General features: G+C 41.6%; 1 protein-coding gene across 1 annotated transcript; it reads left to right on the top strand.

Annotated features, from left to right (window-relative positions):
• Positions 1-20,202: 20,202 nt before the first annotated feature.
• Positions 20,203-83,052, top strand: timp2a (TIMP metallopeptidase inhibitor 2a). The gene is made up of 5 exons (XM_041216783.1): positions 20,203-20,535; positions 64,310-64,410; positions 71,571-71,679; positions 75,329-75,453; positions 80,437-83,052. Exons 1-5 carry the CDS (start codon positions 20,406-20,408, stop codon positions 80,632-80,634), a joined length of 663 nt encoding a protein of 220 aa, XP_041072717.1. The 5' UTR covers positions 20,203-20,405; the 3' UTR covers positions 80,635-83,052.
• The last annotated feature ends 28,543 nt before the right edge of the window (positions 83,053-111,595 follow it).

Raw genomic sequence — 111,595 nt, forward strand, 5'->3', positions numbered from 1 at the left:
TGCTCGAGGGATCTCCCCGCAAAGGTGACAAGCAGCCTACACAGGTTCACCTGTTGTGCACGCCACACGGTGACAGACCCGCTTACAGCTGGGTTAATCTCAGCAGCAGTGGGGGTGAGGCCCTTAAGTAGTCATTAAGTGGCCACTTAAGGGCTTCAATTGGCAGTAGGGCAGGTAGGTCAACGCTGGGCCTTCCTACCCAGAACTTAATGCTGACCGTAGGGAAAAGGTGGAGGGTTCAGGTATGCCAAATCCCCACCTCGGTAAATGCCCTTCGCACCTCCAAGCTCACTGCTAGCGAAGAGGTAGGAAGACCACAGTTGAATACTGTGTGCAGTTTTGAGTTTCACATGATAGGATGACATTGAGGCAATAGAGAGGGAGAGTGAAGATTCATGAGGATGATGTCTGGTATAATGAAATACAAATAAGGAGAAAGAGTCAAAAAAAACTTAGACCGGGATTTTCCGGTCCCATTGTGGTGGGACATGCCGCAGAAGATTCAGCGGCCCAGCCAAAAGCCCAGCCACTGAGTTTTGGCAGGACCGTATGATCCCAGCGTGGGCAGAGCTGGAAAATCCCACCCTTAGGCTGTTTTCATTAAGACCAAGAAGATTACAGAGTGATTTATTAGAACTGTTTAAAGTTATGAAGGGATGGAAAATGTAGGTGGACAGTTTCTGATGTCCAAGAGGGTGAGAATGTAGATATAAGATTAAATATGAGAGATTTATCACAGAGAGCAGGTGAAACTGTTTCACATGCAGAGTTGTGAGGTTGTACAATTTACTACTGGAGTTACTGATTAAACAGAGACTATCCTAGCATTTATGATCAGGTTACAAACACACGAACTTATGAAATATGAGTAGAAGTAGGCTATTCGGTCCCTCAAGCCTGATTTGCCCACCATTCAATAAGAATATAGCTGATCTGTTTGTGTTTCAAATTCCATATTCCCATCTACCCCTGATAACCTTTGATTCCTTTGCCTAGCAAGAATCTATCTACCTCATCTTTCAATCTATTTATATCCATCTGCAACCTCCTCATGTCCTCTTCACAACCTACTTTCCTATCTATCTTTGTGCCATCTGCAAACTTAACTACCATACCTTCACTCACCTCAGCTCAGTCGTTCTTATAAATTGTAAAAAACTGACACCCCAGTACAGCCTCCTGCAGGACTTCCCTCGTCACATTCTGCCAATCAGAAAAAGATCCATTTATACATACTCTGTGTTTTCTGCCAGCTAGCCAATCTTCTGCCCATGCTCATATGTTACCCCCTACATCATGATCTTTTATTTTCTAAAATAATCTTTGACGTGGTAACTTATCAAATGCCTTCTGGAAATCCAAGTATAGTTCATCTACCGGCTCCCCTTTATCCACAGCGCATGTTAGGTGGTTAAAGAAAAGGGCAAATAACAGGACATGAGAAGTGATTGGATATGTGGGATTAGGTTTTTAGTTTGTGTGGATGATAAAAAATCAATGTGGATTGGACAGGCTGAATAGCCTACTTCTGTTAACCATTCTATGTAACGTTAGTGAATAGGCTGCCATGTTCACTCAAAACAGATGTTATGTTGCATACCATAGGCCATAAAGTTTCAAACTAGGGGAGGCCGTAAATTTTCAGACTGTTGTTTGGGGACGCTCATTTGTTCATGAGGGTATCTTGGGGGCTTTGCAAAGTTATCAGGTTTAAAAACCAATTTGGAAGGCTGAGTTGGCATAGTGACTTGAGAATTCTGTGCTCTATAGTCTTCTGTACTTGTTGAGTTATTGTTCCGTTAGTCTCAATTTAACTGTCTCTCCACCACCCCATCCCCACCCCCCCCACCCCGCCATCCAACCTCGGCCAACACCCCACATACCTGGCATAAACCAATTCATTAAAATGTGACGATAGATTTACCCGCACCTCTCCTGCCCCAATTTGGCCAACTGCAATTATAAATTTCAGGCAGCAAAGGTACCCGGCCTCCCCACTGAATGCCAATGATCAAGGGACCCCCATCTCCCCATCTCCAAGCTCACCACCATTGAGAGCACAAGATTCCAACCAGGGAGCAGGGCTTGAACCCACAACCTCCTGAGGGCAGCTGACAGAATGTTAGGACAGGAAGTCCCAGGGAATGTGTGCCGGCGATCGCTAGAGATCTGTCAATATTTCCACATGGAAAAGATTGAAAAGTTGCAGCCTCTTCAGATCAGCTAGAAGAACACAATGTTCACAATTAGCCCATGCCATTATATGTTCTGAATGTCTTTGTTCTCCATTGACCATTGGCCTGTATCTCACTTGCTGCCTCATTCTCCATCTTTCTAGCTCTTGACATATATTAAGGTAAACTTTTGTAGCTATTCCTCTGGGCACATTTCCACTGACATTTTGCATAAAGACACAATGAGCCTAGACAACATCTGTATGCATCTCAGTTAATATTATAGAAGTAAATCATTGTCACTCAGATTCTAGTTCCATTGCTAAATGTACACTTTGATCAATAATTTAATGGACAGTAAAAACATTCATGAAAAGGACAGTCAGTCAAAGCAGATCAATCCATCATCTAAGGGTCTCTATCAGCATTTTCATTGGCCATTTTTCTTTGTTTTTTTTGAGGGTCATACACCTTTTAAAGCTGTCTGTACCTATTTTCCCAGCCGGCACTCCACAGCTAGGAAATCAGATGTCCTGCTACTGCAAATACTGTTTTGAAACAAATAAGGTGCATGAGATACAACCCCAGTCCTCTGAGTTTCCAGTGAGGAAGCATGTGACCTTACTTTTCAGGGAATGGAAAGGGACATTTTCAAATAACAAAACTTAGACTCAATTGGCAGCACAATGGCACAGGAATTGTCATTTTTAGGTTTCTGATCGGCAGCTCCTAGCCTAGATAAGGCCCTGGAATAGGCTGCCAACTGTCTTGTTCAAGCTGAGATCTTAAAAAGTCAATATTGGAAGGGTCCAGCAACACTTCACGTTTAAAATTCTCATCATGTTTTCAAATCCCCCATGGCTTTGCCCTTCCCTAGTTCCTCCACTACAACCTTCCAACTCTGGTCTCTTGTGCAAACCCCGCTTCCTTCATCTAGGCCTCTCCACGTCTCTGTTTTCCTTTAAGATGCTAATTAGAACCTATCTCTTTGACACAGCATTTAGTCAGCTGTCCTAATGTCTCTCCCTTTGGCTGGGTATCAATTTGTGTCTTATTGTGCTCCTGAAAGTGCTTGGGATGTCTTCATACGCTAAAAACACTATATAAATGCAAGTTGTTATAAAAAAAAACTAAAGTTAGAGTGAAATATGCCATTAAAAATAAAAAAAATAATTATTGGCAACAGTGAGTTAAAAATTGAAAGTGCAATAAGGGAAATTTTAAACAAACAACTAAAGGAGAGATACTTAGCAGTATATGCTCTATGTGCACAGTGAGATGTCAAATAGCTGCTGGGGTGGACAAAATTCCTAGATATATCATTTGTGTGAGATTTATATAATTACATTTATGTTTGAAGGGGCAATTGAGATCATACTTCCTCATGGAATTACTCCCAATGGTATAATGTGTGCTAACATTTGTACAGAGGAATTTTTTTCTGCTTTATATCCATATCTTCAAAGGACAGGTAAATCCTTGATGATACCAGTCTGCAGTTGCTTCCACGTAGACCTTTCCTTGATACCTATCCCTCAGATTAATGTGGTTGTTTAACATTACTGATGAATTTTAAAGCATGAATGAAGATGGTCTAGAACTACATAAGTTTACCAGACAGGCAAAGGCCATTTAGTCCATTCTGTCTATGCTAATTCATTGCTACAGAACAATGCAAATTTAGTAGCAATAATTGCCAGTTTATTTTAAGTAGACATGGGAATTAAAAAAAAAATATATCACTTCTGTTCACACTTCTGGTTTCACATTTAAATAGATTCAGCTGCCTTTCCCCGGAAACTACACTGGCAACTGAATACAAAGCATTTCTGCAGACAAAAGCTGATCAGCTCTGTTCATAAAAATCTTTGAACCCATACTAGCAAACCAGGAGATTGCTTCTTCCTATAATATGTTTATGTCAACGTCTGGTGCCCGAAATTGAATTCAGGCTACATCTCTATTTTGTCTTTTACATAAAGCCATATCATTACTCTGGAAAGGCTTTCTCCCAGAAGCAATTCAAAGCTTCAGGAAGTCTGTGCAACAATGATTTCCTGCACAGAGTGTATGCTTGTAATAGAACCTTACCACAACATATTTGTCACAGTGAGCCTGCTTCAAAACACTTTTTTTCAACTCTGGCAATCTAATATATAAATCAGTGATGACAGGAATTTGATGTTAATGACTAACTCGGGGAATTGAAATATTAACAAATTAGAAGCAGCTTACTAATGTCCACATCAAAATCTGGCTGTAGTTGTTGAGTTTTCTTCAGAGTTTTTGTGATGACCAAGGGAGGCAGGTGAGGAAGTATGGAAACAGCTGTTCACACACAGCAGGCTTCATGTGCCGTTGAATCTTATTTTTCTTCTTTTTTTGCGGGGTCATGTTACATGACCTCTTAGTTCATTTTTTCCTGTAATTTCTTTTCTTCTATGTAAATTTCCTATATTTTCAATCATATTTCAGATTTCCACATTTACAGCTTTTCCTGTGCATGCTACCATATTAATAATACTGTCTATGATTTGTACAATGTGTCAATTTTACCTGCCCAAATACACTAATGATAGGCACATAATGCAATGAATAAATTGGATATCTTTTCAACCGCTCAATTGACTAATCTGAGTTTGTTTTAAAGTTAATAGTTATCAAACTCATAACAAGGCCCATGGGTGCTCTTGTTGATTTTAGTTTTAAAGTTCTACACCGCTCCTCTTGCACTGCACTATTTTGAAATGTGACATGAACCTTTAAGGGTTATCTTAAACTACTGTCACTCATTACGCACCTTGATAGGGTGTGATGTATTAGTCCCATGACTTGTAGTCAGTTGACAAGCAGCAGGGTAGAGCTTAGATGTACTTGAGTTAGCCTCTTAATGAACAGTAAATGTATATAGTCTTATCTTCAAATAAAGAACCCAAATTATTGTTTCACCAATCCTTGTATATGATTGGTTTGCTTACGTTGAAGAAAAGAAGAATGTAACACCCACTGTGCTGCTGCTGCTGCCCAGTTCAGACTGGACCCACTCGAAACATCACAACCACGTTCCAAACTCTAGACCACTCATAAGCAATGTCATGAGATCAGCAGTTACACGATGGGCAGAATTTTACATTCCTGACCCGATCAGGTGTAAACTAGCACTCAATGTTGTCGGGCGAGCATCCAATGTCATCGCGCACCAATATTTTTGTCGGCAGTGCACCCACAAACAATTTAGAGGCCTATTAAGACCCATTAAACAATTAATTAAAAGCTCTTTTTCGCTGCCCGTCCAACTTTACAGTTGGCAGGTGAGTGAATCGTCACACAGCCTTTAGATTTCTTAGGAAATCTCATCCACAGGCAGGATGAGGTTTCCAACATTAATTTTTTAAAAAATGTTTTGACAGCATTTTTACTATGCCTTTGTTCATGTGAGTGAGTCCTATGTGGGGACATGTTTTTCACATTTTCAGAATCTTTATTTTTGATGTTAATATTCTTCAGCTCCCTGAGGCAGCTCCTTGACTTCAGGGAGCTCTCATTGCATGCTCCCCCGCACATGCGCAGACCTCTGAGCTCGCGCTTCTCCCGCCCCCACCCCAGCAGCGCTGGGCTTCTCAGCACGCTTTCACGCTGGCTGGCTATTAATTGGCTAACCGTTTCCCGATTGCACTCAGGCCCACCTGCTACACCTGCCTGATGGCTCGAAAATCCTGCCCTATATTTTCTTTGGAGAACCAGCATTGTTAGGGTTAGAAGTTTTATTATTCCTAGTGTGTAGTCACATTTAAATTATGATGATGTCTTTTTCCGTTTTAGATGTTGCTGGGCATTTTGCCTGATTGTATGTTTCTGGGCTCGCTAGTCTGAGCTGCCTTTCCAAATGTAATTAGTATCACAACCATGTTCTACTTGCTCATATCCTGTAAAAACATCCTGTGGTTAAGAAATGCAATTTTTGATTTTTAATCTACAAATATGCAGTCTGCAGTGTTGATGGCTAATTTATTTTTAATGGTTAGTTTTGTCCTGACAGTGTACTGGTAAATGTCACGTACATTTTCAAATCCTGTGCTTTAATACAAAGCTCTAGAGTTCGTTTCTGTGGGCTAAATATTGAGGAAGGAACAAACTACTGCAAGTCAGAACAAAATAGTACTTTAAGGTGTTAGTGCAAAAAACACCATAAGCAATAAAAGCAGTTGAAAATTTATGCTGGGTTAGTCTAGCAACTAAATTAACTTTAATCAAAGCCACAGAATTTGCAAAATGAATGGCCCTCAATTATCTATTTCATTTATAATTTTGACAAATTGTTAAATACGACTCAGTCACTTTTCGTTTGAGATTTGTGTCTACTCCATGCAAGCAAATCTATGCACTTATGGAGAAAGAAATGAACAAATTAGCTCCCACAAAATTAATGAATAACCGAGACAGCTGCAGTATTACATGAGATTAATTGTTATTCTGCATATTTTATATTGATCATTGCTGTGTATTATGCATGTTATAGCCGAAATCTTCCGGGTGCAGAAGTAAGAGCAATTTCCATGGGCTGGCAGAGGGGGGGAGGGTGGTGGGGTGCTGATCACGTGCAATCTTGGGCTGTTCAACTCATTACAAATGCATCCGTGAGGACTATGCCAATTCTTGCAGTGGGGGCAGGCAGGAAGTTGCCATCCCCACCACTAACTCACGGGGTGGAAGGATTGGGCGCCATATTTAAAGGGCACACAGACAGCCATTCACTCACAGCAGACCTGGATCATCAATCTGGCTGTCATTCAAGATTCTGCCAAGACCAAAACGTCATAGAGAAGACATGTTTAATGTCTAACTCCACGGTTTGTGAGTGTACGGCCTAGGCGTGCACCATGGAAGCCATTACCTGCAACTCACATGTTATGAGCTCTGAAAATATGTGTCCACAGAGTGTTCAGTGAGGTCATTGCAACTCCTGCTGCTGTTGCCCCAATGTAAGATGTGGGTGGATGCCACGAGTGCTCGAGGGGAGCTAAATCTGCTATGCGAGTGGCAAGGAACACCTTGCAGTATTCAGAGCTGAGAGGTGAAGCTCTGCACGGTCCGGTCTTCTTAACAGTAAAAAACAAGAGGCTGCCCTACATGTCTGGAGGAAGCTGTGGTGGGCAGGTTCAATCATTAATGGCCTTCCTCTGTGATTTGTCATTTTGAGCTAACATGCAGATGAAGGCTGCAAGTGGGGAGGCAATGGGCAAGTTAGCCTTGACTGCAAGAGGGATTTGAATGTAGGATTAAAGAGATGTGTGTGCAGTTGACTGAAGCCTTTGTCAGGCCTCACATGGAAATTTGTTTGGCCTGCTCGTCTCCTTATCAAGAGTTACAGTCGACCTCACATAAATGGTTTGCAACCAAAGTGCATCAGACATCACTGAAGGACCAGGGTTTTAGTGCATGAAGTAAGAGAGAGTAGAATGGGCCTGTGTGCTGCACCATGCCAAGGACTGTGAGGCTATCCATGTGAAGCATTAGTGACTCCGACAAGGCTCTGCAGGGTCCATGCAGGAAAGATGTTTACCTTGGCTGGGGTGTCCACAATGATGGAGCAGTCTTGCACTCATACTAAGGACGTTTGGACTGAGTCTCTGCAATTGGAGGGTCTGGAGTGGTTGCTACTCAGCAATCCATAGTGCAGGTGAGGCACACTCTTGTGAGTGGACTCCAAAGTAACCTCAAAACTTTTTGGGATGATAAAGATATCAAGGGATAAGGGTTTGCCATGGGTGAGTGACCTATTGGAGAATAGGAACATGATCTTCCCTGAGCAATCTGCATGGAGGAGCGATCTCAAGGCATCAAATGATGTTCTCATGCTGCTCCTCCCTTTGCACTCATATATCTGGTCCTGCCTGAAAGAGCTCTCTGCCCGGTCTGCCGCCCACTCGCCCCCCCCCATGGGGAGCAGGTGTGAGGGTGACGACTGCGTCTCTGCCGAGTTTAGATTTGATATTGCTTCCAAATTTCCATGCATACAGACTTTCTGACGGCATGGGAAAAATCTCATTTCTACTTACAGTTGCCTGAGGTCATGGAAAATGGAGTGCATTACAGGTTTTAATGCGCACAGTTAGTGCCAGGGCTCTGCATATTAGCTAAGTTTTGCGCATGCAAAGAATTAAGCAGGGCAGACGTTAAGTAGTGCAATTTAATCCAGCTATCTTAAACCAAGGCACATTAGAACAAAGTATAATGCCTGTAAACAAAACAGAACTGGGAGCTGTCAGCCAGCAGAGGACAGGAAACCAAATAGGACAAAAAATGTCTCGGCAGCTAACTCTGCCTGGAATCTGTCAGCTATCAGATTGTCAAGGGAATCTCTACCGCATTAGATCCTTACAATGTGCATGTGCCTCCACAACATCCTGGCCCTTGTCATCACCATCCCCTTCACCATCATCATCGTTGGAGGAGACATCTCAGTCCTCCAAGTCTCCCTCAGCCTAGACATCCCCACTTTGTAGCACAATGTTGTGCAGGACACAGCAGACAATGCAAATCTGGGACACTGTCTATGGTGAGTATTGGAGAGCCTTGCCTGAGCAGACCAAACATCTGAACCTCATCTTTAGGAGGCCTATCGTCTGCTCAATTGTGGACCTTTGGCGGTATGTGCAGCATTGTATCTCTCCTCAGCAACACTCTGCAGACCATGAACAGGTGTCTTCAGCCCGGTCTTCTGAGGGTATCCTTTATCCTAAAGGAACCAGCCCTGTAAACACTGGTGTCCTTAGAAAACTTATGGCACCTGGGAGTGGTTCAGAATGAAGGTTTCGTGAGGGCTTGCTGGGAACTGAGCCCAAACATGCAGGATTTGTCTTCTGTGATCACATATCAACTGCCCGTTCAAAGAATGGAAATCTTTCCTATTGATGAATGTGACTGGTTGTTGCCAGGGAACTCTCAAGGCCACGTGTGTGCAGTCAATAGCCCCTTGCACCTGTGGGAAACCTGTGATGGCTGCAAAACCCAACATTCTTGCAGTCTGGCTTTTGGGATCCAGATGGAATTGGACAAATTGGTACACTCGTCTGAACACGGCATCTGTCATCTCTCAGATGCATTTGTGTGTTGCTGACTGGGAGATGCCTCACAGACCCCAGTGGAGCCATGGAATGAGCCACTGGCAAAGAACTTTAAGGCAGTAGTGGCCTTTAATGCTAATAGCATGGATTGGCTCCAAGTCCAACAGGTCCTCATGGAGAACAAAAACAAAAATATCTGGAAAAACTCAGCAGGTCTGACAGCATCTGCAGTGAGGGATACAGTTGACGTTTCGAGTCCGTATGACCCTTCATCAGAACTAAGACATATAGAAATGAGATGAAATATAAGCTGGTAGAAGGGGGTGGGACAGGAGAGCTCAATAGAGGGCCAGTGATAGGTGGAGGCCAAGAAGAGACTGCCAAAGACGTCATAGACAAAAGGACAAAGGGATGTTGATGGTGGTGATATTATCTAAAGGATGTGCTAATGGGGACATTAAGAGAAGCAAGCTAGTGGCAGATGGCCCTAGTGCGGGCGGGGAGGGGGGAAAGGATTGAAATGGGCTAAAAGCTGGAGATGAAACAATTGATCAAAATAAATTTAAAAATAGGAGGGAAGAGAAAAAATAGTTGTAAAAAGTAGCTGGCAAATGTGAGCAACCACAGTCCAGACTTGCTAATGTGCTTCCAGCATTGTCTTTGCTCATGTATAGATAGGTATGCTGCCTGCAATACAACCCCGGTCAGGCCAATTCTCGCCATCTCACCAACCCCTGGTCACCAGCATCCTGACCTTCTTGAGGTCCCACTGCTTCTTGCTGCTCAGGCCATTACTCCTCCTGGCCCTGTGCCAACCTGAGCTGTTCCCTCCTCCTCCTCATCTGGATGAGAGCCAGTAGCAAGGCAGGGTTGCCTGCAGCCTGCATCATCTAGGCCTCAGTGGATCTGTGAATGAATTGCAGTAATCAATCTAGTGAGCATATTCTTTTCAGGTTTGCTTCCATTGCTGAGCCTCCAAACCAGGGCTAAGCCCTGTGCCTGGCCTCAGTCTAGACATGGTATTCCCACCCCACCCCTTCCACTCCTGGAAAACCAGAGTTGGATGTTCCTTCCATTCATACCTGACTGTGCATGAAGACATTGCTCTTTGACAGGGTGATGGGAGTCATGTGTAAGAGCGCTCCCTCAGACTCTATTCAGTTTGCCTCCATTACCCTTGGGACTCTATAGAGAGACCATTGCTTTGGCAGCATTGAAAGACTAACCACATGATCCCTTGTCAGCCATGACCATTCACCTGGGAGGCTGGAAGTTTGGAGTCAGGAATTTGCTGCCGTCCACCAGCCGTGCCCCTTGAAGGCATCCACCTCCCTCCCTCCCTCCTTCCCTTCATCCCTGTCTCTGGCTGCAGCTGATGACAACTGGCACAGAATGAATGGCAGCTCCACACCCTGCCGGGATCTTGATCTTATGGGACACATGAGTCGGGAACAAACCTGCTGCTGTGTGGGCTTCACCGTAGAGCGGAGAACACAACTGAGCATGTTTGTCACGCAGTTGTCTTATGATCATGAAGTTGTCTTTTTAGCTAGCCAGTTGTGCTCATCTTGAACTCCACCCACCTGAAAAGACACTCCTCCGAGTAAGTGGGATCACAGTTTCAGAGTGTCAGCATTGTATAGCAGAGAATACCAAAATAGCGCAGGTCATATTCCAGACTCGCTCCACCACCTTCTACCCTCCTCCTGTCACGCACCAAAATCCCCCCATCACCTTTGACTCATCAAATATAACCATTTCTCTCCCTGTTGTCACCCATGAACCTCCCCCTGTTTCTCTTGCACCTACAGCTGTCACCGTCCACATGTCTTCTCTCCTCTCTGAGCCTACACCAGTTACTGCCCCCACGCCCACCCTGACCGTGACCCCTCCCATTATCCGAGCCACCTGTTCCGTCTGTTTCCATGACCCCTCCTGCCATGAAACCTTCAGCTACCCAACTTAATTTTGGCAAGCTGGCCTTTTAATGAGCATTCTTGACTTGCTAATGCATGCAAAAGGGCTTCCTGACATTGTTTGTCGGGAAGCTTGACCCGTGTTAAATGTCCCAAGAACAAAATTGTAAACGTTGGTCCCGCTGTTGGGAAACTGATTTTTGGCTTCACGCCAAATTAAGATCCCCCGCCCAACAAGCTTCTCTCTGCTGGCAGGACCGGAAGATTCCTCCCTATGTATGTTCTGGATAAACCTCATGAAAATATCTGCCCGAGCAACCATTATTTTTCAGGACTATTATTCCAGGTATTTCTCAGGTTCACCATTTCAGGCCGCTTTCATTCACTTCCCAACAACTTGTGGAATTTCTTAAAAAGATGTAAACCTCTGTTGCTCATTGAAATGTAGGATCAGAAAGAGTGTCAAATGTGAATGTGTGATGGGGTGTAACATCAGCACCCTCCTCCAACCCCAAAACATCTTCATAGTGGGGACAAGTCCTGACCTGCGGCCCCACCACCACCTTTCCCCAAATATGGGCTCAAGTTCAGCTGTCGGCAAGCAAATCAGAATGGGAAAACACAGAAGGAAGCTATTCAGCCCTTTGTGCCTGTGCCAGCTCTTTGAAAGAGCTATTCCATTAGTTCCACTTCCCTGCTTTTTTTCCAAGGCCCCATAAATTTTTCCCATCATTTTATTTCTCCAATTCAGTTTGAAAGTTACTACTGAACCTGCTCCATCACCTTCTCAGGTAGTGCATTCCAGATCATGACAACTTGCTGTGTAAACAAAATTTTCCTCATGTTGCATTGGTTCTTTTGCCTCGCACCTTAAATCTATGTTTCCTGCTGACCGATCCATTTGCCACTGGAAACAGTTTTTCATTATTTACTTTATGAAAACCGTTCATGATTCTAAACATCTCTATCAATCTCCTCTTAATCTATCCTGCTCTAAAGAGAACAACCCCACCTTCTCCAATCTCTCCACATAACTGAAGTCCTGCATCCCAGGTACCTTTCTGGTAAGTTGCTTCTGCATCCTCCCCAAGACCCTGGCATCCTTCCAAAACCTGGTGCCCAAAGTTGAACACAATAGTCCAACTGAGGCCTAACCAGCATTTTGGAAAGTTTTACGATAATCTCCTTAATTTTGTACTCTATGCCTCTAAGACTAAAGCATAGCTGCTGCACTGGGTCTGCGACAGGTGGTGAGGGAACCAAGAAGAGGAAAAAATGTACTTGGCCTCATCCTTACCAACCTGCCTGCCGCAGAGGTATCTGTCCATGACAGTATCGGTAGGACTGACCACCACATGGTCCTTGAGGAGATAATGTGGTGTGGCACTACCACCGTGCTAAATGGATAGATTCCAAACAGATTTAGCAACTCAAGACTGGGCATCCATGAGGCGCTGTGGGCCATCAGCAGCAGCAGAATTGTACTTGATGTACTTGATCTGTAACCTCATGGCCCGGCATATCCTCAACTCTACCATTACCACCAAGCCAGGAGGTCAACCCTGGTTGAATGAAGAGTGCAGGAAGGCATGCCAGGAGCAACACCAGGCATACCTAAAAATGGGCGTCAGCCTGGTGAAGCTACAACACAGGATTACCTGCATGCCAAGCAGCGTGAACAGCAAGTGATAGACAGAGCTCAGCAATTCCACAACCAATGGATCAGATCTAAGCTCTGCAGTCCTGCCACATCCAGTTGTGAATGATGGTGGACAATTAAACAACTCACTGGAGGAGGAGGCTCCACAAATATCCCCACCCCCAATGATGGAAGAGCCCAGCATGTCAGTGCAAAAGACAAGGTTGAAGTGTTCGCAACAATCTTCAGCCAGAAGTGCGAGTGAATGATTCAACTCGGCCTCCTCCAGAGATCCCCAACCACAGACGCCAGTCTTCAGCCAATTTGATTCACTCCACGTGACATCAAGAAATTGCTGAAGACACTGGATACTGCAAAGGTTATGAGTTTTGACAATATTCCAGCAATAGTATTGAAGACTTGTGCTCCAGAGCATGCCATGTCCCTAGCCAAGCTGTTCCAGTACTGCTACAACACAGGGATCTACCCAGCAATGTGGAAAATTGCCTAGGTATGTCCTGTATACAAAAAGCTGGACAAATCCAATCCGCCCATTTACCGCCCCATCAGTCTACTCTCCATCATCAGTAAGGTGATGGAAGGGGGTCATCAACAGTGTTAACAAATGGAACTTGCTTAGCAATAACCTGCTCCCTGAGACTCAGTTTGGGTTCTACCAGGGCCACTCAGATCCTGACTTCATTACAGCCTTGGTTCAAACATGGACAAAAGAGCTGAACTCCGGAGGTGAGGTGAGAGTTACTGCCCTTAACATCAAGGCAGCATTTGACCGAGTGTGGCAACAAGGAGCCCTAGCAAAACTGAGGAAAACTCTCCACTGGTTGGAGTCATACCTAGCACAAAGGACGATGTTTGTGATTGTTGGAAGTCAATCATCTCAGTTCCAGGACATCACTGCAGGCATTCCTCAGGATGGTGTCCTACAGCCAACCATCTTCAACTGCTTCATCAATGACCTTCCATCCGTCTTAAGAAAGGTCAGAAATGGGGATGTTCGCTGATGTTTGCACAATGTTCAGCACCATTCACAATTCCTCAGTTACTGAAGCAGTCTATGTCTAAGACCTGGACAATGTCCAGACTTGGGCTGACAAGTGGCAAGTAACCTTTACACCACACAAGTGCCAGGCAATGACAATGTCCAATTAGAGAGAATCTGACCATCGCTCCATGACATTCAATGGCATTACCAGCACAGAATCCCCCACCATCAAAATCCTGGGGGTTACCATAGACCAGAAACTGAACTGGGCTAGCCATATAAATAATGTAGCTAAAAGAATAGGTCAGAGGCTAGGAATCCTGCAGTGAGTAACTTACCTCCTGACTCCCCAAAGCCTGTCCGCCATCTACAAGGCACAGGTCAGGGGTGTGATGGAATACTCTCCACTGGCCTGGATGAGTGCAGCTCCAGCAACACTCAAGAAGCTTGACACCATCCAGGACAAAGCAGCCCACTTGATTGGCACCCCATCCACAAACATTCACTCCCTCCACCACTGACGCACAGTGCCAGCAGTGTGTACCATCTACAAGATGCACTGCAGAAACTCACCAAGGCTCCTTAGACAGCACCTTCCAAACCCGCGACCACTACCATCTAGAAGGACAGGAGCAGCAGATACATGGGAACACCACCACCTGGAATTTCCCCTCCAATCCACTCACTATTCTGTCATGGAAATATATCACCGTTCCTTCACTGCCGCTGGGTCAAAATCCTGGAACTCCTTCTCTAACAGCACTGTGGGTGTACCTACACCACAGGGACTGCAGTAGATGTAGGAGCTGCAAGAAGGCAGCTCACCACCACCTTCTCAAGGGCAATTAGGGATGGGCAGTAAATGCTGGCCTAGTAAATGTGACGCCCACATCCTGTAAATTAACTTAAAAAACTAAAGCGAAGGGTCCTTTATGTTTTTTTAACAGTCTTCTCATCTTGTTCTGCTGCCTTCAGGAATTTGTTACATGTACATCCCAGGTCTCTCTGTTTGCACCCTTGTAAATTGTTTCATTTATTTTATGATACCTCTCCTCAATATTTCATTTGTCTCTCAGCATATTGACCTGTCAATGTCCACCTGATGATGAGAATATGAAAACCCCAAATCTAAAAGTTCCATCCCTTGAACCCACCTTTTCGACTGTCCTTGTTTGGGATGGTTTGCAGATTTTCCCTAATAAGGCTCCACAGAAACTGCTGAAGAAGGGGGAGCCAGGCATTATTGGTGCACTGATTTTACAAGCTGAGGGATGTGGCCCAAGACTGGAATGCTGTCCAGAGGGACCATAGGTTTCTACTGAAGGATGAGCTTGATGGGTCAAATGGTCTATGGTAGTCATACCTACCTTTGTCATCTTCATAAGATACTGGCAATGCATTAATTGTGGATACAATTTACCCAATGACAGGCAGAGACAGATTCAACATCAGAAACATGAGGAGACTATTTCCTCTGGTTGCCATATGTTAATGAGATTTATAAACGCAGTGGGAAGATTTCTAATCTTCTCTGTTCCTAGAAAAATCAGGTAGTCTTTAGAAAAGGAGGGGTTGATAACTCTTCTAGAAATAATGATTGAAGAAAATCTCTTTGCTAACACATTATTGGCCTGAATGATTATAGTATAAACATATGAACAAGGACGAACAGGTAAGGATCCTCTGATTCATCCAGCCTTTCCCACAAAATTGTCATACTTTGTGTATCACAGTTTGAAAACCTCCCCCCACCACCCACCCAAAATCATTTGATCTCCTGGAAGAGGGGGAAAAATCAGAAAAACACAGCTCAATTTAGAAAGAAACACTGAGAAATGCCTCTCTGACCATCTAGGTGATCAAAATTACTCCAGGGGGTCCTCCTGGCCCTGAATTCCTCACAGTACCTGCCCTTTAGTATGAGATGATATCCAGCCTGCCCAGCCAACAGCACATCCAGCTCTCACTGGAAGTAATTCAATGGGGCAACATCCACCACCCAAGAAAATAGCCTGTTCCACAAGCTCACTCTTCTCCAGGAAAGGAACCAAGTCCTGACGTCTAACCTAACTCCGAACTTATAGAACTTGTGACCCGAGTCCTGCTTAATCATCTTACAAACCTCAATCAGGTAACCTCTAAGTCTATGCTTCTCCAAAGTTTGTGTCCTAACTCTTTTAGCCTATCATAATAACCAGAATGTATTGAACTTACAGCTAATCTTGTTGCCCTCCTCTGCCCATTTCCAAAGCCTCGATGCCTCAATAAATCCCAGTGTCCAGAGAGGATCTTCTTCCATTAGTAGTTAGTCCTGAAATTTTTGTTTGCAGCAAAAATAAAGAAATTTCCAATAGAGAGAACACAAAGCATTGATCCTTAGTAATTCTGAAAGTATTTTGTTTTTATCTTGTTATACGTTTTCCTTAAAATATTTTAAAAATGAAAACTATTTTCTATCCTTTCATCTTGTTGGCAAAGTGATTGTGCAGGGAGTGCGTGCTCAGACTTGTCTAAGAGAAAAATGGGATTCATTTCATTGTAAACCACAGGTACTTGTGAAAATCAATGAACATTATTAAAAAGGGTATAGATTTTCTCAAACTCTCTTAATTTTTCACTTCAAACTTAACAAAATCTGTTTTTTTTTGTCCAGACCTTATGGTATCACTTGTCATTTATATTTCATTCCTTTTACTATCAAGAGCCAGGAAAGCGAGACTCTCAAGAATCAGCTGCAGACATATTGGCTTCATAAACCACATTCTTAGAACAATGTGTGCGCAATTTGGCACTGGCCTCCACAAGGAGTTTGCTGTTGTTTGCCTGGTGATGTAGGTGATGATATTAACAGCTGTAGCTTTAATTTTCTCTGGGTCATCGTAACATTTTGTTTTATGGTAAATTTAAGGTGCAATTTTGATCTCAGGACCCAGAATTTGCCTTTTTATGTTTAGGTGCAGGTTTTCTTGATTTGGGAACCAGGCAATTCCACACCCAGTAGGCTTTTTTCAAGCACTAATTATGATATTTAACATTTAACTGTTAGCCCAGTTGAACTTGGTCATTGTGCCAGCCATTTTATCCACGTGTCTATCAGGAGAGGAGAGAGAGAATTGTCCTTTGCACTATAATTGCGGCCAGTTTTTAAGTTTAAAAATATCTTTCAAATGACTCACTAATTGGTACCAGAGTGAATGACTGGAGGCCACCCTCACTGAAAACAAGGCAATGGCAAATGTCTAATGGAAGAATTACCTAGTGCAAATACATGTGACAGATAAAAGATCAGCTTTAGTTGGGTGCAGTTCTCCAGATATAAAGAGTTATTGTTCAGTAAATGCCAACAACCCTCCCTTGACTACTCACTCAAGCTTACTTACATGTGTCTTGACAATACTGCAATTCCCTATCATTCTATCCAGAGGGATCATTAAAATCAGTTTTGACCACTTTTCACTGATAGATTGCCAGATTCTTTTGGGTAGTAAAGTGGTCAAAACTAATTTCTTCCTGAATTTCAAAAAAAATCTCTCATTGTTTTCTTACCATAAATCAGGACAAGAGCATGGCATACAGTCAACATGCATGTTGTGATGTGCGTGCACTCTGGTCTAACTTTTGGCGAGAAATGAAACAATATTTTTAAGGGGCCTGGATCTTCTTCAGACACTGCTGTGAGACTGACATTCTTGCTACTGCAGCTAACATCAGTTTTTCATTCCTTGTTAGGTATGAAGCAAGGATAGCAGTGAACTGACATTGTTGCTCACCTTAAGATGAAGATTGTCAACCAAAGACTGACTATGGTCACACACTCAGGCATTGCATACTAAAAGTGTTGTTACAGTTATGAGATTTATAAGATTGTTATGTTTTTGGGACTGTGTTTTTAATTTAAGGTAAAATGAAGGGGGTCATGTGACCTCTTCAGAAATCTGCCTCACAGCAAGCCTGGGTGGTTTGATTGTTAGAGATTAAAGGGGGCCCAGATTATTTTACTGGGAAGAAGGTGCAAGCTGTTTACACTTGGAGACAATGGCAGCAGCCTGTGTGCTAACAGTGGATAGACTATGAACCTTAAGGTCCCAGAGAAGTGTTGTGAATGTTGGGTTGTAAACAGTTGTGCTTTAAACTGACCGTTTAGTTCCAAGATGAAAGAGAGTTGAGCTCTCAAGGACAGCCTCTCTACCTGGATACAAGGTCCATGTGTATCATGTTGTCATGTTGTTTGAGAGGGGAAGAGTTTCTAAGATATCCCTGAAAACTCACAGACACAATTAGTCTGCCAGGGTCCAGTAAAGAGAGGACTGCTAGAAACCAAAAGTCTCTATGGTTCACCGCACTGGAGGGCAGGTGGAAGTTTGCACTCAGATTATTAAGAATAAATTTGTGAGGAGTTAAAACAAAGCAGGAAGATCTGCCTAGTTTGTGCTAGAGTGAGGATCTCCAGCAATACTCTCATCATGAAGATCTGGAGTTAGAAGCTACCAGCTGAGAAAGAAAAAAACAGAAGTAAACCCTCAGTATCTGAGAATCACTTTGGACTGATTCTGGAAGAACTGAATGTCTACTTAAAGGACAGTGTGACATGCCTGTTATCTGGTTGAGTCAAAAGTTCTACTCACCGTTTACAGTATAAGTTGTCTACAAAAATAGTGTTTAGTCAATAGTGCTTTCAGTCTGTTTGTTACAGTAAATGTCTTAAAACGTGAAATCTTGTCATGTCTGCCGTTCACTACTAACTGGAAGTTTGAATTTCTTTTTAAAATTTATCGGTCTCTACAGGATCGTAACAGTATCAATCCAGTGTCCAGATAGACAGTGTCATGGAGCATGCGCAGCATTGACCCTATAGCTGAGCCCCCTGGCTTCAATCTCCCTCAAAGACGGTGGACAGTGCTGTACCAAATCCATACTGAGCATGGATGATGGTCACCTGCTCCATAAGTATAACATGAGGGATGACCTGAAGTACAATTGTGACCGTGAGTCTCAGACCGTGGAATACATCACATCAACCTGCCCACTAAGGTCTGTTGTGGGAGGCACCTGATTTCTCCACTAGGCATCTTGGGAGACCATGAAATGGATAATCAAACTAAATATCCCATTCTGAGCTTTCCCCATCATATGAAAGTATTAGTGATACAAAAATGAGATCTCAACTGTTTCACTCTGTGTAATTTGCAACAATTTTTAATTTTATCATCATAATGGAAGGCAAGTGGAGACTCAAAAAACCCTCAGATCTACTCCAAAAAAGACTTGCATTTACCTAGGGCCTTTCATATCCTCAGGATGTCTCAAAGCATTTTACAGCCAATCTATTTCCATAGCCAAATTGCACAGCAAGGTCCCACAAACAGCAATAATGATCAGAAAGTATGTTTTTACAATGCTTATTGAGGGATAAATATTGAACTTCTCTGAAATAGTGCCAAGGGACATCCAACAGAAAAAGCGGATGAGGCTTTTTTTTAGTGTCTCAGCAGGCCTCTTTACCAGGGAATATGGCTGTTCAAGGAGATGAGAATTCCTGTGGATTATTGGTTTATGCATGTTCGCGCAGCAAGTGCAATCATGCCTAGGTGTCCATATCATTTGTAACTAAACATTACCCTTTCCCCATTTTATTCTGAACAGAAAAGAATGATTTGATCCGACTGTTGGTTTTTTTTTGCTAGGATAGTCCCAGACATCTCTACATAGTCAATCAATTTGTCTCCTGGGAACAACATCACGTGGTGCTTTTAATCAACTAAGCACTTGAACTGAAGTACTGCACTGCATTGCACAGAGACAGCGAAATCATTAGTGTATCTGCCTGGATAATTCACTATTGTGAAGGCGGCAGGTTTTGTTTGTATATTTTTGCGTGTGCAAAGGATTTGATTCCCAAACTACTTACATTCCCATTTACAGTAATCTTTGTGGAGCAAGTGTAAAATGATCTAGATGCAAATTGGAAACTTTTTTTTTGTTTTTAGAAGCAGCTGGTGTAGAATCCCTGTTTCACTGACTCAAAAGTGGCTAAATCAAGTTCGTAAAAAAGAAGCTTCTAGAATCTATTATTAACAGGAATCCTTTCAATTGAAATGTGTGTGTGACAGTTTAATCAGAGTACTGGCAATGTCTGACAGAAAATCAGGTCAGATCTCTGCATTTTCCTGATGTTTATTACCACTCCATATGAAATACCTTTTTTTTAATGAACTGATCCACAACAATGCACTCCAGAGAGGCTCGAACCTCATTAAACTGAAAAATGTGTGGAATTGCCCAAGCTATGAAAAAACAACAGGCGTCTTTGGTACTGGGCCATCGATACTGTGACTGGCCCGTTGAGTAGGAGAGGCGGGGACAGCAGAAAACGTTCCAGCCATTAAATGGGGCTGAGCTCAGAGAGAGCAGAGCAAAACACACCCAGAAGAGGCAGCAGGAGGAGAGACACGACACCAGTTAACTAGATGTCATTTTGTGAATTTCTTTCCCTTCTCCGTGATCCCACGCCACTAAACTTGCCGTGTATTTGCCTGAGACAGCACCAGCTCCGGTAGACGTTCCCGGTGATCCTTGCTGGAAGAGCTTTATCCCGAGAGCTTTAAAATGAGTGCTACAGTCAGCAGTTTGGTGGCAACGTTGTTTCTGCTTCTGGCTTTGAGGGTGGAACAGATTGCCGAGGCGTGTAGCTGTGCTCCGATCCATCCGCAGCAAGCTTTCTGTAATGCAGACGTAGGTGAGTAAAAGCATCTTTCTGCACTTCTACCCTGAACAGCGTTCCAAGGCAATTTAATGTGGGTGCATTGGAAACACTGTGCAATATGGTAGTTGCCTATCAAATGCTGTCCGAAGTAAATACAGCCTGAAGTCAGAAAGGAAAGTTTAAGATACAGTGTCTCCAAAAAACAAGCCCTCTCCTGTCATGTTACAAATTCGAGCTCATCAGCTGAGTCCTGATTTCCAGATATTATTTGATTTTTTTTTAAGGAGCGCGGAACATTGCTGGTTGATTTTAAATGTTACTTAAAAACTGACAGGCTTACTTGGAAAATGGGAACCTGTAGCTTTAACCTGGTACTTGCCCATTATGTTGACCAGCCAGTCTGAGCCTTCAGCTTCCAAAACAAAAAGCATGAGCGTATGTTTCAAATCCTCCGCACAAACCTGACCTGTTTGCCCAGCCACCTTGTTTATCGGGCTGAGGTTTTGTTTTTAAATGAATCTGATAATTCTTGACTCATGGTGACACCGTAGTTACAAGGCTAAGTACTGTATCATGTTAGAAATATGCTGTGATCGGAGTTTTGTATATTTGGATCATATTTTATTCATTTCTGTCTATATATTTTTCAATAATTTATTTTCCTTGATTTAGAAAACCTATTTCGTCAAAAGTCCTACACATATTTTAGGACCAACACATTACTAAATAATTATACACGGACTGCCTGAACTGTTCATCAGAATGACTGAGTTCATACTTCACATCATATATTTAACACATCCCAGCAAAAATGTCTTAATTTAGCTAACATTTCCCTTTTTACTAACATGTAGGCTTGACTGCAAAAAAGCATTATTGGTGATACCAAAGATTTATTCCCATCGATTAGTCTTGTAATAATTCTTCAAGGTACCTCAAAGATGGAGGTTGTGCAAAATATACTGATGTCTGGAAATGGGCATGAGATTATTTGGCATATGTTCTCAAGAACCTATTCTTTCTGAATTAGTTTAACTTGGACAGTTTTATTTATATTACCTGGCTGAATTAATAGGTTTCAATCACAACTAGTCGAAATTATTTATGTATGTGATATATATTCATTCTTAACACATGTCTACTCAGCTTATAACATGATGTCCTATACATATGTTCACAATTAGTGGGACATAATCTCGTGGAACTAATTGCATGTGTGTCTGTTGCCTTTTTGCAAAAGGACAAACTCAATGGTATAGTACAAGCAAATTGTACACCATATAGGTAAAACTATGATAAATTACAGAACTACCCAGATTTGCTTTTTTAGAATTATGTCTCTCTTAAAGTTTAAAGCCAGAGTGCAATATATTTCCACTTTCTTTTTGAATATATCCTAAATATGTATTATATTCTTATTAGTACTGAAACTGAAAAATCATATATTCAAAAAATTGTTCTCCTGGTTCAGTAAGAGATGTGCCTGCCTAAGGAAGAGAAACATTGTTAAAAGAAGGCTCAATTTGGCAAGTGGCCATTATATCAAAAACTGTGGCTCTACAGGGTTTCATTTTAGGCCATATATTCATGAGTTTTCAAACTTCCAAGTATTTTGGGTGGAGGGGGTGGTGTGACACCTTGCAAATATTGATACATTGCAAGGACCCTACATCCCACCCACTGAAAGACACAATGATAACAATTGCCTGTTGGAAAATTGCTATAATTGCAGGAAATGTTTGTTTGCAACAACAGATGTACTGTGCTATTAAATCAGCAAGTATAGCAATCTAATAACAGACAGGCAAAATCCTTGAGGACACTCTAGGATCTGGCACCTGAATGTGTTTTTTTTTTCTTAACACGTCTAGTTTTTCCTGGAGCGTACATTATCCAGAGCCAAGCATGTGGGCAGAAAAGCTGCCCTCAAACCTCTGCCAATGCTGTGATTCTTTCTGATTGCTACAAGATTCACAACCGCAGGTGGCTTGCTGACTGGTTAGTTTTTTTTTCCACCTCTCCCTGTAGAAAATCACCTGGCTTCCATTCCATGCCTTTACCTGATTGGAGTCTTCAAGATTGGGAACACAGTATGAGGAGATTGCAATTCCATCACTGTGCTGCTTGAAAACAGTTTTCGTTACCATAAAACTGTGTCGTGATTTAATATATCAGCTTGCTAACTAAGCAACATTGATAAAAATGGGGAGAAAACAGCAATTTCAATGTCATCTATAGAGAACTCAGTCTCGGCACCATAAGCATTTGATGAATTGTACAGTCAGTTTTGGGTCCAGATGATGACCAGAAGCTGAGCCTGTACTTCATCAAACGGCTACAATCTAAAGTCTGTTTCCTGTAGCTGAACTGGAATCAGTGGTTTAAAACAGATCATTAAGAGATTCAGTTGTGAGTACAGACCAAGTTAAAGTGCTTTATGACTGGAGGCAGCAGTTTCTATGGATCTGTTGGATGCTTTCCATTGCTGCTTGTGCATTACGTAGTGAAAAATGAGCCTCCAGATTTCCTCCATAAATGGACAGTAATTTCGTAGCACGGGTGCTATTTTATTTTGGATTATATTGTAAATGGATTGGGAGTATTGGAAGGTTTCAACAGTGAAATGTTATGAGTTTCACTGTATAACTAAATAGCTCCCAAATGCCAGACTGTTCTTGATTTTAATTTGTGTTTGTATGACTGTAATGTGCATGTCTGATTATAAGCACCTTTGTTCCTTCCTGAACTATTGCACATAATCTATAATATCTTTGAAACAAACAGTAATAAACTTTTCCCCATGCTCCAGGTATATAGAGGTGTACATTCAAGAATAGTTTGAAATTACCAACTATTTTATACATTTACTATCAACCTAGGTAGTAGCCTTTGTATGCACAGGGTGTTTTGTGAATCCAGCTTTTTCTAAATAGACCCAAAAAAAGATTTAAATGTCTTTTCCAAGTGACCAACATGCCACAATTATAGCCAGCCTATAAGGGGGCAGCTGTAAAATATTTTTTAAAATTGTAATGGAGACTTCCAGTTGAAAAGCAAATAATAAAATCTTTTGTTTTCTCTCTCACTATGCTCAGTCAGTAAATATTAATCAAACTATAATAAAGCTTATGTGGAGCTAAATAAAAACAAAAAAAACCCTCTGATCGCTTCTGGCGTTTACTGATGGGGATAGACGAAAGAACCAACATCCTGTTTGTCTGACTGAAAAACTGCATCGAGGTGGTTTAAGGAAATTACATGACGTTTGTTTAACATATGAGCAGAGCAGCCCTACATGTTTATTTTTGTGGTGGACTACGCAATGCAGTTTTTATATATAACTTTCTGCAAGTCGGCCCAATGTCTGCCATATAATGACTACAAATGGTACTTTGTCAAATGATAATTTCAAACCCTTTATGCAAGTAATTATATCAATTGGGTTTTCTTGTCAGCCTTTTTCTTCCAGAAAGAAAACTTGATTCTGATGTACTGACAATGCAGAACCATCAGGTCCTATCATAAGAGGTTAATAGGAATTTTGATCAAAGTATATTAGTATTTATAAACGAGATAAATGTCATAAAACAGGCAATAAAGCTGAAGCACCATAGCATATGGTTGTATTCGCCAAGGCTATAATGAAAAATGTCTCTCTTGGTGCATACCATGTGCCAAATTCCAAAGAGAAAAGTTAAAACATTAATTTTATAATAAGTGTTGAAGAACAAATTTACACATAGGCTGATATATACGTCATTTTATCTCGAGATACCAAACGGAAGGAAAGCAACAAAATCCAGCTGTGTCTCATTTTAATTGCAGTTGTGAATTTTATACTGTGAACTTAGGGATGGAGTTAACTGGCTATGATTTACTCAGGATTCTTTATTTTTCTTTATCAACTTTGTTTTGTGGAAGACATTGAATCTTTGAAGGCAAGTGCGCTTTGGAATGGCTATGTTTGCATCCTGCGCCATATGTGGAATGGCATAGATGATTCTTTTATCAATTCACTTTAACTCCAGCTCAGAACATCAGTGTGACTTTGCATTTCCCACATCAGCCAGTTTTGATGTAGGCATTGACAGTTTTGATTCCAATTATGGACCGTCTTGTGTTGTGGGTTAAAACAGGCCTAATACTCTTTATTTTGGGTCTTTTCAGTAGGCAGAGGAAAAATAAAACGTTGGATCCCATTAGTCTGAGCTGTAATTAATCCAGGCCCATGAGGTTGAATTGTAATATTCTAACACATTGTGGTTGTCCAGTGGCTCCGCCTAGGACTGTTAATATTGGTAACCTGTATTCCGTAGGCTGTTGTGGTATTTGTACCAAAGGTAAAGGTGTATTGTATGTCTGCCTCACCAGAATGATACCTAGCCACTGTAATCTAAATGTTTTCATCGGTTACCAAGCCACCAAATATTTTAACAGATTTCATTTAATTTGGATTTTTTTTTTGGTTGCTTAATAATGGTTGTGTGCCTATTGTGTATTTCCTTCTGGTAACTAGCTCAGATGTAACCATTCGATTAAAATTAACACATTAAAAAGAAAACTGTAAATGACAGGTTACAAAATTATCAAAGCTGGGAGCCAACACAGTGGCAGAGCAGAGTGGTACCCCCATCCAAAGGAGTTTCCATGGGCATCTTGCTCTCTTGTTAACAGCTGAAAAGCAATTTGGAAGATTAAATCCTGCTTCTGTCTAGGTGCACCCCAGACAAGGGGTGGGTGGGGTGGGGTGATGGTAGTGACATTACAGAAAACAAAAACCTTTAGCCTTGCACTTCTTTTGTACTGATTTCTGCTTACCCTGGGGTTTCTGATGGGGCTACACAAGAGACTTGAGCTAGTCTGTGCTTCTGACCTGGAATACGTTAATTCAGGACATGTTGGAGGTACACCCTTGCTGTCCAGATGTGTTGCATTGTTGGTAAAAGGTCAGAGCTATGTGCTTTTCAAAGTTGCAGCAAAGCACGTGAATGCAGGTGCACAGAAGCCATAAATGGGGATAGATTTTCAACTAGGCGTGTTGTTTAATAAAAAAAAACACCTGATTCTCAATGAAGTGAAAAAAGGGAAATTCCTGTAAGGGTCAAACCACAACGTTAGTTTTATGCCTAGTTCAACCAGATGAAAATAAATCCCATAGTTTAAAAGTGTTCAGACTGATGTTTTGCTGAGAATCAGCCTAATTTTTTTTCTCATGGTTTCTTGGCATTGCAGCATTGCTCATTTCTTTTGGATGGGAAAGTTATTTATTCCTTCTTATTTCATTTTAACTTTACTGCCATACTCCACTGAAGCATTTAGTTTAAGAGGCTGTACTCCCAGCTCCTGGGCATTAGCCATCTCCTGCTTCATCACAGTGCAAAGCTAAACAGAATTTCAAACTTTGCGTCCGACAGGAAGTGCAGGTGCTTATTTACTCAATTCTGCTGCTGTCTGGGAAAATCCAGACAATGTGATCCCAGTGTGTGACACGGATCCTAGCAGGAACACACAAGCCATATTTAATGAAGGAGACCAAAAATGCAGAAAACCTGAGCAAGCCCTTTTCTGTATTTCAGCAGCACACTCTGTTCAGGAAAATTTGCTCATGGCACCAGCGCACCTATAATGGAATTGCTTCCCCAACAGAAAAAATTAATTATGGGTGCATAATTAATAAAATGAAGATTATTTTGTTATGACTGTGATCCCTATAAATTAGGCAGCATCATTTAGGAGAGCCAACTAGATTAGTTATTGCAAGATGACTAATTTTGTTGAATTGTCAATGATGGGGTGAGCCTACCATCTGAATTTACATTTGGTTGTCATGTGTTTGATTCAATTTTTTATACTTTGCGCTGCTTTGAACTTCTTAACGCCCATGGATAAAGAACAAAGAGCTGTTGATTAATTACATGTGAAATCTGGCTATGTCCAGAATTACTAGTAGCATCATCTGTGGCACCAAGAATGGATCAGATTATTGTTATTTGGTTTAGGGCATTAGAACCTCTGGTTTCTACAGCACATTTTGATGCTGTATTATTCAGAGAATACTGAAAGATACCCTATGTTAAGATTAGACAACAAACCAAATATAATTAAAATATAGAAAATTGTAGTTAGTCAACCTTAGTAGTTCCACCAGATTGGTCATGCAATAACAGTGCTCTCGCCTAATAGCATTTCATCAGCAGTTGATTTTGAGATGTGAATGAACAATGCTGTCTTTTACTCGCTGCCTCTTCACAAAAGCTGCTTATTATCATGAGGTGCAGTATTTGACAATTTATCAGTTAAAGGATTTCTAAACTCAGTTGAGCAGGATAATGCTAGACTGCAATTTCAGCCCTTTCAAGGAAATAATTTTGATAAGTTCAAGTAGATTCCAATTAGAAACATCATGCAAGATGCAGATTTTCCTCATCCATACCCTTTATCATTACTTCCATAACAAAGACTAATTTATGCTGGTATATAAATGGTTGAAATCATTTGCAGGTCACAAAATAAAAGCCAATCTTAACAATATGCTCTTTCAGTAAAGACCAATAATGTACCTTTGGCATAATATTGTTAGGACCCAATTTCAGAAATTGTAAAACCAAAGATATGATATGATATTATGAAATGCCAGCAGCATAAAGCTAAGCCACTAAAATGTCATACCGGACTATTGTGATCTCTGTTATGTCTGCTATATTATCATTTCTGATGGGTAGCCTTAGGGAGAAATCCATATAAAAAGCTTTTAAAGTTACCTGAAACATGCTTCAAGAAAAAAGAGTATCTCTATGCATGTTTTTGGGCCACTCTTTTGTTTAGTATTAGAACAGATACAGTAGCCAACAATGGTCGAACGATACCTTTTCATGGTAATCTCATGGTGAGTGAATTAGAATGAACTAAGTAGAACCAGTGTAAATTCATTGGCAGGTTGACTAAATTCACAGCACTTTCTGTTGTTTAGTATTCATTTGTTGTCTTGTCCAGATAAACCGCCAAGATAGACGTGAAAAAAATGCTGTTAATAAATGTTCTGAATAGTCAGGTTGAGAATCATTGGTGAAATGTGTACGAGGTAGTGTTGGGCACTGTCAGTCATCCCAAAATGCATTACATAGCGTGATTTGGTACGAAAGACGATAACTTTCCTCCTTATAGAATTTCATACTGAAATATACCTGATCTTACCAAATGGCAATTTTGAACTACTATGATTAGAATTAAAAAAATGTGGGTGAGGTTTTAACTCCCTTTAAGATAGTCCTGTACCACCCTGAATTGAAGGGCAGAATATACTTCTGGGCTGGTGCTTTTGCTAATGCTACTTCACAGTAGTATTAAAAGGTTGCACTGTGTGCAATATCTCAGTTTTTTAAAAAATTGGAAGGTTTCTAAACATTATTATAACAGAGTTTTATCTTGTTGATACATTAAGCTACTCGTGCACTTATCACAGGGAAATGGTTAGGGAGTTAGTGCCACATCTTTGGTATAATGTTCCCGGTATGATAGCAATGAAGGTGAGACCAACCTGAAGGTATCTCTCGTCAGCTAAAGAGAAGTTTTCATATTCTATAATAAAAGTGCATTATGAAGCTTAAGCATTGCATATAATCTGTGTAACAGTTGTATTTTTGATAACCCCATTTCCTCCTTTGTTTTGTTTTCCCCATTTCTTTTTCTGCCATTTTCCTCCTTGACTACCCCTTTGAAGGCATTGACTCATTGCTGGGGATGGAACAATATGCACTGGTGATATTAAAAATCAAAAACAATTTATTGGCCATGCAGAGAGAAACTCAGCCAACCTGGAAAAAAAAGAAAATATTTTTCTGTACTATTGTAAACCTAGGAAAAAAATCAAAACAGCAAAACTTTCAGTTTCAGTAGCAACATTGTAAGAAGGCGAACCAGAAAATGGTTCTTTCACTTCTGGAACTTGACTTTGAATTCAGCCCACACTAATGGGACACATTTCATTCTCCTTCTAATGGTAAGAGTAGGAAGTGAAATGATTTATCATTGGTGTCAGTCCTGTTCCTCCTGTGTTCAGCTCCAGAGTAATAAAAAACACACCCACAATTAGGCACAAACTAATATTAGGTACATTTATCTCTCCCAAATCAGGCACAAGGGTAACAGGTGCAAGGAATGGAAATGTCACAATGCTGGGGCACAAATGCCCTCTGACATTGGGGTTAAAACAATATTTGCAAAAGTAGAGGGAAATTTATTCTGCATCTAGTTTGTTTTATATCTGACTTGGAATCTATGGGCAGAATCTTGTGACGCCGGGAGTCTTGCCTGCGGCTGGGGAGCTGGCAAGTGACCCACGTTGCCTCGTTTCAGGAAGCCAATCGGGTAGTGACAAGGCCACCAACATGCCTTTCCCCTGGAATCAAGACCAGGGGGGTGGAAGTCTCAGCTGCTGAGAGCTGTGGGCCAATCGGATGCTGTGGCTACAGCAGGAAAAACACCTAATGGAGTCCTGGGATCACGTGGCAACCCAGACAACAGGAAGAAATGTGGAGGGGGAGGGGTAATTTCACGGGTGGCGGGGAGACGGGTGTAGGGGGGTCAGCAGCGAGGACAGGGGCCCCCCTTTCCTGATGTGCCTTTGATTGAGGTGTGCCCCCTCCTGGAGGCGAGAAGCATGTCAATAGGCCCATCTGCAGCTGGGTTAATACCAGCAGCAGTGGGATGAGGCCCTTAAGTGGTCATTGAGGCCCTTAAATGGCCTATTAATAGGTGGCAGGGTGGGAAGGTTGACCAAGGCTTTGCCACCCAAGGCTTAATTCTGGTGGAGGTGGGAAGGTGATGGGGTTCCCGTACACCTGCCAAATTTTATGTCCTTCCCACCTCCAAACCTGCCACTAATGAGAGCAGAAGGTTCTACCCTAAGAATGACACCTCGGGCTTAGATTCTTGAGTTGGGAGACCCAGGTTATCACGAGTGTTAAAATTACTCCACTTGGAAAATTTTGATTTAGACATCCAAATCAGAGTATTAGCAATGTTTACCTTGTCAAAAACAATGGACCATTGCTGTAGCAGGAAATCTAATGTTGTCTCCTATTAGTTGGACTTACCATTGCATATTTTGGTTTTTAATGTTTTCTGTGTCAAGTTGTTGAAATTGATAATGTAATTTGAGGAAAACCCAGCACCTGGAGCTTGAGTGAACTGGGTAAGCAGCTCTGTATCTCCTTAACCAATCAGATTTAAAGATTGTGAAATTAACAGCACAAGGACGGCGAAGGAAGCATGAATTAGGGTGGGTAAATTGTTTGTTCCTACAACCCCCCCCCCCCCCCCCCCCCCCCCCCCCCCCCCCCCCACCCCACCACCACCTCTCTGTCTCTCTATCTCTCCGCCCCCACACACACACCTTAAACCAGCTTATGTTTCAACTCTTTCTTGGACTCGAACTCAAGTTCTGTCGAAGGGTCATGAGGACTCGAAACGTCAACTCTTTTCTTCTCCGCTGATGCTGCCAGACCTGCTGAGTTTTTCCAGGTAATTCTGTTTTTGTTTTGGGTAAATTTAATATCAAATCAGGTACAGAAAGAGAAATAAAATGAGGGAAAGGAAATTTGGATTAAAATAGAAAATGAAAAAAAATTCAAAGGGAAAGTATATTTTTAAAAAATATCAAAGATTAGAGTTAGTAAACTCTCTAACAATTAAAACTTAAGGAATGAGACTCCATTAGCTTTTTTTTAGTGACAAAAGGTTGACTGGCATTAATGACATTTAGCACATTAGTAAGGTATTTAGACTGAAATGGATATGACTTTACTCTCCATGCCATTCAATGCATTTCATTGGTGAGGTGTGCTGTGAAGTGCCATCTTGGCCAAGGTAGAGCTGGAGCAGCACAACTTGGGCAGCAACTTTTGGATGTTTGCATTTAACCATGCATCTGGTCCTTGTCTGAAATTTCTTTAACTACCAGAATGTGGCATTAACTGCATCATGATTTTGATTGCACACTATAGCCCAAAATATTCTTTGGAAAAAAATGACTGCCATATTCAGTGTTCTAAAAAATAAACTTGCCTTGCATGACCTCAGAGCATCCCACAGTGTTCCAGAGCCAACAAAGTAGGCTCTGAAGTATAGTACCCATTGAAATATAGGAAGGTGCAGCATACAATCTGTGGGCAGCAATGTCCCACAAATTACAATTAGATGAACTTTAGTGTTGTTTAGTGGAGGGATATATATTGATAAGGGTATCAGAAGAACTCCACACCCCCAACCACCTGCTCTTCTTCATGTAATGCCATGGAATATTTTACGTCCACAATAGAGGAATGATATGGCCTTGATTTAACATCTTGTTTTAAAATGAGGATTCTCAATCACGCTTTTCATCTTCACTATAATGAAGTGTTAGCCCAGGTTATGGGCCAGAGTTTCGCGGAGTTGGGAAGACCCTATGGCCATTTAAAAAACGGCGGGACCCAGATGTGGAAATCTCAGCCCCCCGCCCTCTTTATTATCCACACTATCAACAGATCCAATTTTTTTGGCAGGGGCACAGGATTCACACAGCAGGGAAACCTGAACTCTGCAGGGCCATTTGAACTCGGTGCTAATGAACAGACCCCATTTTGGCTGTTGCAAAGACCTTAACCCATAGTGTGGGAATCACAACTTGATGAAATAGACATAAATGCTCTTGAAGGGCAGATAAGGTTTGTAAGTGTTGTGGTCTGAAGTTTTTTTTAAAAAAAATCCCACCTCTTAAACATGATTTTTTTAAATAACAGACTTAAACTGTCAGTGAGAGTTAAAAGTGCTTTGATTGACGTACCAGCTTGTGTATGTTTGGGGAAAAAATCCATGTGGTCATACAAGTTCACTAGGGATCTTTGTTGACATTTCCTCATGGGCTATCATGAATGTTTGGCTGAGTTTCAAATGCTACTGTTATCTAAGCAGAGGGTTTTTATTTCACAGTACTACCATTTAAAGAGACCATTAAAGGATTAGCTGTCTTTGTGGGGTCTGAATAGGAGCTTGTTTGTTATAACAGATTGAACATTTGAGGGGATTTAAAAGCTTTGAATGAGTTTCTTGAGAGTTTTTTCACTATCAAGTGTATTGCTGAGAAAAAGAGACATGTCTAAGCTTTTCATCTTGCACTCATCAGGACACTCTCAAGAATACCAGTATACAGGAGAAAATAACAATTTGTACTGTATGTGAAGCAAGTACTGATTGGTTGGCAAGTGGCGTTGCTGTGGAGAATGCACCATTGATGGTTACTGACAGTTAACTGCCAAGCATTGTTTGCAATTTAAACCAGGCAGCTTGACTCTGATTGGTCAAGGCATTGTCCTGAGGAATGAGTCAGCAAATGGCTTTCACTTATTTTGTTTAGCTGAAACGGGTGCAATCTACATACATGTTCTTTCAGTCTGCAAAGATCAGAGCCCTGTGTATTAATATATGTAGCTTCCAGTACACACAAATGACCCACATTGCACGCCCAACTGACAATCTTAAATTGGTTGTCAGCGTAATTCTTATCACATTGAGGATTATTTAGCAAATGTTATCCAATTGCAGAATCACATCTAATGTTGGCCACTGTGTGCTTTGAGTTTTGCAAGCACAGGCTGGTTGGGTACATTCTGTGCCCTACCTGATGCGAACGGCCTGAAAAATTAAAGTACCCTTTTGTTCTTTATTGCAAAACTTTGTTTTTGTGAAGGCACTGTGGTGGTGGAGGTGGGTGGGGGCAGTGGTAGGTTATAAAATCATGAAGCAAATACAAATAATCAGTTTTTTATGGTAATCTAATCTCAAAGCTACTTTGAATATGGTGCTTTTTCAATGGAAACAAATTTCACAAACCATTGATGGGCTATGCCAATTTTCAATCCATTATTTGTTCTGGTAGCTGCATTGTGTAAAATCAGCATAAAACGGCACTAGAACATGGTAGGGAAGTAAACTGAGTTTCAATATGTTGGAGAAAATCTTTTCTAACGAGTCATTATTATGTTAGAAATAAGGAAAACTATCCATGGTTGTTACATCTTCCATACCCAGTTTTGACATAGGAAATCTTGGTGGCGTCTTTCAGTGCATATGTTAACAAAATCAAATAACAAGATCATCATATATGTTTGATATAATAACTGATATATTTGACTACAGAAAGCATTTGTGACAAAGCTGTAAATTATATATAATCTTGTGTGCTATAGCATCACGATGGAATTCAATGCTGAACGTATTAATTAAGATGCTTGATTGTGAATGAATATGTAGTCATGCAATTGAATAGTATAAGTTTTAGGTCAAAAACAAAAATACCTGGAAAAACTCAGCAGGCCTGACAGCATCTGCGGAGAGGGACACAGTCGACGTTTCAAGTCCGTATGACCCTTCATCAGAAGTTTTAGGTCACCTTATTTGAATCTCAGAATTGCCTTAATCCTGTTACCATTCTCCAACCTGTAACTGTTTATTTCTTTTTAAAATATGTACCAACACATTTGCTGAAGCATATCTCATCATAAGCTACAGGATATTCTATTTTCCAATAAGAACATTTATTTCAGACAACACACTATATTCTTATATACGATACACAACATATATGCACAACTTTCAATGCCTGTTTATCTGCATAAAACACTGTTATGCATCTTGTAGACCGTACACGTGCCACAGTTTACTGATGATGGAATGGGTGGATTCTGAGCCCAGTGGGGGAGCAATGGGAAGCTCTGCACTGTGTACTGATAGGCATCCTCATTGTGGTTTTAATGGCATTTATCCAGGCTTGTGGGAGTAGTTGATTATATTCTTAACAGCCTTGGAAAAATATGAAGAGGCATTGAAGGATATGGAGGTGAGCCACTCGTCACGGAGTGCTCAGCCTCTGCCCTGTGCCCCGGCATTGATAGTGGATGATCCTACAGTGGGGCTGATATTGGAGTTCGGAGATATGGTTAGGCTTTCTCTTATTTAAGATGCTAAGATGAGTGGAGGGGACAGGCTTGAGATAATCAGTCAGATGAGCTGAAACAAGACTACTGAAAAATTTGAAATTAAGTGCCTGAATCTTTACATTAATTTCTGAAGCAAGGGACTGAGCTCTTACGTGTGCCAGACTTGCTGCAAGCCAAGTTTGTGAAGTGTTGCAATTGGAAAGCCAGTGAAGAGAACATTTGAGAAATCTCTCCAGATGTGTGGTAAGTTTTTTTTTAATTCTGGGTTGAACAGGGGATTGAGGCTGTTCATCACTGAGTTTAAGCTAAGTTGGTTGAAAGGAAAAATTAAGATCTGAGCCAGTGCTCTCAAAAGTCATTAAATATAGCTTAGACTTTGCTGATGTTGAACTGAAGGAAATGTTGACTTGGATGCCAGATGAGCATAGTACAGTATATGCTTAGAGTCAATACTGATGGTGAACAGGGAGTTGTGTGAGACATGCATGTGAAAGCTGACCTTGTTCCAGCTGCCAGGATTCCATGATGGGGGGGAAAATCCAACTATTCTACAATGGTCAAAATTATCTACATGTTTACACCATGGTTACCATGGGTAGTCACCTTCAGTGACTTCTTTTAGACAGAGAACCACATGGGGTAGTACTAGAGAAATAGACCAAGAAAGAATGATGGAGGAGAATGTTGTAGTCAGTGGTGTCAAAGTTGGTGTAAAGGTTAATGAGAATTAATGGGGCAGAATTTTGCCCTTGATGGGCGGGTGGGCCCGATCGACTCGGCGGAGGGTGGACAGCTGATCGCCACCCCCGAAATGGGCCCCGCCGCCATTTTAAGTGGGCGGGCCAATTAAGACCCACCCAGTGTGTTGCTCGACGGGAAAAGCTATGGGCTTCCTGTGTATGTGTATGTGTGTGTGTGTGTGTGTGTGTGTGGGGGGGGGGGGGGGGGGGAATTCCCCAACTGCCAAAGTGCACTCTTTCGCGCATGCTTATGAAAGGGCGCACATCTCCCTGAGGCAAAGTGCTGCCTCAGGGAAATCACTGAAATTCTGTAAAACTCTAAAAATTTAAACAATCATTAACATGTACCCCTCATATGAAAATGTCACACGAGATGGGACGTGTTAGTGAAGAACACTTTTTTATTAAAAGTTCTTAAACCCGATATCAAACCTCATCCCCTCATCCCGCCACTAGATGAGGTTTGTAAAATAATCACTTACCCGCCTGCCCGTTGAGCCCGTGCGCCAACCCGAAGTTTGTACGGGCCCCTCAAAATCCTGGTTGATTGGAGAATTAATAACTTTAACAAGGCCTTTAATTAATGGCGGGCGCACGTCCCGCTGCATAGCGCGTCCGCCAACAGAAATATCACGATGCCACACACTGACCTCGGGACGCTCGCGCAACATCAGCGTGCGACATTTTAAGCGCTAGCATGCGGACTGTGCTACCCCCACGCCAGCCAGAAGATTTCTGCCAATGGTGTAACCGTGTAGATAATTTTGACCATTGTATAAAATAGTTGGAAATTGGATCGGAACAGGACATGGTGAGAGGTGAACATGGAGTTGGCTGACCATAACACATCAAAGGACCCTATACACAAAAGAGGTCAGGTGAGATGAGGAAATGGAGAGATGAAGGTGACCTTTTTAAAGGGACAAGAGTAAATGCCTATCCCGAATAGAACTGCAGTGAAAGCATGACAAGATAACTGTATGGGCAGGAATAACAAAGGTTATGACAGTGTGGCAAATTGTTGGATGATAAATGGGTGCTAGTAATAAATTATATCCTTGTTCAAATGATCCGATGACATCATAGTTGGATAACTCCAACCATTAAAGGATATACAATTCTGTCACCCTCTGGTCTGTCTCATATCAGAATTACAGCAGCTTCACAGCTGGCCTTTCAGGAAGCTCCTTCCAGCAATAGATAATGTTGGAAGACCAGAGTACAAAATACCAAGACGCGCTAGTTTCCATAGCATACGGGTTGGAGCCAGCTCAACAACAAATAAAACTCACTGCACTGTCACTGTTCTTTCCGATAAGGACATCACCTTAAACACGTCATTTACTTGCAAAATTAATGATCTACGTGTTACCAGAATTACTGAGGAATAGTGTTGTTTTTGAAGCAAAATCTAATAGAACATAAAAAGAAATGGCTCAGGGAAAGAACAGCTCATTCAGATTCTTGCAACACCGTCTGATTCTGGCAGCTCTGCATCAGGTATTTTTGTTTACTCTTTCTTCTCCACCTGTTATGATCCTTGTAGAGTCCAATAACTTTTATGAAGAAATTCGAACTTCCAATGTATGACTGGAAAGGATCTCACGGCAAGATTTCAAGTTTTAAGACTGTTACAGTAACTAGCAAACTTAAAGCAACATTGATTAAACACTATTTCAGGAGGCCACATATATTATAAACTAAAGAAAAGATCCTGCATTTAACTTTAATAAGGACTGAAAATCCCCCTGCCATGGTTATACTTTACTTTGTGCCTTAAATGGACAATTCATTCTCCTGGAACCAGCCCAAAACTATTCTCAGCTATTCTTTTCTTTCCCAGCTGGATAACTTCTACTCCCAAACTGACTTTCAGAGTGGGGACAAATTCTGTCCAAAGCTAGGTGAATCTTCCATCTAAATTTAACCCTCATGAACTTGATCTCTTCAATTTGAGTGTAAGCTCCCATCCATATCTTCTGTGGTAAACAATAGAGTGTTGCTACCTTTATCTGTCTCCACCCTTCCTTTAGACACTTCTTTCAAAGCCCATCTCCATGGAAATGTGAATCACATGATCCTCACATCCCGGTAGAAGTGCTAAGTAACACCTTGGTTCCAGTGCTGGGTAACTATATCCATTATCATGTGTGGGAAAACCATTTTGCAAGATAGGGAGGCTGTAATTTTAAAATAGGGAGGAGGGGTAATTCGCTGTCTTTTTGGGCTTCCCTTGCCAAATGTGTCCTTCTGATCTCTAATCTTGCACAGATATGTGGCCTAGTGCTAACGTCTGACACCCCACAGAATGTGCCCTCTCCTGCAAACTTGGCAGAAAAAAATTGATGAGTGAGTTGGAATCATCTCCTGCCTTGCTTCCGTGGATGCCCATTGTCTTGGTCTCCATGCTGCTCTGCCTCTCCTTTTATGTCTGCAGAACTAAGTGTTTCTTGAGCACTTTGGATCAGGAAAGAAGCCTGTGTAATTTATACATGGGGCTGCCAGGTACCATAGACTTCTGGTTCATCACTTCAACGTCGAACTAAACCTTTTGAAACATATTAAATGAAGTAATCACCAGCAACTGTCATATATATTCCCAGATTCATACAACTTCAGCTACGTAACTGTTGATCAAAATCAGAGCAAAAGGCACAATGGTAGTGTACCATCTCAATAACCAGCACTAGTCCAGGTTAGGAAATGTTGATATGTGCTTGCATTTATCATTCAGGTAGTTCCTTTTAGTGGATTAAATTATCAACTTACTAACTGGTTTGCTTCTTCACAGACATCAAGGCTTTATTTTCAACTGAAGTCCTCAAGATTTTCATTTTACTGCAAATTAGTTAAGGAAAATCATTCACTTATATCTAAGAGTGATTCAAGGGGAAAAAAGGAAGAAACCTAATACTGCAATTTTGTAGTTTGAACTGGGTTCATTTGTTGCAACATCTTAAACACAATGTCGCTGGCAGGCAAACCAATGGAAATATTCATGGTTGCCTTCAACAAGGATTTTGTATATTAACATGTGTTAAACCACTTCAGACTTGAAGAATTTTGGAACCCCAGACAAAAATTCACTCATGATCTGTATAATGTAAATGCCAAAAAAATGCTGCACATTGATGTTTGCTTAATAAGCGTTTGCTCTGACCCTCAGAAGAACTGATGAGATTAAACAGCATTGGATATTAAGGCAACTTAAACTAGTTAGCAAAGTTAATTTGTGCTACTGCATCACATAACTAGTCATTTAAGCATTCATCCAAGAAAATTAGGTAGCGGACAAGTTACCGGAGAGCTAAGTGCTCTCTCTTTGTTTCAAAAAGATGCACCATATATAGAACTGTGTAGCCAGACTGATTCTGTGTAGAGATGGATACACAATGGTGAACCACTTGCAAGAGAAGATAATAGGAGAATTTTCCTTTGGAAAAGGTTCTCATTAAAGCTGAGCCCTGAATTTTCATCTTGTGTGCAGAATGCCAATGCTGATTGCTTACAGGCAATTCGTTTGTGCCCATATACCCAGTTTGTAGGAGGTCTTGTGGCACAATGGTAGCATGCTTTCCTTTAAGCCAGAAGCTCTGGCTTCAAGTCCTATGCCAGGACATCTTGGCCACAGAATGAGTGTTCATGACGCCATTCAACAGGCTGGTAATCAACTTGGGAATCCTTCCACCATTTCCCCATTATTTCCTAAAGGGAGGAAAAGGTATGTGTGAAGATATTGTTAAAAAATTATACCCAGTTTGTTCTTTCCTTTTGGTATGTGCACTAGAAAACTGGAACTGTGCCCTGCCTGAGATGGCAGAAACTAGGATGTATCGGTGCAGCAAGTGCTTGCGTGAAGTCCTTTTATGTTCACTTTTCACCTGGTCAGTGCACATTGCCTCCTGAATTACTCATGGATTGTTAAAAAAGATCTTTCTTGAGATGTGAATGTAGCCATCCATCCCTAATTGCTCTTGAAGGATATAATCTGAAGCAAGAATCGTGAGTTGCATGTTTGAATAGCAGCACTCCTACTTCCTGTGGTCAATCTTGGAAATGTTGATCTAATCAACCTGCTAATATTTATTTGAATTGTTTAGTGTGGAATTGTTTGGCAATGGCTTTCTGAACTTTTTGTGTTGAAGAGGATTTGAACTCATGGGCTCGCTGTGGTTGAGCACGAGTTAATTCATACCACATAACGTTTCTCATTTTGTGAAGAGCACACTTGGTTTTTGCTTTATCATTGCATGAAAGCATCCAGCCTTAGCAGGGGACCCAGCAGCAGCTGAACTGCAGCAGGTTTTTCCCTGTGATTTTCAGAGGGTTGCTGATTGCTTTTTAGTTTTCAATCTATTTGATGCTTTTATCACACCCACGTTGCAGAAGGAATATCAGCAGGTTTAAAGGCTTTAGGTCAAATAGTTCATTAAACATGAAGCAGAAAATTCCAATTTTTTTTTCTCTTTTGCACAGAAGGCAGCCTGTCGATTGTTACAGCTTAGAACTGTCTGGAATATCAACATGTATACAAATACGTCTATTTTGTTTTAAAATAAATACTTCTTGAGTTCTTGTCTGCGTATAATTTTTCATGTTAATTAACCTTACTGTTCTGACACTAACAAAGCCACCATGAGCCATACAGCTTCTTAAAATATATGCTCAGCCAGCAATTTTGATCTTTCAAGCATGAAATGTTCTGCTACTTTCAGTTGTGAGAGCCTCCAAATAAAAGATGTTGCTATGGGTACCCACATGGCATGCCTGCTTTTTTGTGTGGAACATTCCTTGTTCCAATCCTACCAGGGGATGGGAGGTGGGTGGGCTGGGGGTGGGTTCCATCTCTGACACTTCCCATCCCTTCCTCGACTTATTTATTTCCATTTCTTCAAATAGGCTATCAATGAATATTCACCAATAAGCCCAAGGACTTCCACATCTACCTTGACTACACTTCCTCACACCTGCTTCCTGTAAGGACTCTATTTCATTCTCCCAGTTCCTCCATCTCTGTCATATGTGTTAGGATGATGTAACTTGCAATTACTAGTGCTTCTGTGTCCATTTTTATTTCATGCAATTCTGCTCTCACCCCTTCCCCTCCCTCCCAGAACCATAATGGGGCTCCCCTTGTTGTCACCTACCATCCACCAACCTTAATGGATCACCTTCCACCAGCTCCAGTGTGATGTCACCACCAAGCACACCTTTACCTCCCTCCCATTTCTGCATTCCAAAGCAGCCACTTCCTCTGTGCACCCTGGTCTACTCCTCAGTCACCCCAAAACCCCCTCACTTACCTACGGCACCTTTCCATGCAAGTGCAAGAGATGAAACTCCTCCCTTCTCACCATTCAAGGCCCCAAACATTCCTTCCAAATGAAACGGCAATTTACTTCTTTCAATTTGGTATACTGCATACGCTGCTCACAATGTGGTCTCCTCTACTTTGGGGAAACCAAACACACACTGAGTGCAGAACACCTGAGTGCAGAACACCTCCATTCAGTCCGCAAGCTTGACACTAGTTTTCTATTGCCTGTCATTTCAGTTCTCTGCATGGCTTCCACTTTGACCTTTTCTGGCCTTGGCTTGCTACAGTGTTCCTATGAAACCTAAGGCAAACTTGAACATCTTTCAGCCAAGCACCTTACAGTTTTCTGGACTTAACTTTGAGTTCAACAATTTTAGATCATAACCTTTTTGCCCCATTTTGTGATTTTCTTTTTCTTTTCCTGGTTTGTTTTTCTCTCATTTCTTTCTTAATCCCTTTGCCTTTGGATTGCTACCATCCTGCCATTCATACCTCCTCCAAAAACATCCTGTATTGCTTTTTTACTTGTCCTGTTACCACTCCCTATGCACCATAAAACTTTGTCATTTAATCTCTCCTGTCCTCCACTCTACCTCAGACATTCCCTTTTGGTCTTCTTCCCACATTGCTCAAAACCTATTGCATTTTTAACTTATCTCAATTCTGATGGAAGGCCACAGACCTGAAATGTTGACTCTGTTTCAGTCTCCACAAATACTGTCAGACCTGCTGTGTGTTTTCAGCATGTTCTGTAGTAACTTACTAATTTAGTTGGCAGAATCTGATCTTTCTAGATGTTGGGTGGTATTAAATCCTGATGTCAGGCAGTCCACAAAACTGTATAATTCGACTAAGGGAATTGTACGATTTAATAGAATTTTATGTGTGTCATTTTGTTGTAATTTAATGAGCTTAGTTTTTATTTTGCCCAGGATTTTATTGAAAATTAACAAACAGTGCTGTTGGCGTTCGGGCATCAAAGTGACAAATTAGTTGATTTAGATTGAACAAAATGGTTACATGAGTTTTCAGTTTTTAGCAGGGCTGCCAGACTAACACTACACAGTAGCTAAGCAGCCCATCTTGAAGTTAGGAAAGACTGACATAATTTGGCTCGCGTTATTTTAAATTGCACCTCCTTATTGTGTGATGATAGATTGGCAATGACAGCAGTCATGGAGAAACCTGTGGCGCGATCTGTCTTGCTCTCTCGGCTGTAGAAGAGTGTAGCTGGGAGACAGACTGATCAAGAGACTAGAAAGCCTTTTCTAATTATATTTTCTGATGACCCATCCTTATGTCTGTATTTGTAGTTTTACAGGGACTGGCTTGGAACATTGGTGAACTGGGATTTGGGTATATTTCCAATATGCTCTCAATTCGAGAGGAAACTGAAAACTACAATTTTTTTTTAAAAAGATAAATAGCTTCTAGCCGTGGGCGTAGTGTAGAATATTTTTGAAATATCTTTTAGGATTCATGTTCTGCCAATGCATTCTTCCTCAAAGTATAAACATTTGTTAATTTACACAAGAATGTTTTCCAATCTAGGAGTCAACTGGGAACATCATTAGCTGCACCCCTGCATTATTGGCAAATGATTCATAGGTCTGTTTTAACTTGATTTTGTAGTACTATTCGGATATAAGCCTAAACTCTAAGCAGTCTGTGTGAGTGGGAATGACTGTTCTACAACCAGATGGCAAATGTGAAAAGATTAGCATCTTCATCCTGCTATCTAAATCTTATTAAATCTCTACATTTTACATTTCTTGTGCAGGTTCAGGAGTAATTTAATCATATTGCACTTTGCGAAGCTTTCTGAAGATATTTAAGAAAGCAATTGATCATAACAAATGTATACATTCTAATCTACTAACTGAAATTAAATATTATTTCTCATAAAATACCCAACAGCTGATGTCAGTTTTAGAGAAACAATATTTCCATGCATAGCATAGGTGCACATGGTCACATGTGTTATTTGTTATGACTTCATTCTTGTAAAGTTGCTGCCAAGGGAAGTAGTAAAGAATGGATTATAACTTGGACCCTGACTCCTGGAGGGTACAGCAGCAAAATTGATCCCTGGGTAATTAACCCTTAGCTTACCACTCAAACATTTTAGCTGTGTAGTTAGATTCATTTTATAGTTTTATTTCAAATAGGCTAATTGTTAGGTAAAAGGTGGATAAATAGAATAAACTCATAACACACTTGTTGTAGTAATTTGCAGTGCATTGAAGATTGTCATCGCTATAAAGCCATCTTTTGTGTAATGATGATTTGTAGATTTTGTAAACATTACCAAAATGTTATTTGCACTGCAAAAATAAAGATTAGTTTGTGGCTTGTATGTAACATAATGATGGTCATCCTCGATCCAAAGGGACTGCCTAAGAAGAAGATATACAACTTCTCCATTTTGTTTCCTTTGCCAAGATAACAATGATCTTTTGTTCAATGTTTTGGAAATTGCTTAAAGCCCTTATTTTGATTTCCAGTACAGAAGTTTTAAAGAATTTTTTAAAACAAAAGAAGGTATTTTTTTTCTCTCTCTCCCGGAGGACTCGGTATTGTTTATTTTAATTAAATTTTCATTCAGTTAAATTGTTGTTCAGATTTCAGAACGGGATATTTTGTTATATATTCAAACATTTCATTTTCAGCCATTTACCCCCCCCCCCCCCCGGGCCATTCAACATGCACAAAATCAGTACTGCCCTTTCAATTTAATTCCGGTGTTTGAAATGAAACTTTCAAGCAGAGCCAATATACACATGAGCAGTGTGTTGGATAAATGTTCATCAAATGATTGCTAATTTTGCTAAACCTTGTTATTTAAAAGTAATGAGCTTCATTTCTAAATACCTATAATGTAACCTTAAGTATACTGTTAACAAGCATTAATTGAAATATGTGGGTTAATAATGTTATTGCCTTATAAAAGTCACAAAGAAACATGTGGTGAAGTTCTGAGTTTAAAAGAGGGAGAGAAATCTGCATGTCAGCCCATGATGCCCTTCACTGATACTGTGAACAGAGGAGAATTGATCCCCTAATGAATTGTCCCTACAATGAAAATATATTCTAGTAAATAAACCTTGCATTGTAAAATTCTACTTGTTTGTTCTACATCATTATTCTCAGAAGGAGTGTGTCTGTTTATTCCATGGTTATCTAGAATATTGGGCGGTTTTGGTAGAGAACAAAAGAGAATTTTTAGCCAATGTGAATATGAAGAACTCACAGGCATTTACACACTATGGTCAGCTGCAGTGTTTGGATTGACTTTTGCTGCCTGGACAACTTATTTCAAATCCAGTGTACTCCTGTAAGACAGTCATGAGACTCCTGTCCTCGTAAATGTAGCTGTTAAATTAGTTCCAAAACCAAGGTACAATGGTGCCAAATACAAGAGAGGTTCCAACGGGAGAGGGGGACAGGGAGAGAACCCAAAAAGGGAGAGGGGACAGGGAGAGGTTCCAACGGGAGAGGGGACAGGGAGAGATCCCAAAAAGGGAGAGGGGACAGGGAGAGATCCCAAAAAGGGAGAGGGGACAGGGAGAGATCCCAAAAAGGGAGAGGGGACAGGGAGAGATCCCAAAAAGGGAGAGGGGACAGGGAGAGATCCCAAAAAGGGAGAGGGGACAGGGAGAGATCCCAAAAAGGGAGAGGGGACAGGGAGAGATCCCAAAAAGGGAGAGGGGACAGGGAGAGATCCCAAAAAGGGAGAGGGGACAGGGAGAGATCCCAAAAAGGGAGAGGGGACAGGGAGAGATCCCAAAAAGGGAGAGGGGACAGGGAGAGATCCCAAAAAGGGAGAGGGGACAGGGAGAGATCCCAAAAAGGGAGAGGGGACAGGGAGAGATCCCAAAAAGGGAGAGGGGACAGGGAGAGATCCCAAAAAGGGAGAGGGGACAGGGAGAGATCCCAAAAAGGGAGAGGGGACAGGGAGAGATCCCAAAAAGGGAGAGGGGACAGGGAGAGATCCCAAAAAGGGAGAGGGGACAGGGAGAGATCCCAAAAAGGGAGAGGGGACAGGGAGAGATCCCAAAAAGGGAGAGGGGACAGGGAGAGATCCCAAAAAGGGAGAGGGGACAGGGAGAGATCCCAAAAAGGGAGAGGGGACAGGGAGAGGATAAATTTGCCACTAATATTGGAAGCCCTAAAATTGAAGCATCTGCAAAACCAAAGGTTGGATCCAACATTAAAAACTTGTGTAGGCCTCTTCTGCAGTCTCCAGGCTCCGACTGTATGATGGAATTGCTAGTAAATTAAAATTGTTGTTCTAAAATTGGAAAAACCTATTAAATCTACATTTGGACAACTTAGGATTTTGAAAGTGGCATGTTTAATTGCTTCTTATCAAACTTGCCTTTTCCCACTTGAATTCCTTTTTGTTTTATTGTCAGTAAATGGTGGAATGAGTTTAAGTAAGAGGCCATGGGAAGAGGGAATTCGCAATGAGAATGAAAATAAGGTGAAATGTCACTTCAGTCTCTGAGTGACAAGGTGATGCTACATGTCGAAGCACAAACCTGCTGAACTTTAGGACCTCTCCCTGCCCCTCTCCCTTTTGGGGGCCTCTCCCTGTCCCCCTCTCCCGTTGGAACCTCTCCCTGTCCCCTGCTTGGGACGCTTATCTTCGTTAGATTAGAGCTGAAGGTATTAATTGTGAATTACAGACTTCAGGTCAATTGCTAGGATGTGTTGTGTGGAGACGTGGCTATGGAAAAGAAGGAAAATCAGATGGTGTAGAACCACAGGCCTTGTCGTGGCAGGGATGGGGCCGTAAAACGCGGCGAGCCATTCTAAACTTCATTGACTTCGGCGGGAATGTAAAATTTGATCCGTAAGCTGCACTTGGGAACCTTTTTCTAGATTAAGCTCGAAGCACTATTAGTGAAGGACTATTAATGAAGGTCAAGACTAAGTCAACTAACCTTTCCCTTTAGTTATGATTATTTCAGGTAGCTGAAAGATACTAAACTGCAAGAAATGTTTTTCCTGCAAAATTAATTTTAACTCTGGTAATGAGTTACTTAAGGTCACAGTAGATGTACAGTAAGTTGAGTAACTTTTATTCAGTTGTTTACAAAAGTTGAAAGATTTGAATTCCTGATATTTTATGAAGCAATAGCTATTTCTGGCTTTAATCTGATCCATTAGGGAATTGTGAAACTTTTGAGCCTGGCACAGGCTTGAGCACTATGATGGAACTACTGCAATAAACGCATTTGGATTTTAACGCAGCATCAGTTATGATCTGTGTTTCTTGGATCTATAACAAGGCTTAATAACATAAATAATCTAGTATAAATGCCTATAAATGACTTTGTGTATCTTTACTGAGCAGCAAGATGGATAGTTTTATATAAAAACATATATAATTATATCTCTTGTAAACTGACAATTGGAAGCCATATTGTTCTAATTTTGCATGTTCCAGTTTCCAAAATGCCACCCGGTTGCTATGTAGCAAACAAAATTGAGTCTGAACAGATCAATTTATTTAGGATTTGTGGTTCTCGAGTGGTGGCTGTGAATTATACAAATGGATTTAGAACAAAAATGATTGCCCAGTCACAAAATTAATGTAATTGTGTTTTTAGACTACATATGATTCTTTGCTTAGCTGAAACCTAAAGCTAATTAAGGACACAATAAGTGAAATTGTTGTAATCTGAATGGAATTATAGTAATTTTGTGTATTCTCAATGCATAATTAAACAAAAGATGCTGCAACAAATTACTTTTAGAGGCTTATCTACCAGTGAAGGACCTAATGACTCATAACACCCTGAAGTTACCATTCATGCTGAGTGGAAAAAGCCTTACAGAGGAGTATAAGCGATATTCTAGTTCAATTTTTTTTTGAAGGAATTTATTCAGTACAGGATGTTGTCTAGCCGTGATTACGATGGATGTGCTTCATTATTTAGGCTTTAACTTTTGATATTTGATAGGCTGGCTAAAAGTGGATCGTGCTTTCCAGGGATTTTGGATGCCCATTTACCATTTGATCATTAACAACATTATTTATTTGTCTACCAGGGGTAAAGATGCTCGCTCATCAATATTTTATATTGGCAGTCCCTCAGTGTGAGGAAGGTGTTTGCAGGGAGTCTTAGTGTAAAAAGAGGGGGAGAGAGAGAGAAGAAATGGGGAGAGAAAGAGAGTGAGGCTGTAAGTGATGGTGGTAAAGTCGGTGAAAGATAAAGGAGGTGGGAAAGGGACAGTAAAAGGCTAAGGGAGAAACAGCATTTTTAAAAAAAAATTCAAAATCCACATCGGCAGTCAGTTGGTCAGTCTGTGGTCAGTGAGGGATTCTGCGCTGCCTTGAACCTTTTTTCGCTCATCAAGTAATGTCAGGAAACTCATATTTATTTTCTCTATACCAAGAAATTAAGATGCCTAATTGCCTCTCCATCAATCATCAGGGCTTCAAATGCTTATTCACCACTAGGTACTTGGATCTTATCTCATTATCAGAATGCCAGAGATAGAGGCACATATTTATAGCTAGGCCAGCAGGAACTCTGATAATTACTTTATGCCAAATGACTTGTGACTAAAATGCTTCATCATCATGAGATCAGCAGGGCTCAGGAGGCCTCCTCATTAGAACGTGAGATACTGACCATTAAGTTGTTAGAGATTCAGATGCCTACTTACTCATAGTCCTGCAGGAATTGGACTCCACCATCCCTTTCATTTAGACCATCAGGAAAACCACCAAAATACTTCGCAGAAAAGGAAAGCTTGCACTGAATTACAATTGTCCCTCCATCCATGCCACCACATTGTAAGGTACAGATTACCAGATATCGAAACTTGGACAAATTTTGGCAGGGTGTAATTTCTCTGAAGTAAATCCAGCTGGTTTAATTTAGATTAGCCCTGCAGTAATTGTCCTTTTAAAGTGACCGTCGAGTTAATATTTCAGTTAGCATTCTACTTTGTCAGTGCTCAGTTCAGATAATAGTCTGACCTGTTGCAGGTTCAGATATGATATTCATGACACCTGCTATGAATAGTGAACACTGATTGATAATTCTATTAGCATCATATCAGCTTTAGATTGTTCCCCATGCAATTTGATTTATTAATTCAATAATATAAGTTGTGTTTACACATGTTGACTTCAAGCAAGGATAGATGTAAAATTCAGTATTTTAAAAATCTTAATATAAATGAAACATACTACTCCACTTGAATATTTTTATAGTTACCAAAAATGGCTGCTATTTAATTTTCTAATATGATAACAGCAGATTCTGTGTAACTCATACCCCACAGGGTTCACAGCTTATCTGCCAGGAACCATTTGGTTTTTATTCTAGAAAATACATGGGTGCAAAAGCTTCCAATAAGATACTTTTGAGGCATAACCTCATGATATTTGAATATGAAATTATTGACTAGAACTGGTTTTGTGTTGACTTTTAAGTAATGAAAAATTCTAAGTTTATATAGTTAATTCTTAAGAACAAGAATAGCATTAACCTAAAATTTCTTGCTGTTAAATTGGTGCATGGGGATAGCTTCTATTTCAGTGCTCACCCTAACCTACAGTACTTTTATAGACTATAAAGATCAGATCACATAGAAATGTTGGAATAATGCCTGAGCATAGTGAACAATGACAAGCTGCCCCTTCGTGACCACTTTACCAATGGCAAGTTTCATAAGTAAGACTTTATTGCACAAAGCAACAAAGAAACAACTTATTGTTCCAAAGAAGAGTCATATTGGACTTGAAATGTTAACTCTGTTTCTCTCGCCACAGATGCTGTTAGACCTGAGTTTTTCCAGCAATTTCTGTTTTTATTTTGGATCTCCAGCATTCGCAGTATTTTTCTTCTATCAACCAATTATTGTGGTCTGTGAAAAGCAAATTTGTGTATCGTTGATTGAAGAGCTTTTACCTCATTTTTAACTTCTCCATCAAACACTGAGATTATTAGGTGTGCAATGAAGACTAAATTGTCATCTTATTAAGAACTCATCAAAAACATGATGTAGAGAGGCATATTATTGACCCCAACACATGACACAATAGGGTGGAGCGATAGGCTTTGTGTCAATGATCTGCTGCACTATGGTCAGAGGTTGGAACAAGTGATGCCAGGGTACAAGTGGGACAGGGCAAATCATAGACAGAATTACCAGGAAAAGCCCAAGAAAGGAAGAAAAACAATTTTCAAAATTGGAGGGCACTAATTCTCACAAAAACGCTGTGGCACATTTTAATCAGGGTTCATCCGATGATCCCTTTTTAAGTATTGGGTTCCTTCTAAAAAGGAATCCTGAGACCTTGTCAGCTCAATAAGTTGAACTCTTTAAACTGACTTCCTTGTAGTCTCAAGATTCCTTTTGAATTATAGGCACATTTCTATTATTTATTATAATGAAAAGATCATAATGCTTGGTCTTTGAACTTTTAAATTGCCACCTCTAATTAAAACAATTCCATTTTCATCAAACTGGATTACTTTGTTCAGATTATATAAATGCACTGAGTTACCCTGCGTTGTTATTTGAAAATGGAAGGAAGGCATCACATCATTTTAATTAAGTATATTTAACAATATTTTGAGATTCTGTTCTCATAAAAATCTGTGAAATGGCCCATTAATTCAATCCACCAGCCTTTGAATCATTCCTTCTGCAATATGCTCTCTATTGATTGGTTTGATGTGTCCCTGATGTAGCCAGCTTTTTTTTTTATATGAAGTGTTATACCTGCAAACTTCGGCTTCTAAAAATTGATTGTAGCTTCTTCACATTGCTTAAATGTCTAGTAGGTCACAAAGATCAACACTGGTTGGGATTAAAAAAATATGGTGAGGAGGCATTGAAACTCATCCCAACTTATTTTGTGCTTTGCTCTTTGTGTTTGTACTTCTAGGACATCATGCTGCTTTTCTTCATATTGAGCAGAATTTTTAAAAACTAGAATTTTTCCAGCTTTTAGATATTGGACAGAGAGTTAGCAAAATCAGCAGTTGTCTGGATCTTGCCCAAAAACTGTAATGGAAAATTCAGGTCCTGCCCTACGGCAAGGTTGAAGGAAATCCCATGGGTATGTGTACAGTACATCAGCAGCAAGATCTTGTAGCCTCTACCCCGCTACATGGAGTGCTGCCCAGAAACACGTACTTAACAAATCTGTTATTATGAAAAAATGAATCATAGCATTGGTTCCTTAGGGGGGAAGAAAGATTGGAAAAACGGCTTCCCAAGTGCCACTTACTGCCAGAATAGTATTGAATCAAATGTATATTTTTTAGCAATAGTGAACACTCTGTTCTTACTACTGTTCATTTCTCCAGAATACAATACTTCATAAGCCATGAACATTCCAGACTGGAATAGGCAGCAACACTTGAACTCTGAAATTCCTCAATCTGCTGGTGGCTGTATCCAGACAAAATAAATGGATTATTGCCTTGACTGAAATAGCAGACAGCAAATTCAGATAAATGCCTTCAATGGTTCTTCCATTTAATCCCATGGTGTAATTTCAAAATCTTGGTAACCATTATGACAGAGCTTTCAGCATAGAAACTGGCCATTCAACTCAACTGATCTAATTATATTGTGCAAAGCCTCCTCCTACCCTGCTTCATCATCATAGTTTAAATAAGTCACCTGTAAGATATCAGACTTGGGGCACACTTTTTTAAAATTCAGTTGTTTCTTCTGAATGTCTTTTTAAATTTGAATTATTTCTTACTATCCTTGAATTTTGCAACTGAGTCCCTTGCATTTCTTTTGAAAAAATTTCAAATAAGCATGTAAGTCTGCAATAGTTAGTGTTCCAATGATGACCTCCCTCTGGGCTATGATTCGATAGTTACCTTTTGTAGGACAGTCTTTTTTTTAATAAAACCCCTGTTACTGTTATAAAGGTGCAGAGCTGAGATTTAGAAGTAGCATCCAGCATTAGGAAAGTTGCTACTTGTCCATTGAGATCAATGACAATTGACTGGAAACCAATTTTATTACATATATTAGAAATGTACATTTTCAGCAGGGACATGGTAGGTAGACCTTGATTGTTGCCATCTAGGATTGGGTATCCGTTGCCTGGGCATAGTACAGAAAGGAAAATCTGGGGTGGGGCTCGTACAACAGGAGCACAATCCACCAGATTAGCCTTTCATCTAAATATTTGAGAGGAAAACCTGTGGTTCTGTAAGGCGTTTGAGAATTACCCCGCTGGATTTTCCTCTCAATACTTTCCCAAACAATGCTTCCCTTTAGCTGGCAACAATGAAATCTATCCCGGTGGATCTCCTATGTTGCTTCATTTTGATTTACAAAATAGCGTAATGGATTATTAGGCAGGAGAGGAACTTAACAAACTCAAACTTTTCAGAAAGATATATTCAACATCAAAGTGCTTCATTCACAATATTGTCTTCCTTGAACTTTTAGTTTTCTAACAATGCTTTTACAACAGTTTTCTAGAATAGTATGTTGTGGAACCATCCTTGGGATCAAGCTATTTTAATATTGTGTAATGAGGCAGAATTGAACAATAATCCCACAGTAAAAAAAATCCTCTGGGATTAACAATTGTACAATTGTAATAATTATAATAATGCAATTGAATTCATATATTTGAGAGCAACAAACACCAGTTCAAAACAAGAATCTTAAACTTAAGCATAGCCAATTACATATGTATGAAGGGAGAGCTGGTTATGGCTAATTGAGTAAATAGACTATAAGGTGTGGTGGTAAATAAACAGTGGGAACATATAAACATATGATTAGGAACAGGAATAGACCAGTTGACCCCTCGAGCTTGTTCCGCCATTCAATAAAATCATGGCTGATCTGATTGTAGCCCCCACATTACTGCCCACCCCAATAACCTTTCACTCCCTTGTTAATCAAGAATCTACCTCTGCCTTAAAAGTATTCAAAGACTCTCTCCTTGAAAAAGGCAGTGGAAGCAGTGTTCCAAAGACGACCTCTGAGAGAAAAAAATTCTAGTTATCTCTGTTTTAAATGAGTGACCCCTAGTTCTAGATTCTCCCACAAGAGGAAACATCCTCTCCACATCCACTCTGTCAAGACCCCTCAGGATCTTAAAGGTTTTAATCAAGTCACCTCTTATGTTTCTAAACTCCAGTGGATACAAGCTTAACCTGCCTAACCTTTCCTCATAAGAAAACCTACCCATTCCCAGTAACAGTCTAGTAAACCTTCTCTGAACTGCTTCTAACACATTTACATATCTCCTTAAATAAAGAGACCAATACTGTACACAATACTCCAGATGTGGTCTCACCAGTGCCCTGTATAACTGAAACATAACCTACCTACTTTTGTATTCAATTCCCCTCGCAATAAACAATAACATTCTATTAACTTTCCTAGTTACTTGCTGTAACTACATACGTGTGATTTGTGATTGATGTACTAGGACACTCAGATCACTCTGAATTTTACAGCTCTGCAATCTCTCACTATTTCATAATATGTTTCTTTATATTCTTCCTGCCAAAATGGACCATTTCACATTTGCCCCCACTATACTCCATTTGCTACATCTTTATCCATTCACTTAACCTATCTGTGTCACTTTATAGCCTCCTTACACCCCCTTCACAACTTACTTTCCTACCTATCTTTGTGTTGTCAGCAAATTTGGCAACCCATACCTTCAGGCCCTTCATCCAAGTCATTTATATAAATTGTAAGAAGTTGAGGCCCAAGCACTGATCCCTGTGGCACACCACTCGTTACATGCTGTCAACCAGAAAATAACCGATTTATGCCTGCTCTGTTTCCAAGCTAGCCAATCTTCTATCCATGCCAATATGTTACCCCCTACACCACAACTTTTTATTTTCCACAATAGTCTTTGAATGTCTTCTCAAAATTTCAGTACAGTACATCCACTGGTTCCCCTTTATCCACAGCCCATGAGACTCCTTCAAAGAACTCCAATAAATTGGTTAAACGTGATTTCCCTTTCACAAAACCATGCTGACTCAGCCTGATCATCTTAAACTTTTCTAAATGCGCTGCTATAACATCTTTAATAATAGTTTCTAACATTTTCCCTATGACAGATGTTAAGCTAACTGACCTGTAGTTTCCTGCTTTCTGTCTCCCTCCCTTTCCAATCTAATGGAACCTTCCCCAAATCTAGGGGATTTTGGAAAATTAAAACCAACGTATCAACTATCTCACGAGCCACTTCTTTTAAGACCTCAGGGTGAAGTCCATCCGGACCTAGGGATTTGTCAGCCCGCAGCCCCAACAATTTGCCCAATACCACTTCCCTGGTGACTGTAATTTTCCTGCGTTTCTCCCTCCCTTTTATTTCCTGATTCACAGCTGTTTCTGGGTTGTTACTCCATAGTGAAGACCAATGCAAAATATCTGTTCAATTCATCTGCCATCTCCTTACTTTTCATCATTAATTCCCCAGCCTCACTTTCTGTAGGACCAGTGCTCACTTTTGTAACTCATTTTCTTTATTTAAATATCTAAACTATTATTAACCATTTTTATATTTCTAGCTAGCTTCCTCTCATACTCTAATTTTTCCTTCCTTATTAATCTTTTTATCATTACTTGCTGTTCTTTATATTCTGGCTAGTCTTCTAGATCCACCCGTTTTTGCGTAATTATATGCTTTTTCTTTAAGTTTGATACTGTCTTTAACTTTTTTAGTTAACCACGGATGGTGGGTCCTCCCCTTGGAAGTGTTCATTCTCATTGGAACTTATCTATTCTGTGTATTCTGAAATTTCCCTTTAAGTGTCCGCCATTAAACTTCTATTGTCATATCCCTTAACCTCATCTGCCAATTCACTTTAGCTAGTCTGCTTTCATGCCCTCAATTGTCCTTATTTAAGTTTAAAATATTAATCTTGGACCCACTCGTCTCTCCCTCAAACTGAATGTAAAATTCAATCATAATATGATTGCTGCCATCTAGGGATACCTTCACTATGGTGAATCAATTAATCCTATCTCGTTGCACAGTACCAGGTCTAGTATAGCCTGCTCAATAGTTGGCTCCAGAATGTGCTTTCTAAGAAACTATCCTGAAAATATTCCATGAACTAATTTTCCATTTACTCTACTTTGCCCACCTGATTTTTCCAGTCTAGGGGCAGGATCTTTCCTATGGGCACTGGACTGGGCGGGAGCCGGCGCGGAGCTGATCGCTGCCTGTGATTGGCCCCACACTGCCATTTTACGTGGGCAGGCCAATTAAGGCCCGCCCAGCGTAATACATGACCGGTAGCGCTCAGCGCGCTACCTGTGCGGGTGGGGGGAGAAGGGAGAGTCGGGGCCAGCGCTCTTTTGCACATGTGCGTACAGAGCACAGAAATCTCCCTGAGCCATTTATTTATTTGATATAAGCTTCAGGAAACCTCATCCCGCTCATGGATGAGGTTTCCTAAAAAACGCAAAGGCCGCTTGGGCTTTTCACCTGCCCGCCAACCTTAAGGCTGGACGGGCTGTGTTCACAAGTGGTTAAATTAATTTCTTAATGGTCTTAACAGGCCGTTTACATTTTGGCGGGCGTGCGCCCGCCGAATGAAATATCGCGATGGCATTTAATGAGGTCAGGATGCATGACCTGCGTTATCATGTGTCATTTTACATGTCGGCGTGCCGGGCCTGACCCCTCATGCCAACGGAAAAATCCTGCCCTACTAATGTAGATTAGAATTCCCCATGATTATTGCCTTACCTTCCTGACAAGCTCCAATTATCTCTTCCTTTTATACCCTGTCCGACCGTGTAGTTACAATTAGAGGGCCTGTAAATCACTCGCACAAGTGAATTCTTGTAGTTATCATTTTTCATCTCAACCCAAACCACTTCTACGTTCTGGTTTCCTGAACCTAGATCACCCTCTCTAACGGGTTAGTACCATCATTAATTAACAGAGCCATCCCTCCACCTATCCCTAGCTTCCTGTCCTTCCTAAGTGTCACGTACCCTTCAACATTCAGGTCCCTTCAACACCCATATGTCTTCCTGTTGCCATGTCTCTGTAATGGCTATCAGATTGTACTTATTTATTTCTATTTGTGTCATCAGTTCATCTGCTTTGTTTCAAATATTACATGTGTTTAGGTACAGGGCCTTTAGTGTTGCCATTTAATTGTTTTTGTAATGTCTAGCCTTATCTGCTGATTTACTCTTAGATTTGTATTCTCTGTGCCTTCCTGTCACATTCTGTTATCATTTCACATACTAGTACCTTTCTCTCTTGCCTTGTCTCTACTCTTTTTGGTTTACCACACCTACCCAAATTTGACCCCTTGCCCTCACTTTTCAGTTTATAACCCCCTCTACTTCCCTACCTTTTGTGTCTTGCAAGGACACCAGCCCCAGCACAGTTCAGGTGTAGATTGTCCCAACGGTACAGCCCCCACTTTCCCATTACTGCTGCCAGTGCCCCACAAACTGGAACCCACTTTTCCTGCACCAGTTTTTGAGTCACACATTCATTTCTCTAATCTTATTACCCCTGAGGTTCTGCTTCTTAATTTAGTACCTAGTTCCTCATACTGACTATGCAGAACCTCCTTCCTCATCCTGCCTATGTCATTAGTACCCTACATGACCACGACAACTGGATCCTCCCCCGCCCACTGTAAGTTCCTCTTGAGCCCTGAGCAAATATCCCAAACCCTTGCACCAGGCAGGCAACATAGCTGTCTGGACTCTCATTCCTTACTACAGAGAACAGTGTCGATCTCTATTAATATACTGACCCTTACCATCATTATATTCCTCTTTGCTTCCCCATCTTGTATGACTTCCTGTACCACAGTGCCATGGTCAGTCAGCTCATCCACTCTGCAGCCCCCACTCTCATCCAAACAAGCTGAAAGAACCTCAAACCTGTTGGACAATTGCAGAGGCTCACACTCTGCCCCCGGGTCCCCTTACCTGTCTCATCTGCAGTCACATCCCCCTGTCACTCACCACCTTCCAAATCAGAAGGCCCTATCCTAAGGCCTGTGACTGCTTCCTGATACAAAGCATCCAGGTAACTTTCCCCCTCCATTATGTGTCGCAGTGTCTGCAGGTCAGCCTCCAGCTCAGTGACTCTGAGCTGAAGCTCCTGAAGCTGCAGACATTTACTGCAGACATGTTTGCCCTAGGTAACACTGGCTTCCAGGAGCTCCCACGTGCTGCAGCTATGACACATCACCCGTCCTGCCATCCTTTATGTGCTGTAATTAATTATTTAATTATTTTAACCAATTACTTATTTTCTTTTATGTATCTGTTAATCTTACCACAAATTCCTGTATTTTGAACCTTATGAATAGAATAAACCTTAATCACTTACCAGATCCTCATCAAACAGCTAACCTCTTCCCCTGTAGTAGAACAAAAACCTATTCCTACAGGGTGAAGAAGTTAGAAAAAGCAAAGGAATACCTCCCTCCCCTCCTCACCAGACTCTCTCTGTTGAGGTTGCACTCCAGTGCTGGTCCCACCGAATGTCTGAATTTATCGGCAGAATCTTCAGCTCGGTGAGCGGGGTCAGGCCCCGCTCGTCAACGCATAAAATGACACGCGGTGACGCCTGCATGTATCCCAACCTCACTGCGCGTCATTCAGATATTCAGTTTGGTGGGCACGCACAGAGTCGGCTGCGCACCCGCTGAACTGTCAAAGACCTATTAAGGCCATTTAAATATCAATTAAAATACTTAACTGAGCTGCCCATCCAACCTTGAGGTCAGGCGAAGAGCCCAGGCGGCCTTTGCATTTATCATGAAACCTCATCCACAGGTAGGATGAGGTTTCATGAAGGTTTTTAAAGTTTAATGAAATTTTTCAATAAAATTCATTGACATGTCCCTGCTCATGTGACACTGTCACATGAGGGGACATGTCTTAAAAAAGAAATCCTGTCTTCATTAAAATTTTTAAAGATCAAACTAATCTCCCTGAGGCAGCTCTTTGCCTCAGGGAGGTTTCCGCGCTCTTTCACGCAAATGTGCAAAAGAACGCAGGCCCTGACTCAGCCTCCCCCCAACCCGCACAGCCATACAAAAAGTTAGTTCACAGGGAAAGGACCAATGGAGTTGGTTGCAATATATTAGCATGGATGAAGGATCGGTTAATGGACAGGAGAGTAGGGATAGATGGGGCATTTTCACATTGACAGGCTGAAACTAGTGGAGTGCCACAAGGATCAGTGTTGTGGCCTCAGTTATTTACAATCTATATTGATGAATTAGACAAAAAGACCAAGGGTCTTAGTTTGCTGACAATACAAAGCAAGGTAGGAATGTAAATTGTGAGGGGGAGCACGGAGGCTGCAAAGCGATTTAGACGGATTAAGCGAGTGAGCAGCAAGTTGGCAGATGAAGAATAATGTGGGGAATAAGGTTATTTACCTAGGTAGTGAAGGTAGAAAAGCAGATTTTTTTTTAAAAGGCATAAAACATTTAAATGTTGATATTCAGAGAAACACAAGGAACACAAAGTTTAGCATGCAGGTACAGCCAGCAATTAGGAAGGTCAATGGCATGTTAGCCTTTATTGTAAGGGTATTAGAGTACAAGAATAAGAGAGACTGGGATTTTCTAGCCCTGCTGGGGTGGATGCGGCGAGCTAGCTAAAAGTCCTTTGACTTTGGCGGGACCAGAGGATCACACCAGCAGGTGGGACTGGAAAATCTCAGCCAGAGTCTTTGGTGGGTAATAGGGGTTTGGTGTGACCACATCGTGAGTATTGTGCTCGGTTTTGGTCTCCATAGATAAGGAAGCGTATACTTGCATGGAAACTACTGGAAATGGTTGGAGAAAAGAGGAAATTACTGCATAACAACAAAGAGAAAGATAGAATGCTTCAATCACATTAGAGCAAATGGGAGACAGTTATTGGAAGGGATGATTGATGGAAAACATAGGAGAGGGAAGCAGAGGAGAAAATGGATGATGGTTATAATGAACTGGATGCAATTAATTTATGCACAATGTGTAAGGGAAACACAGGACAGTCAGAGGTGGAAATCTATGGGAGTCAACCTGCTGGAAAAAAGATGACACCAACAAATGAACAAATTCTTGCCTTAGCCAAACATCAAAGGTTCACCAGATTGGTTTCTAGGATAGGATGAGAGGGTTTTCCTGTGGTGCAAGGCTGAGTAAATTGGGCCTAAACTCTGAAGTTTAGAAGAATGAAAGGTGATCTCATTGAAACATAAATTTGGAAGGAGTTTGACAGGCTAGACACTTGAGAGGTTGCTTGCTTCCTTGGCTGGGGACACATTTGGGATTGAGATGAGGAGAAATTTCTTCACTCAGAGGGTTGTGAATCTTTGGAATTCTGTATCCCACTAGGTTTGCTCCATCGTTGAGTACATTCAAAACTGAGATTTTTGATCTCTCTGAATCAAGGGATATGGGGAGCAGGGGGGGTAACTGGAGTTGTGGCAGAAGATCAGCTATAATTGTAACATAAAGATGGGGTTGTATGATCTATTCCTGTTCCTATTATGTTCTATGGTCCTAGTTACACCCAATATCACTTTGATTTAAAAAGATTTGGGGCTGAATTTATTGAAAAGTTACACCATTGTAATGGTGCAGAAGTCCAGGAAATTATTGTGCCAGTGGCAATGCCATGATTGCACTGTTCCACAGACTTGCACTGTAAAAGTCGAACAGCTAATTATTCCTTGGCCCCATCCCCCATCAATTTCAGTGTTGGTTGTGAATTTGCTGTAATTAAGCCAGCTTTCATACCGCTGTCACTTAGACTGAAAAATAATGGTGCTGGAGACCTGGCAGGAGGTATGATTTTGTTTTATTCATGGTGGTTGTAACATGGGTGTTATTTATGCTTCTGGTGCCTCATTATGAACATATGTTGCACACAAAAAAAAACCCAAAGTGAATCCCCTGATGCACTCTCCTAAATCAAATTGAAAATGCTATGAAATGTTTCTGGGAGACTCCATAGTGAGCTAAATAAATTTAAGGTCTTTGTTTGCAGCCTGCAACCTCTCTTGGGATTTGAGCATCACTGGCAATGCCGACATTTATTGCACATTCTAATTGCCCTTCAGATGAGTGGCTTGCTTAACCATTTCAGGGTGTAGTTAAGAGTCAGCAACATTACTGTGGGTCTTAAGGACAACAGGTTTCTTCCCTGAAGGGCATTAGTAAAGCAGGATTTTTTTAAAAACTACAACCCAATATTATGATTATTATTAATGAGACCAGCACTTTATTCCAGATTTATTAAATAACTGAATTGAAATTTCCCCAGCTGCCAAGGTGGAGTTTGACCCCTGTCTCTGGAGCATTAGTCCAGGCCTCTGGAATACCAGTCCTAGAACATTGTCCCGATAATAAAATTGACGAGTAATAAAGTAAGCAAGAGTTAAATGACACATTTGGAGAGCATGAAGAAAACGTGCCCTCAACAAAATAATAAATCAGAAGCAGCTAGAAACTGAGATTAGCTGGATTCATCTTTTTGGGTGTGTTCAGTTGGGAATACTTTTGGTGGTATCAGAATTATGATTAAATGTCAGCAATATATGGAGAACTGAAAATGTGCTTTTACACTGGTAGGAATGACAGCCAGAAACAACTGGCCATCTTCCTTAAAGACTTATTGGGATTTGAACTCTATACTAAACTCCAGAGTAAGAAATTTTTTGTCAGGGAACAACCTTATTGGCAAAAAAGACATACACTAATTTAGAATGCAAACTAACAAGATTTATTGAACAACAAAGATTAATTCTTAACATTCCACTGTTTTCCCTGTGGATCCCAGGACTTCTGGGGTCTTCACTTCTTGGGGAAAAATTTTCCCCCAGTTGCGGGGCAGGGTTACGCAGGGGCAGGCACGAACCCGATTGGGGATGCGCCGCCATTTTATGTGGGCGGGCCAGTTAAGGCCCGCCCAGCGTGACGCTCACCCGGAAGCGCTGAATGCTCCCTGTGCAGGCGCGGGGGGAGTTCCCTGAGTCGTTCCCTGCACTCTTTCATGCATGCACACAGAAGAGCGCAGAGATCTCCCTGAGGCACAGAGGTGCCTCAGGGAGATTAGTTTGACATGTGTTCATTTAAATAAAGGTGGAAAAAAGCTTTTAAAATGTGTCCCCTCTTGTGACTTATGTCAAAGAAGTAATGTTAAAATTTTTATTAGATTTTAAAACACTTCATGAAACCTCATCCCGCCCGTGGATGAGGTTTCATGAAAAATGCGAAGGCCGCCTGGGCTCTTTGCCAGCACGCCAACCTTAAGGTTGTACGGGCAGCTCAGCTAATTGAATTAATTACTCTTTAAATTGCCTTAATAGGCCTTTGACAGTTTGGCAGGCATGAAGCCGAGTCGGCTGTGCGCCCGCCAAGCTGAAAATCTAAATGATGCGCCGTGACATCAGGACACCCGCCCAACATCGCCGTGCATCATTTTACATGTCGGTGAGCGAGCCCCGCCCTTGCTCGCCAACCGGAAAATTCTGCCCTTGGTCTCTAGGACCTGGTCTCTTGACACTTAAAGGTCTTGGAGATTCTCTATGTTAATCAACTTAATTCTAATTTACACAAAGAAACCTCCTTTTGGAGTTTTAAAACTTCTAATTTTCCAATTTTCTGCTTTCTCTCGCTCTCTCTCACACTTTCCCTCTCTCACTCACTCTCTCACTCACTCTCTCACTCTCTCTCTCACTCTCTCTCACACTCTCTCTCACACTCTCTCTGTCTCTCACTCTCTCTGTCTATCCCTCTTTTTCCCAATCTACAATTGCTGCTGAGTGCTGAAGACAGCTTTCACTTTCTTCTTAAAGTAACTATCTCTCGTCCTAATACTGAATCCTAATTCTGATCTAACACTAATACCCTGGACTTCTTATGACAAATCCCAATCCTGTAGTCATCTCTGGGATTCTTGCAGCAAACCCCAAACCTACATGACAATTACCTTAGTGACTATTGGGTTCCTTACGGTCAACTCTAAACCTATATTTGGGTTCCTTATGCTCAACCCGAAACCTTGTCTGTTGACTGGTACAAATATTAACTCTCCTGGCAAGAGACCCCTTTTAGCAAGTCTCCTGAGACCATTGTTACCCCTGGCAAATGTGAAGACTCCAGACCTGCTCCTCTATTTTTATATCTTTTTTGCTGGCAGATTTTACAGCATTCAACCCAAGTCTGAGCACCTGTGTAAAGGCAACTAATAACTTTTCCCAAATATTTGTAACTCCTGACCAATGGGAAGTGAGCTTATGGCTTCCCTACAACAGCTTAACCTCAACTTACAGCCTATATTTACAATTATTGACCAATGGGAGAAGCACTTTATGGCTTCCCTGTAACAAACTAACCTTGACTTGTATCCTTTTCTTACAATTTTAGTCTCCAGGCCATCCTTTTAGCCAATCAATATCCTAGTTTTGGTTTCTGCTTTTTGCTAATGCTGGACTCACTGAAGCCCGAATGCAGCATGTGTCCTAACTACAACCTCAGTTCACTTCTGTGTTTTTTCCCTTCTTAAAGCTACATTACAGTTTACGGAAATGCCAACTTAAAGATTTCTTAACAACGTTCCAATAATACATACAAATTAAGACTTTTCATGAATAAACCTTTGTGTAGTACAATTTGATAACTTAAGCCTAATTAATTACCCAATGGGTCGATGAGGTGCAGTCCAGCAGTCTGCTCACACCGTCCTTCAGTCAAGCATTTTCTAGTTAAAAATTATGCTTTGTTCATCAAGTGAATCTTATGGCATCAAAATGTCATGTCTCCTTAGCATAAAGGTGTCCCGTGGAATAGCTAAAATAAATTAATACACGGAAATTCTCTTGGTGTCGCATAAAACATTTACAGGTGAGAACGGTAGCAATTCCTATATTTCTACTCCTGTTTTCTTTCAGGCTTGGTGTGTGTTGCTAGAAGCAAGTTTTTGGATTTTTTTAAATGCCTGTTTCCTAAATGGCAATTTCCAAAAGGGAACACTATTCCTGGCGCTTCGGATCTGTATCGGACATTGGCTGCATAAATAAAGCTGGAACTCATTTGAAAATAGGTGGCCAGCAACAACACTTTTAAACTGCCTTCATGTTGCACCTTTGCCACCAGGACTGTGCTGTTTTGTATTGTATCCATGCGGAAGGTATTCTGAATCGTTGCAGTGTCCCCACAATTTTCAAAATAACACTAACAATGCAATAACCTCTCAATGGTTTCACCTAAGAAGTGCTGTGCACATAACAGTGCTACACACTCAATACAGAATACACACCATACACATCAGTACATAATGTTACATGCATAAGTACATCTCGGGATCCTGAAGGTCATGGATCAGCAGAATCCTTCACTGAGTGAAACACTGTCACTCTCCCACCTGCCCATCTTAAAAACAGTTTTCACCTGCGTTGGTGTTGAGGGTACTTCTTAAACCATTTCAAAAGCCTTCTTCAGTGAACACAATACTGAGAATATGAAAATTTACAAGAGCAGCTCAAACACAATTATATATTTTTTTTGGTTTTTCCCTTTTCTATTCTGAGCCAAAGCGTTTGCTGTAAGTAGTTCAAGGACATATTTGCTTGTGGGCAGAAATCTGGCCTGTTGGTTGATGTTCATAACCAATCCAATTCGGCTTTATGTTGAAAATGAAAATTTCATTCTTCTTGGGTAGTTTGTCAGGAGTTTTGGTTTTTTAAAAGTCAGCATTGTTTAAGTACTGGAAGAGCTTGCAATGGTATGGGGATTTATTTAATAGACTTCTGAAGAAAACTGTTTTGAGTTTTGGAAGTGATGTGTGGAAGCTATAGAACCTAACCACACAGAATGACAGCATTGGGCCAGATTTAGTGGAGCCAGCTGGAGGGGGCGTGGTGCCTGGGGGGTGCCGGGAGAGTCAGGCAGGAGTACCCACTTTGAATTCCAGAAGTCAGCAGAACTGACCCTAATTAAGCTGGGGACAGGAAGGCCCGATGTGGGAATCCTGCCTGCTAGCAGTGAGAAGGCAATTAGGCTCATTAATGAGCCACTTAAAGTCAATTATCCCTGAGCCCACCAGAATTTAATGGTGGCTCAGGAATTCTCCTAAACTTGCACGGCTTTCCTGTGCCTGTTCAAGGCCACCCAGCAAAACTTTTTGTTGGGTTTTCCTGTGGCCTTGTGAGGGATGTGCCCTGCTTCACAGGCACTTTGTGCCCAATTGAGGGTTCCAGCATTGGGATGAGGGGGCTCCTTGGAACCCCACTTTGTCAGTGACCCACACCCTGCCCCACCTCCCGCCATTCCTAAACTGCCCTCACTCACCTATGCCCAGGGACTCAGCATCAATCCTGGGGCTAGACCTCAGTGCATTACCAATAGGCTCCTGGTAGAGCTGCCAATAGCTCTTGAGGGTGGGGTTTCCGCCCTTCGGGGTCTTAATCACGTGGGAGGCCCGACACTGGCCAATTAACTGCCTCATAGGCAAAAGTGAAGTCAGTGGAACCAGGGGAAAACTCTCTGCTGGTTGAAGTTATATCTGGTACAAAGGAAGATGGTTGTGGTTGTTGGAGGTCAATCTCTCAGTCCTGGGACATAGCTGCAGGAGTTCCTCCTGAGGACCAACCATCTTCAGCTGCTTCATCAATGACCTTCCCTCTATCATAAGGTCAGAAGTGGGGATGTTCACTGATGATTACACAATGTTCAACACTATTCGCAACTCCCCAGATACTGAAGCAGTCTTTGTCCGTATGCATCAAGTTCTGGACAATATTCAGACTTGGGCTGATAAATGGCAAGTAACATTCATGCAACACAAGTGTTAGGCAATGACCATCTCCAACAAGAGAGAATCTAACCATTCCCCTTGCCATTCAGTGGCATTACCATTGGTGAATTCCGCACTCTCAACATCCCGGGGGGGTAGTTAACATTGACCAGGACTGAACTGGACTAGCCATATAAATACAGTAGCTACAGGAGCAGGTCAGAGGCTGGAATTCTGTGGAGAGCAACACGCTACCTGACTTTCCAAAGCCTGTCCGCATTCACAAGGCATAAGTCAGGTGTGTTGGAATTTTCTCCACTTCCCTGACGAGTGTTGCTCCAACAACACTCGAAGCTCTACACCATCCAGGAGAAAGCAGCTTGATTGGCACCCTGTCCAACACCTTCAACATTCACTCCCTCAACCATCGATGCATAGTGGCAGCAGTGTGTACCATCTACAAGATGCACTGCAGCAACTCACCAAAGTTCTTCTGACAGCACCTCCCAAACCCACAACCTCTACAACCTAGAAAGAAAGGATAGTAGATGCATGGGAACACCACCTGGAAGTTCCCCTCCAAGTCACTCATCATCCTGACTTGGAATTACACCGCTGTTCCTTCACTGTCACTGGCTCAAAATCCTGGAACTCCCTTCCTAACAGCATTGTGAGTGCTCCTGTACCACATGACTGCAGTGGTTCAAGAAGGCATCTCACCACTACTTTCTCAAGGGCACTCAGGGATGGGCAATAAGTGCTGACCTAGCCAGTGATGCCAACATTCCATGAACAAATTTTTTTTTTAAATTGTCAGATCTTCCTCACGGAAACGACCAACTGGCAGAGGTGGTGGGTACCTAGATTGCTGGAAAAAAATCCATATGCGTGTGTGTGTGTGTGTTAGTTATTTCTTTGAAACACCTCCCTTATGAGTCCCACTCTTTCTTGATAGCCCTACTCTTTGTGTACATATTCTGTTCCACATTAGGATAAGTAAGGGATTGAGTTGAACGACAAGAGAATAATGCAACAACATTTGGCATGCTCTAAACCTGGAAGATTTTTCAGGACTTCAAAGTTCCCTCCTAGTTTGAGATAAACTTGTATCGATTATTCATGTGCACAAGTAATTTCCACAATCAGACACTAACAAAAGACACAAAGATAGAGTATTGTAGGCATCTATTTCTATATTACTTGAGATACATCTCTTTTTTTAGTCTTTAAAAAAAAAGGTAAGGAAGGCAGCAGAAACTTCCAATAACAGGAAATTGTAATTGACTTTGGGTCTTAATTTTAAATATATATAGAATGGCTGTCCTCTATCACAAGAAAATCTCCTGAGAGAAATCAGCCTTTACTGGACACCAGTTAGGCACAGAGTTTTCTTTTGATCCATTACAGAAGTCACATTTGTGTAAAGAAAACATAAAAACTGAAGCCAGTCTGATTTCTGCTCAGAATAATTGTTTCTGACTTGAGGTTGACACAGCAATTATGTCTTTGTCCTAAAGCAATAGCAATTGATTTTTGTTGACAAAGTATGTTGTGTATCGCAAGCTTTAATTCTTGAATGCTTCGATTGAATTTGCCTGAAGAACAGAAAAGGGAATCAGACTGCTAAACGAAAAGGAAGAATGTGCAGGGTTATGGGCAGAAGGCAGGAAAATGACACTAAGTGAATTGGCCATTCAGAGAACTGGTGCAGACACGATGGACAGAATAGCCTCCTCCTGCTCTGTAACCATTCTGTGATTCTGTAAAAACAGACCTACTCTGAGCATTGCTGCAGGGTATCTACTTGTAATTTATAAAACTGCTGCTGTTCCTTATTTATGTCAATACTTATTCGTTGGGATGGAAGTTTATTTCCCAAAGCTCTTTCAAGAATTCTGTTTGATATCTGAAATGGGAAATTACTCCTTCTGACTCCGTAGTTGCTTAAACTATATTTCTACTTTTTATTTTACTGGAAATTAATTCATTTATCTCTTTTTTTAAACCAGTGATTAGGGCGAAAGTGGTTGCAAATAAAGAAGTGAATTCTGGGAATGACATCTATGGAAATCCCATCCAGAAGATCCAGTATGAGATCAAACAGATAAAGGTATTGTTACAATCCTGTCGGGATCCCGTTATCATTTAAAGAAGAAATCTGAAATTAACTGACAGAACTACACCACAAAATTTCATTTTTTTAACAAAACGAACTTTGTATAAATAAAGAGAAATTAAAGAAAGCAATCACGATTAACTTGACACTAAAGCTTAACTTGTGCTATAAGCTCAGTTCTACTTTTTACTACCTGCAACCTGCCGTCATATTACAAAATCTTGAAGGTTCGTTACATTTTCCTGGGACCATCCCAAAGATATGCCACAGCCCTCTGTAATTTACTTTAATTCTCCTTGATTTTTCAGCTATTCCTCAAGGTAAGAATCTATGCAGGTCCTTCCATTAGCATTTTGGCTATGCTACCCTCCATCTTTTTTCTTTAGACCTCACCACTGTGGATTCCACAGCTCTTTGTTCGGGTTGCTGGCAGACCCAACTGCCTTGCCACAGCTTTGAAATGCAGGCCTAACCTGGCTCCTTCAATCCGGTGAGATGCAATCTTCACCAAAGCAAAGCTACAACTGCCACTGTTCCCAATCTGAACTGCCTGCTTCTGTTTGCAAACACACACAGATAAATCAAACAAAAGAACCTTCTAATCAAGGCTTCAACCTGAATCACTATCTCTATGGCAATGTCGCACACCATGATTCAACCAGAAATGCAAATGAATTATTTTACCTTCAACATAACTCTTTGATTCTGCAATCCAAAGAATAATTTCTAACTCTAATTGAGTTTTATGACTCTCTTTCCCAGAATTGCTAGCATTTAACTTCTTTTATGCAGATAGCAATAGACACGCTAGCTGCCAAGTGGTCCAGAAATGGCTCATTCAATGATCAAATGTGTACACCTCTCCCTCTGATGTTGTAAGATAAACAAAGGATAGCTTTTAACTGTAATTAATTTCCAAATTGTTTGAATTGCATTCGCTTCAGGGTTATTACCAGTTTCTCAGTCAGGATTTTCCATTTAGCTTACATTTAACAAGTTATATTCCTGAAACTAAAAATTATATTCTAAAACATATGAATCATGAACCAGATATTTGCAACAGCATTTACTGCAAAGATTGAAACAAAAACAGGAACTTTGCACAGTGGTTAATAATGCATATTCTGATTTAATTAGAATTGAAACAATAAATCTCTGAATGGAATTCACACTTGTATATTGTTTTTTGAAGATTACATCATTGGTGAGTGATGTTGAGTATCTGATAGCCTAACTCCAATCATTAGAACTATTCTCAAACAAAATGAGTTCAATGTTCATGGAGTCAAAATAAATTAGCTTCTCCAGCGAAATAAAATGTAGGGGGGGTGTTGGGTGGAAAATTTTCACAATCTTTGACCCACATTATTTATGCCATTTTAGCTCAATAATACTACGTTATAATGCAAACATCAATTTCCTCTCTCTTCCTAGAACTACTAAGAATTCACTCACCCAAACCCTATGGGGCTACTTTGCATAGAAGCACCAATCACCTAGAGGTGCTGTAAATGGGATCCTGGGTAAATTTTACTTTGGAGTCCACACACCCTCTTTGATCCTGACTCTTTTTTTTACAACATAGTTCCTTCGGTTTCATTGGAACTTGTATCCCCACAATAGTACATCCCATCCTACTACTACAATTTCTGGCCTATAGCCTTCCATAAGGGCAGAATAACTTTGAAACAGACTTTCTTTAGGCATACCTCTCTATGCCATCATTAGGAAGGAACATTAGCAATAGCAGGATGTGATGCTAAGGAGAATAAGACAATATTGCAGAAGATGCCAGCTCAAGTACTCTCATCGATCACATGTCTAATTGCAGCATAGGTCCTTTTGAGGACCTCTTGGAGGAAATCTGAAGATTGCCCAAGGCTGCCATTGCATATTTCTGCAACAATCTTTGCAAAGATCCTCAGCCTTGCTCCACGTCCAGAAAGCTGTCCATTCAAATGAAAGTGACCATGACCTGCATTTTTTTTATTTTGACACTGCATCATTTCAAGGTGCTACAGGGGAGCTGTACAATATCAGCCAGGGAACAGTCATGAAAGCCATTCAAAAGGTCACAGACATGCTCTTCAGTAGAAGTACAGAGATCATCGACTTTGCTAACACTCAGACAGCAGAGGGAGTATGCCAGGAAATTCTACCACATGACTGGATTTACCAGTGTGTCATATATATCACCTGTATTGTACTGGAGAAGCCTAAAATATCTGACATTTATGAACAAGGAGAGATTGAATTCATTGAGTGTTTTAATTGCCTTTATTGCCAACCAGAAGACCCCACATGTGCATGCCAACAGTAGCCACAACGCTTCAACATCTCTCCACTTGCTGACATCTTTTGAGAACAACTACGTCCAAGGATGGTTTGTCTGGATGATGCATAAAGCCTTGTTGAAGGTTCTTTTGATGCAACTGAGAGCACCTGTATAGGATGTTTACAAGCAGGCTCACACAGCAACAAGACTTGAAATGGAGAGGACCATCTACTGTTGAAGAGCATATTTTGACACTTGGATAGATCCAGTAGAGTGCTGCAGTAGGAATTCTAAAGGTTATCATCATTGCATGCTGTGCTCTTCACAATTTTTCACTGAAAAGGCCAATAAATCAGCTTTGATAAAGAGGAGCCAGTGCTACCCAAAGAAAAGGAGATACAGGCTCCGGAAGTTCATGAGGGTGAATATTGGGAGAGATCAACCCTGACCAAGTTTCAACTCTGTACAAAACATGTACAATCATGTGCATTCTCTTGGCTAAATCTCTCTGTGCTGGTGCCTGGGAAAAAGGACGGCACTTCTAAGGGTTATAGGGGGTTAGAAGACTAATTAATTGAGAATGAATTATGAACAAGGAGCAGGAGTAGGCCATTCAGCCCTTCGAGCCTGCTCCGCCATTTAATAAGATCATGGCTGATCTGATAACCTCAAATCTGTATCCTGTCTACCCCCGATAACCTATCTCTCACTCACACACACACACACACACACACCCCACCCCAAGCTTACCAAAAATCTATCCATCTCTGCCTTAAAACATTGGTCATAGGAACTCAAAAACACAGGAAACAGGAGCTGGAGTAGGCTACCTGGCCCCTCAAGCCTGCTCTGCCGTTCAGCGATATCACAACCAATCTGATTCTGGCTGTCTGTCCCTCATGGGGTCCTCTAGCTCTGTGCTGTTACTTGCTATTTGCTCCCCTCCGGGAGCAAATCTATATACTTACAGCTATATAGATGAGTATGAAAAATAGTTCACTTCCTCTAAGTCATCATCTGCTGCTGAAGGATGACAGACAAAAAGGAATGAACCTGTTCCTCCTCCCCCACTCCCCACCCCTCAGGATAAAGGAAAAGGGAACAGAAGGTTGTATGGTATCAGTGAGATAGTTGCTCATTAGGCATTGGCAATCTTTTGCTGGCCTCTGTATCACCTGTAATAGGGTCATGATGTCCAAGGCCTTCAGCTGGTGATGAGGTTAGGAGTCTGAAGGTGGGATGCCTCTGCTGGTGCTGAGCCTCTTCTAGGGACTAAGTGCAACAAGATGAATAAATGAGGCTGCAGGAAAAGGGTATCTGGCAAGAGTATTGTAGGAGGTGAGATTAGAGAAAAGTGAGTTTGAGTGGGTCTGACTAGGAGAAGGTCTTTTGGGGTAGTGCAAGCAAGTGTGTTAAAGGAGATGTAAATAGTGTGGAGTGTGAAGAGTTGGTAGTGTCAGTACTGTTTTAAGAGAGCCAAGAGTGTGCTGGCCCTCAGGGTAAATGAGGGAAGAAAGGGGCAAATTTATTTTGGATTTTTCCTTGGCTGCAGTAGTCAAACTGTTGAATGTCTTCTGGCATTGGTGTGTAGTCCTCAATGCGAGGAATTTGGCACAGAGCTTGAGCAACTTCCCTTCTGGCAGCAATGCTGACACTCTTGGATGTCTTTCTGCCTGCCACGCATAGGCATCTGGTCCTTCAGTCTGCTAATTCTTCTAGAGGGGCTTGTAGATCTTGATGAGAAAAATGTTCATCCCTTTGGTGTCTTTCTACCATTATGATGCCTTATGGGCACAGATGGGTTGTGACTTGTAATGGTTCTGCCACGAGTCACTTCTGAAGGTGGAAGATACTCCTAAGAACCAAATGCAAATGGTTCAAGGAAAGAATCTCTTCAGCCAGCCCTGATGTCCTAAAGCACTGCGGTACAGTCTTTCCTGTGCTAAAATCTCCTGGGGCCTCCACCTTTTACAATGCTGTTATACCACAACTAATGTAACTTGCCCAGGGAATGACCATGATGCCCCACCTGCTGGTGAATTCAATTACTTTCTGGCACTATAATTGTGTTATTTGCATAATGAATCATGAAATTCAAAGACACTATTTAAAATGTAAAACTTAACTGCACTTCCCATTGTTACTGTACTTTTTAAAACAATATGCAGACACTTCTGATTGCCTTTTAATGAGAATATTACTTCTCCCCAGCCTCCATTCTGTCTCAAAGTTAATCACGTTTGGGCATTCTCAATCTTGTTACTAATGAAAGAAACCCAAACGTTCAGTATGGGTGAATGTAAGGCCCTTGTTATACTAGCCTGCCTGATATAAGTGAGGTGCACTAAATAATAAGATGCCTGCCACACCAAATACCGTGTCCGCATAGAGCACCTTGCTTTCTCTGTACCACTGCATGGACATGGGGATAGTCATGGTTAATAAAATGCCAGTGTGAAGCAACATGCTGTGGATTCATACAATACACAAGTTTTGCTAACTCACTGGTGAATCTTCATCCAACACTTTTTTAGATAGAGGTCAGTACCAATATATGCTCTGGCATCCTGAAATGGATTGGGTTTCTCAATTTAGATCATTGTACAAATAACATTATTCATATTTATGGGAACAATCTGAGTTTGCGGTTCCCATGTCTCAAGCAATTTTACATACTTAACAAGTAGACCCAGAGGAGCCACCCAAGTATGATTTTAATATCTCTTTATTGGGCTAAAATAAAGCATGAGCTTAGTTTTAATATATTGTACAGGCAGGAAAAGTTTATTCACCCCTAAGCTATCTCAGTATCAAAGTGACCATAATTTGTGGGGGGGGGGGAAATGCTTGGATCACAATTGAGCATCCCTACCATCTTGGGCTATATGTCTGTACAGGAGCAATTCCTGAAGTTAAAAAATATATATATACTTTTTGGCAAACATACTTGTCCTACCAATGATCTGGAAAGCACTTCAAACATTTGAGGAAGAAGGTGCAATTTATTTGACTCCCCTGGTATTGTTGTATAAAAAAGCAACAAATCATCATTGGTTTGGAACCGGTGCTTTCCAAGTCATGAGAAGATGGGTATATACCATGTTCAAAGTCTCTGATAGGACTGAGATTTTTTTTTGCTGTAGGACGTGTTGTTTCCCTGAATATGAATCATTTTAAAATGCCTGCAATTTAAGTGATCATTTCATTTTCTCTTCTTACATCCTCTGTACAAAACTTGTGGTCAGAAACTGTCCAAAATTAATAAATATTTGACTTGCCACAGTTACAATTCATTAATGAGGAGGAATGTTTAATGAAAGGAATTGGAGTTCAGAATATCAACCAATAATGGAAATTAATCTGCATGAGATTACTTGCTCAACTACAAAATTCAATCTCATATAATGTATGGTATTCCATATGTTTTCTACACATCTGAAAATAATTATTTCCATTACAGAATAAACTGGAGACCCATCCTTCACATATGACAGAATCTAGAGTTAAAGTATTCTGATACCTGTAACACGGAAGCTTCACCTAATAGCGGAAACCGCCCTAGTGATGCTGGGTATGCAGGGCTAGAACAAAAATATCAAGATGGGCGATAATAATTAAGGTGCTACACAGGATTCGCTAACATTAGAAAATGGATTTTAAAGAAAATCACATTTTTTGAAACCCTAATTTCATTCACAAGTGAAATTATCAAGTAAAATGGATAATTCTCCCATTGTTCTACAACAGTGGGAGAGAGACCCTCGGTAATAAAAACAGAAAATGCTGGTAAAACTCAGCGGGTCAGGCAGCATCTGTGGAGAGAGAAAGAGTTAACGTTTTGAGTTTCAGAGCTAAAGAGATCCTCGGTGAATACTCAAGTAGTTTTTGCCAATTGTTTAAATTCTGCCACTCTCTCATTCGTGTCTTCATGCACATAAGCTTAGCTGATAGCTCCACAAATGCTTTATTATGTCCTTGAATTGACTGCATCCATTAGTGAGTCATCAACAGTGAAAATCACGACTGAAGTTCATTCCCCATTGAAAAGATTCACCCATACAGGACTTTTTTTTTACGATGTCTATCTGAAATGGGTAGCAAATTTTAAATAAATCTTCAGCAAACATTTTGAAGACTAGAAAAACCACAAGCAAAAATCTTTTGTGATTTCAGTCTTTAGAAGAAGAAAACATTTGGAAACCCTGAAATAATAACTGAAAATGCTGGAAATACTCAGCAGGTCAGGGACCATTTGTGGAGAGAAAACCAAGAGCTTCCCAGAGAATCCCATCATGGCAAATAGTGAAATTTGAATTCAATAAAAATCTGGAATTGAAAGGTCTGATGATGACCTCGAAACCATTGCTGATTGTTGTAAAAAAGAAAACAATCTGGTTCCCTAATGCCCTTTAGGGAAGGAAGTCTGCTGTCCTTACCTGGTCTGGCCTACATGTGACTCCAGACCCACAGCAATGTGGTTGACTCTTAAATGCCCTTTGAACAAGGGCAGTTGGGGATGGGCAATAAATGCTGGCCTAGCCAACGACGCCTACATCCCATGAACAAATTTTTAAAAAAAGGTTAATATTTCAAGTCAATAAACCTTTCATCAGAATTGGTTATTGACCTGGAACATTAATTCTGTTTCTCTCTCCTCAGATGCTGCCTGCCCTGAGTTTCCAGCATCATCAATATTTTGCTTTTGATTTAGAAACCATGATCCATTGAGTATCAAAATTAGTGATTTTGTTTTTCAATGGGAAAACAGCCAATCACTGCGTCCCACTACTTACAAGATATCGCCTACATTCTAACAAATTTTACCCTCTTAATATTTTGAGTTACTCTGATCTTAACAAGAAACTTCCATTGTTCACAGATGTTCAAAGGACCAGAACACAATATTGAATATATTTTCACAGCCACTTCATCAGCAGTATGTGGAGTCATGCTTGAAACAAGCGGAAAAAAAGAATACCTAATTACAGGTATAGTGTGTGCCTCCTAATTTTGAAAATTCTGTTTAAGATATTTGAAGAAATGAGCCCTGCTGTTATTAGAGATTTGTAGAAAGACTCCAAGTAGGTTGTGTGTTCAAATTTGCGGTTTTCCCAGTTGCAGTTTTCTGGTCTTAATGGTGCAAAGTAATGGAAGTAGAGTGCAGATGTTATCATCCCCTTAGAGACCGATAACTTTTAAAAAGAACTAGCTGAAAGGATGACGTGACAAGATTTCAAGTTTTGAGACTTTTTTATAGTAACAAACTAAAAGTACGATTGACTAAACTTATTTGAGGAGGCAATTTGTGCTTTAAACTACAGGAAAGATCTCCCATTTAACATTTAAAATGACCGTAAATCTCCTGCCATGGTTATACTTACTCTGTCCCTTAAGCAAACAATTCTTCTGGAACCAGTTCAAAGTGATTCTTGGCTTTTGAAGGTTTACTTCTGTTCTTTTCCTTTCCCAGCCTGGTAACTTTTAACACCAGAAATGTCTTTCACGGTGACAGTTTTCCTGGGGATTCCCCCTCTAGCTCAAGCTAGGCAGATCTTCAGGCATTGTTTTAAATTCCCAAGAATTTGGTCTTTTCGATTTGAGCTTGAGCTCACTACATTCGCTGTGCATTTCTGCACAGTGAACTATGGAGATTTGCTGCTCTATCTGCTTGCGCTCTCTTTTTCACTCTCTCTCTCGCGTGTGCTCTTTTTCACTCTCTCTCTCTCTCGCACACTCTCTTTTTTCTCTTGCGCGCTCTCTTTCTTTCTGTTGCACGCTCCACCCTTTCCTCTCTCTCGCACGTGCTCCCCTTTCTATCTTTGCTTTCTGTTATTCCAATGAGGAGGTCTGCCATCAAGGCATGTCATGCTCATCTGGCTTGTGCCTATTACTATCCCTCTTGCAATCAAATATGGCAGTAGCAGGCAGAAGATAAAATGTTTTTTCCTCCTGCCCAGTTGCTTTTTATAATGTGCCCGATTTTTCCTGCAGTCATAATTCTTGTTAAACCAAACTACTGTCAGAAATAGGCAAGAAGCTCATTAATACATTCATCTGATGGCACCATAATGTCAACCCCATTTTTGACTACCATCTATCACCTCTTCCTACATCCACCCATCCACTATGGCAATACAAGTCCTCAAGTTGCTGTTTAAACATCATATTCAACAGGATCCTTAGCTTCTCTCAAGTAAAGCTTTAAGACTTTAAGTCATATTTTTCACTGATTTTATTTGGAGCAATTTAAAAGTGCTTGAAGTTGCTACTGTAAGTTTTTATTCCTTTTTAGGATGTGGGCATCATTGGCAAGGCCAACTTTTTTTTCTTCACATTCCCAATTACCCTCTAAGATGGTGGTGGCCCTTCTTCTTGAATCACTGAAATCCATGTGATTTTTTAAAAATTCATTTTATGGGATGTGGGTGTCGCTGGCTGGGCCAGCATTTATTGTCCATCCCTAATTGCCCTTGAAGGTGGTGGTAAGCTGGCTTCTTGAACCACTGCAGTCCCTGTAGTGTAGGTACACCCACACAGTGCTGTTAGAGAGGGAATTTGATGAGTTCGCTTTCACAATGCTGTTGGATTGGAAGTTCCAGGGACCATGACAGATTGGTGATATATGATGAAGTCAGGATGATCTATTACTTTGAGGTGATGGTGTTCCAATACACCTGCTGTCCTTGTCTTTCTAAGCAGTAGAAATTGTGGGCTTGGGAAATGCTGGCAAGGAAGCCCTGCTGAGTTACTGCAGTGCATCCTGTATGTAAGTATATTCTGCAGCCATGTATGCCAGTGGTGGAGGAAGTAGACTGTTTTGTCCTGGATGGAATGGGCCTTGAGTGTTGTCACAACTGCATCCATCTTGGCAGCTGGGGAGTTGTGCTCCTGGTTTGTGCCTTACAGCTTGTAAGGTGATTTTGAAGAGTCAAAATATGAACCACTTACAACTGAATAACAAGCCTCTGACCTGCTTTAGTAGCCATAGCATTTATCTGGCTGATCCAGTTCAGCTTCTGGTCAGTGGTGACCCCAGGATATTGATGGTGAAGGAATCAGCAGTAGTAATGTCATTGAATGTCATGGGGAGGTAGTTATGCCCCTCTTATTGGAGTTGGTAATTTACTGATACTTTTTTGGTGCAAATGTTCCTTGTCACTTATCAGCCCAAGCCTTGATATAGGCATGGACTGCTCCTTTATCTGAGGAGTTGTACACGGAGCTGACTATGGTGCAATCATCAGCATAATGCCCCAATTCTGTCCTTATGTTTAAAGGAAAGTTCTTGAATAGAGTTAGAGTTGGAACTTTGCTGAAGGAGTTCCTCAGGGCAATGTCTTGGGACTGAGATTGACTCATTAACCATCTTTCTCTGTTTCATTTGTGATTCCAGCCAATGCAGTGTTTTTCTTAGACCCCAGTTGACTTCAGTTTTTATGAGGGTTCCTTGGTGCCACACTCAGTTAAATGCTTGGTCAAGGGCAGTAATTCTCAGCTCTCAAATCCAGTTCTTGTGTCCATATTTGGACCAATGCTGTGAATAAGGTTCTGAACTGTCAGAGTGCTTCTGGCATTACAACTGTTTCTTGAAGGGAGTCCTTTTAGAAAAATGAGTAGGAGTAAATGGAGCTGCAGCTGGAGAGAAAGCAAATGGATAGAAACTTGCTTAGAAGAATCATTACCCTACCCGTAGTGTTTATTGGCCCAGAATAACATACTTGCAGTTCCCTGAAGAGCATTACTGAAGAAGGCCTCTACTCTCCAAGGAGGCAATCGTGTCACATCCTTCAAGAAGTTGAGCAACCAACTGCAAAAGCTTGACATAAAATTGCCTGATACACTCAAGGTCACTGCAGCCCTGAACTTCTTTGCTTCTGTATCTTCCCACATGGGGCATCATCAGCATCAGTTAGTCTGCAACCAATGCTTGTATTAAGCAGGTGACTGATGCCTACATTCATCATCTTTTCCATGGACATTGGGAAACACAAGGATGGGACCCACTGGGAGATAGAGATTGACTCCATAATCCCAAATCTCAATTATGCAGCATGATTTTTTAAAGCACTTTAATAGGGTGACTGCCCCTGTGGATTCCTTCGCTTCTGAAACTTTAAGTTGAAATCATCCCAGACTGATGAGATGAAAGTGCCTTCTTTCTTGCAGCTGGAAGGAATAAAATGATTTAGGCTGGTCTCTGTTCAGTTAAGGTTAAGTGCAGGTCTATAAATTAGCATTCATATTCAGGACAGCTATAAACATATGTTGGGGACCACAGTTCTGAGATTGGGTTTGAGACAAATTGATGGAGTAGATTAAAGAGAAGTTTAGTCTAGAATTGATCACTGTGGGCACAGGTGAGAACTTGATGTAGACACATGATGCAAAAAAGTGGAGAGCCCAGCATTAGGACCCCTGACTTTAGTGAGCAAAAAGAAATCTAATGAAGAAGGTTGCAGTGTCCATTTAAAAAAAATCAACAATTCAAGGCTTCACATGTTTAATATGCATAAAACAAGATGTTTCCTGCAATTTGACAAGCTCAACTCCTTTGAACAATCTTCTCTTGGTCGTTTTATAGTTTGTACAAATTGTAAACAATGAAGAAAAGAGGGGTTTATTTTTGTATATCCACAGGCAAACTGGGCAAAGATGGAAAGATGTTAATCACACTCTGTGATTTTATTATGCAATGGGACATGCTAACTCCAACACAGAAGAAAAGCTTGAACCAGAGATACCAAATGGGGTGTGATTGCAAGGTAAGAGAAAACGAATAATATAATAATCAAGAAAATGATCTGAAATTAGAGCATTATTTGAATCATGAAAACACAAGCTTAAAGCTGGTGCATCTTCTATTGGGTTGGTACCTCATTGGTACATCGTTGTGTTCATTCGCCCTGTTGTGGAGTGGAAGATGCGTAAGTGGCCATCATTCTTTGTACATTCAGATAGCCAGAATGGCACATTGAGACAGTGAGTCCTCCAGTTTTATCAAAAACCTAAAATCTAAATCATTGCAAAATGCAAGATAATTATATGCTATGTTCACAAGTAAAGACTACTTAATAAAATTAAAATGGTTAAAAAGAAATTATGAGCAGAGTTCTGTAGCTGCCTGGTTACTCCGTGGGAAACTGAACAATGCAGTGTGGATTGTTGTTCTGTCATTACTTCCAGTGCTGAGATCAGTTAATTGAATACAGACCATGGATCAAAGGTAAGGATCTTCCTGATCCATATGTTTTTGTTGAAACAAAAGCTTTGGCAATCATAAAACATAGTTTCTTTACAAGTGTGTTTTTTTTAAGTGAAAAATTTTTGTTTCAAAAATAGTTTTGTAAATCTGGCAGGTTGGAACTTCAGTCCATGGCCTGCAATCAATTAATTGTCACTGGACCCAGTGCTGAGATCAATGCTACAATTACCCTCATTGGTTTAGGGAAGATAAACTATCCAGGGCTTCCACTGTTGCTTATTTTTCAGTAATGCCTGAGAAAATTTAATTTAGAATGGCCAGTCAGATGTGATAGCCCAAGTCCTGCCAATTGGCATATCCCAGGAGGAGTCTCCGCCTTTAAGAAAGTAGGACTGAAAAGAGAAACTTTTCAGGAAAATCATGATACATACTTGGTGTAAGCACCAATTGCTGTCCAAACAATCCTTGGTTTAGGTGTTTTATATTTAATATGTATAGAATATCAAAAGCACTAGAAATGTTTCTTAAAATTGCTAACATACTGAACCATAAAATCCAGTTGGTTGTGTTTTATTTGTTATTCGCTAATTGGTGAATTTTGCCTACCCCATCACCGTTGGTTTTGGAATAAGTGCTGATTTTGTGCAGTGTAGGTATATCCCCAAATTCTGAAATCAAAACAAAGTGCTGAAAACGCTCAGCAGGTCTGTCAGCTTCTGTGGAGAAACAGTTAACGTTTTCAGTCTGAAAGATCATCAACCTGAAACGTTAATTCAGTATCATTACAGTCTTACAATAGGGAAACAAAATCACCAAGGGGAGATTTTGTCAACAGCATGGCATTCCCAATGGTGTAACTGGAAGGGTATACTATGTCCTCTCTTTTTGCCATTTTCCACGAGATTACAATTAAAACTTTGTGGTGTACATGGGAAACACGTGAGATTCAGCGGTGGGAAAAGCTTTTCAATGGTGAAACACTATCAGCTGACAATGATGCAGCTACCAGTGGGCTATAAAACATCCTCTTGGTCAAACAGGAAGGCTGTGCATCATTTCTTGCCCAACTCCATTCTCATTAACATAAGACTTGAAAGCACGTTGGTGACACAGGTATTTTTCAGAGTTAAATTTCGCTTGTAAATAATTCATGTTACGTATCCATAGGTGCATCATCACTCCTTGTTGAGACCAACTTAGCCAGAGAGCTAAATGTACTGGCATGTCTCATGGTTGGTATGCATCGATGGTTACAGGGCAGTGCCATGTCCTTTACTGTGGAAGAAACAGGATTTTCCCGTTGGCGATTTGGGGGCAGGGCCCGCTCGCCGATGGGAAAATGACACGGGATGATGTTGGGAGGAACTCCCGACATCATCCTGGTCCCTTTAAATTTTCAGGAAGGTGGGCAGACAGCGAAATCAGCTGTCCACTCGCCGACCTGTCAATGACCAATTAAGGCCATTGACAGGCTAATTAAGATTGTTAAAGACCCTGCCCATCTAACCTTAAGGCTGGCAGGCAGGCCAGGAGCCCCAGTGGGCTACTGATAATACATGAAACATCATCCACTGGCGGGATGAGGTTTCATGTCTGTTTTTAAAAAGTTTCATAAAGTTAATGTGTTTCTTATTAACATGTCCCATCTCATGTGACATTGTCACATGAGGTGGACATGTTAATAATTTTAATATTTTTCTATTTTTGGTGTTTTTTTCCCTGTCAGTACTCTCCCTGAGACAGCACTTGGTCGCAGGGAGCAGTGTGCTCGTCTGCGCGCATGCGTGAAAGAACACACTTTGACAGCTAGGGTTCCCTACACCTCCCCCCCCCTCCCCCCCCCACAGCAAGTGCATAGCGCTTCCTGTTGGGCCGGCCGCTGGGTGGGCCTTAATTGGCCCGCCCACTCAAAATGGCGGCGGGCCCCGTTTTGGTGTTGGGGTTCAGCTGTCTGCCCGCTGCCGAGCCATTGGGGCCTGCACGCCCACCAAGGGCAAAATTCTGCCCAATGTTGTGTTTTCTTGTTTACTCTTTATTGAATGTTCATGTTAGTATCAGGTACTGTACTCGCCATAGTGTGGGACATGGCTGAACTTGCAGGCTCAGCTGGCCCTCTCTTCTATGCGTTGTAAAGGACGTTGTCCAAGATCACTCTTAGCAGGGATAATTGAAATGTTGTGGGTGAACTCAAATCCCTATAAGGACTCTGCCAACCAACACTCTGAAATGGACACACATTTGGACAGTATTGACAATGCCCTTTGGGCCCATCATTTTCTTACCTTTTTACTGACTGTGTTCCCACCACATCCAGGCCACAAGGACCTTCTCACTTCATTCTTCCTTGCCCCTGACCTCATTCCACATCCCCCTGCACTCCCCCCTCCCCCCAACTCCCCTCATCGTTGACTCACCCTTGCTGGTCAGGAGCCATTCTCCTGCTCCCTTCCCTTGTGCCATAAATTTAAACAAGGAACACTGCTGACCTTACATACAGCTGCACAAAGCCGACTGGTGCACGCCACCTTTAAACAAATGCAAACCGCGGGCTATGAGATTCGCATGCGCCGCTGATTTTTATCTTGAAGTTAGAACATAATTTAAAACAGTTTTTTTGCTGACGAGTATTGATAGAATGCAATGTATTAAAAGAATGAACCCGTTACCGGCCAGCATGCGGCTTGACAAGCCACAAACACACCACTGACTTTGTCACTGCATCGCAACCTACCATCGGGAAATCAAGATTTTGCATCCAGCCTAATTAAGTCACCCCATGTGCCACGTTTCCTGCTCATTTGGTTTCCATAAAATCCCCCCTCAACCCCCCAAGCCCCCACCACCACTCCCAACCAGCAGAACCTATATGGAAAAAAATGACAAACTCAATTCCTCTCTCATCTTTATATTATGTGCCATCTTGTCATGTAATTTGTAGCACTACAGTAACAGACGTTCGCTCAAGTTGCAGTCCACTCTGTGTGTCAGTAATGGACTATGCAGTTTGCAGCTAAGCTGTGGTAGAATGATTTATTTTGTGAATCTCAGTTGGACATGGCTTGCGCACAACCCTCCTTGTCTCCCAAAAAGGCAGGAGGCCCATATTTGGATGGATCCCTAAGGCAAAGGCTCCATAGACCCATGGATTAATGAGCCCCTGTGTTGAATTTATAGTGTGTTACTCTGTATGGCCCTGGTTAGGATGTCAACTGTGCCAATGGTTTCAATTGTAAGCTTGCCTGAAGATTTCATTTTCTCCTCATTTACTTTTTTTTGCCAGCTGCATTTTATTTGCCCCATACAGTCTTTGGGAAGGCTGACTAACAATTTTCCATGCCCATTAATCCCCATTACAATCTTTGCAAAGGCTTTTATTCTCCATCTGCAATTAAAGTGTCCACATCTTATTAAATGTCAGGCTATAAGCCTTTAGAGCTACTGACATTCTAATAGGCACAATGGTAGCACTTTTGTCAGGTGGTTGTAGGTTTAAATCCCACTCCAGGTAGTGAGTACTTAATCTAGGCTGACACTTTGGTACAGTACTTAGGGTAGCATTGTACTGTCAGGGGTCCTGATGAGTTGTTAAGTAGAGGCTCTATCTATTCAAACAGCAGGGGTGTTTTGCTAGTAACCTAGCTAGCACTTAACACCAACACCATCAAAAACAGATTGTGTAGCCATTACTGTGCTGTTTGTCTAGATAATTTACTAACACCTAAAGCTTTTAATTAACTATGAAATATTTCAGGACATCCTGAGTACATGAAAGATTATATATTAATGCAAGTTCAGTTCTTGATTTGGATCCTGGAAGATCCTGTTGGGTTGGTTATTTCGAACTTTGCAAACCATAAGAGCTTGAAGAACAGCAATCCTACAGCCTCACCACCAGCACCAAAAAAATGTCATCTATAAAAGACCATACACAGTAACATCATCATAATTTCAATAAACTTCAACTTTGGTACACTAATGGGGTCTATGGGACCTATTCCTAAGGACTCTTGTCAAATATTGGACCCCTGCTGGTGTGATGGTGATGGGGGGGAGGTGGAATGGGGTGAGCACATCCAATCGATAACCTGTCTATTACAACCCAAGGACCTCACCATTCCTACCTTCACCCTAACTGATTCTGTCAGGGTAACAAGGACAAGAATAGTTAAAAACAGGAAATGCTGCAAATACTCAGCAGGTTAGCAGCATCTGTGGAGAGAGAAATTGAATTGGCGTTTCAGACAAATGTCAGTTCATCGGAAGGGACAAGGAGGTGAGCGAACAGTGTAGGAGAAGTATAAGAGCTATGGGAATAGGGGAAAGTGAAGCTGAGATAGAAGATCAACCAATCTTATTAAATGGCAGAGGAGCCATATGACCTACTCTAATTTCTTAAATTGAATATTGATATTTAGCAATATAAACAATCTCTATGCGCATTAATAAAATAAATGGGTGAATGGCTTATTGTTGTCAACTTACTAATCTTTTATCAAGGAAAGTATTTAATTTCCACACTTATGTTTGCTCTTTTCCTCTCTAGATTGTAAGATGTCCATCCATTCCTTGCTACATCACCTCTCGAAGTGAGTGTCTGTGGACAGACTGGGTGACCGAGAAAAGCATTTACGGACGTCAGGCCAAGCACTATGCTTGCGTTAAGAGGAGTGATGACTCCTGTGCATGGTACAGAGGTGTAACTCAACCCAAGAAAGAGTTTCTGGATGTAGAGGATCCATAAATTTATTACCGCAAACTCACCATTCAACAGAAAATTCACGTAAAACAGTGTTGTCTATAATCTGAAAAATGTAACCCAAATTTCTTCTGTTCAATATAGCAGGTCTGTTTGCTTACTGTCTGGTGATACCTGTATGTAACATGGCATATACTTATATCTTGCATTTTAGTATCAGCTGTACAGTGTGCATTTCTCGGGCTAGAAATTGAAATGCACTTTTGTTTGTTTTAGAAAGCTGCAGCATTGAAAGTATTTGGTATAGTCTATGTTAAAAGTGAGGATTGACTCCTCAATTATTTGTAAGTATTTTTAACCCTTGAAGGCCTAGAGTAGTGCATTTGCATTCATGTCCAAAAATAACACTTTTTTCCCATTTTATTTAGGAAGTGCTGTTGTTTTGTGAATTGCAGACTCTATTCTTGATCTAATTTAATAAGTCTGCCATGATAACTTAACATAATATTGCAGTTTTAGACTTTGCATGATAGAAATATATGTTGCAAGCTGAAAGGTAATCAATGCTGAAAGAGTTTGACTATTTATTCCTTTTGCAATGTAATAACTCTTCTTTCTTCCATTATGGTCGCCACAATAATATACAATAGTAAAATATTAACCCACTATGAGCCATGATATTGATTATCATTAAGGCCATAATTATAATGTGTATTGTGATTAGCTTTAACTCTTTTTCTTAAATTTTTGTGTTCATCAGAGCTGTTTGTACTGGGAATGGAACTTTTACAATTAACACTTATTCCCTGCACAGAGTGCTGAAAACATGCTGCCAGATACAGATTAAAGCTTTCTCTTTTTTGTCCCAGCACCATTCCCCAGCCCACAAAAACAACTTGCATTTATATAGCGTATGTAACATAGTAAGACATCCCAAGGCGCTTCATAGGAACATTATTAAATAAAATAAAATTGTGAACCCCACGAGGAGATTTTAGGATAGGTGACCAAAAATTTGGTTTCAAGGGGTGCGTTGAAGAAAGAAAAGAGAGAGCTAGCAAGGCAGAGAGGTTTAAAGAGAGCATCCCAGAGCAATGCTTGCTGCATCAGTGTAACTTTGTTTTGTTTTATTTCCCTCTTCGAGTAAGATTTCCAATTCGAACAGCTTTGCTCTATAGACCCAGGACTGCTAAGGACAGCTTTATAACTGCACAAACTAGCATCCTCACAGTCAACAAACAAAGAAGACTTTCATCCCATCAACCCCGGTTACCTTTGACCTCAGGTCCCAGAGGCAAAAACCAGTGTCTAATCCACTACTCTTCTTTCTAGTTATTACAGAAATATGTTCCCCACAGAAATTAGTTGTCAAAAATTACCATCCTGCAAATTGGCTTTGTCTGGTCTATAATTAATAGAAATCCTTCCCTTGGAATTGCTAACAGACAGGCAGTTTATAGTTTCTTAACAATATTCAAAAAGTAGAATATTATTCAATCAAAATCAAATGTGTAATCTGCAAAGAGAGCATACATATTCTTCAAAGTTCAGATATTGTTCAACTAGTTATTTAAAATAGTAGGAGTATACAATAGGTTAAATAAAGTGAAACTATTTCTGCTGGTGGGGTAATCCAGAAGAATAGGGAAATTATTGGGTTGGACCTTCCAATGCCAACAGCAGTGGATATGTTTAGACTATTGTTGCTGTGGTGCATCAGGACCTGGCAGAAGTCCTGACCATGCACATACACAGTAATTGTGCTGCCCAGCCCCCTCCAAGAATGTAGACTTGGATCTGTTGCACATTAACTACCCGGGGATTGCCCCACTGTTAATTTCTGGCGTAGGTCGGTGACTAAAGGCGGAACCCACCCCACTTCCACATACCCCCAACTTGACTACTCATCCCACTAAAAACTTACCTGAGACACAGCACTCGCCTTCGCTATTGCTCTCTGTGCCGAGGGACCGCTGCTCCAGCTGGGACAGGAAGACCTGGCTGCAAGGATGCAGAAAGCTGGACCCATAATTATCCACGCAGACAGCGGCAATTGCCCCAACATCGCTGCTGACTGGAAGACCTGGTTCATTATTACCATGAGGAAAATCAAAAAGCACTTCTTCAAAGAAGGTGGTAGAAATCTGAAACTCTTCCCCACTGGCTGAATTGCTTATTCCTATTCTTTTGAGCTCTCTCCCCCACCCCCCCCCCTTTCTGAATGATCCTAATGTGATGAATTCCTTGGTGCACTAAGTTAATTTCTGAATGATAATCATTGTTAAGTAGTTATCTAAATATATTCTTTGACTTTATCTACAAAATCCATGTTATTTTTTGCAAAGCCCAGTATTCTCTAAAATGATTGTAGTGTTAATGACATTTCAGCAAATGCTAAACCACTAAATGTATTTTGATGGAACTACCAATAATGAAAATTAAATAAATTCTTATTAGTGTGAATTTTTGACTATCATATCGATTAAAAATTTGGAGTTACTTGTTGAACCTCCTTTACATGTAATTTTTAAATCTGAGACAAGGTAACATCAAGATTATGGAGAGTGTTAGGCTTTCACTGTACAATTTTTTTAAAAGTTGGACAGCGAGAAACAAAATATTGCAGATGCTGGAAATCTGAAATGAAAACATGAAATGTTAGAAATACTCAACAGGCTAGGCAACATCATCTGTAAAGAGAGGAAGGTAGGCCTCTTGTTTGAGTTTGATGACCTTTCATTCCATCCCCTGACCTGAAACCTGGACCCTACCACCTTTGCTGCACAGTCTGACCTGCTGAATGTTTCCTGCATTTTCTGTTTCTACAAAAAGTGAGATAGCATTATTTAAAAGATTGGAAGTTGGAAGAAATGCATTTTGTTTTGCAAATTAAATATTTCCTTTTTAACTGTAGAATTTAGTCAGTCCTCAGCATTAAATGAGTATCTCGCTCAATGGGCTGGATTTAATGCAATTGACATGGATTCAGCCTTCTGATTGGAGGACTGGTGGAGTGAGAAACCAACATTGCTTCTCTGGGGAGGCGCATCTGGAATAAGTACTGACCAGTGTCAGGCCTTCCCAGGGATTCGGGATCCTGGGTGCGGAAAACCCAGCCATCGAGATCTGCCAATCCATCAGTGTTGGCAGCTCTCCAGTACAGGCAGTGTGACCGGGAGTAGTGGCTGCTGCTGGTAATCCACCCAGGGAGAGGCTTCGGATCACCAAGGGTCCCAGGCCACTGGTGAGTGAGGGTGGGATGGGGGTTGCAGGGAAAGGGAGCAGGGGGGTTGGAGACAAGGGCTGGGGGTGGCTTTCAGCAACCACCCCCTGCTTGGTGCCAGGTGTCTTCGAAGGGCACTAAGTGCCTTCGAAATGGGGATTCCCCCTAGAAGGCCAAAGGCAAACCCGACGGTATATTAGTGGTAATCTACATGCAGATTTCCTCTAGCATGCAATCCCTGAGCCACTACCAAATTCTGGTGGACTCAGGGGTAATTGATGTAAATTGTTTCAGTAATGAACCTAATTGACAATCCACGACAAGTGGGCGCGTTTTCCCCCATGGGCTCATTCCCGGCTCCATCCCCCGCAGCCGGGAGTCTGACATACAGCCTCCTCCATGATTAAGTGGCCTCGACCACCACATTTCCCACTGCAACAGGCTGCCTTATATCCAGCCCACTCTGTGGTGGAAATGAGGCAGTGAAAGTTCAGTACAGAGGAATATGAATCACAAATTTGATTTACCAGTTTTCAGTTCGAGATATTATTTGCAGGCAGATAGTTCAGAGTTTTAAAAAGAAAATTGAATCCGATGTTAAAAACATGGACATTTTCATAGTTCATCAATAGTACAGCTGCCTTGTAAATACCTCATGAATATTTCTTTGATAATTAGCATTCTTTTAGGATTACCAGTATAAAAAAATTAGCTTTATTAACACAATGGATAGAATGTCACATACCAAAAGTTATTTTTCTACATTCTTGAAGTATCTTTGTACTTAAAGCCCAGATGCTAAGATTTGATCTATTTCTTCTGTAATTCTTTTTTTAAAAGGTTTATTAATAGAATGTTTAACTTATAATTCCTTTAAAGCTATGCTTTTTAAGTAATGTGTTCAGAAAATACTTCCATAATTTAAGGCTTTGATGTTTTGCAGTGATTGTTAGAAAAAAAGTCAGAGACTTGCAATTTGTTTGATCTGTACACATAAAGGATGACAAGAAACATTTGCTGCATGTGTTTGTTACTCTGCATAATTCATGTAGTAAATTCCATGTGGACCAAATTCATGGAAAAATACGGTATTATCAAATAAAGATTTATTACAATACATTAGTAAAATGCTTTCCTTTTTATAAGTGCAGGTTTTTGTTCCTACTAAATATTAATCAAACCTTAAAGGATTGTTAGAATGTGGCTGGTATTGTTAATGCTGCTGTAAATCTCACGATGAAGGCTAATGTTAGTTAAACAGGAAAAAGGGTTCCTCATAAAATTCTCAGAGCACTTTCTACTATAATTCTTTATTTGCATTCTGTAAAAAGTGTCCCTGGACAAAGGATTAAACGGAACATCTTGGCTTGATAAGTCAAAATTTCAGAGTTTAGTGTTCGTACAGCAGGTAGTGGTGTTTTATTCTGTTTAAGAAAAAGGGCAGAATTCCTGGACCAATTTGGGTATCCTGTTTCTAAACTGTTTTGGCTAGAAGAATAGGTAGTCTGGGCTTTGCAGCTCTCCACAAATATATAAAGTTTGCCCAAATAGTGCCAAACAGAAGAGGTCTCCCTGCAGTTACCCTTTTCTAATGTCAGAAGCTGTTGAAGAGTTTGCAGCACTCTTGGGGTTTTTGTCTAATTACAAATTACAAGAAGTAGACAGAAAATTGTGAGATGTGTGCCCACTGCATCCTGTTCTGGGCTTCTGGTGGAAGAAGGTCCACATTAGTGGTGAATTATCGGTCCTAAAATAAGCAATACCAGGTCAAACTATTTGGATAAAATCAATAGGAGCCATATATTATATATCTTTAAATAAATTAATTAAGCCTCTGGGTGGAGAGCCACCATTATACAATATGCAAGACCAGAATCCAAAGCCACCAATGCCATAGGTATGTAATATTCACCAGGATGGATCTCAATTCTTATTGGACATGGATTCTAGGAAAAGTGCTGATGAGCTGATGCGCCTGCCCTTGCAATGCAAATGGCCCTTTCCCTGGGATCTTGAACACGTTTTCCAGTTTGTAGTTAGTGGGTGGGGGTTTTACTCTGCTCCACAATCAGACACTCTGGAATTTCAAGACTATTAGATTTCTTTATTAGTGCCTGTCCACTTTTTACCAAAGGTCCAGTTTGGAATTCTTGGTGTGATGCTGTGATGACATTTTTGCACTGTATTTTATAGTGTAGCCTGGTGAGAAATTAAGTATGGCAGAATTTGTTGAACCTTAACGCACATTCTACAATTCATCTAATTTATTAGATCATCCAAGAAGTATCGCTTCACAATGACATTTGAAAGGCAAAGTCATGCAAACAAGATTCTGTGATTGGCAATAAAAATACAAATGTGCAATCCCACTCAAAGTGAAATCACTTCAACACAATTCGACAGGAATGTTCAAAACACACATGTTGTCTATTCCAAAATGAATTTATAACATCAGACTTTATAAATATTAAATCTGTGCTTTTCTAATTGTACAACTTGTGACAGCAGTTGCTTATTTTTCCTGCAAGCCTGAAAATTCAGACATTCTCTTTATTTGCCTCTGTCATTGTTAACAGCACTGAGTCTCTATTGACATTTTGCTTTTGTCCTTTAAGATACCACTTGACATTTGGAACAGTCATTGAAGTAGTTCTTTGTAACTAGGAACGCAAATGTCATCCTTGTGAAGGAAGTGCTATATTTCAGCATGTTATTTGAATATTCTGGGGAAAATTTCTGACTTCTTATGCTGACACCTACTCTCTCAATTCTCTGGAACTTTGTATTTGTGCCAAATTATTCAGTGGAACTAAAATCCATTTCAACATTCTTGAATCAATAAAAGTGTTCTGAAGTCCTTTTGCATTTTCTGGCTATTGGTCATATTGCTGGGATTCTCTGCAACAGTTTACTTTATCTTCAATTGTCAAGAGTTTATTAAAATGATGTTCCTTGTAAAAGAAAATCCTTTTAAACTTTAGAGAGAATGTCTTGAAGCTCCCTCCATGTATCAAAAAAAAAATCAAGAAAGGAGTCTGTTTGTTTTCTTGACTATAATAGCCACGGGGTTAGAATTTCTGTTTTGGGTGTTATCAGGAAATGTCACATGGTAGCTGCTAAAATTTAATTTGCATAATCACAAACTCTTCCAAGAGTCAATCCATTTGGGCAGTGTAATATAGCAAAATTAGTTCTTTCCATTAAAAACATCCCTTAAAGATTGATAACCTTGTGTGTCCAGGCCTCTACCCATGAGCAATCATTGCAAATCACAGAAATACCTGGTTCAGTATAGTTCTATTTAAAGACACGGATAAAGGCAAAATACTGCAGATGCTGGAAATCTGAAACAAAAACAAAAAATGCTGGAAAAACTCAGCAGGTCTGACAGCATTATTGGGCCTGCTGAGTTTTTCCGGCATTTTTAGTGTCTTTTTTAAGTAGTTTCATTAGTGTATTCAAGTCAGTTTCTTAAGTTGTGTTTGTTTCTGAAAACCCTTTAAAATATGCCCATCAGGGCCTGTGTGCCTAACAAAATGAATGCCCAATCAGTACAATTTGCTGAATCGCTTAAATTTAGATCTGTGGGCATGGCCAGTTATGTGGGTGCTGCCTGATCTTGAAGCAGCGTAAGAGGCCATAGAAGCCACAAACATTAATTGGTTTTCAGTGTAACTCGCTTATGTTTGAAATCCCTCACTCTTTTGCATTAGTTTGGCCAATTCTGCCTATATTGTGCTGATATTACTAACATAAACAAGCGCAAATTCTACTCCACTATTTCACCTCAATTTGCAGTGAAATACTGCATAGTCTGGGAAGATGGTTTTAAAAATTAAAGTTCCATTTTTTTAATTACGTACATAATTCTTGTTCCTTCAGTGATTTCACCATTCCTGACCCTTCTGTCATCCCACATCCAAAATAATTGTTTTGAATTCTCAAGGCTCGTGGGATATTTTGGGTTTTTTTTCGGCCTGAATTATTTCGAGGTTTTAAGAAGATACAAAATTAATTACAAGGCAAGCATTGCATTACTGCTAGCTAAGGTAATGCCACTTTCTGCTAAGTGATCTACCCCATCGATCATATCAAGGACTTTAATTTTGACACCTTTTTTTTGTAGGTGAAAATAATTCACTTAGATTATGTGCATATATAATGCTTCCGATGCAAATGTTGTACCATTATATACCCCTGGCCAACTGTGCAATTGCCTATCATAATTATCTCAGTCTGTTACGGTTAACTGTGAGGCATGCCCCATTAATATTCCTTTGATGACTAACTACTGTATGACCTGAATCTTTGCTTACAAAGTAGGTTTTGAACAGTGCATTTAACCTCTTGATTGAACCACACAATTAATCATCCTTCTTCAGAAATAATCGGAGCGCAACTACAGTCAGAAAACTGAGCTGCAGCACACACCATACATCTCACTTCCATCCTTATGCTTAAAAAATAGAATTACCGGCTGTACTAAAGATTGAGCCCCATTTTAGAATTTTAATGCAGTATTTAATCGTGTTGAGGGTTCAAGTTAGATTAATAAAGCGGCAAAACTGCTCAATTGACTGAAAATGACTGGTTTTCAGGAAGGGGCATAGGGCAGAATCGTGATAAAGGGTGTGATAAAAGACGTTTTACTCTCTGGCCGTAATGGTCCCCTTCCCGCCTCATATATTATGCAGCCACGGGAAACACGTGGGATCACAGGCTGCAGGCCTCCAACTGGCCCACCACGCCATTACCCCCCCCCCACACCCCCCGCACGCTGGGTGCCGTATTTAAAATGCAGCCGTGCACACATTTCTCAATGTTTGCAGACCAGGACTGCTCTGCTGGAGACATTGCCCCAAAGATTCAGTGACGCATCCCTGGGACACCACCTGGACACCATGGAGGCCTGCCACGAAGCCCTATACACCCACTCTGGCTGCAGGAGGTCCAACAGTCTCACCAATCCGGAATTGGTAAATGCGGTCAGTACCAACGCTGCACGCAAGAGGTCGACCATCCAGTGCAGAAAAAGAATGAATAATCTCATCCATGCCGCCCAGGGTAAGTCGACCGTCTCATCAATCTCAACTCACCCACTCACAAGCCTGTCACACATTCACTGGCATCTCACTCTGCTGGTTCAAGGGACATCACCACTCACTCTCTCTCTCACACACACACACCCCCGCATTCCCATCTGGCTCAACTCCTCTGGAGACAGCCTCCTCATCCCATCCATGGCTCCACTCAGCACACAACCCTGCCTTCCATCCTTCCCATTTGGCCAGGCATGCGCCTTGCTCACACTCTCCCCGTCTGTCTTTATTCAGGACAAGATCACACATAATCACCGGGAGGGAGGCCAGACATCAAGGTCCTCACTCGGCTCAAGAGCCGAGTGTTGAAGCTGGTCGGAAGACGTCGGCTGTTCCTGCAGCAACAGTGAGGTTGGTGGCGAATACCCATGGGAGGACCCTGCACCACATGATTTCATCTCTCAACGCTACTCTGAATCCACTGTTCTGTGTTCAACGTGGCTGCCAAGCACTAATAATCTCCACTTTCTCTCCTGGGTACATCTGACACGTTGCCCTCAGGCAACTGTGACCCCAACCCCACCGCTGAGAGCACCTTGGATGAAGACCCTGAGGGCAGCACCATTGAAGACCCATCATGGTGCTCACCCACACCCTCCACCAGCGCACCGACACACGCCTCGGTGGGACCTAGAAGTAGAGCAACCTTGTGATCGCAATCTGCTGAGCACAGCACACAATCTGTTCCAAAGCAGGTGGAGGTAGGGACATCCTTATTCACCAGCACTCAGAGGACTGATGGAGGCAAAGAATCTGCTGAGTCCAAGTCAGACAATGAGTCTCTGGACTCAGTTCTCAATCAGTTGGTGGAGCTGCAAGGACAATCACAGCAACATCAGGAAGGATTGTTTGGTGCACGCCTCAGATTGCAATGGATGATGGAGGAGTCTGCCTTCAGTCTGAGGTGATAGCACCGGCATGTTGACGCATTGAGGTCAACACAGGCAGGATGGCAGCCGCTATGGAGACCTTGGTCCAGGGTATCAGTCCTGCACTGCTGTGCAGGCTGAATTCCATTGCTGACGCTATAGTTGGTCTCCGACAGTGTCAACATGAGAGGGGTGCGAGATAGCTCAATCTCACTCCAGCTTCCCCTTCTCAAGGAGTCAGCCAGGAGTCATTGGGCACCCATAGGGAGGAGGGCCAGCAACTCGATACCCTGGGGCTATCCACCCAGGTGACTCCGGGAATGTCCGGCCAATCTAAATCCCCTCTTCCTGTGGCCCCCGCAGCTCTAGCTCCATTGGCCAAGTGCCAGTGCCACACAGCAGGACACCTAAAGCAGCCTGGGGCCCTCTAGGTCTCGACCCTCCCAAGGTCATCACAGGATTTAACAGTCAGCAGGCTGCCTCCACCTCCGCTGTAGATGCCAGGGGAGTACCAAGACATAGCAGTAGGTTTAGGAAGGTTAAGAAGATGTAACTCTTTCTGGAATTGAACTCAAATTCCACCAGATGCTTTGGTGGGATTTGAACCAGTGTTACTAGAGCTTGTCTGGGTATCTGGATTACCAGACCAGTGACATTACCATTACACCAGGTCTGCCTTGGTTAAGAAGATGTAGTTGCACAGCCTGGTAATGGATGTTAATCACTTATACTTAACATTTACTATTGCAAATAAACTCCCAAGAACGTCCCCTTGCCTATGGCTCCTTGTTATGATGAGCAGTGCTCGTGTTACTCAGATGTGAAACCTTTCTGCACAAGATAAAGGCAGGTGTCTCAGTCCTGGGCCTCTTCCCAACGCAGTGTGAAACCTTCAGAACAAATCGATGGTCCAGCTTCACACTCACGAGACACAATATTGATGCCTGCACCTCGATGGTGCTTGTCATTGCTGCCAGAATGTCGTGGGCAGGTGTCAAGGAGTTCCATCATTCTCTCCGTGTGCTCTCAGCACCTTCTTAAGGGAGGGCTGGCCCCCAACTCTTCAGCATCAGTGACAGTGTGCCCCTGAAGGTGGACAAAGGATCAGATGCATTTACAGTTTCACAGCTGCATCTCCACGATATGACCCTGATCATGGAGCGCAAGCAAGCTGCTCTCATCCAGACAAGAGTCAGACATTCACAGAGGCAATGTGAAGATCTATGAAGTGTCCTCACTTCATATCGTCATCATCCTCCTGGAATCTCATGACTATTAGGGCCTCTGCTGTGTCTCCATGACATGAGCCTGAACACTTGAGAGTATGTTCTCAGTGCAGCCTTTGTGGACTCTGGAAGATGTTAGGGATCTGAGACCTGCTGAGGTTGTAGGCGTCATGGATGCTCCCTGGGAATCATAAGCAGACCTGCAGGATGTGTTTGTGGTGGTCGCACACCAGCTGAACATTCAGCGAGTGGAAGCAGTTGCAATTGACATAGTTGACTGCTTGTTGCTATGGAGATCTAAGTGCCATGTGAGTGCAATCAATGGCACCATGCACATGTGGAAAACCTGAGATCTGTGCAAATCCCAGTGTATTTCCTTCCTGGCTTTCCTGATCCTGGTCGAAATACACAAAGTTCTGTGCCTTCACGAAGATGGCATCCATGACCTCCTGTGCTTAGAGGCTTGCCACATCCAACACAGGTCAACTTGTGGAGCCCTGGAAGGAGCCACTGGTGTAAAATTGAGCCATGGTCACTTTCATTACTACTGGCAGTGGATGCCCTCCATGTCCCCGTGGCACCAAATTCTGCAGCAGGTGGCATATGTGACCGACCAGTTCCCTAGACATGCTCAGTCTTTGGCGACCCTGGTTCTCAGTTATCTGCAGGAATGACAAGAGCTGTCTCTTGACCCTGGGCCAATTTTCTGCTGCCCCCTAAAACGCACATTAATTTGCAGTCTGTGCCCAAGGGGTGAAAAGTTCTGGAGCAATTGGTGGCATTTTCATGCTCTTGCGTTGCTTGAGTGGGCAACAAAGCTTCAGAGGCCCGATTCCAAGCATGTCAATGGAGCTACTTCTAAACGGTCTCAGCTGTGGAAGAATGCTCACTTTTGACAAGCTTTTCCAAGTGCATGGCCGTTTCCCTTTCTCCCTCTCCAACACCACCACCACCACCACCCTCGCTGGCATGTGCATATGTCCTTCAGTTTATGCTGCCTTCACCACTCCCCCTTCTCCCACCTCCGGGTCTCACCCACACTGGAGCCTGTGCCCCAGCACCACACTGAAAGCCAACTGGGAAAATGCGACTTGTTTGTGCCTCCCCAGCCCAAATGCTTGGCACCTCTTCCTTGATGGCCTACAGGCGATGTTCATGACGCTACTCACAGTTTTGTGCACTGACCTCTTGGTTCCCTTGAAATTCAGCTCACCAGGTGCACGTCTTTTAAAGGTAGCCATGGAGAACGCCGTTCTGAAGTCACACTAACGTGGGCAATAAATTTGATGTGGGGGGATGATTCTGGCTAGCAGGGCTAGTAATGAGATGCTAAAGGATCAAAATTAGGTTCCCAACATGCGGTGGCAGGAAACACGACCTGCCTTTGATGGGTGGAGCAGACAATCACGAACTGCTTTTACAAAGGCATGAAACTGATTTTTGGCCTTCTTGCCATATTGTCCGCTCACGCCCGCCATGACACCAGCTGCCAACGGGACCAGACAAGTCCGCTCAAAGATAGTCATTAACCTGTACAGAATCAGAAAAAAGACAAAACTTTTTCAGTTGTGAAATAATTTTATACTTAAAGCTAGTGTATATAGAATTGAATAATAGATGAAACAGAATTCACCAGACTGCCTTATTATTGATATTGATAATCCACTGTGGTTTTGTAAGAGGCAGAATGAATAATCTGCACCCTTTGCTTAAAAATAATTTAAAAGAACCTTTAAAAAATTGTAAAACAAAAACAGAATTACCTGGAAAAACTCAGCAGGTCTGGCAGCATCGGCGGAGAAGAAAAGAGTTGACGTTTCGAGTCCTCATGACCCTTCGACAGAACTTGAGTTCGAGTCCAGGAAAGAGCTGAAATATAAGCTGGTTTAAGGTGTGTGTGTGGGGGCGGAGAGATAGAGAGACAGAGAGGTGGAGGGGGTTGGTGTGGTTGTAGGGACAAACAAGCAGTGATAGAAGCAGATCATCAAAAGATGTCAACGACAATAGTACAATAGAACACATAGGTGTTAAAGTTAAAAAGTTGGTGATATTATCTAAACGAATGTGCTAATTAAGAATGGATGGTAGGGCACTCAAGGTATAGCTCTAGTGGGTTTTTTTTTTAATAATGGAAATAGGTGGGAAAAGGAAAATCTTTATAATTTATTGGAAAAAAAAAGAAGGGGGAAACAGAAAGGGGGTGGGGATGGGGGAGGGAGCTCACGACCTAAAGTTGTTGAATTCAATATTCAGTCCGTTGCTCCCAATGTGGTCTCCTCTACATTGGAGAGACCAAACGTAAGCTGGGCGACCGCTTTGCGGAACACCTGCGGTCTGTCCGCAAGAATGACCCAAACCTCCCTGTCGCTTGCCATTTTAACACTCCACCCTGCTCTCTTGCCCACATGTCTGTCCTTGGCTTGCTGCATTGTTCCAGTGAAGCCCAACGCAAACTGGAGGAACAACACCTCATCTTCCGACTAGGGACTTTACAGCCTTCCGGACTGAATATTGAATTCAACAACTTTAGGTCGTGAGCTCCCTCCCCCATCCCCACCCCCTTTCTGTTTCCCCCTTCTTTTTTTTTCCAATAAATTATAAAGATTTTCCTTTTCCCACCTATTTCCATTATTAAAAAAAAAACCCACTAGAGCTATACCTTGAGTGCCCTACCATCCATTCTTAATTAGCACATTCATTTAGATAATATCACCAACTTTTTAACTTTAACACCTATGTGTTCTATTGTACTATTGTCGTTGACATCTTTTGATGATCTGCTTCTATCACTGCTTGTTTGTCCCTACAACCACACCAAGCCCCTCCACCTCTCTGTCTCTCTATCTCTCCGCCCCCCACACACACCTTAAACCAGCTTATATTTCAGCTCTTTCCTGGACTCGAACTCAAGTTCTGTCGAAGGGTCATGAGGACTCGAAACGTCAACTCTTTTCTTCTCCGCCGATGCTGCCAGACCTGCTGAGTTTTTCCAGGTAATTCTGTTTTTGTTTTGGATTTCCAGCATCCGCAGTTTTTTTGTTTTTAAAAAATTGTGGCTAATCTGCTGCAGACCTGTCAGGCTTCACTCATTTTGATTTTAGAATATAACCCATTTTAATGCGCTCACTTTAAAAAAGTAAATACCACTTTACAAATGCTCACAATAGATAAACAATATCTTGAAACAAGTTTCTTTTTAATATTGAGCAGTAAGTTTGTTTAGCTTTCCTGGGTTCTCTAATTGCATGAATCCTCGGCATCAGGTTTTGGTTAAGGACACTGCACAGGAAATATGAATTCCTGGAAAGGAAAATTTTGGGTTAGTGCAAGTCTTTGTGGGGGAAAAAATAAACTTCTCCTGAAGCACGATCGGATCAGCTGACTACTTGCATGTGACTCCTGCACTCCAACACAAAATTCCTGTTATTGATGGGGGAAAAGTTTACGTAGAATAGCTCAGCAGTGCCACCAACTGAAAAGTAATGATCCTACATCTATTTCAACAACATGCATTAAAATGAACTTCTAAAATGATCACATTTATTTTCCCATTTTTTGCATGTATTTCTCCAGTTTTCTCCCCCTGCCTTTCCACTCATGAAATTGGTGGCACAGTTCTACATGCGGTAGTAGCATTTCAAAACCCAGTCTAAGTGGTTGTTTGGAACGTTGAGCCTTGACTTGTCTAAAAGGGATGATTGATGACAAAGCCATCACATCCAAGCCTGATTCTATCAAACTTGATGCCTAAGTATATCCATTTTTAGCAAAGGCCACTAGGAATGGGAGTTCAAGCCGATTCTGCTCTCCCTTTCCTGGAGACAGGGGATCTACCGTAATCCTCCATAGGTACCCCGGAAATGGTGCTATCAGAACAACTTTCTCTTGAATAGGGGCACTGTTAAAATAAGAGGTGGGAATTTTTCTTTCTCACTGAGGAGAAGATAGTTAATGTTGGATTAAATAATCAAACTGCCTTCAAGAAATTTCCACCAGAGCAACTTTCATAACTCATTGAATCATCTGGTCAAAAATGAGTCAGGAGTATCATAAGACCAATCCCTGGTCAATGATAGGCTAACTAATTTCTACTGACATGGTGGAAAAGATACTACAATTGATTTTAGTGTCCCTGCATATCGGGGAAAAGTTCACCAGAATTCTGACTGTAAAATGCTTTGAAATGACCTGAGGACATGATAAGGTGGTAGATAAATGCAATTTATTTCCTTTCTTCTATATCCATCTGCCCCTGATAAAAAGGGACATTAGCTGAGACAGGATTGGATGCAGTTATAATACCCCACAGTGAATTCCAACACTCACTGTCAAGGTTGCAAGAATAATGGTGACTTGAGTATAGTCCTGAGAGCACTTGGCACAATGGAACAGAAAGAGACAATGGGCTGGATGTTCGCTGAGCCAGGTAGACTCCGCAGACCTTCAAAAATAGCGGCCGAGACTAGATTCTGGGATTCCTGGCACCATTCTTGGGGATAAGGGTGTGGGCTGGTGTGGGTCGTAACTCCTGACCTGGCTGGCTCCATAGCAGGGAAAGACATCTCCTAGTCCCCTGCAATTTTCATGGAGTCGGGCCAGCTTTTCAATGACTTGTGGTTCACGGTCACTTATAGATGTTGTGAACCGTAGCCTGGATGAGGGAACCTTTTGAAAGGTAAGTTCAAAAGGTCTTACGTATGCCCCCCTTGCAAACTATGCCCTTCCACCCACCCTCATGGCCCCTCAGACCCTCCATGTCAACCTATGCCCCTCTACCCACCCCAAATGGCCCTTATGCCCTCCATGTCAACCTATTCCCCTCCACCCACCAATGGCCCCTCATGCCCTCCATGCCAACCTAAGGCACTTCCATGCCCATTCGCCCACTCTGTACAGAACTAATGAACCCTATGGTAACAATAGCATGTGTGGAAAAGCTTTAAAAAAAGTCATTAATTCATAACTTACTACTTCCTTTAAAAAGTGCATTTACTACAGCCCTATAAAAATGTCAGTTATCCAGACCTTTAAAGTATCAATTGCAGAAACTACAAGCACTTTACACCTCTTTATCTTGTGTAAATAAACATTGTGCAATTGACAGAAAAGATCACAGAGAAAGAATTGTCAATCAAGTAATGTTTTCCCTTGGCGCAGCTGTTTCAATAGACTAATAAATGTTTGTGCTCTCGGCCAAGAATGCATTATCACTTCTCCTCTGGTATATCACTGCAGCCAGAGGTTTAGATTACTTGTCCCAACAAGGTGCTTTTTGAATGTAAGTTTGTATCTGCAAAGATAGAACAAATCCTACAGGTAAGTTTTATAAATTCAATGCTCCTGGAACACAGGGTTACCTGTGAAAGATATTTTGAAGGGTTTTCTGAAAACCAATTGATCTTAGTCTGGATCAATGTTAGCACAGAAGAGCAAGGACACTCTATATTGGCTCAAATTGTTTTACCTTGCCACCATATCCAACTCCAGGTCAAAATCCTGTTTAAGTTGTCAAAACAAATATTATTTTGTGATGTTTATATATGTTGAATAAATGTGTCCCTACTGTTCCTATTTCTTGTGGGTGAAAAAAATGTTATGTTTCCATTTGATAATCTTAAATTGTGTAACCCATTGAAATCTTTTGAGTATTAGAAAATGATCAGATTGTCTTGACATTGTCGTATCTTTGTGATGTTTGTTGAACTAAGTTCAGTGATAAGACTTAAGCAACCTAACCTGGAAGGGTGTCCAGTCCTCATAACAAGCACACTATAAAGAGAGAGACTTTGCTCTCCAGCATAATGGCTGGTGGGGTAGAAGGAAAGAGACCAATGCTATCCAACCAGACACTGAATATTTTTGGCAAGCTTCATGCCATGTTGGAGGAAGGTCAGGAAATGGTTGTTGTTGCAGGAATCAGCTTGGGCTGATAATTGGCAAGTAACATTTGTGCCACACAACTGCCAGGCAATGACCATCTCCAACAAGAGAGAATCTAACCATCTCCCCATGATATCCAAGGCAAAACCATGACCAAATTCCCCACTATCAAAATCCTGGGAGTTACCGTTGACCAGAAACTGATCTGGACCCGCCATATAAATACTGTGGCTAAAAGAGGTCAGAGTTTGGGAATTCTGAGGTGGGTAACTCACCTCCCTACTCCCCAAAGCATGTCTACCATCCACAAGGCACAAGTCAGGAGTGTGAAGGAATACTCTCCACTTGCCTGGATGAGTGCAGCTTCAACAACACTCAAGAAGCTTGACACCATCCAGGACAAAGCACCCCATCCACCACCTTCAACATTCAATCCCTCTACCATCGATGCATAGTGGCAGCAGTGTATACAGTCTACAAAATGCACTGCAGCAATTCCCCAAGGCTCCTTCAACAATCCTTTCCAAACCCGCGACCTTTACCACCTAACAGGACAAGGGCAGCAGATGCATGGAAACACCACTTCCTGCAGGTACCCCTCCAAGACATTCACCGTCCTGACTTGGAAATATATCGCCGTTCCTTCATTGTTGCTGGGTCAAAATCTTGGCACTCCCTTCCTAACAGCACTGTAGGTGTACCTATGCCACATGGACTGCAGCAGTTTAAGAAGGCAGTTCACCACCACCTTCTCAAGGGCAGTTAGCGATGGATAACAAATGCTGGCCTAGCCAGCGACGCCCACATCCCATGAATTTTTTTTTAAAAATTAGATATCAGCAACAACTGGGCCTGGTAGTTTCCAAAAATTAAAATGTGTTGGTGCCTTTGATAAATATTTTTTAAAATTGCCACTGTGGAAGGTGTGGTCAATTGTTCCTGCGTTAACTTCATTGACTGCTGTGACCATTTCCATTTTTGAACTAATTATTCATTGTCTTGTAATTCCGGAAGCCTGTAGCATTGTCATATACAGCATACCAAGGCAGTAATGACCCAAAATGCAACATAATAAAACTTGCATTTATAAAGTGCCTTTAATATGGTTAAAGTCACAAGGTGCTTTGCAGAAATAACATTTGACACTGAGCCAATGGTGGGCGATTGAAATCAGGGATGCATAGTATGCCTGAATTGGAGGAGCGAAGAGATTGTGGTAGGTTATAGGGCTTGAGGTTTACAGATGTGGAGATTATGGAGGGATTTGAAAACAAGAATGAGAATTTTAACATATGTTGTCACATTTTTATTATCACCTTATTTGCATTTACCCATCCATATTTGGGCGGGCACTTCCAACATCTGGCAGAGTGATACTGGAAAATTGTAAATCATACTAAAATAATAGGCAACCCAGTATAACAGAACCTTTCCAAATTTTCAACACCAGTACCACCACCAAACTGGAAGGAATTGACTGGAAATTCCTCCCCAAGACTCAAATGGAAAAGAAGCAAAGAAGGGGAAGAAGGACTTGCATTTATGTTGTGCTTTTCAGAACCACGAAACCCCTCAAAGTGTTTTTCAGCCATACTTTTGAAGCCTCATCACAGTTGTAATGTGGGGAATGCAGCAGTCAATTTATCTTCAACAAACTCCCACAATCAACACTATGTTAATGACTAGATCATCTATATTTATGACACTGGTTGAAGGAAAAATGTTGGCCAAGACACCAAGGATAACTCCTGAGATTTTCTTCGAAATAATGCCCTGGGATCTTGTCCATCCACCCGAGCAGGCAGACGGGCCCTCAGTTTAACATCTCACCTGAAAAGCGCATCTTCAGCACTGCACTGGAGTGTCAACCGTGATATTTATGACACAAGTCTGTAGGGGGTGGTGGTGTGTGTCAGCTTCACCTCTGACTTCTGAGCGGTCCGAATTGCTCCCTGGTTTCTAGACCTTGGACTTATTTGGGGGTTGTGTCAAAGTGCAGCAGACAACTGGTTTTGGTGCAAGAAAGAAAAACTGGGTTTACTGAAGTCACAAATGAACTTATAACATTAGGATTACACTGAGATTATACAGACCTACAAAGTACACTTAGTTAAGAATGGGGAACACATGGCATAACGAGGGAAAATCACACTACTAATCCCCTCACCCTTGTCCCACCCCCAAAACCTAACTAAATTGAACTAGGAGAGGTCAGGGATCATGCTCACCAACCAGGGTTCCTTGACAGATTTCGAAATCCAGCCAGGTAAGCTGGTAGCAATTTTGGGGTACGCTCTTTGTGTCCTCTGGGGCCTGCCATTCCCACGTGGTCCTGGTCTGTGGAATCTGTGAAGGTTCTTCAGTTGGGTGGAGGGCGCGGTTGTGGGTGGTCGATCTTCGTGAAGGGCTGCGGTTGCGGCCTTGTTGTCTTCGGTTGAGCCTGCCACCCCGTGCCCCTCGCCGTGATGTTGCCTGTGGGCCTGCATATCTCCAGACCTCCTTCCTCCGCTTGGCTCAGCTACCTCTCCCTGCTTAAACTCTGCTTCAACCGCCCCAAAACTGCTCATCCTCCCCTTCATTACTGGTGGCCCAGTTATTATGTTTTTTGAATTTCTTTTCTGAAACCAAATCATGGGTGGCATTCCTAAATCAAATTATTTGCAATCCTTTGAACGAACGGGTCGAGACTGAGGGGAAAGCTTGTGGGTTTAGGATTGCCTGGAGCTGTCAACCTCCAAAACTGCATAGCCTCATCCCACTGACAGTATTCACCTCTCTCCCGCACCCCCAACAATGTTTAGCCCCATCCCTCACCCCCTGCTGTATTCACCCCATCCCTCTCTCCTGACAGTGTCCAGCCCCCTTCACCCTACAAAAATGCTTAAAACAACCCCTTCATTCCCCGACAATCCTGACTCTTCTGACATTGGCCGGACAGGAGCCGGGAATCCCCTAGGTGAGTTTGGACAGGAAGTGTGGGAGGGGGTGAGCACTGCCCAGTGGGGAGGAGATGAGCACTAAGATAAAAGCAAAATACTGCGGATGCTGGAAATCCGAAATAAAAATAGAAAATGCTGGAAAACTCAGCAGGTCTGACAGCATATGTGGAGAGAAAAGTAGGGAGTTAATATTTTGAGTCCTTGTGACTCTTCTTCAGAGCCGGTGGAGGGGGTGGTGAGCACTGTCCGGCGGGGAGGGGGTGAGCACTGACCGATGGGGGTGAACATTGCTGAGGGTGCTTGAATGCTTTGATACTCCAGCTGGTTTACTTACAGTTTCACTGGCTTTATACTTGCTGTGAAAAACTAAGCAAATCAGTGTAAAGATCAGGATAAGTATAGCGCGAACAGCTCAGGTCTCCATGGTCCTGGAAAATCACAGAGCAAACCAGGCAAGGTAAAACCAGTAATCAGAAGTTTAAACTTCCTGTGTATGAACTACGGGTGTGCACATGTCTGGACTGCCCGGGTGTCCCAATGTATATCCTCAGGGTACAACCACTCTCCGGCTATCCGGAGACCTGAAGAACTAGGCTGAGATGTAACTACTTTGTCAGCCTGTAATAACTAGCATTGCCCTTACTTTAACATAACTTGACAAAACTACATCACATAATCTCAAAATCTGCAGATGACACAAAATTTGGAAGTGTTGTGAACTGTGAGGAGGATAGTAATAGACTTCAAGAGGACATAGACAGGCTGGCAGAATACTTGGGCAGACACATGACAGATGAAATTTAACACAGAGAAGTGTGAAGTGGTACATTTTGATAGAAAGAACAAACAAAGACAATATAAAATAAAGGGGACAATTCTAAAGGGGATGAAGGGACAGAGAGAGAGACAGATACAAATGGTTGAAGATGGTAGGGCAATTTGAGAAAGTGGTTAAAAGGCAAATGGGAACCTGGGCTTTATAAATACAGGCAGAGATTACAAAAAGCAAAGAAATTATGATGAATGTTTATGATGTCATGAGAGGTCTAGGCAGAGTAAATACAGAGAAAGGTCAAGAACCAGAGGACATTGATTTAAGATGATTGGCAAAAGAAGCAATGTTGATATGATGAAAAACTTTTTTACACAGTGAGTGATTAGGATCTGGAATACACTGCCTGAGATGTGGAGAGGCAGAGAGGCAGAAAAATTGTGGCTTTCAGAAAGGAATTGGGTAAACACCTGAAGAGAAAAAAATTTCAAGGCGATGGGGAAAGGGCAAGGAAGTGCGACTAGCTGAATTGCACTTGCAGAAAGCCAGCATGAAATCAAAGGGGCGAATGGCCTCCTGTGCTATAATCATTCTATGTTGATTCTAATTCTCCCATAAGCCACTGCAGAACAATTGGGAAATGGGGAAATGCTCTTGAGACAATCTTACTGTTGTTGAAGGTAGTTTGAGAGCAGATTCTAGATTTTCTGTTCTATTTCTTTTCCAGAAGCATGGGAGAACTCAGCCCTTTTTTTGCTGAGTTTGTGCTGAAACCAATGATGCCAAACTCATTTCAATTTCCCCTGAAGACTGAACTCATCATTGTGATTTAAAATGTTACTACCCACATATCTATAATATATTAAAAATTGCATATGTGTACCACTCCTGTTAGCATAACAATTACTTTCCAGGAGTCTTGGTCTGTCACTCTTGAATTTTCCTGTTTGTAGGCTGCATTGAGTCCTCCTTCCTGCACCTCCAAGGAAGGTGGCGATGTAACGCTGTGTCCTACCTAATATTTAATTGGGATTGGTTGATTCCACCCTTGTGACTTGCTGTACCCTCTAGTTTGCTTCACTTGGTTTAAGTTCTTTGCTTTGATCAGAATTCTTTCCTTGGTTGGAAGTATCAATAATTTGAGCAGTATCAGGTATTTTTCTAGCTCCTATTTTTCCAATCAGATTAACCTGCTTGTTCAGAATCAGTGGGTGAAAGTTGTGGGAACAAGTTTGTGAGGTTAACTGTGTTCCTCTCCGCAGATGCTGTCAGACCCGCTGAGTTTTTCCAGGTGTTTTTGTTTCAGATTTCCAGCACCCGCAGTATTTTGCTTTTAAGTTTGTGAGGTTGCCTAACTTGTTGGCCAGAGATTTAATAAATGGTTATGCCTCAAATCTTCCTGTTCTGATTCAAGTTCTCTTTCAGCTACTCGGTTTCCTCCTAAATGTTTAACCTGTGAATATCGAATGAGGTCTTGAGACCTGACCACACGAGGACATGATGCAAATAAATAACTAACTCAAAGCAAACCGCTGCAAATTCTGGAAATCTGAAAACAAAACCAAGGAAAAGTTGGGAATACACTGGTGGGAAAACAGAGGTCAGTTATCAATCGATATTTCAAGTGTAAAACTCTTTCACTACTTCTCAAATGTCCACTGATTAATCTCTGTTTCTCTGCAGACGTTAGAACAAGCTGAGTATGTCCAGCCTTTTCTGCTTTTGCTAACAAATTCAGCCCATTTGCTGAAAAATGAATACATTGTTGTGCTGTTTCTATTTCTAGTTGTTTGGTTATAATAGAAGCACTTGCTTTCTTTAATTTATGAGGATGCCTGGAAATATTTTTGTTTGCTATTGATTGTAAAAATTTGAATGAAGATTGTCCACCTGCTAAATTGCTTCCGCATCTCTGTCTTTTTTAAATTAAATGGGTCACTGTCTCTCACCAGTCACAGACCCAATATCGTTTGCTTTCAGAGAGGTGAGAATTTGAGTACATGGCAAACAATTAGCTTAGGCATTGATGAGAGCTGGTTTGATCATGGCAACTTCTACCATGCTTTGTGACTTGAACCAAAAAGGCATTTTAATGCTAAGATCATGGCACCCCCACTTCCCCTTCCACCAACATGGGACCAAGAAAATCCTGCCCATCTGACCTCTTCGTGCCAGACTGAACTTAATCTATACCCATGTTCTCAGAAGCTATGACTTCCTGGCATCTAACCCATCACTTTGCTGAATGATTTTGTACATGCTCAAATGCAGGATGTTGCAAGTGCAGCAAGCAATTAGGAAGGAAAATGGTATGTCGGCCTTTATTGTTTGGGGCTTGGAGTATAAGAAGAAAGAAGTCTTGCTGCAGTTGGACAGGACTTTAATGAGACCATATCCGGAGTACTGTGCAGAGTTTTAGTTTTTGTACTGAAGGAAGGATAAACATGCTTCAGAAGGTTTGCAATAAATGTTCATGAGATTGCAGGAATCAATGAGACAATGCCCTATTAGGGGAGATTGAGTAGAATGGTGCTAATCACTTGGGAGTTTAGAAGAATGAGAGGTAATCGTATTGAAACATATGACAGGACTTGAGAGGATAGGTGCTGAGAATTTGTTCCCCAAGGCTGGGGAGTCTAGAACTAGTGGGCATAGTGTCAGGATTGTCATTAAAAACCCATTTGGTTTACTAGTGGTCTTTAGGGAAGGAAATATGCCGTCCTTACCTGGTCTGGTCTACTTGTGACTCCAGATGCATTAACTGCCCTCTGAAATGGTCTAGCAAACCACTCAAGTCAAGAGCAGTTAGGGATGGGCAAGAAATGCTGGCCTTGCCAGTGATGCCAGCATCCTGTGAAAGAATAACAAAAAAAATATAAAGGATAAGGGTTAGCCATTTTGGAATGGGATGAAGAGAAATTTCTTTATTTGGAGGATTGTGAATCTTTGGAATTCTGTACCCCTGGGGCTGTGGATGCTCAGTCTTTAAGTGTTTTCAAGGCTGAGATTGATAGATTTTTGAACGCTAAGGAGATGGGGATCAGGCAGGAAGTGGAATTGAGGTCGAAGATCAGCCATGATCATTTTGAATGGCAGAGCAGCTTGAGGGGCTGGTTGGAACATCAAACCAAGACTAGACATGAGATTCTGAAACTCATCAAACTAAATTTTTGTTTCAACAACAGAACCTTGCATTTATACAGCCTTTCCTGTAGTAAAATTGTCCCAGTGCACTTCACAGGAGCATTATCAAACACAGGTCAGCATGGAGCAGAGTGTAGAGCTGTCCATGCTTAAAAAGGAATGGCGGTGAGAGAGAATTACCAGTTAGTGTGGTGTACTGAGCAAGGAGCCATCTGGTACAAACACTAGAGGATTCTTGGAATTCTGATAAAGTCACATCAACATTGACATCTCAGTGAGTATGGAGGTGGAGCCCTGAGAGTGAATAATTTTGGTGAGTAAACAGGAAGTAATTTCTTTCCTTAACAAAAGCAGTCTTCATTCAGAGAGCGTGGAATCAAGGGAGCCCAAAGTGATTGGTGTGTAGTAATTGGTGAGTAGCTGGTGAAATTTTTCTTGTCCAGATTAGACAAAAATATTAAGTTTATTTCTGGTAATTTATCCAGTTGTTTAATAAGTAAAGGCATGGCAGGGCACTTCAGTATCATCGGATGCGTGCCTTTACCATGTGGGAAGTCCAGGAAGCTTCTCAGGTCCTGGAAAACCATACTTACAGGAGGTGTTGTCTGCTGGAGTTTGAGCTCTGGGTTTTGGAGCTTAAATGGTAACTGTTGTCATTACAATGTATCCATGAGTCTGAGAACTATGTGCATTTTAAAAAATGTATTCATGGGATCTGGACGTCATTGGCTAGGTCAGCATTTAGTGTCCATCCCTAAATGCCCTTGAGAAGGTGGTGGTGAGTTGCCTTCTTGAACCGCTGCAATCCTTGTGGTGTAGGTGCACCCACAGTGCTGTTAGGAAGGGAGTTCCAGGATTTTGACTCCGCGACAGTGAAGGAACGGTGATATAATTCCAAGTCAGGATGGTGTGTGGCTTGGAGGGGAAATTCCAGGTGGTGTTCCCATGCATCTGCTGCCCTTGTCCTTCTAGATGATAGAGGTCATGAGTTTGGATGGTGCTGTCTAAGAAGCCTTGGTGAGTTCCTGCAAAGAATCTTGTAGATGGTACACACTGCTGCTACTGTGCATCGGTGGTGGGGGGAGTCGATGTTTGTGGATGGGGGTGCCAATCAAATAGGCTGCTTTGTCCGAGATGGTGTTGAATTTCTTGAGTGTTGTTGGATCTGCACTCACCCAGGCAAGTGGAGAGTATTCCATCACCCTCCTGATTTGTGCCTCCAAGATTCCTAGCCTCTGACTGGCTCTTGTAGTCACAGTATTTATATGGCATGCTTCTGGAGTGGTTACCCTGCACCTTAAGAATGTGCAAGCAGAGAGGGGAATGGGTGACAGCCAACCAGACAGGGAAAATTGGGCAGGTAATACAGGAGTCCCATGACAGCAACTTGTTCTGCAACTGGTATTCGGTTCTGAATACTGGTGAGGGGGATGGTTTCTCTGGGGAGTGCAGCCAGAGCCAAGCACAGCAGTGACTCAGCTATACGGAGGGGGAGGAGGAAGGTCCGAAAAGCAATAGTGATGAGGGATTTAATAGTTAGGGAAAACTACAGGCCTTCTGTGGTCACAGTGTGGCTCCAGGATGGTATATTGCCTCCCTAGTGCCCGTGTCAATGATGTCACTGAGTGGCTGCAGAGTACTCTGAACAGCTAGAGGTTATGGTCTATATCTGTACCAATTACATAGGTAGAAAGAGAGATGAGATCTTGCAGGCAGATTTTAGTGAGCTGGAAAGGACTTAAAAAGTAGGACCTCAAATGTGGTAATCTCTGAATTACAGTGCTACGTGCCATTGAGTACAAAGATAAGCTGATAGTGTAGATGAATGTGTGGCTGGAGTAATGGTGCAGAAGGGAGGGCTTTAGATTCCTGGGACATTGGGATGCATTTTGCAGGAAATGTGACCTGTGATAGCTGGAAAGGTTGCATGTCAACGGGGCAGGACCATTCTTGTGGGGAGGTTTGCTTGTGCTGTTGGGTAAGATTTAAACTAGCTTGGCAAGGGGATGGGTACCTGAGCATGGATTCGCAAAAGGAGATTAGTAAAGCTGGAAATGGAAGGCATGACATTAGTAAGTGAGTATGGAAGGCAGAGAAAACAAGGGCTAGAAAATAGATAATAAAGGAGTTGTTCAGTGATTAATTGGTATATACTTCTGTGCAAGGCATGTAATGAATAAGGTGGTTGAACTGAGGGCACAGATAAATACTCCAAAGTATGAAATCTTACTGAAATGGGACTTAAAAGAGGGGCAGAAATAGCAGCTCAACATTCCTGGTTACAGGGTTTTCAGATGGGATAGAGAGGGAGATAAAAAAAAAATGAGAGAGTGTTACAGTATTGGTTAAAGATACAAGCAGAGCTGTGAGGAGGGCGCGTATGCTCCAAGAATCATGAAATGAGGCTGTATAGGTTGAAGTAAGGAACAAAAAAGAGGCTATTAAATGGTTGCGAGTATACTATACATCCCAATTGTACAGGAGTCCCCAGTCAGAAGGATATAAAAGAGCAAGTGCCTGTACGTAGATAAATACTTGGAAGTGCAGAATCTAAAGGGTAATAGTGTGGATTTCAACTAACCTAACATCAGTTTCAGCTATAGAGGGTGCAGAACTCTTAAAATGTATTCAGAAGAACATTTTTTTTTGCCATTGTGCAGCAAGTCGAACAAGAGAAGGGGCAGTTCTCAGTTTAGTTTCAGGAAATTAAGTTGAACAGATGAAAGGGATATCAATAAAAAATATTTTGGCGATAACGATCTTTAATGAATTATAATCAGTATTGCTGAAAAAAGAGACATGTCAAAGCTTTTTGTTTTGTACTCATTAGGACACTTCGCAAGAATATCAATATAAGGGGAAACCAACAATTTATACTAAGGCCTTAAAATCAACCCAGTGCAGTTGATGTAGTTTATATATGGATTTCAGCAAAGCCTTTGACAATTCCCATATGGGAGCCTTATAAAGAAGGCAAATGCACATGGGATACAGGATAATTTGATAAGGTGGATTCAAAATTGGCTTAGTGGTAAGAGACAGAGGATGATGACAGAAGAATGCTTTAGTGACTAGAAGCCAGTGTCCACAGGGATCTGTGTTGGGTCCTCTATTATTCGTCATTTATATAAACAACATAGATGACTATGTGGGGGGTAGGATTAGTAAGTTTGTGGATGACACAAAGATTGGCCAGGTGTTTCACAGTGAGGTTGAGTGTCTTGGGCTGTAGGAAGCAATGGATGGGATGGTCACATGGGCTGATAAGTGGCAGATGCCCGAAAAGTGTGAGGTGATACACTTTGGAAGGAGTAATTTGACAAGGAAGTATTCAATGAACAGCATGACACTAGGAAGTTCTGAGGAACAAAGGGATCTTGACATGTGTGTCCATAGATCTCTGAAGGCGGAAGGGCATGTTAGTGGGGTGATGAAAAAGGCATATGGGACACTTGCTTTTATCAATCGAGGCATAGATTACAAAAGTAGGGAGGTCATGTTGGAGTTGCATAGAACCTTTGTGAGGCCATGGCTGGAGTACTGTGTGCAGTTCTGGTCACCACATTATAGGGAGGATGTGATTGCACTGGAGCGGGTGCAGAGGAGATTCACCAGGATGTTGCTTGGGATGAAACATTTAAGTTATGAAGAAAGGTTGGATAGACTTGGGTTGTTTTCGTTGGAGCAGAGAACGCTGAGGGGCGACCTGATCGAGGTGTACAAGATTATGAGGGGCATAGACAGGGTGGATAGGGAGCAGCTGTTCCCCTTAGTCGAAGGGTCAGTCACGAGGGGACATAATTTCAAGGTGAGGGGCAGGAGGTTTAGGGGGGATGCAAGGAAAAACTTTTTTACCCAGAGGTGACGGTCTGGAATGCGCTGCCTGGGAGGGTGGTGGAGGTGGGTTGCCTCACATCCCTTAAAAAGTATCTGGATGAGCACTTGGCACGTCATAACATTCAAGGCTATGGGCCAAATGCTAGTAAATGGGATTAGGTAGGTAGGTCAGGTGTTTCTCACATGTCGGTGCAGATTCGATGGGCCGAAGGGCCTCTTCTGCACTGTGAGATTCTGTGATACACATCATTAAACCTGACAAAGGGACGGGAATAGTCATCCTTAACAAGCATGACTATATCAGCAAAATGCATGCCATTCTTAATGACGGGTCCAAATTTGTATCCAGTGGTTCTGCCACCCAACATGACCAGACTTGCCTTGCTCGAAAGTGAGCTAAAAAAACACCTACTGGACTTGTGTAAGAGCAATGAGCTACCGTGTGACATATATGACAAGGTTCGTCCTTCTGGTTTGCTGCTTCCATGTATGTATTGGCTGCCCAAGACACACAAAAGTGAAGTCCCTTTACGCCCTATCTTATCTGTGACTGGTTCTGTACAACATGAATTGGCCAAATGGTTGGGCGAATTGTTATGACCAGTTTTGACCAAGTTTACCACATACACGGTGAAGGATTCCTTCACATTTGTGAAGGCCATACAGGACTTGCATATCCATAGCAATGTGGTGCTCATGTGCTCATTTGGATTTGCTAGCCTATTCACCAATGTCCCACTTAAGGAAGCCATAGATATTTGCGCTGCAGTACTATATCATGGCGAGCTAGACCTGCCACCATTGCATGAATCAGTCTTCACTGAACTTATGAACTCGGCAACTTGCGCAGTTGAGTTCAGTTTCAATAACACCATGTATGTCCAAATTGTTGGTGTTGCCAAGGGATCCTCCCTAGGCCCAGCTCTCGCAAATATCTTTGTTGGGTTCCATGAGAAACGTGTCTTCGATGGAATGACACCTAACTTCCTACCCCTTGCATATTTCTGAAAAGTGGATGATATGTTTGCTATATTTAAATCTGCAGCTGCATGTAATAATCTCCTTACATGTCTTAATGGGCTCCATCCTGCGCTCAAATCCAGCTTTGAAACGGAGCAGTCAAATGAACTCCCCTTCCTTGATGTACTAGTTGACAAATCTGCCAGGAGGCTCTCTACCATGGTCTACTGCAAGGCTACCTTCACTGATCAATATACACGTTGGGATTCTACAGTTCCACACGCTATAAGATCGGTCTTATCAGCAACCTCGTAAATAGGACCTGATTCATTTACTGACTATGCAAGATTGATGCTGAAATAGGGCACATCAAAGGCATCCTGCAGGAGAATGGTTACCCTGATCAGATCATTTCACGCTGTATATCACGCAAACCCATGAATGGGCCTAAGGTTATCAATTTCGGTCCTAAGTGCCCAGTTTACCTCAGATTACCCTGGAAGGGCAAGGTATCTCAAAAATTTGAGCAACAGATGAAGCTAGCTGTTTCACACTGCTACTATGCAGGAACAACACGAGTAGTATTCGCCACTGACGGGATGCTTTCATCAAGCCGAAAAGATGTTCTGCCTACCTCACAAATGGGCAATGTGGTATATGAATTTCAGTGCCAGTGTGCTGCTAGGTATGTAGGGCATACGTCCCAAAGACTAGCGGCTCATATCAAACAGATGCCCCAGCCGTTGTTCACAACGGCAAGGTACCAATCACACCCAACCAGCCCGTGCTTGCAAAACTAAAAAAGAGTGTCCAACATTAGATGTGATTCCACGATTGGACATCATTTGCTAAATAATCCTCAGTGTGCTAAGAATTACTCTGACAACCAATTTAAGATTGGCACATTAGTGTGTACTGGAAGCCACATATATTAATACACAGGGCCCTGTTCTTTGCAGACAGAAAGAACATGTAGATACATTGTGTCTGGTTCAGCCAAACCAATTAATTGACAGCCATTCACTGACTCATTCCTCAGGGCAATGCTTTGACCAATCAGGGTCCAGCTGCCTGGTTTAAATTTCAAACAATGCTTGGCAGTTAACTGTCAATCCTCATCACTGGTGCATTCTCTGTGGCAATGCCTGTACCAGTCAGGGTCCACTTGCCAACTAATCAGCACTCTCTTCAAACACGGTATAAATTGTTGTTTTCCCCTTATATTAGCATTCTTGCAATGTGTCCTGATGAGTGCAAGATGAAAAGCTTCAATGTGTCTCTCTTTTTCAGCAATATTCAAGTTCTGTACTACCAAATGACATTATAATTAGCATAATTATGGAAAAGGACAAAGAGAATAACATTTTCATATATAAAAACAAAATGCTGGAAAAACTCAGCAACTCTGGCAGCATCTCGAGAAACCAAGTTCATGTTTTGAGTCCAATATGACTCCTCTTCAGAACTGAAGAGGAGTAAAATTGTGATGGGTTTTCTGGAGGAACAGGTGTCAGGTGGAACTAAAGGGAAGATCAGGAATAGGTTAGAGGGTGGGAGAAATTAAATACAAAAGGCAAAGGATTGGTAATGGTGGTAGTGAAGAAGCAAAGCATTGATCAGACTAGGTGCTAAAGGCGGAATAAAGGTCAACACTGTCTGAAAGCATAAACATAAGATACAAACCGGCATTTGGTGCGGAGGGTGGAAATTAAAAATGGAGGACAGGGTTCATGATCTGAAGCTGTTCAATTCAAATCCGGAAGGCTGTAAAGTGCCTATTTAGAAGATGAGGAGCTATTCCTCCAACTTGCATTGAGCTTCACTGGAACATTGTAGCAAGCCAAGGACAGAAAAATGAGTATGAGAGCAAGATGGTGAATTTAATTAGCAAGCAACCGGAAGGTTGGGCCATGCTTTAGACTGAGTGCAGTTGTTCCCCAAAGCAGTCACCTAGTCTGTTTTTGGTTTCCTCAACACAGAGGAGACCACATTGTGAGCAGCGAACACAGTAGACTAGATTGAAAGAAGTATAGGTATATCACTGCTTCATTTGGAAGGAGTGTTTGGAGCCTTGGATAGTGAGGCGAGCAGGCAAAGTGGCAGGTGTTATACCTCCTGCGATTGTTGTGGGAAGGGAATGAGATGTTTGGGTTGATAGAGGAATAGACCATGGAGGGAATGGGCCCTTTGGAATGCTCACAGGGGAGGGGAAGATATGTTTGATAGTGGCATCATGCTGGAGTGGTGGAAATGGTGGAGGATGATCCTTTAAATATGGAGGTTGGTGGGATGAAAAGTAAGGACAAGGACAACCCTATTGTGGTTCTTGGAGGGGGCATAGGGATGAGGGCAGAAGTGTGGGAAACTGTGTTGGACACTGTTGAGGGCCCTGTCAAGCACAGTGGGGAGAGATCCTTGGTTCAGGAAAAAAGAAGACATGTTGGAAGTGGCATGGTGGAAGGTAGCATCATCAGAATAGATGCAATGGAGATGGAGAAACTGGGAGAATATAATGGAGTCCTTGCAGGAAGCAGGGTGTAAGGTAGGGTAGTCAAGGTAGCTGTGGGAGTTGATGGGCTTGTAATGGATATCGGTAGACAATCTTTCCCAAAGATGGAGACAGAGAAGTGGAGGAAGGGAAGGAAAGTGTTGGAGATGGACTATGTGAAGGTGAGAGAAGGGTGGAAATTGAAGCAAAATTGATCAAATTTTTCAGTTCTGGATGAGAGCAGGAAGTGGCACTGATACAGTCATCATTCTATCAGAAAAAGAGTTTGGGAAGGGGCTGGAGTAGGACTGGAACAAGGAATGCTCTACATACCCCACAAAAACACAAACATAACCAGGGTCCATGCAGAAATTTACTTGTACTTTTTAAAATTTCATCTATTGTATTCGCTGCTCACAACGCAGTCTTTTCTACGCTGGGGAGACCTAATGCAATCTGGGTGATTGCTTTGCAGAACACCTCTGCTCAGTCCACAAATATGACCCTGACCTCCCTGCTGCTTGCCATTTCAATTCACCATCTTGTTCTCATGCTCATACTTCTGTCTT

This window comes from Carcharodon carcharias, chromosome 22 (genome assembly GCF_017639515.1).
Source record: "Carcharodon carcharias isolate sCarCar2 chromosome 22, sCarCar2.pri, whole genome shotgun sequence".
Lineage (NCBI taxonomy): Eukaryota > Metazoa > Chordata > Chondrichthyes > Lamniformes > Lamnidae > Carcharodon > Carcharodon carcharias.

Excerpts from the sequence above, each read along its gene's own strand:
- timp2a (XM_041216783.1), top strand. The coding sequence starts at position 20,406 with ATGAGTGCTACAGTCAGCAGTTTGGTGGCAACGTTGTTTCTGCTTCTG. Across the intron at positions 20,536-64,309 it reads TTTCTGTAATGCAGACGTAG|TGATTAGGGCGAAAGTGGTT; the intron begins GTGAGTAAAAGC and ends TTTTTAAACCAG. Across the intron at positions 75,454-80,436 it reads AAATGGGGTGTGATTGCAAG|ATTGTAAGATGTCCATCCAT; the intron begins GTAAGAGAAAAC and ends TTTCCTCTCTAG.